Genomic DNA, 144,179 nt, shown 5'->3' with positions numbered 1-144,179 from the left:
GAATTCTTAGCCCTCAAGTGGGCTGTGTGTGAAAAGTTCAATGACTACCTTTACGGTTCTAGCTTCACAGTCGTGACCGACAATAATCCGCTAACTTGTGTTTTGACAACTGCGAAATTAGATGCGGCAGGACACAGGTGGCTGGCTGCCTTGTCTACTTACAATTTCAATATTAAGTACAGGGCAGGTCAAGCAAACAAAGATGCTGATGGGTTGTCACGGCGGCCTCAAGAGCCTCCTCATGAAGATGAGGCATTTGTCAAAGAAAAAGCTCGCATTGATGACATGAAAGAACGTCTCATTAACATGCCAAACAATCTTGACCATGAAACGTTTTCTGCCTTGTGTCAGCGTCACTCAGTGTCATGCCATTCAGAAACCCTCTCAGTTGTCGAGAGTCTTGCTATTGACCCCAGCTCAGTCACTGAGGTTTATGGAGAAGACATCTTACCCTCAATGACAGATGCTGATTGGTGCGCTGCACAAAAGGATGATCCTTCTCTCGCTCGTGTTATAGCCCTGTTGAGAAGAGGCTTGAAACCCAGCCCCAAAGAAACAAATCTTGAATCGTCAGATGTTAAACTCCTTCTGAAACAATGGAACAAACTCGAGCTCAGTAATGGCGTGCTTTACAGGAAATTCAATGACAAGAGATTCCCTTGTGTACCAGTTAGTACTGCCCCAAAAGTACCGTGACAGAGCCCTGAAAGGTGTACATGACGAGGTTGGTCACCTCGGGGTTGAGCGTGCCTTACATCTCGCTCGGGCAAGGTTCTACTGGCCACGAATGGCTCAGTCCATTGAAGAGAAGTGTAAGAAATGCTCACGTTGTCTCATGAGGAAGGCCCTTCCCCAAAAGGCTGCTCCACTACAGATATCCAGGCAACTTACCCTCTTGAGCTAGTGTGCATTGATTACTTGTGTATTGAGCCCGATAGTCGAGACACCAGAAATGTGTTAGTATTGACGGACCATTTCACAAAATTTGCAGTCGCGGTCCCGACAAAAGATCAAAAGGCTAAGACAATAGCCAGGGCTCTTTGGGATCACCTTATCATCCCCTATGGTATCCCTAGCTGTCTGCTTAGTGACCAAGGCAAAGATTTTGAATCTAAGCTTGTTAAAGAGCTCTGCACATTGATTGGGACAAGCAAAATTCGCACAACGCCCTATCATCCACGAGGAAACCCGGTGGAAAGGTACAATAGGACTCTCTTAGACATGTTAGGCACACTGGAGGACAAAGACAAGTACCATTGGAGAGACTTTGTTAGGCCATTAACACATGCCTACAACTGTACACGAAATGACACAACAGGGTACTGTCCATACGAACTTATGTTCGGCAGACAGCCGAGGTTGCCTATTGATCTTGTCCTTGGTACTCACCCGGGCAAAACCAGTCCAAAGTCTTACTCTGACTATGTTAAAGGCCTTCGCCAAAACCTCCAAGAGAGTTACACCCTTGCCAGCGAACATTCACAAAAGATGGGTGAGAAGAATAAAATGAGGTTTGATAAAAAGATCAAAGCTGCAGAACTGTTTCCAGGTGACAGAGTTTTAGTAAGGAACGTGAATGTTAGAGGGAAGCACAAACTTGCTAACCGTTGGGAACAAAATATTCACATTGTTGTCAAATGGGTCAAAGACAGCCCAGTGTATGTTGTCAAACCGGAAAACGGAGACGGCCCCCAGCGTACATTGCACAGGGATTTGCTTCTCCCTTGCGGGTTCTTACCTGTTGAAGATCAGGTTGGATCGGACTCTCAAAATGGGAATCAGAGGAAAAAAAGGACCAGGAGTAAACCAAACTGCACAAAAGGCAACGACAAGGATAATGGAGGAGAGTACAGTGATGAGGATGAGATGAGTGATGAAGAGGAATTATGTATTGGCACATGGAATCCACAAATCATCACAAAAGCTCCTTACATTCAAACTGAGGCAGCTCATCCTAAAGCCCAACAGCAATTGGACAGTCATCCCCCCCTGTATCATCCCCTGACACTGCTGTACCGGAAACATCCTTACCTGATATTGGAAAACCTGCCTTGACACAACCTGAAGTCTCTAACACAAGTCATGTGGACTATGTTCCTTCCGATGCTAGGTCTTCAGACCATGTGATTGACATTCCCGAACCCAACTTGACACCTACCATGACTGATGCAGATCTCACTCCACCTGAGCCTGCAGTCATTAATGATGATGTTGTTAGTACTGATGCTGGCGCTACAGAACCAGTGAGGTTGAGGCACTCTGACAGAGAAAGACGCCCACCTCAGAAGTTCACTTATGATGAGTTAGGAGAGCCGCTGACCTTGGCTATTAGCTCCTTTTTCCAAACCTTAGGTGTTGCATTCTCCAAAACTGTCATGTCACCTTTACCAGGCCCCAGTTGGTCAACGATGCATGAAGGGACTCATGCCGGTTAGAGGGGGAGAGTGTAACCCATGGTTATTTTATTGCCAATTGTATTCTGTTTTTATTCTAATTTGAAGTGTTACTGTTTTGTTAAATGCTGAGTTTTCCCATGTACCGTGAATGCACCATAGCGCGTGCGTGGTGACTTTCTTTCACTGCATCCGCCTGCACGGAGCTAGATGTGCAAAGCTGTGTGGATATTCAGTCCTGTAACGTGTTGCGCTACGGAATTAATGTTTCTTTGAAGAATATCCTGGTGAGTCTCACAGTTGCAGTTTCAGTTGTGATTCATAGTCTAGTTTTTGAACATAAAACCAGTCAGGATACAATGCTTGTCGGAAATGTGATATTTGTCTTAGAACCTGCTAACGATTGCTTAGCTGTGTTAGCCTGTGGAAAGTATGCTAGCGTACCCACATGCGCTCCCTGGGCTAATGCGCTTACATGTGAAGTTTTAGCTAACACACCACGGAGACAATTCTCATGCTTCATGATTTGCAGTGAAATGTATTTTTGTTGTTGATAAATTGTTATTGGCCAATAAGAACTGTATAGATGTGTGAGGAACAAAAGGGATAACACTAGAGAAACACATGTTTTATTTTACAAGTGAGTGATTGCACTGCAAGTTGTGTGCAGTGCAATCACTTTTTTTTTTACGTGGTAGAAATCTGCTGCAAGGACCGAGCGGTGCCATCTAAGGACTGGATGCCACTGGAGGTGCCTAGAAAGGACGTTCTCAATCTGAAGGCCACCTGTTTCCTTGGAGGATGGTAGGATACAACGATTTGCAATTTTTTTTTTAGATAAACGCTTTTTCTGAGATCTCAGGACACTTTATGTTGTTACTTTTTTCTTTTTTTGGGTCAGATCTGATTCCACTTAACACAAAAAACTGATGCATCAAAAAAGCAAACCAGTGACTAAAGACAATTAACACTTACTAAGAACACTGAATACTAAGTGCACTGAACTGAAATGGACAGCCTACCTAATACATTTACGGACGCTTTAAGTGATATATTGTACATTGTTGAGATTTACATGTTTGAAATGGTCTAAATGTTTTGTTCATATCTATGTTTTGGAGCATTTAAATATTGAATACACTCAAATCACTTTTCTCCCTTTAAGTTGTTGTCAGTGTCTCATTCTGAGTGGAGGGATATTCCTTCTTTAAGTTGTGTTACCACTGCCAATCTCCTTATGATCCTAACTGAACCCAACAAGAGTAGATTCTCAAATATTGTTTTTTTTTCCTTGACTTTGTATGACAGATTACTGTGGATTTGACTGATTTTGGACTACTCAGTTAAAAAGGGTGACACCCGCACCAAGTCAATTTTAGAAAAAATCGAGGTGCCGGCAAGGTGGGCGGAAAAATCCTGGATGTGGGGAATGGGGTAACGGTCGTTCTCCGTGATATTATTCAAACGGCGGAAATCCCCACCTGATGAGCCACCATCTGATTTGGGCATCATGTGTAGCGGAGAGGCCCAAGCACTATTCGAGCGCTATACAATGCTGAGGCGCTCCATAGCGGCAAACTCTTCCCGAGCGATGGAGAGTTTCGCAGGGTCGAGGCGGTGTGCGCGAGCAAACACCGGGGGACCGACCGTCGAGATAGAATGTTCAACGGGGGACTGTGTAGAAAGGGTGGCAAGCTTCCGCTTCCTGGGAGTCAATATAGAGGAGAACCTTTCCTGGAGTGTGAACACCTCCGAGCTGCTGAAAAAGGCCCAACAGAGACTGTACTTCCTGAGAATTCTCAGGAGGAATAACATCACACAGAAACTGCTGGTGTCCTTCTACAGAGCCACCATTGAGAGTGTTCTAACTTACTGCATATGTATTTGGTACACTAGCTGCACAGGGGCTCAGAGGAAAGCACTCCAAGGGATCATTAACACCGCCCAAAAGATCACTGGCTGCCCTCTCCCCACACTGGAAGTTCTACACAATGCCCACTGTTTTAAAAAGGCCCAAAACATCATAAAAGACACCTCACATCCTGGCCACTCCCTGTTCGAAATGTTGCCCTCAGGCAGACGGTACAGGGCAATCAGAGCAAGGACTAATAGACTCAAACACAGCTGTTATCCAACTGCAATAACACATCTGAATACTACAAAAAAATGTCCATCACGCCACTCTTGTTTTAATCTATGCACGGCCTGAAGCATGTGTGTGGGAATGTATGTGAATGTTTTACTGTTATATCTTATTAGTATTTTAAGTATTCTATCTATTTTATGTATTGAATTTTATTGTTTTATTTATATTTTGATATTGCTAGGGATGATGCAATGATCGGGGACCATTCTTCATTTCGTTGTTCTCGTGACAATGACAATAAAGTTTCTGATTCTGATTCTGATTCTGAACCCTGTGCTTCATTGCCGTGTTCCAGAAATTAGGAACAGTCAGTGAAGGGAACTCCAAGAGAAAACGCTGAAAAACATTCCCCGAAGTCACTAAATTAGCCAGATTCAGGGGCTCGATGGCCCAAGTTAAACAGGGTATTGAAGAAAAGGACAGGGCATCGATTAAGCATCTGTTAGCGACATCGACCAGCAGTCCGTGGGCATAAAGAAAATTGGTGCCCAAAATAGGCACAGAGCTAGCGGCAACAACAAAGTTCCACTGGAAATCCCGACCACGAAAACAAGCCAACATTTCCCCAAACGTAACGATGGGAGAGCCATTAGCTGCAATAAGCGGTTTGCAGCCCGCTGCTAAACTGTTGGGGGAAGAAGGCTCTTCTGGGAGCGGGAGTCGACCAGGAAACGTCTCCCGGAGTGCGTGTCTTCTATGAAGAACAGTTTTTCTTTGTCACCAGCGGTCGCGGCCGCTTCTGCGCGCTGGCGGGGCTGTGTCCCAGGGCCAGAAAAGCACAAGGCAGCAGGCAGCGCCGTGCTCGGGCGCCAAAACACTTATGGTAGAAACAGAGGTCCTGTGCTGCTGTGCCGCTGTGCTGGGATCTTTGCCATCAGTGAAGGATGGGATACTTCGGGGCAGGTCGGCGGGGAAGTGGAAGGTGCCGCCGGCAAGGCTGGAACTAGGTCGTAATCATGGAAAGTGAGGGTAGCCAACAAGAGAATACGATCGCTTCCTCAACCAGGGAGCGATAATCCTCCGCGTCTAGAAGCGGAGAGTTGGCGAGGCCAGCTCTCACGACCGCCGGCAGCTGTTGGAGGATGATGTGGACGAACAGAATCCCCCGTCGTCCGGTCTGAGGAAGGATAGCAAGTGCTCCATCACTTCGAGAGGCGTACTGCCACCCAGGCCTGAGAGGGAGAGGAGCTTTTCGGCTCGCTCTGCGTCGGAGAGGGCATAGCACCGAAGAAGCAGCTTCTTAAGGGCGACGTATTTCCCTTGGGTGGGTGGGTCCCGGAGAAGAGTCAACACACGACGGGTGGCTAGCGGATCAAGAGAGGCCACCACATGGTGATATTTCGTGTCGTCAGCCGAGATGCCGCGAAGGGCGAACTGAGCCTCCACATGCAAGAACCACGATGGGGGATCGTGAATCGTGAAAAGTCCGGCAGCTCAAGTGCCACAGCAAACACAGCTGCAGCAGGAGGCAGAGGGCTGGCAGCCGCTGATGCATCCAGAGCGGAGCCGGTGCCACCATCGGACTGCACCATGTTCGAGTCAGGGTTCACCAATGTGGAGGTAAACACAGACGACACGAGAGCTCTCGATTAACTATCCTCGTTTATTACTCATCACGACACAACTGAATACTTTTCCCTCCACAACACAGCAATAACGCTTCCTGAGAACTGGGTGTGAGTGGAGCCCTCCAGTGGTCCACCACAACAGACACAAAACATTTATAGAGCTCATCTCGTGACAATACCACAGCGAAGAGTGTAACAGATAAGCTGTCCACCATGTCCACTTCACGCTTTGCTGCTATAAGGCATGAAATGGACCCGTATGCAGAGGTTGCAGTACCGCCTGCAGAAGTTGCAGTACCGCCTGCAGAGGTTGCAGTACCAGCAGATGGAGATAATATATTTATAGCCAAGAAGTTGGTACTAACCAAGGAAGGTATGAAGTACATTCCAGGTTCCTTCTATACCACAAATGATTATTCTAGGTGGCTCTTTAATTGCTTTCTCGTAATTATTTTCATGTTTGGCTTGAAATAAAATATCTCCCTCTGCTGGTACTCCAGATTACTGCAACTTCTGCATGTGTGACCATTTCACGCTTCGGAGAGGCAAAGTATGAAATGGACACGGTGGACTGGTGATACTGGGCAGTAATAGCACTGTCAAGACACCCTTAACAATTTTGACTTTTGTTACGACAGAGACTGCTCTACATAAACCACTCTAGTCTTTCTCTCCTGCTCTGAATAAAACTAAAAACTTATCATTAAATTCCTTGCAGTGCAGCTTAACTGAACATTAATTGTATTAAAGAGCATGAAGAGGTGTGATACTTTATTTCCCATAAGCTATAAGCCTTTTGTTTCAAAGACAAATGATTACAAATGACCATGCAGAGACTCATAATGAGCACATATCATTCATGAGCTCAGTTCACAAAATGACAAATATTGAATTCATGTGCAAACTGACTGCTCTTCTTTTCCTCTTTATGTAATATGTATTGCTGAAATTAAATTTGCAGGTTATTTAATAAGGTGAGATATAACCTCATTCAGGTACTGACACTGAAACAAATTCTTCTTGGCACATCAACGTTTCTAAGCTTAAACATATTCAGTGTGTTTAATCACGGAGCAGTGAATATTATTAACTTTTGGGCACTTATATATTACAGTGGTGTGTGTGTGTGTGTGTGTGTGTGCGTTTGTGTGTGTGTGTACAGCTTGTGTATCCCCCTCTCACTTTTCCTTCTCCTTTGTTTGATTAATAAGGAAAAGCATGTCCCTCTGCAGCCAGCATTTTTTCTTTGTCTTCCTTTAATGCTTTACATTTACATAAAGTCATTAAAGTCATTAAAACAATGACTGTGATTAGAAATTAAAGGAGCAAATGACCTCTGGCATACACTTTTTGGTTGAATTGAGACAGGAAACTGCAAATTGCTCATTCAAATAATTGCTCAACTACAGTTTTATTATTTAGCATTTCCACAGAACAGTAGTCAGACAAACACCTTTTTCCGGTTCAAAGAGCAAGAAGAGGAAGTTAGAAAAACATCCAACTAGCTGATAAAAACGAAGTTGTCTTCCATGTTGGTTCGATTCAGTCACAGCGTTTTGTTATGCCTGCCTCTGATTGTGAGCTATAACAAAATATTACACTGTTAGAGAAGAAAGTAAAATGTGAATTGTTTGTTGAATGAATAATACAGCCATGCGGTGTGAATTTTGATTCCAATTGCAATGTTAGCACAATGAGAACTGGCTGGTCTGCTTTCCATTTGATTTATTCTTATTGTGTATCCAGTTCCATTCAGAGACTGCTGATTGAAAAGTTGCTGCATCCTTTCGAAACCCAAGAAACTTCATGAGTGACTTAAATGAGCTCCCCTGTAGAAATCCAGGTTAACCCAAACCTGTATCGACTCATCGAACATTAGTTCAGAGCAGTCACACAGCCAAGTGTATTTGCCATCTGAGCAGATGAGCAGATCTCAGTGCCTTCCCACATCAGCTGTTGGCTCATCTGATGTTGCAAATCTCACATATGGTAAGCTATTAAAATTGCTTTAATAACTTACAGTTGATGAACATGTGCTGCTTTGCAACTTGCCTCCATTCTTTTTTCATGCTATGACGAACTTAATCAGTCCCATGTCTACTGTTACTGATGCCTGTTTTGTTCTGTGATGGATCTTGCTGTTGCGCTCCCTGCTAATGGATTTGGACATCACCACTCTTGTCTGTAAGCACATGGGTGAGCGGTGAGGTCCCAGAACAAAGCAATCACACCAAATTACCTTTGATGATCTTTAGATAACAGATGATCTGTGCTGTGCTTATAATTTTGTATTTATAATACAAATAAATCTGTTCAATGGAAACATAAATCACAATCCTGACTGAATACTACACACCGGCTGGGCACATGGACTAAAGGCAGATTTCATAATGTGGATACCATTTTATCTAACCGTTTATGCCAATGACCAAGAATAAGGTAACCCTCAATAGGGTGTTCTTTAAAGCATCTGTAGTCTCTGCAAAACATTAGGTTTTTAGCACTGAATGACACTTTAATTTTAACAATATAATGGACGCATGATATAGCAGAGAGAATTTTTAAAACATGTAAAATTGGGGAAAAAAGGATTTCATCCGCATCATTGATGCACCTCCAGCTGTGTTACTGCCTGGCCTGTCTTCTCTTAAAACTGCCCTGAATGAATCACTTCTGTAGTGGATATGTGGAACATTTGGGAAGGCCATGACAAACCACACGTTGAGAAAACATTGAGCAAAATAGTGACACCAGCAGAGACAGTTACTCTCTGGTATTCTGTTATAAATCATTCTGAAATCTTAATTGTTTTCAGCCTTTAATCTTGTTTGAATGCATTTTTGCCTATCAAGTGATTTAGTCAATCTTTTTCCTTAAAGGATGATGATCTGGAAAGCAAAGGCAATGCAGAAGTGCCGAACACCTATATTCTTTTGGATCTACTTACAAAATGACTTAGTCCATAGAAATCTTTCATGATGAATTTATGGTCTTAGTTGTGTCAAATCTTACAGCTCATGACATAAAACTGAACTGGGACCTTATTTGACCAAAAACAGTCAGACAGTAGGACACCTCACCTAATGCTCATCGAGTGGGAGAAGATACGCGAGAGAAGAGAGAGAGGAGCAGAAAAGTGGAAGAAAAAAAAAGAAGCAAACAAACGGGAGAGCATATAACGAGGATAAAGGAGACTATCCATTAGAGAGGGGGCTGATCATTATGGCAAAAGCCATAATCGCAATTATTTTATTGTAATCTCAGTTATTAACATGATTAGTCATTAACTTTACCAGCATCACACATTTATAGAAGACAAAAAAAGACTTTCTTCAGGGGATTTCCTTTAACTTCACACTGGGTAGTCTAGTAGTGAGTTAGACCTAGATTAGAGGATGTTTTTGACCATAAAGCTTGCAAGGGCAACCGCTCCACAGCAGGACACATTAGGAAACAAAGAGAGGCCAAGACTCCTACTCTGTGGTAGCAGCATGAGATTAGTAATGGGGAGTATGCCACCAAAAGGGACCAGGTGAGAGATTCTCAGAGAATGTCTGTTCAGGAAATGTTAATTATCCTTTCACATGTTCAGCTGATTGTTATTTCTACTAAAACAGTTTTGCAAGAAAAGACTTGGGTGTCTTAGCTTAGTCTTAGCTTAAGATGAATTTACATGTGAGTGGGTTTGGGCTTTATTTCTGTTGTGCAGCCCAGAATGGTGTGCTGCTGAAACCACCTGACAGGTTCTCACATGTCTGCTGAGGGCTTTGGGCATCCCTGTGTGTCTATAGTAAAGCTCCTGTTGGTTGCATAATAGTTTTTCTTTTCAGAATTATTGAGGCCAATGTGATCCTGGGATCACTCTGTAGTTATAAAATCATTTACAAAATCAATTCATTTTGCCACAGATGAACTTCCATTAAGAACTTGACATCTATCTTGTATAAGTAACACAGATAAGTTCCAACTTAGTATAGTGGATGGTGTCCAGGGGGATCGCCTCCCAGATCTAAACCACAGCATCACTTAGCACCTGGTCAGTCTTAGGTGAAACCTGGCAGCGTCGGATGGACAAAAGATAATGTCACTGAGGTGTTTTACTAGATTTAGGTCAGATGAGGTATCGATTCCTTCATCCTTCGGGAGCTGCTGCATACTTTCGTCACATGAGACTGGATATTCTTGAGCACATGGAGGAGGCCAGGACCCACTGCATCAGTGGTGAGTCTGACAGTGGCTCCAAGGATTCATCCGAACATCTATTGGTAGTCAGGGTGCCGTTGTCTAGCCTGTAGAGGTCCTCCTTGCACAAAGGAGCAGATATTGGTCCCGCTGCTGGGTTAACGATCTTCTGTGGCTCTGTCCGGCTTTCCTACAGCTCTCTTGTCTCTTGGATTCTCCTTCATGCACTTAAGACTGTAAGACTGTGCTGAGAGACACAGCAAACCTTTTGGAGATAGCATGTATTCATTTGCCATCCTGGAGGAGTAGGACTACCTGTGCAACCTCTGTAGGGTCCAGGTATCATCTCGTGCTATGAATAGCAATAACACTGACCCTAGCCAAATCCAAGCTAATGGGAAAAAAGTGTCAGGAAAAATGAGGAGGGAAAAATTAACAAAATAGTCTGGGTATGGCTCTGAACTGTGGTCCACCTATGGGTGACTGAAGATCTACAGAAAGCATATGATAGATGCCCAAGGTCAAACTTTAGTACTGTATGGGGAAATCAGAAGTGGCAAAGAAGTATGTGAGGCCGGTCCTGTGGTCGACTCCTTTGTCACGTGGTGTGAGCAGAATCATCTGCAGCTCAACGTGGCAAAGACCAAGGAACTGATCGTGGACTTCAGGAAGACCAGGAAACACTTGACCCCTGTTTCAATCCAGGGGGTCAGTGTTGACATTGTGGAGGACTATAAATACCTTGGAGTACACATTGACAATAAACTGGACTGGGCTAAAAACACCACAGCACTTTACAGGAAGGGCCAGAGTCGTCTCTATTTTTTGAGGCGACTGAGGTCCTTCAACATCTGCCAGAAAATGCTGAGGATTTTCTATGAGTCAGTGGTGGCCAGTGCGATCCTCTATGCTGTTGCATGCTGGGGGAGCAGGCTGAGGGTCGCAGATGCCAACAGACTTAATAAACTGATCCGTAAGGCCAGCAATGTTGTGGGGATGGAGCTGGACTCCCTCAAGGTGGTGTCGGAGAGGCGGATGCTGTCCAAGATAAAGACAATGTTGGATAACACCTCCCACCCACTCCATGACATGTTGGTCAGTCACAGGAGCACGTTCAGTGAGAGACTGAGATTACCGAAAAGCACCACTGAACGACACAGGAAATCATTCCTGCCTGTGGCCATCTCCCTGTACAACGCATCCACTTAACACACTGTTTGCTGCTACAACTACACATGTTTCTTTTCCAAATATTTATTTATAAGTGACTTATGTATGTATGTATGTATATATATGTATATATTGTACTATTCTTAGTTAGCGTATTGTCTGTCTTGTCTTAATGTTGGTTTAAAATGGAGCACTGTAACAAAAAATAATTTCCCCCAGGGATCAATAAAGTATTCTGATTCTGATTCTGATTCCAGGACATGTATGAGGACAGCAAAACATGGTGAGGTCTGTGGTAGGAGTTGTAGATGGGTTCAAGAAGGGGGTGGGAATACATCAGGGATTGGTTCAGAGCCAATCTTTTGTGCTATGGTCAATCACAGGCTGACAGATGAGGTGAGCCAGGAGTCTATGTGGACTATCCGGATTATTCGTCAAGAATTGCTGTGCGTTGCTGACCTACAGCAGACAAGAGCTTCTGGACATCTGGACTCATAACTCCAACAGTTTTATCGCCGATCTCCGACTCATCCCAGAGATCTCCAGAACACCGGAGGCTGCCCACTCTCCCCGGCCAGGCGGAAGTGCACGCAGACGGCGCCGAGATCGTAAACAAAGGCGAGGTAGGCGCGGAGGGCTACGGGCTAAGCTAAAGCTAACACCACACCAGCTGCCTTTACCCAGTATTTTCCTCGCCAATGTCCGTTCTCTGGCAAACAAAATGGATGAGATACGGCTCTCCATCACTAACAACAGACGGATTATGGACTCAAATGTCATGTTTTTCACCGAAACATGGTTGAACAACAGCTGCCCGGACAATGCTATCGAGTTAGCAGGACACACACCGAGCCGACAGGCTAGCAGATGACTCCGGCAAGACCAGAGGTGGAGGTTTGTGCATTTATATTAACAATGCTTGGTGTATGAACTCCACTACTACTGAGAGTCACTGCTCACCTAATGTGGAGTTTTTATGGTTAAATGCAGACCTTATTATCTCCCCAGAGAACCCACTTCGATCATACTCACTGCCGTGTATATACCCCCGACGCTAATGCTAGGTTGGCCATGAAAGAACTTTCTGCAGCCATTAACAAACACCAGAATAAACACCCCGAGGCTGCTTTTATTGTTGCTGGCGACTTCAACCACACCAACTTGAAGACAGTCCTCCCCAGATTCCACCAACATGTCTCCTGCCACACCAGAGGAGACAAGACTTTAGACCATGTGTATTCCAACGTGGCTGGAGCCTACAAAGCCACACCCCTCCCCCACATTGGACAATCGGACCATCTCTCCCTGTTCCTCACACCTAGGTATTCACCACTAATCCAACGTGTGAAACCTGCTGTGAGGACAATTAAAGTGTGGCCATAGATGCACACGCCTACAGCACAGCCAGGGCTAATCTAAAGAAGGGCATCAAAAAAGCCAAACACCATTACAAAAAGAAGGTAGAAGAACACTGCTCCAACTCCAACCCCCGACGCATGTGGCAAAGACTCCAGACCATTACAGACTACAGGACCACCAAACCCTCCCCCGCATCCTCTGATGTCTCCTTCCTCAACGAGCTCAACAACTTTTATGCTCATTTTGAGCAAGGGAACCCCACAACCACAACCAAAGCAGACGTGACACCAGACCACCAACCTCTGACTCTCTCCCCCACCGATGTAGGAGCGGTGCTGAGCAGGATCAATGTCCACAAGGCTGCAGGTCCTGATGGCATCCCCGGGCGTGTTCTCAGAGCATGTTCTGGGGAGCTTGCAGGAGTGCTCACAGACATATTCAATCTGTCCTTGGCCCACATTGTGGTACCGGCCTGCTTCAAATCCACCTCTATCGTCCCGATACCCAAAAACTCCAACCCATCTTGCCTCAATGACTACCGCCCAGTAGTACTCACCCCCATCATCACTAAGTGCTTAGAGCAGCTGGTCCTAGCACACTTCAAATCCTGTCTCCCCCCCACCCTGGACCCCCACCAATTCGCATACCGCCAGAACAGGAGCACAGAGGATGCAGTCTCCATCGCACTGCACTCTGTCCTCTCACACCTGGACAACAACAACACCTACGCTAGAATGCTGTTTATAGACTTCAGTTCAGCATTCAATACTATCCTCCCCTCACAACTCATCAGGAAACTGACAGACCTGGGCATCAGTTCCCTCATCTGCAAATGGTTACTGGACTTCCTGACCAACCGCCCCCAACATGTCCGGCTGGATAACCACTGTTCATCTACAATCACGATGAACACCGGTGTACCACAAGGCTGTGTGATGAGCCCTTTCCTCTACTCCCTCTTCACCCACGACTGCAGACCTGCTGATGGTTCCAACACCATCATTAAGTTTGCAGATGACACCACGGTGATTGGCCTCATCAGTGACAACGATGAGGCCGCCTACAGGGAGGAGGTGGATCGTCTGGCTGAGTGGTCCGACAGAAACAACCTGCTGCTTAACACCGAGAAGACCAAGGAGCTCATCGTGGACTACAGGAGGAATGCTGACCCACATCCACCCATCCACATTAAGGGGAGGGCTGTGGAGCGTGTGAGCAGCTTCAAGTTCCTGGGAGTCCACATCTCCGAGGATCTCACCTGGACGACCAACTGCTCCAAGCTGGTCAAGAAGGCTCACCAGCGCCTCTTCTTCTTGAGGACTCTGAGGAAGAACCACCTGTCCTCAGACATCCTGGTGAACTTCTATCGTTGCACCATCGAGAGCATCCTGACCAACTGTATAACAGTCTGGTACGGGAACTGCTCTGCCTCGGACCGGAAGGCGTTGCAGAGGGTCGTGAAAACTGCCCAGCGCATCGCCGGAGCACCACTTCCTGCCATAAAAGACATCTACAGGAAGCGGTGTCTGAAAAGGGCTGGGAAATCATCAAAGACCCCAGTCACCCATCACATGGACTCTTCACCCTCCTGCCCTCTGGGAGGCGCTACAGGAGCCTCCGGACTAAGACCACCAGGTACCGGAACAGCTTCTTCCCCACAGCTGTCAGACTCCTGAACTCTGCCTCCTGACATCTGACCCACGTTAACACATGGACTGAACATACACACACCCACAACGGACAACTGTACCCTCAAACACACAATAATAACATGGACTGAACCACCACTCACAACCACCAGCACTTTATATAGCCTCTGTAGGAATTATATCTCACTTATCTTAACTGCACTACTGTATAGCTCTGTGTAAATAATCATTCTGTACATTTGATAATTTTTAATCCTACAACTGTTTACAACTTGCATAGTTCCCATTTCTGTATAGCTGTATATCTCAGATTCTGTAAAGTTATTTATTTCACATTCTGTATAGTTTTTCATATTTATATCCTGTTCATATCCTGTACATAGCTTGTACTCACTACAGCCTGTACATACTTATAGTTATAGAATATTCACAACATACTTCATACCGTGTACATTATAACATACCATAATAGACCCATTTCTGTAATATACTCACATATCTATATTATTGCTAATATATATTTTAATATATATATATATATATATATATATATATATATATATATATATATATATATATATATATATATATATATATATATCACTAAAGCACTTCTGGATGGATGCAAACTGCATTTCATTGCCCTGTACCTGTGCATGTGCAATGACAATAAAGTTGAATTTTATTCTATTCTATTCTATGATGTTTGCAGACAATATTGTGATCTGCAGTTAGAGTAGTGAGCAAGTGGAAGAGAGCCTGGAGAGTTGGTGTTATGCTCCAGAGAAAACTGAAAGTTAGGAGAACGGCCAGACAGACAAGACTAGCAAGACACAATACATGTTTGTGAATGAGAAGGTGTCAGGTGTAACAATGAAGCTGGAAGAAGCACAGATAGTAAAGGTAGATGAGTTTAAATACCTGGGGTCAACCATCCGAAGCTGAAGAAGAGATTGCAAGCAGAGTGGAGTTGGTGGAGACGAGTGTCAGGGGTAAGTTGTGACAGAAGAATACCAGCAAGACAGAAAGACAAGGTTTACAAGATAGTTATGAGACCTGCTATGATGTATGGTTTGGAGATGGTGGAACTGGCAAAAAGGCAGGAGGGTGGCAAAGTTGAACCTCCTACAACTTTCACTGAAAGTGACCACGAAGTATAAGGTTAGAAATGAATACATTAGAGGGACAGCTCAAGCTGAGCAGTTTGGAGACAAAGTTACAGAGGCAAGGCTGGCATGACTTGGACACGTGCAGAGGAGGATAGTGGAAATATTGGATAAAGGATTTTAAATAGGGAGCTGCAAGGAAGAAAAAAGGAAGACCACAAAGAAGACGTATGGAAATATGTGGAGGGCTGGCATGACAGAGGACAATGCTACGGACAAGGTAAGATGGAGTTACCTATCTATCTGTTTATTTCTAAAAGTGGGGTTCATCGGCTCCTCTATGTAGCCTTTTTAATAAATATCTAGTGAAAAGCTGTCTTTTCACGAGGCCCTGAGACCTATTACATACTCCTGTGACAGTCAATTAGCCTGCCTCTCTCTGCCAGTGTTTCTTCCCACAGACACATCCATGGATGGGCTTCTGAAATGCACACACCTCGGGCAATGTTGACATGATATAATCAAAAGATTTTCAAGATATAAATACACTTCAGCAGACATCACCTTATAGCTATAAGGTAAAAAGCATAAATAAATAAAATAATTCTGTGTCAGTAAATAGCAGGGCTGCATTTGTAATTGACACATGTGATGAGACTAATAAGCTCCCCTGTGAACTCATCAAAGAACAAGAGGAAGATAATGAGACTGTTTCTCTTTTTTTATAGCTCAATCAGTTTGCCTTTTTATGTATTTTTTCCCTTTTGTTCTGTAACCTTCAGGCTCTCCTTTCATTTTCTTTGTAGGCACAGGTGCATCAAACATGTTGACTAAAAAATTACTCATAGTTTCTATATTTGTGTAGTTCATACATGCAAGTCTTTTATGTGACTGCCTTGCTCACCAGTGACCTGCTTAGGATTATGTTCTGATCTATACCTTTATAAGTTTTAATCATTTGGCAAACCCAGAGGGAATTGTTATAACAAAAGGTCAGTAGGGATAAAATGCATGTAAGCTGGTCACTTTAACAGGTAGTGAAGCTATGCTTGTGTTGTGGCTAAAATGGAACAAAACCACAACTCTATTTAAATTTAACACTTCACAGTCCCAGAAATCAGCCAGGAGGTAAATGGTCCACTTTCTGTGCAACAAACCAAGCCGAGTTCAGGTGACCAACTCCCTGAAGAAAAGCAAAAAATATTTTTCATAGACAGTATCTGTGGCTTCAAGTGGCTTGGCTTCAACTATCTGTGCAATGAAAATAAAGAGGCACTTGGGAATCAAACATCACTTTGGAAACCATTTCCGGAGAGTGAATGTTCTAGACCAAAGGAGGCAAGACTGCTGGATTGTTTTAAAGTGTTAATAAGATGGTGGAGTCAAGTTCTGTAGTAGTGAAGTTGACTCGAAGCTAGAAGAAACTTCACAAGATAGTGATGTCTCTTGACTTTTTCAAATTCAATGACAATAGACTGAGGTGATGGTTTTTGGTAGCCCCACAGAGACCCCCAATGTGCATTTAGATACCTTGGCGCAGTATAATAAGCCAAGTTTTGCAAAGCTGGGGTTCAAAGTGGACTCTGAACTGAAGCTTGACAGTCATAAAATCAAGTTTCTTTCAGCTCAGGCAGTTGGCTAATGTAGCTGGTCTGGCTTGAAACTCTGATTGCCGTGTTCTCTGCGTTGTGTTGTGTGAATGATAAGAGGAGTTGACTCTCGCTTTGCCAGCTGGGGGCGTGTTTATTCTCCCAAAATTGTTCAAAAATAAAAATAAATTCAGTACAGCAACTGCATATTACTGGGCTTCTGCATGAACACCTCTCCTCAGCAGGGCCTTTAGGCGACTAAGGTGCAACACAGTAACAAATCTCATCATCAAATCGAGCTACTAAAATACTCTAAAATATCTATAAATATATATAAGAAATTCAAATGCTATTGCAAAAAAACTTCCAGGTGTTAAAAAATACTTTTGTCTTATAACGCCATGGCCCTCCAGTGCTTACCCATTTTCTTTCTCTCTCTTCTTCATGCTGTGTCTAAGGTGAGCAGCTTGGTCTTCAAAAGCTACAAACATTATTAGCTATAGCCTCTGTAGTTTGTATACAGTGGTCCCTCGTTTATCGCGGGGATAAGTTCCAAAAATAACCCGCTATAAGTTGCCAACTATATTTTGTACAGTTATTTTAGATGTTTTAAGGCCGTAAAAACCCTTCCTAGACGCTTTATACACTTTTCTCAGACATGCACGAACATTTTCACACTTTTCTCTCTTGTTTAAACTCTCAAAGTTCAAACCTTCATAGAAAAATAAGTCCAGTATTATAGAATGAAACCAAAGACACCCGCGGTTGCCTTTGACGGTGCAAAACGTTTCGTCGCCATTGTTGTGTTTGTTGGGGAGAAAACAAACATACATGTGGCACGGCTGCAGGAGAAGCTTGTTGTTGTGGGTGATGTGTGCGGCTGGTAGCAGGAGGGCTGCAGCCGAGTGTGTGGTGAAATAATAAAGTATGCTGAAAAGCATTAAAATATTGTCGGGTCTGCCGTGGATGTGTTGCAGTACAGTACAGCACTTCCGAGTCACTGCTAGTGATCAAAGATTTATGTAAATTTGACAAGCCGAAATCATTCTGTACTGTACAGGAGACACGGCACGAGATTAATTGACATTGGTCTGCAGCCAATCAGGACGCAGAACACAATGCACTGTTTAAAAAAAAAAACAAGCATGCAAAATTGCACCCCAAAAAAAATCCGCGAAAGAGCGAGGCCAGAAAAGTGAACCACGATTTAGCAAGGGACCACTGTACAAGAAAACGTGGTGCCAAATGCGAGCCATATGGTGCAATAGGGCATGCTGCTTTGGAGAGAAGACACGTTGTTCTCACTTTAGCAAAAATAAATTAATTTAAAAAAATCATCAGTTTCTTTGAAAACTCAGTAGAGAAATGAAATATTGCTATTGCCCTATTTTGTTTATCCTGGTTGATCAACACTGAGGAAAGCAGCTATAATAGAATTGATTATTATCGGGTATATACACAATCTACAAATGGCTGCAGTCCCACGTTCCTGACGTAACCCTGAAGGAAATGTGTCTATCTGGCTGGAATTGAACCAGCGCTTGCCAAGTGAATGTGTAAACCACTACACTATGATATCACCACAAATTTTTCCCTTTATGATGTTTTTTTCTCCGAGCACACCACAGCATGTCATTTACAAAGCAGATGTGTCTGTAGTTGTCTTAAAATGCAGTTTGATTTCAGCTCTGTAGTTTGATTGGTTTTCAGATCCAGTCACTGTCAAACAGGAACACTTGACTGCTTTCTTTGACAAAGAGCAGACTGCTGTGATGTTTTCCTACCTGTTTGAGTCAAACGGAAACGCTTAGAATGATTCAAACAGAGACTCTGGTACCAACATGGTGGATACTCCATTTCAGAATGTTTGAACAGAAAACTAAGAGAAAATAACAAACTGCTAACTGCAATGCAGTTGCATAAGGCTAGCTGCTAAATAGGGCTTTCTTAAATTTCGTGCAGTCAAATCTTAAATATAGTGTTACCTTGGCTAAACTCTGTGCTGCGGCAACCCACTCTAAAGACACTCATTTTTAGTTGCATTAATTTCTTTTCATTTCATATGGTTGTCATTTGATTTATTTAAATAAATAAAAAAACACAAGAGTGTCTGCTTTGCGAGTACTGTTGCAGTTTCATGCTTTCACAGGCAGCTCTCTGTGCTTGGAGGTGAATCCTGCACATGCAAGGTCAAAAGTCGAAACTGACTTTTGATGCTTAAGAATTCTTTAAAATTGGAGGATTTTATCCTGAAGCCTCTACACTCCTGCCCCAATAATCTGTTGCACAAAATTACAAAACTTTTATTATTTAAAAAAAACAAACAAACAAACAAAAACCCATCAACTAGGAAAGAAAGCGTGCATTAAACTTGCCAATAAAAAGTTGCTCAGTCTGTAGCAAACTCATGTAACACCACAAACCAAGACTGGATGGGAGTGCTTCAAATTCTGTTGTTTTTAAGATTTTTTCAGTATCAAAGTGAAGCCAGTGATAAATCAGTGCATTCACTGGTACACGGTAAAAACAGCTGCAGTTAAACTGGCAAATTTCCCTTTCAATAAATACAAAATACTCAAATTAACTCTTTCATGAAGAACATAATGATTATTCATAAAAAGACAAACCAAGGCAAATATTTTACTTTTTCACTCCATTAAATCTCCTATCCTATATAAGAAAATCAGATTAATAAAATATGTATTAAATATATATTAGAATATAAATAAACAATAAATTGTGATGTGATTTAGCTAAAGTGAATTAGCGCTGTCTGTGGTGTTCACTTTAATGATTGGACAATTATATAGAGTTTGAAGCATATTTTAATGCACAACATTAATACTATTACTCTAATAAAAGTTTCTGTGTGCAGAACGTAAATATACAATATAATGTATTAGTAATTTCATATCAGTATAGGACTTAGGACAGGGAACTTTTTCCATATTTGCAAAAAGTTGAAAGGCAACATTTAATCAGAGCATTTTTTTCACTGTTTATCAAAACAGTCAAATTGGCCTAAAATTTAAAAGCACGCATTTATCACTCTATTTTTCACCTTGGCTATTTCCATTTGTTCAAAATTTTCAACCATAAGTAACAGATTACATATGTAGATAAAAGCAGAGACCCCGATTTACATCAGAATCCGTGTGGTCACATGACACACAGACTTCAAATGGTTGTGGCAGCGCTTAGCAGCAAATTTAAATTAAGAGAGAGACCGTCACTTTTTGCTAAGTAATTAATCTATAAATGCATTGATTTACAATATTTTAGAATTGTGTGGTTAAAACTATTTATTCATTTCATCAGTAATATATATGAGTATTTGTCTGAAAAGTTACTGTTACCGAGCCATTGAATGGAATGTATTTACCAAATTTTAAAATAAAAGAATATTCAAACAAGAGACTGTGACTGTAGTCGTGTCCTGTTAACAGGATTCTAATCTATATATTTTTAAAGCAGCTAAATCTCTATGAGCTATTGGTAGATAACCTACCAATACATTAGGCATGCGTTACAGTTAATTTTATCTGGGTGTACTGATAGCATAGTTTAAGCTTAAATACCTTACTTTAAAAAGTTCTCCCAATCTCAGTCTTCTGTGATGCTATATCTCTATAGCACAGTTAGCGTATGCTCACATGTTCGTATTGCTAACTTTGAGATCTATTGTGAGTTTCCATGATCTGAGCATTATATTATTATAAACGGCATCAGGATCAATGTGAACTTGACTTAGCTATTATTTTCCCCATGTTCACAAACTATTGATTAAACTTAACCAGAAATGTGTGATTCTTTCATATGCTACTGAGGCCCGTGTTAATATACAAATTGTTAAGTCGCAAATATGCCTTGTTTCTTTTGAGCTCAAACATCCAATCCAATAAACAACGTCAAACATTTTCTAACACCCGTCAGTGTTATTTTTTTTCACTCCAATTCTTTTGTATGCTTTATGACACACTCAACTTTGATATATACTGTGTAAAGCTAACTTTTGCAGGGCTTTAAATAAGCACTTTTCTACACATACAGTGGGGCAAAAAAGTATTTAGTCAGCCACCGATTGTGCAAGTTCCCCCACCTAAAATGATGACAGAGGTCAGTAATTTGCACCAGAGGTACACTTCAACTGTGAGAGACAGAATGTGAAAAAAAAAATCCATGAATCCACATGGTAGGATTTGTAAAGAATTTATTCGTAAATCAGGGTGGAAAATAAGTATTTGGTCAATAACAGAAATACAACTCAATACTTTGTAACATAACCTTTGTTGGCAATAACAGAGGTCAAACGTTTACTATAGGTCTTTACCAGGTTTGCACACACAGTAGCTGGTATTTTGGCCCATTCCTCCATGCAGATCTTCTCGAGGGCAGTGATGTTTTGGGGCTGTCGCCGAGCAACGCGGACTTTCAACTCCCGCCACAGATTTTCTATGGGGTTGAGGTCTGGAGACTGGCTAGGCCACTCCAGGACTTTCAAATGCTTCTTACGGAGCCACTCCTTTGTTGCCCGGGTGGTGTGTTTTGGATCATTGTCATGTTGGAAGACCCAGCCTCGTTTCATCTTCAAAGTTCTCACTGATGGAAGGAGGTTTTGGCTCAAAATCTCACGATACATGGCCCCATTCATTCTGTCCTTAACACGGATCAGTCGTCCTGTCCCCTTGGCAGACAAACAGCCCCATAGCATGATGTTTCCACCCCCATGCTTCACAGTAGGTATGGTGTTCTTGGGATGCAACTCAGTATTCTTCTTCCTCCAAACACGACGAGTTGAGTTTATACCAAAAAGTTCTACTTTGGTTTCATCTGACCACATGACATTCTCCCAATCCTCTGCTGTATCATCCATGTGCTCTCTGGCAAACTTCAGACGGGCCTGGACATGCACTGGCTTCAGCAGCGGAACACGTCTGGCACTGCGGGATTTGATTCCCTGCTGTTGTAGTGTGTTACTGATGGTGACCTTTGTTACTTTGGTCCCAGCTCTCTGCAGGTCATTCACCAGGTCCCCCCGTGTGGTTCTGGGATCTTTGCTCACCGTTCTCATGATCATTTTGACCCCACGGGATGAGATCTTGCGTGGAGCCCCAGATCGAGGGAGATTATCAGTGGTCTTGTATGTCTTCCATTTTCTGATGATTGCTCCCACAGTTGATTTTTTCACACCAAGCTGCTTGCCTATTGTAGATTCACTCTTCCCAGTCTGGTGCAGGTCTACAATACTTTTCCTGGTGTCCTTCGAAAGGTCTTTGGCCTTGGCCATGGCGGAGTTTGGAGTCTGACTGTTTGAGGCTGTGGACAGGTGTCTTTTATACAGATGATGAGTTCAAACAGGTGCCATTCATACAGGTAACGAGTGGGGGACAGAAAAGCTTCTTACAGAAGACGTTACAGGTCTGTGAGAGCCAGAGATTTTCCTTGTTTGAGGTGACCAAATACTTATTTTCCACCCTGATTTACGAATAAATTCTTTACAAATCCTACCATGTGAATTCATGGATTTTTTTTTTCACATTCTGTCTCTCACAGTTGAAGTGTACCTCTGGTGCAAATTACTGACCTCTGTCATCATTTTAGGTGGGAGAACTTGCACAATCGGTGGCTGACTAAATACTTTTTTTGCCCCACTGTACAGTATATTAATACTTAGGGCAGGGAAGCCGAAGTCTTCAGTTTACCAAACAGTCTGTTCCACACTGTTAAACCTAAACACAGTTCTAACAGTCTGAAAAGGTTACAGCCTCTTTTACTTGAAGGAGCTATAAAGCTGCTTTGGTGTCTTAAAGTGCAGGTATAATCACTACAGATTCAGAACAGTACATGCAAAGTAGCAAATAGTTTGTCAGTTACCATTTTATGTGGAAAAAAAACCCCTTACATCTTTGTGCTTTTTAACATGTTTTAAATTCATAATGCTTCCAGGTCCAGAGATGTGGTCTGATATTTAGTGTTGGAGTTTGCTTCTACTTTGTTCTTACTTTTAATTCCCTCTTGCTGACACTCTCTCTGTGCCTTATTTTCCCTCTCTCTTGGCTTGGTCTGTGGGGTTTAGGCCTTTCTAGCCTGTTAAAAATTGAATCGTTTCCAAGGAGGCACTTGGCTCTCTGGTGAACCACAACTTTGCAGTGAAAGAAGAAATAGGACTTAAAAATGTGTACTGGGTGCCTCCAAAGACACATCTATAAACATGATGCAGTCTCATGTTGCCCAAATTTTCTTGCTTCAATGTTTTTGGGAGTGATGGTAGAAAAAAAACTGCTGCTTCTGTAAAATCCAATGGAGGCTTCTGTTCTGCAATGCGCTACAAGTCCAGTGTGAAACAATGATGAATATTTAGTAAAGAAGTTTGCATTCAAACTGTCTTTTCTGCAAAAACAACAATTTCATGCCATTTTGAACACTTCTTGATAAAGGTTGCTTATCAGTTACAACACCTTAGCAATTTACTCGTTTCTGTAACTTCATTTGACAAAATAACCTGATTGAACATGAAGCAGAAAAGGACATCTTCAGCCTGTTTAGCATTCCATGGTTATTTTGTTTCAGCACTCCTTCCATCATGCTGATCCTTGCAGACAACTTGTAAGGTTAATATGTTAACCAGTACCTATAAATTTAATACCCTTCTCATAATCATAATAGTCCTATCCATCAATTCTCTTCAGCTTATCCCTACCAGGGTTCGCTGGGGGATTGAGCCTATCTCAACTGCCATAGGGCAAGAGGTGGGGTTACCCTGGACAGGTCACCAGTCTGTCGCAGGGCTCACTAATCCCATTAACTGCATGTCTTTGGACTGTGGGAATCCAGAGTACCAGGACAGAACATGCAAACTCCACACAGAAAGGCCGCGGCCAGGTGATGGAAGTCAGACTCAGGACCTTCTTGCTCTGAGGTGCAACAAGGCCTTGTAATTTTCAGCCATTGTTTTCTTTTGTGAAACATTTTGTCAGTACACATCTGCTGTATACAAACAGGACTGTATTCACATCACTGCCCTAGAGCGTTACCAGTGCTTTGAATAAACGATCTGTTCAAAGATCAAGGTGTGCTTCCAAATGCAAAGGAATAACAGCACAAAGGAGATCCAGACATGAGGCTGCCCAACACTGAAAGGATATTTTGGAAAATTAGGTCACGTTGTGTCGCATAATAACAACAACAACTAGTAGACAAATGGGAACTCTTCAACATTAAAATCCATAAAACCTGTGGAAGAGAGCCTCCCTAAAGAATAAGTGTTTCTCAGTTAACATAAGTCAGATGATAAGGAGGAAGAAACTGGGGCCACTTCATGAGACGTATCAGAGAGACATCAAGGAATTCTGCCGGGTCTACAAAAGGTCATGAAGGTGATCAACATAATAAAGGTCATTGGTATAAAGGTCAGAACACAGTCTCTTATCATATCAGCAGAAGATCAGGTCCTGAACACAATTAAAAAATTATTTTAGGAGTATTAAAAAGAATATTGTTAAAATTTGGTTTAAATGTAAACACCTATCTACCCTGCACTGATTTGTTGTAGCCAACATGATTTTTTTCTCATATTAAGTTGGTGATAAATAGAGCAACAAATCATACTAACAGGACCTTTGTTTCAATCAGACGTCTTTGATGTGATGGTGCTTGCATTCATGCTGCGACCCTCAACCTGGTGAAGCTATAAAGGCTGTTTGCTATGACCGGTTTAGTCAAATCCTATAAAAGGACAAGTAACCAGGTGCCTCACAGTATAAATATAAAAAGCACATAAGCCACTTTGCGGCAAATTAAGGAAGAAACTGTGACTTTTGTTCTACGCAGCTACATACTGCAAACTCAAACAAACTATGAGAAAGTCAAATATTTGAAGAGAGGGTCCCTACTGAGGAGACTTAACTACAAAGCTCCAAGTTAACAGAGTCATTATTAATATTCGGGTATGTTTTATCAGGATTCCCCCTCCTACGCACTGTGTTCACTGATATCATATTATGCTGCAAGTTGTTATGCTTCAACATTCACCAGTTAGATGATCAGACAAAGTGTTGGATAAGGACAAAATGGAAAACATAACAATACTAGCCCAATCAGAACTTATGTTCTATACACTAGCTACAGACACAGTTAAATTTATAAGTATTTGTTTAATGATAACTTTTGTAATTTTGCCTTAAAGTAAAAATACCAAAAGTATTGCATTGACTTCTTTAGGAAGGATGACCAGTTCATACACAGTGGTATGAAAACATGTTTGCCCAATTCCTGATTTCCTCATTTTTTTTGTATGTTTGTCACACATGTGTGGGGATCAAAAGTAATTAGAAAGAAATTTAATTCTAAATATAAAGATTATTTTTAAAATTTGCACTTAAATATTTTTCAGTGAATATGTGCTAAAGTCCAGAACCCATGGCCATTATCATATGCTGTGTCTCTCCCTTGAGATGCTCTACCTTTCACATACACCTTCAGCTGCCTTCAGTGTTGTCTGAACTACATCCAGTTTATTTGCATTGAGAAACTCTTGGGTTGCTTTTGGTTCGTTACCAAGTTCCACTATGAAGGGCTGTCTGATCAGTTTTGCACTTGGTTGTACTTGACTGGAGCTCTTTGCTGCATTAATGCCGTTGTGGTACTGCAGAGGTTTTATGTATTTTTATGTCAGGTGGCTTCCTCTTGACCTGAGGAGACACTTGAGAAACTGGGATGATTGGAAAGGGCTGCAGCTAAAGTCTACTCTGATCAGTAAAAGTTGTCTTGATGCATCTTCAATCATCCAGGTAAGAAAGTCCCTAAAGGTTGATTGAAGAAGTCCCTTGGATGAGTGACGAAATGTTTCTCCCACTGAAAACGCTACGTCCAGATAAACAGAATCAACCTTTTGGAGTATTTACAAGTTCATTCATATCTATTCAATTCAATTCAATTCAATTTTATTTACTGTATATAGCGCCAAATCACAACAAAAGTCGCCTCAAGGTGCTTCATAGGCACAGAGAAAAACCCAACAATCATATGACCCCCTATGAGCAAGCACTTTGGCAACAGTGGGAAGGAAAAACTCCCTTTTAACAGGAAGAAACCTCCGGCAGAACCAGGCTCAGGGAGGGGCGGCCATCTGCTGCGACCGGTTGGGGTGAGAGAAGGAAGACAGGATAAAAGACATGCTGTGGAAGAGAGACAGAGGTTAATAACAGATATGATTCAATGCAGAGAGGTCTATTAATACATAGTGAGTGAGAAAGGTGACTGGAAAGGAAAAACTCAATGCATCATGGGAATCCCCCGGCAGCCTATGTCTATTGCAGCATAACTAAGGGAGGATTCAGGGTCACCTGGTCCAGCCCTAACTATATGCTTTAGCAAAAAGGGAAGTTTTAAGCTTAATCTTAAAAGTAGAGATGGTGTCTGTCTCCCGAATCCAAACTGGAAGCTGGTTCCACAGAAGAGGGGCCTGAAAACTGAAGGCTCTCCCTCCCATTCTACTTTTAAATACTCTAGGAACAACAAGTAGGCCTGCAGAGCGAGAGCGAAGTGCTCTAATAGGGTGATATGGTACTACAAGGTCATTAAGATAAGATGGGGCCTGATTATTTAAGACCTTGTATGTGAGGAACAGGATTTTGAATTCAATTCTGGATTTAACAGGAAGCCAATGAAGGGAAGCCAAAACAGGAGAAATCTGCTCTCTCTTTCTAGTCCCTGTCAGGACTCTTGCTGCAGCATTTTGGATTAGCTGAAGGTTTTTCAGTGAGTTTTTTGGACATGCTGATAATAATGAATTACAGTCGTCCAGCCTGGAAGTAATAAATGCATGAACTAGTTTTTCAGCGTCACTCTGAGACAGGATATTTCTAATTTTAGAGATGTTGCGCAAATGGAAGAACGCAGTCTTACATATTTGTTTAATATGTGCGTTGAAGGACATGTCCTGGTCAAAAATGACTCCAAGGTTCCTCACAGCATTACTGGAGGCCAAGGTAATGCCATCCAGAGTAAGAATCTGGTTAGATACCATATTTCTAAGCTTTTCAGGGCCGAGTACAATAACCTCAGTTTTTTTTTTTTTTTTTTTTTTTTTTTGCCTGTCCCGTTTGGCTCTTTTGCCATCAGAATTGTTGTCTAAAGGCGAAGAAAGATGCCCAACGGATTTACTTTACCAAACTGACCATCCCAGCCTTGCCATAATGGTCCATTTGATTCACCTTTTATTGTTTATTTTATTTTCACTTACTGAATACGGGACAGACTTGACTGGGGGAAAGAAGGGGAGAAAGAAAGAGGGAAAGAGAAACAGCTGAGAAGAGGGACGGGGGAGAAGGGCAAAAGACAAAAACCAACAGAACGGGCAGAGAAAAAAAAATGCATATATCGATCACCTGGATCACCTGCTGAGAAAGAAAAAAGAAAGCAAGCAGAAGAGAACAAGAGTAATAGAATAAACAACATCACAATGATATATGGGAATATGACAGTAAATACTAAATGTTAAACATTATTGTGCAGCACATAAGATCAACAGAACACAGTGTGCTTTGAGGTAGGAGCCAAAAAGGGTGTAGTTTGTGGGTGTGATCACCCGTGTGTACACCTGTGAGCATGGACGCGCTTGTTTTTTGTTTTTTAAAAGGTTCCTTCATGTAATAATCTGCTAGAGGGTGTGGGGGGGCCACAGCCCCGTCCTCCAGGGCGTGAAGCAGGTGTGGAGGAGATCAAAACTCCAGACATCCAGAAGCCCCCAGAACACAAGAGACCAAGGAAGACCAACAGAGGGGCAGCTGCGCCACTGTCCCGGAAAGAGCTGAGGAGAGTCCCAGATGAGGGCTCACTCAGCAGCCGCGGAGCAGAAGCCAGGGGGAGTTGCAGTGACGCGCCCGTGAGCTCCGCCGGCAGCCAGCTGCGCCTGAGTGACCGAGCCCCAGGCCGAGAGGCCGGGGGCACCCCACCTCCGAAGTGGCCCGAGCGAGCCCCAGGCTCCAGGCCCCGATAAGCGGCCACCAAGGAGTGAGCCGGTGTGTACCTGGACGCCCATCCCCGGACACAAAGAACCACCAACGCACCGATGTCTGAGGGGGTCCGCCACTGGCAGGGGAAGTGGTGGTAGGGGGAGATAGGCCTCCAAACCTTGGAGGGCCTGAGATGTCCCCAGAGAGGTGCCGCCTGACACCCAACCTGACATATAGACACAGACATACAGGCACACACAGATACAAACATCCATTCCCACCCTCATGCTCTCATATGCACTTACTCCACACTCAACCAACGTGGAGACAGACATAAAGAGACGTTGTACACACGATCACACTCCCCAAGCGTACTCTACAAACCGGGTCTAGGTGCCCCCGCCCCTGGAGGGGGGAACTGCACCCAGACCCAGGTGGTGTTTCCCTTTTCCCTGCGGTGGGGGGAGGCAGACCGCCCCGACTCCGCAGCAGCAGGAAGGCTCCACACTCCAGACCGCAGTCGGACGGCCAACTCCTCCTCCTAGTCCTAGCCCCCCTGCTCCAGCAGGTCGCAGAGAATGGGGGTGAGAGAAGACTCCAAACCTCCCTCCACCCGCTCATTGTAATGTTGATGCATGTGTGTTCTAAGGTGCATTTAAAACACAGGAGGGCTTGGAGCTACCTGCCAGAGAGCAGCAGGTAAGCGCATGGTCCCTCCTGCTAGCCCTCAATGTCTACGTGTATTTAAAATTGAGAGGTGGGCAACGGTACCAGGGGTGGGGTGTACACCCTGATGGTACTTTGGACTCCGTGTATCGTGCCCATCCCCCAAGATCCTCAGTTTTATCTGAATTAAGAAGCAGAAAGTTAGCGGCCATCCAGGTCTTTATGTCTTTAAGACATTCCTGCAGTTTAACTAATTGGTGTGTGTTATCTGGCTTCATGGACAGATAGAGCTGACTGTCATCAGCATAGCAGTGTAAATGTATGCTATGTCTTCTAATGATGCTGCCTAAGTGAAGCATGTATAATGTAAACAGAATTGGTCCTAGCACTGAACCCTGTGGAACTCCATAATTAACCTCAGTGTGTGAAGAGGACTCCCCATTTACATGCACAAATTGGAGTCTATTAGATAGATATGATACAAACCACTGCAGTGCAGTACCTGTAATACCTACAGCATGTTCTAATCGCTCTAATAGGATATTATGGTCGACAGTATCGAATGCTGCACTAAGGTCTAGCAGGACAAGCACAGAGATGAGTCCACTGTCAGAGGCCATAAGAAGATCATTTGTAACCTTCACTAAAGCTGTTTCTGTGCTGTGATGAGCTCTGAAACCTGACTGAAACTCTTCAAATAAACCATTCCTCTGCAGATGATCTGTTAGCTGTTTGACAACTACTCTTTCAAGGATTTTTGATATGAAAGGAAGGTTGGAGATTGGCCTATAATTAGCTAAGACTGCTGGGTCTAGAGATGCTTTTTGAGTAAAGGTTTAACTACAGCCAGCTTGAAGGCCTGTGGTACATAGCTGATTATTAGAGATAGGTTGATCATATTTAAGATCAAAGAATGAATTAATGGCAGGACTTCTTTGAGCAGTTTTGTAGGAATGGGGTCTAAAAGACACGTTGATGGCTTGGAGGAAGTAATTATTGAAGTTAACTCAGAAAGATCAATTAGAGAAAAAGAGTCTAACTTAACATCAATGGTACTAAGAGTAGCTGTAGATAATATTACATCTGTGGGATGATTGTTGGTAATTTTTTCTCTAATGATAAAAATTTTATTTGTGAAGAAGTTCATGAAGTCATTACTAGTTAACGTTAAAGGGATTGTTGGCTCAAAAGAGCTCTGACTTTTTGTCAGCCTGGCTACAGTGCTGAAGAGAAACCTGGGGTTGTTCTTATTTTCTTCAATCAGTGATGAATAGTAAGATGTTCTGGCTTTGCGGAGGGCTTTCTTATAAAGCAGCAAACTATTTCTCCAGGCTAAATGATGATCCTCTAAATTTGTGACACGCCATTTCCTCTCCAGATTACGAGTCATCTGCTTTAGGGTACGTGTTTCAGAATTATACCACGGAGTCAGGTACTTCTGATTAGAGACCTTAGTTTTCACAGGAGCTACAGTATCCAGAGTCGTACGTAGTGAGGAGGTGAAATTATTAACAAGATAATCGACCTCTGTCAGATAGCTGCTCTGCTCTATGTTGGTACAGGGCATTGAAGATGATAACAGTGGGTGGATTATATTCTTAAACTTAGTTACAGCGCTTTCAGAAAGACATCTACTTTGATAAAGTCTACTCTCCACTGCTGTGTAATCAATTATTGTAAATGTAAATGTTATCAGGAAATGATCAGACAGGAGAGGGCTTTCAGGAAACACTGTTAAATGTTCAGTTTCTATGCCATATGTTAAAACAAGATCTAGAGTGTGATTAAAGTGGTGGGTGGGTTCTTTTACATTTTGAGAGAAACCAATTGAGTCTAATAACAGATTAAATGCCAGGTTGAGGCTGTCATTTTTAGCATGTACATGGATGTTAAAATCACCCACAATAATTATTTTATCTGAGCTCAGAACTAAATTAGATATAAAGTCTGAGAAATCAGACAGAAACTCTGTGTAAGGCCCAGGTGGACAATAGATGATAACAAGTAAGACTGGTTTCTGAGTTTCACAGCTGGGGTGGACAATGTTAAGCATCAGGCTTTCAAATGAATTAAAAGTCTGTCTTGGTCTTTCATTAATTAATAGGCTGGTGTGAAAAATTGCTGCCACACCGCCCCCTCGGCCTGTGCTTCGAGGTTTCTGGTAGTTAGAATGACTCGGGGGTGTTGATTCATTTAAACTAACATAATCATCCTGCTGCAACCAGGTTTCTGTAAGACAGAGTAAATCAATTTGTTGATCAGTTATTAAGTCATGTACTAACAGAAACTTGGAGGAGAGAGACCTAATATTTAATAATCCACATTTCACTGTTTTACTCTTTGGTTCAGATGTGGATACTTTATTGTTCTTTCTTTGTAATTGTTTATGTTTAAGTTGTTTGTTGCTGGTTTTTAGTTTGTTATTTGTCTTTTTTGAAGCTGACACAGTCTCTATCACTACTTTGCCAAATTGTCACTCTTACATGAAAGGATATTGGTTAGGATATTCAAGAACAGCCCAAGAACTACTAATTTGCCAACACAGAATACAGATAAACCAAATACCTTCTGGATGCTTCAACAGAACACTGATCCCAAACACATATTAAAACTGGTTTTGATAAAGCAAGCTAACATTAAGCTTCTGAAATGGCATTCCCAAAGCCCTGACCAAAATCCTTTATGTTTAAACCTGGGTCTGTGCCAGAAACCAGCTAATTTCAATGAACTCTACTAGGTCTGCCAAAGAACAGTAGTCCAACATCCAGCCACAATTATGCCATAAAAGTTTTGATATTGGTGGTTACCAATAATCTTCTGGCGTCATCAAGATGCAATCTCATAACTTGCAATTTACTTTAATAGCTCAAAGAAATCAATAAAAGTCCAAATGACCATATCACTCATGTCCATGTAAATGTCTGACTACAAATGTATAGCTTCTTCTTCCTTTGTTGGTTTATAGGGATATTTCCTGCATCACTCGCTGCCACAACGTTTGGATAATGACTTTTTGATGATGTGGTAGGTACGGTTTCCCCTCATTCCATGAATACACAGCTTATGTGTTGCATAGCTGATCCTTTTTGTACTCCTTAAAAGTCATTGGAATTTTGTCATGGTCTGGTTGAGTGCCTGTATTTTTCCATAGAGTCGGTGGTTCCACCTCTGGGAGGAGCCACCGCATTCCTGCGTGCTGTCCACACCAAGCAGTTGGCGTATAAGTGCAGCGCTCTCAATGACTCTTCCCCAGATCTTCAGCTAACCTGTTTAGTGTAGGCCGTCATAGCTCTTGCTAGATTAATCATAGTGTATTATTGCTACTCACCTGGTGCTCTCTTTGTTCTCAGTTACCCACCTGAGCATCATGCTCCAACAGTAATCACCTTCATTAGGATGCTGGACCCCTCGACAGCTACTCAGCCACAGCTCTTGTTCACTCTACTCACCTGCCTGCCTCCCTGCCTCAATATTTGGATACCTTGGATCACCACTGCTTGGATTCACCTCCGCTCACCCTGACCACCTACCCCTCCACCCCATTATTCCACCTGCAGCAATGACCCTGAATCTACCCGTCCTGTCTGTCTACCCCTTTGCCTCCACGTCACAAAGTTTTTTAGTTTCACTGCTTCATAGTATTTAGTTATGCTTCACGTTACTTCATAGTTCTTGGTTATATTCTAGTTCACGATCATGGGGCGATCGTGGCTCAAGAGTTGGGAGTTCGCCTTGTAATCGGAAGGTTGCCGGTTCGAGCCCCGGCTTGGACAGTCTCGTTCATTGTATCCTTGGGCAAGACACTTCACCCGTTGCCTACTGGTGGTGGTCAGAGGGCCCGGTGGCGCCAGTGTCCGGCAGCCTCGCCTCTGTCAGTCCGCCCCAGGGTGGCTGTGGCTACAATGTAGCTTGCCATCACCAGTGTGTGAATGTGCGTGAATGGGTGGATGACTGGATATGTAAAGCGCTTTGGGGTCCTTAGGGACTAGTAAAGCGCTATATAAATACAGGCCATTTACCATTCACAGTACATCATTGACTTTTCAAGTGTTTCCCCACAGTTTGTAAATAAGCATTGTTGTCACGTTTATCAGTGCCTCCGTCTTTTTCTGCGTTTGAGTCCGTTTGCCTAATTTGGCCTTCCGGCCATGACGTTTTCTTTCTGTTCCAGAGCTTGTCTTGACTTCCACATGCCACAATTATGGTGTCACCACATACTCCTGCTAGAACACTCAGATCTGCCACTTATCTACTTCTGACCCAACCCAGATCTCGACTGAAGTCCCGGGGTGACCGTGCGTTTGCTCTGGCTGCCGCGGTACTGTGGAATACCCTTCCTCTCGACCTCCGCGCATCTGATTCCATTGCACTGTTCAAATCACGATTACAAACCCACTTATTCAATCTTGCCTTTCCCTCTAGTTAATATTTCTTTTATGATTTTATATCACGCACTTTTATGCTCATTTAAATTCTTGTTTGCTCTGTACCTGTTGCTTTCCTATGTATCAGTGACAGTTATCTGCTTGCATACTTAGTACTTGCTTTGGTCCTATTTCTATTATCCTTCTCCTATTCTCTATCTTACTTGTTAAGCACCTTGGCATACCCTTGGTTTTTAAGTGTGCTTTATAAATAAAGTTTATTATTATTATTATTATTATTATTATTATTATTATTATTATTATCATTTAAGGTCACGAATATAAGAAAAACATATACAGTATGAAAATGATTAAAGGCTATCAAATCTATGCTCAGCTTGAAGTGAAAATAAATAGTTGCTTGATACATCATGCATGCAGGTGCACACCTCTTTTAGATACAAGATTAATGTGTTCCTGACTTCTGCAGTGTTAACATGTGTTGCAAATCCCTCTCGACTCGGTATTTGGCTGCACTAGGCTAAAATCAATTCTTTTATATTGTCAGTTGTGTTGTGAAGAAACTATGTGTTTAGCTGTGTTTGTTTTGTCTTCAGAGGCTGAGTTTGAGTAAAGCATAAACATTGTGCCAGTGTCTTGCCTTTAAAGGTCATCCTGCAGAGATGGCGTGCAGCAACTCTTACATCTACAACAATCTGCAGTGATATTGTAGAGAAAATCTATTTTTCTCTTTTTTCTATTATTAAATTAGTGTTCTAAGGGAAAAAATCACAGAAATAGTTTTAGAAGCTCACAGCGGACAATTAATTGTTTACAATGTTTTCTGGTCAAGTAGACCATTCCCTAGAATGTCATAGGACGATATTACAAGACTTGCTTTGCTTATGTGACTGTTTCTCTCCCAGAAAAGGTTTAGACCATTTGGCTAACCACAGCACAAAAGCATCAGACTATCCATATAACAAATTATTAACTAGATGGCAAAAGATGAAAAATTGTTTGTAAGGACTCCTCTCTGCAACTGAACCGAGGGAGCAAAAATAAATGGGGCAATAACAATAGTGGAAAGGCCAAAGGCATCATGGTTTACACCGGAGACTTTAATCAGCTACTGGCAATGTGTACTTTATTAACAACTTGACAGTATCTTGTTGGACCCCCTTAAGGGGTCATTTTGCCTTCAAAACTGATTTAATTTTTCATGGCTGTTACATCCTGTGAGGCTGTGGGAGTGTGTGGGCGTGGTGTTGTCTTCTCCCTCTCCTCCTCCTTCTTTCTTGCCCCTCCCCTTGTCTCTCTCTGCCCCTGCCTTCTCCTTTAGGACACACCTGCTGCTCATCTGCCCTCGTTTACCACCAATTACCCTCAGAGGTGATATAAGCTGGAGAAGAGCAGTGTGGAGGTAGGAGAGGCTTCTGGTGGATGTCCTCTGTGCTGGTCAGTGTGTGATACTGGTTTAGGTATGGAAACGGCCTGCTGCGTGTGACCAGCCCCACTGTGTGTGGCTCTTTGTGAGTAGTAGCAGCGGTGGTTTCCCATAAGTGACGGCGGCCTCCATTAGTTTGCTAATGAGGTAGCACGTTGCCAGCGATCCCTACACGTCTTCACAAAATCTGCCACGTTAGTTTTTGGAACACCCCCACTAAGGAACCTCTCTTTCAACATCTTTAGCGGGCCCCGCACCTCGCGGCCAAACACAAGGGTAGCTGGGCTGAACCCTAAGGACTCCTGCTTAACATTGCGTGTCGCAAATAGTACAAAGGGGACACCCTCATCCCAACTTCTGCCTGTGTCATGGCAGTACTTTTTCAGCATGGCCTTAAGTGTTTGGTGCCAACGCTCAAGTGCACCCTGCGACTCTGGGTGATAAGCACTGGACACAGAATGAGAAATGCCAAGGGAAGTTAAAGTCTGTTTAAATGCTCGGGATAAGAAATTAGTTCCCTGGTCTGTTTGCACTGTTTTTGGGAGACTAAAGGTGGTAAAAAATTTGATTAGCGCCTTAGTAATGTTTGCAGTGGTGATCCTCCGCAGAGGAATTGCTTCGGGGAACCGCGTGGACAAGCACATTATGGTCAATAAAAACTGATTACCTGCTCGTATTCTTGGCAACGGACCAACACAATCGACCAAAACATGCTCAAATGGCTCACCAACAGCAGGTATTGGACATAGTGGGGCGGGGGGCACAGTTTGGTTTGGTTTGCCCACCAGTTGACACGTATGACAAGTATTACAATTCTTCACAACATCTGCCTTCATTGCCAGCCAGAAGAAGTGCTGCAGAATACGGTCATATGTTTTAGTTATCCCCAAATGTCCTGACCATGAATGGTCATGGGCTAATTGTAGAGGCCAATGCTGACGACGATCTGCATACAGTATGCTTTCTGAGGGACAACAGTGTGGTTGGCGGTTGGCGAATTCAGCTTACTTAGCTGAGGTAACGGCCCACTTGTCTCATCTGTCCCCTTCACAATGCGAAGATGTGCTTAGCCTACTGCACTCTTACCCTTCCCTCTTTGGTGATGTGCCCTCGCGTACTAGTGTTTGTGAACATGATATCAATGTTGGTGACGCAACCCCAATCAAACAGCATGCGTACCGCTGCCCCATGGGAAAGCGCGAGGTGATGAGGAAGGAAGTCAGTTATTTAGTAGAGAATGGTTTGGCCACAGCCCTTGGAGCTCCCCATGTTTGCTTACGCCCAAGTCTGATGGCACCCCACGTTTCTGCACCGACTACCGAAAGGTTTATGCAGTGACTGTCTCCGATTCTTTTCCACTTCCTCGTATGGAGGATTGCGTTGATAATATAGGTCCTGCCACATTTATTTCCAAACTGGACCTTCTTAAAGGGTATTGGCAGGTGCCTTTGACCCCCAGAGCCTCTGACATTTCTGCATTTGTCACACCCGACCATTTCATGCAGTACACCGTGATGGCGTTTGGCATGAAAAACGCTCCGCCCACATTTCAGCGTTTGATGCAGCTGGTGTTGGGAGATGTGCCTCGGTGTAATGTGTACTTTGTTAAGATTTGTTAGAGATTTTGTTGTGTGGGAAAATCCAAATAGATTAGCACTTTCTGCAAAACTTTGACCAGCCCATCTAGAACAAAGGAATCAGGCCAAGTCACATCTAAATGCATTGAGTTTCTGTCATGATTACCTAATAAAGTGGCTGGTGATAAGCATTTGCAACAGTTTTGGTTTTTCAGTTTTGCCCAGTTCAGTTCGATAGTATAAAGGTGCTTTGTACTGCAAGGTAAGGACCCTACAATGTAAGAGAGAAAACACCAACAATAAGGAAATAATATGGAAAAGGAGCCTTTTAACAGGAAGAGAACTCCAGCAGAAGCAGGCTCAGAGATGGGTAGCCATGACATGGCAGTGGGGAGTGGAAAGATGCAAGTGGAGTGGAAATACTCAGCAGCCTGAGCAGCATCATTAAGAGATAGGCACGGATTAGCCCTTTATTGTCATTGTACATGTACAACAAAATTATGACACCAAAGATGTGACAGAACAGGGCATTACACAGTCATGTCTTCTAGACTGAAACATTCATCTTAATATAAGGTTATAATCTCCACCCTGCATCAGTGTTGTTTGACCTATGCATGTGAAGGCACGTGTTGAATTTTGCATGTAGATGCTGCACATCAGATGCAGCGTTCATATATGCTCAGTGTCCTACACCAAAAATCATGCTACTAAAATGCTGTTTTGGAAAGAAGGATTTTTTTTTATTCATTCATTCTTTGTGTGGCTCGTACATTTGTCACTGTCCACGCTCTCCCTCGCAGTCATTTTTAAGCGAGGTTGTATGTTATGATTAGACTGTAATCACACTGGCAGGGAATTCATTACGGCCTCTCAAGTAAACAATTGTTACTTCAGAATCCAATTAACTAAAGCAAACACACTGCACCAGTTACCATCAGCATGCTGTCTCTGCTCAGTCCACACTCTGAGAAATAATGCGCGCTCCACATGGAGGAGGCTAAAAAGAGCAGTGTGTGACAAGCACTTCAGCACCAATCACATGGGCTGACTCTGCTTTGATGTTTATGCTGCATGCGTGCAAAAGCCTCCATGCAGAGAGAGATACAAGGGAGGGAGTTAAGGATGAGTTTATTTGGCAATCATCCCATTTACTCATAAACAGTAACAATTTTTTCGACTTTGGTTCCTCCGAGACGAGTCTCATGTTGCTCTCAGGGAGTTCATTTGAAATAAGATTTGATTTTAGAATTGACTGTGCAGTCAGAATAAACAAAACATTCACAAAGGTCATCCTGCTTTAACATTTCCTGGTGTGACTGTACACCGGGTAACCCGTGGGGTGCCGTAAATTATAACAATAATAACTTTATAAGATCAAGGTGTGTAAATGTCTCTTACTTTTCTCACAGAATGTATATTTGATAATATGTTTTTCATTTTCCTGTTTTAGTATAACATTTGTTTTTAAATAGTATTTTCTTGCTTATTTTCACCTTGGAATTGCAGAGGGGGGCGGGTTTGTGCACAGTGGAGTAGTGGAGGCTTTAACTGGCTGTGGACTCAAACAGTTTTCTTACCGTGTCTGGCAAAACCAGGGACATTCAGGCTGATTCTGTGAATTCAGCATTGTGGAAATAAATGATGTTTTTAACTACAAGCGGACAAGTGGATTTTTTCAACTGCACAAGGATGCGTGTACGGCCAGACTACCAGCTAGTACTTCCACTGTAACAATAATTATAATATTAATAATAAAATGTGCATTTGAGTTCTCTTCTTGTGGCAATCAGAAGTAATGTTTACCGATTTAAATGACCATAAATAACCATATTTATGGTTCTAATGCTTGATTTTAAAACTTTTTAGCTCAGTTAGCACATTTATCCCATCATGACCTAGTTTATAAATTGGTGTGGTGAATATATTTACTGGTGACAAAAAGGGAAAACATTTCAGCATATCTGCCTTGCATTTTTCCACCTATTCAACATGTCAACTGCTTTTCCTTTTAGCCAGGCCTGTTGAAGTGCTTAAGGATGGAGGAACTGTCACTTTACAGCCCTGGATGACCAGCTCGTCTCTGTAGTTGTGGACAATGGCTTCGGGGTTCGTTACCTTATGCTTACGCCTTATGCCTACCTTATGCTTCATTACATACTGCCTAGCAGGTGTCACTTCACTGACATTTGCCAATTGGAGAAACAGTCTAACAGTACTGCACTCACACACCTCTCGAAAAAAAAAAAAAAAAACTAGAAGTGTCACAAATTATATGGAATTAAAGTTATGCTGTCTGAGACCAGCTGACTTATTTCTTCCCCATCTGGGGTTCAGCAGCGCAGGCTGTAAACACAACACTGGCACACTGCCCTTAAATAAAGTTGGGGTGGCTAAACAGTAAGCAATATGTTGCTAATTTTTAAATTTGACTCACAATTTTGGACTCCAGTCATTATGGAAATAAGATAAAATTGATAAAAACTACTTTATTTTCTACAGTATTTAGTTGGGCTGAGCTTCTTTGGTTAACACGATCTGCTTAGAGAGATTAAAAGGCTTCAGCAGGTAAAATTTTGGAGGGATCATCAGCTATTGCAGGTGCTTTCAATGGGTTCTCACCCAGTTTTCCCCTTGTGGGACAATTAAAGGATTATTCTATTCTATTCTATTCTTGTTTACAGTGACCAAGTTTTCAGTCAGATGTTGTCACACCGTTGCTTTCTGTGTGGCTACTGTGTGGGGTACAGTAGTGCTGTTCTGGACCTCTCATCAACCCTGTCTGCCACTGCAGATATCCTGCAGGGGAAGCTGCAGAGTGGTAAAAACTACTAGTTAGGCTAGCGAGACCAGCAAGGATATCTAGGGTTACACCCCTACCAGATGAATCTGTGCTCTCTGTGTATCCCTTTTCCACTCTATTTTATTTTATTTTTTTAAATTTATACTTTATTAACGTTGAAGAAAACAAAAAAGTTGTATAAAGTTCAATTAATGCATGTTTGTTATTAATCATTAACTATTACAATATTCAAGATTATATTTATTGAGCAAAGGTATTTTGATAATACTTTTTTCCCCATAACATGGTCCAATTTTGAATCCTTGAATCTTAACACTGTAAAGCAATAGCCATATCATGTTCTGGAGCTATTCTACAGCGTGGGCCATTTATATGGATACACCATAATAACATGGGAATGGTTGGTGATATTAAAGTCCTGTTTGTGGCACATTAGTATATGTGAGGGGGCAAACTCCTCAAGATAGGTGGTGACCATGGTGGCCATTCAGAAGTGGGCCATCCTGGATACAACTTTTGTTTTTTCAATAGGAAGAGGGCTATGTGACACATTACCATCACCTTATTTTTTTTGTTTTACTGGAGTCCTCTTCAGTATGAGGGGATCTTGGGTGTTTTTTGTTGTTGTTTTTTTGGTTTTCCAGTAGCTACATACAGCAATCAACCCTCAGAACTGCAAACACAACTATATATGGACTGTTTTGGAAATATTTTTTGCATTAGATTTTCTTGCTGTTCTTTCATTTCTTGATGGAAAAGCAAACACAGTCCTCTCCAGAGCTGCAGATTTGAGACAGATAAGTCCTATAAGTTGCATGCGCTTGCACCTTCTTACACTCCATCACTTACCAGATGATGTCAGTTAAATCTGTGAAGGCTTAAGCTACGTCCACACTAGCCTGTATAAATTTGAAAACGGCACTTTCATCTGAAAACACTTCACGTCCACACTATCTTTTTCAGTATTGAAATGGCCAAAAATGCTTACGTTCCAGTACTGCACATGCGTGAAACACAAGACGATTCAACCTGCCTCATTTCTGTCTGCCACTTATTTACTTTCCGGCTCTTTGAAACATTGCGGCAAAATGTCGAGGAAAAGCACCAAGTTTTTTAAATGGACTAACAATGACGTGGAGTTGTTGCTGCGAGTAACACAAAAGTACAAAGTTGCAAAAGCGAGTGAGAATTAAAGAATTTGAAGAAAAGCTATCTGGAGCATGTACAGACTGATATTAATCTTTAATAGGGCTGTCAAAATTGAGCGCAAACAAAACAACTGCTGTGTAATGCTCTCCGCTATCTTAGTTTAATTGGTCACATGAGTGCATCACATGACTAAAATGTGTCATTGTTTTTGAAAAGTCTCCAGGTTCACTGTCCACACTGCACGCGAAAACGGCATTTTCAAATGTATCCGAAAACGCCGTCTCGAAGGCCAAAACGGAGAGAAAGCGATGTGTTTTCAAAAGAAAACGTATTAGTATGGACGTAGCCTTAGTCATTCAGGGTTGACAGTTGGACTGGGTCTGTAACACATCTTTGTTTAGGCATTAAAATAGTAAGACATCACTGCTCAGCAGGGCTATATTGAGGCCTACAATGCCCACTACTTCTTGTATCTAGCATACAAACCCTTACATCTATACAAGGAAGATTAAGATTTGATTGGTATTGAGCACATCCTTCCTGCCAAAAGAAAAAAATAGTTTTCATTCCAAAACTTAGTATTGCATTCTCAAAGGGTTACGGTAGGAGCTTACAGCTTACGATAGGAGCAATGCAATGCCTTTTTAGTAGCGAGGTTGAAACTTTCTGTCTGCTGTTGTAGCCCTTAGTGTGGAAGAGTGCTCTAAGTATGTCAAGTTGATACATCTTCCACTCTATGAAGCAATGTGAAGCTTAAGCTACTCTTCATATATATATAATGGCATTTCATTTATGGCAGGTCCTTTATTGGTGTAGATTATTTGCTTTTTGCCATTTCATCCCATGAACAATAACCATTACATTAACCCTACATTGTGATGTGTCATTTAATGTGTTATAAATACACAATTCTGTGATTTTCAGAAACTGTTGGAATTTTGCGATTGCGGCAATGGTTCAAGAGTTCGAGTAGTTTGAGCTAAAAGTTTGGCCTAAAACACGAGTGCAGACGAACAATAGTCTCAGCTGTTTGCCGACTGACATATCTACACATAACAAGAACAGCTATTACGGGAGCCAATTCCCTCAATTTCTTATGAGTGGGGTTGTTTGTCTAATCACATGTTCAAGTTAACCACATTATTATTAACACCATCTGTAATATGCTTGCTTCTAGATGGATTTTGTTTTTAGGACTTCATCTACAATTAGGTGGTTTGGTTTTGTCAATACAATTATCAGGGTTGAAACCATGGTCACAAGTTCAAATCAAAGGTCAATTAATAAATACGCTTTGGTCTCTTTGGTCTCTTGTGTTCTGGGGGCCTCTGGATGTCTGGAGTTTTGATCTCCTCCATACCTGCTTCATGCCCTGGAGGACGGGGCTGTGGCCCCCCCACACCCTCTAGCAGATCATTACATGAAGGAACCTTTTAAAAAAAACAAGCGCGTCCATGCTCACAGGTGTACACACGGGTGATCACACCCACAAACTACACCTTTTTGGCTCCTACCTCAAAGCACACTGTGTTCTGTTGATCTTATGTGCTGCACAATAATGTTTAATATTTAGTATTTACTGTCATATTCCCATATAGCATTGTGATATTGTTTATTCTATTACTCTTGTTCTCTTCTGCTTGTTTTCTTTTTTCTTTCACAGCAGGTGATCCAGGTGATCGATATATGCATTTTTTTTTCTTTTTCTAAAAAATAAAAAATAAATATAAAAAAATAAAATAAATGCGCAATGTTAGCAACCAGCGTTTGAATGATGTGTGATGTTAAAAATACCTTTGGAGTATTTGTAGGGCAGCCTTAAATGGAAATATTCACATACATCTATTCTCTTTCAGTTGTCCTTGTCAGGGTCGAGGACAGAGGCGATATATAATTATAATAATTATTATAGACTGGAGTGTATGTATTGGAATTTAATTTGAAAAATCCAAGTGAAATAGAAAAGTATTTTACTAAATAATAGCCTTTTTAGGCATGTGCACTCTCACAATTCATGCCATTCTGCAATGTGTTTGCCGCCTTGGAAGCAAAGCAGGTTTTGACCCTCTTAATCTGGCTGTTTCATGAGGGTTTGTCTCCTCTGAATAAATTATTCTGACTGAAAACATTAAGAAAAAAAATAATGACAAAGGGTTTTATTGCGTTTGTTCGAGATGTTATATATCTCTCTTGTGTATCCATTGTGTTGCTCTTCATTTCCTCCTGAAAAAACAACAGCGCACGCATCTGAGTTCACTTTAATTAGATTTAACATGTGTTCGGACAAAGAACAATAGATCTTACAACATTTGCATGACAATGCCCTCTAATTGTTCTTTTGCTTAATTTCTTTTTAATAGCTAAAGCAGCAGTTCCTGATTATATTCAATATGGATCACTGTCACCAAGCACACTCCTCTCTCCTTCCTGTCTCTTTTCTTTCCCAGTCTCCCTGAAAATTCAACCCCAAATGGCCCACATAGAGAGTTATTCACAAGTATCATTAACCCTCCTGACTCTTCATTGTGTTGTTTTCCCTTGGGGAAATCGAATCCGTACTTGTTTTGATGAAGAACTGCAGCGGTTCCTTTGTTTGGGCCCCAGATGGAGAGAAGCCGATACTTGATTGTGTGAATTTGGTTGTGCCCTGAACTCTGAAGTAAATAGCACTGGATAATGGTCACTTCTCTTCAGCTCTCTAAAGCCTTCTTCTCTCTCCTTTTGCCACTAAACCTAAATAAGGAGCACCAATTTATTGTGGAGTGAGGAACTTGACACAAACTTGATGCTTGTGGCTGAAGGACTGAACCTAAACCCTTCAGCCCGCTGATAGCTGTAGACTAACAGCCACTTCTGCTGTGGACGTGTACTTAGTTTTATGCCCCCAAAAGCTGTTGTAACTTCTAACATGTTCATTTTGTGCAGTTAATGGTGAGGTGTGCAATGGTGTGAGAGTACACACAGCTACTCCCAAGAGCTTGGGTTATGACTGTTATGAAGTTTGCAATGTTTTAAGAACAAAGAAGGAAGGAAGGTAGTGAGTGAGAACTTGCCAGTCTGTTCTACTTCATTATAAATGCCTGTAGAGTTCATGTCAGCTGACAGGAGTGCTCATGTAATGGATGCTGTGAGAACAGTTGATCTCTGGTATTATTTTGGTGTTTTTTTGGAGTCAGATGGCACCATATCGCAGCGATGCTACAGTCACACTTAAAATAGTCAGAGGCCGGTAATTATTGCAGCTTGTTGGCAGTGCAATGAATTAGATGGAAATTATTTGCAAATGTTTGCCATTCTGTCTGAGACTGATAGCAGTCAGCTTGTAGACAGGTTGCCTCCGACCACGTGACCTGTGCAATCCTGTTGTGATCAAAAGTGGTCACTGCACCTGCCGTTCACCACAAAATAAAGAAATCAGTGCAATCACTGGGAAACCACCAATTTTCCTTAGTCACATAGAAGTTTGTATCTCATTTTTCTCTACTGTGAATGAGCCACGAGAGAGCAAAGCATCCAGCTATCAGCTAATACAAGCCAGTTTGGTTAGCAGGCCCTACGTATAACTTTACAAGTATTCAATTCAATTCAATTCAATTTTATTTATATAGCGCCAAATCACAACATAAGTCACCTCAAGACGCTTCATAGATACAGAGAAAAACCCAACAATCATATGACCCCCTATGAGCAAGCACTTTGGCGACAGTGGGAAGGAAAAACTCCCTTTTAACAGGAAGAAACCTCCGGCAGAACCAGGCTCAGGGAGGGGCGGGGCCATCTGCTGCAACCGGTTGGGGTGAGAGAAGGAAGACAGGATAAAAGACATGCTGTGGAAGAGAGACAGAGGTTAATAACAGATATGATTCAATGCAGAGAGGTCTGTTAACACATAGTGAGTGAGAAAGGTGACTGGAAAGGAAAAACTCAATGCATCAGGGGAATCCCCGGCAGCCTATGTCTATTGCAGCATAACTAAGGGAGGATTCAGGGTCACCTGGTCCAGCCCTAACTATATGCTTTAGCAAAAAGGAAAGTTTGAAGCCTAATCTTGAAAGTAGAGATAGTGTCTGTCTCCTGAATCCAAACTGGAAGCTGGTTCCACAGAAGAGGGGCCTGAAAACTGAAGGCTCTGCCTCCCATTCTACTTTTAAATACTCTAGGAACAACAAGTAGGCCTGCAGAGCGAGAGCGAAGTGCTCTAATAAGGTGATATGGTACTACAAGGTCATTAAGATAAGATGGGGCCTGATTATTTAAGAACTTGTATGTGAGGAGCAGGATTTTGAATTCAATTCTGGATTTAACAGGAAGACAATGAAGGGAAGCCAAAACAGGAGAAATCTGCTCTCTCTTTCTAGTCCCTGTCAGGACTCTTGCTGCAGCATTTTGGATTAGCTGAAGGCTTTTCAGTGAGTTTTTTGGACATCCTGATAATAATGAATTACAGTCGTCCAGCCTGGAAGTAATAAATGCATGAACTAGTTTTTCAGCGTCACTCTGAGACAGGATATTTCTAATTTTAGAGATGTTGCGCAAATGGAAGAACGCAGTCTTACATATTTGTTTAATATGTGCATCGAAGGACATATCCTGGTGAAAAATGACTCCAATTTTCCTCACAGCGTTACTGGAGGCCAAGGTAATGCCGAGTACAATAACCTCAGTTTGATCTGAATTAAGAAGTAGAAAGTTAGCGGCCATTCAGTTCTTTACAGTGGGGCAAAAAAGTATTTAGTCAGCCACCGATTGTGCAAGTTCCCCCACCTAAAATGATGACAGAGGTCAGTAATTTGCACCAGAGGTACACTTCAGCTGTGAGAGACAGAATGTGAAATAAAAATCCATGAATCCACATGGTAGGATTTGTAAAGAATTTATTCGTAAATCAGGGTGGAAAATAAGTATTTGGTCAATAACAAAAATACAACTCAATACTTTGTAACATAACCTTTGTTGGCAATAACAGAGGTCAAACGTTTAGACGTTTTTGCTTCAGTGCTGGTAAAATCAATTCTATTATTGCATTAGTTGGTTTTTTTTAACACTTTCTGTCAGTACAACACACTGACAGAAATACCTGTTAATTAATGAAAGACCAAGACAGACTCCTGACTCTTGGTGGTGCTGTCACTTGGTGTTCGCTCGCTCTCCGGTAGAGTATCACTTCCTGTTCCTGCTCAAACACAGTGGTGTTTCTGAGTAGCTTATTTGCTTAGCGATTTAATTAACAACTTTTAAATACATTCTTTTTTATAGTATAATCTTCACGTGCTTCATCCGAAGCACACTTTCTGTGTACTCACTACCTAAGTTATAGCCAAAGTATTCACTCACTGTCTCTGTACTGTTTCGCTAGCTTAGCTTAGCTCGTAGCCGACTCGTTAGCACCATGGCTACTTCACCTGTCCCTCCTGCACTTTCTTACTCATTGTGTCAGATGTTTAGTTACTCCTCGGCCTCCTTTAGCAATAATGATATCTGTAACAAATGTAGCATATTTGCAGCGCTGGAGGCCAGGATTACTGAATTGGAGACTCGGCTTCGCACCCTTCATTCACCCATAGCTAGCCAGGCCCCTGTAGCTGGTGCAGCCGAAGATAGCGTAGGCCCCGCTAGCTGTTCCCCGGCAGACCCCAAGCAGCTGGGGAAAGAGGGCGGCTGGGTCACGGTGAGGAGGAAGCATAGTCCTAAACAGAAGCCCCAGGTACACCACCAACCCGTTCATGTGTCTAACCGTTTTTCCCCACTCGGCGACACACCCGCCGGGGGTCAAACTCTGGCAATTGGTGATTCTGTTCTCAGACATGTGAAGCTAGAGACACCGGCAACCATATTCAATTGTCTTCCAGGGGCCAGAGCAGGCGACATTGAAGGAAATTTAAAACTGCTGGCTAAGGGTAAACGTAAATTCAGTAAGATCATAATTCACGTCGGCAGTAATGACACCCGGTTACGCCAATCGGAGGTCACTAAAATCAATATTGAATCGGTGTGCAACTTTGCCAAAACAATGTCGGACTCTGTAGTTTTCTCTGGTCCCCTTCCCAATCAGACCAGGAGTGACATGTTTAGCCGCATGTTCTCCTTAAATTGCTGGCTGTCTGAGTGGTGTCCCAGAAACGATGTGGGCTTCATAGATAATTGGCAAACCTTCTGGAGGAAACCTGGTCTTGTTAGGAGAGATGGCATCCATCCCACTTTGGATGGAGCAGCTCTCATTTCTAGAAATATTGACAAATTTATTAAACCCCCCAAAATATGACTATCCAGAGTTGGGACCAGGAAGCAGAGTTGCAGAGTTACCTCGCCTCTCTGCAGCTTCTCTCCTCCTGCTACCCCCCCAAAAACCCATCTCCACAGAGACTGTGTCAGCTCCCAAACAGACAAAAAACAAACTAAAAACCAGCAACAAACAACTTAAACATAAACAATTACAAAGAAAGAACAATAAAGTATCCACATCTGAACCAAAGAGTAAAACAGTGAAATGTGGATTATTAAATATTAGGTCTCTCTCCTCCAAGTCTCTGTTAGTACATGACTTAATAATTGATCAACAAATTGATCTACTATGCCTTTCAGAAACCTGGTTGCAGCAGGATGATTATGTTAGTTTAAATGAATCAACACCCCCGAGTCATTCTAACTACCAGAAATCTCGAAGCACAGGCCGAGGGGGCGGTGTGGCAGCAATTTTTCACACCAGCCTATTAATTAATGAAAGACCAAGACAGACTTTTAATTCATTTGAAAGCCTGATGCTTAGCCTCGTCCACCCCAGCTGTGAAACTCAGAATCCAGTCTTACTTGTTATCATCTATCGTCCACCTGGGCCTTACACAGAGTTTCTGTCTGATTTCTCAGACTTTATATCTAATTTAGTTCTGAGCTCAGATAAAATAATTGTTGTGGGTGATTTTAACATCCATGTAGATGCTAAAAATGACAGCCACAACATGGCATTTAATCTGTTATTAGACTCAATAGGTTTCTCTCAAAATGTAAAAGAACCCACCCACCACTTTAATCACACTCTAGATCTTGTTTTAACATATGGCATAGAAACTGAACATTTAACAGTGTTTCCTGAAAGCCCTCTCCTGTCTGATCATTTCCTGATAACATTTACATTTACAATAATTGATTACACAGCAGTGGAGAGTAGACTTTATCAAAGTAGATGTCTTTCTGAAAGCGCTGTAACTAAGTTTAAGAATATAATCCACCCACTGAACGCTACCCCAACAGAGGTCGATTATCTTGTTAATAATTTCACCTCCTCACTACGTAATACTCTGGATACTGTAGCTCCTGTGAAAACTAAGGTCTCTAATCAGAAGTACCTGACTCCGTGGTATAATTCTCAAACACGTACCCTAAAGCAGATGACTCGTAATCTGGAGAGGAAATGGCGTGTCACAAATTTAGAGGATCATCATTTAGCCTGGAGAAATAGTTTGCTGCTTTATAAGAAAGCCCTCCGCAAAGCCAGAACATCTTACTATTCATCACTGATTGAAGAAAATAAGAACAACCCCAGGTTTCTCTTCAGCACTGTAGCCAGGCTGACAAAAAGTCAGAGCTCTTTTGAGCCAACAATCCCTTTAACGTTAACTAGTAATGACTTCATGAACTTCTTCACAAATAAAATTTTTATCATTAGAGAAAAAATTACCAACAATCATCCCACAGATGTAATATTATCTACAGCTACTCTTAGTACCATTGATGTTAAGTTAGACTCTTTTTCTCTAATTGATCTTTCTGAGTTAACTTCAATAATTACTTCCTCCAAGCCATCAACGTGTCTTTTAGACCCCATTCCTACAAAACTGCTCAAAGAAGTCCAGACGTGTTCCGCTGCTGAAGCCAGTGCATGTCCAGGCCCGTCTGAAGTTTGCCAGAGAGCACATGGATGATACAGCAGAGGATTGGGAGAATGTCATGTGGTCAGATGAAACCAAAGTAGAACTTTTTGGTATAAACTCAACTCGTCGTGTTTGGAGGAAGAAGAATACTGAGTTGCATCCCAAGAACACCATACCTACTGTGAAGCATGGGGGTGGAAACATCATGCTATGGGGCTGTTTTTCTGCCAAGGGGACAGGACGACTGATCCGTGTTAAGGACAGAATGAATGGGGCCATGTATCGTGAGATTTTGAGCCAAAAACTCCTTCCATCAGTGAGAACTTTGAAGATGAAACGAGGCTGGGTCTTCCAACATGACAATGATCCAAAACACACCGCCCGGGCAACAAAGGAGTGGCTCCGTAAGAAGCATTTGAAAGTCCTGGAGTGGCCTAGCCAGTCTCCAGACCTCAACCCCATAGAAAATCTGTGGCGGGAGTTGAAAGTCCGTGTTGCTCGGCGACAGCCCCAAAACATCACTGCTCTCGAGAAGATCTGCATGGAGGAATGGGCCAAAATACCAGCTACTGTGTGTGCAAACCTGGTAAAGACCTATAGTAAACGTTTGACCTCTGTTATTGCCAACAAAGGTTATGTTACAAAGTATTGAGTTGTATTTTTGTTATTGACCAAATACTTATTTTCCACCCTGATTTACGAATAAATTCTTTACAAATCCTACCATGTGAATTCATGGATTTTTTTTCACATTCTGTCTCTCACAGTTGAAGTGTACCTCTGGTGCAAAATCCTGACCTCTGTCATCATTTTAAGTGGGGGAACTTGCACAATCGGTGGCTGACTAAATACTTTTTTGCCCCACAGTATGTCTTGAAGACATTGTGTGTGTTATCTCGCTTCATGTACAGATAGAGCTGGGTGTCATCTGCATAGCAGTGTAAATGTATGCTATGTCTTCTAATGATGCTGCCTAAGGGAAGCATGTATAATGTAAACAGAATTGGTCCTAGCACTGAACCCTGTGGAACTCCATAATTAACCTCAGTGTGTGAAGAGGACTCTCCATTTACATGCACAAATTGGAGTCTATTAGATAGATATGATACAAACCACTGCAGCACAGTACCTGTAATACCTACAGCATGTTCTAATCGCTCTAATAGGATATTATGGTCGACAGTATCGAACGCTGCACTGAGGTCTAGCAGGATAAGCACAGAGATGAGTCCACTGTCAGAGGCCATAAGAAGATCATTTGTAACCTTCACTAAAGCTGTTTCTGTGCTGTGATGAGCTCTGAAACCTGACTGAAACTCTTCAAATAAACCATTCCTCTGCAGATGATCTGTTAGCTGTTTGACAACTACTCTTTCAAGGATTTTGATATGAAAGGAAGGTTGGAGATTGGCCTATAATTAGCTAAGACTGCTGGGTCTAGAGATGCTTTTTGAGTAAAGGTTTAACTACAGCTAGCTTGAAGGCCTGTGGTACATAGCCGATCATTAGAGATAGGTTGATCATATTTATGATCAAAGAATGAATTAATGGCAGGACTTCTTTGAGCAGTTTTGTAGGAATGGGGTCTAAAAGACACGTTGATGGCTTGGAGGAAGTAATTATTGAAGTTAACTCAGAAAGATCAATTAGAGAAAAAGAGTCTAACTTAACATCAATGGTACTAAGAGTAGCTGTAGATAATATTACATCTGTGGGATGATTGTTGGTAATTTTTTCTCTAATGATAAAAATTTTATTTGTGAAGAAGTTCATGAAGTCATTACTAGTTAACGTTAAAGGGATTGTTGGCTCAAAAGAGCTCTGACTTTTTGTCAGCCTGGCTACAGTGCTGAAGAGAAACCTGGGGTTGTTCTTATTTTCTTCAATCAGTGATGAATAGTAAGATGTTCTGGCTTTGCGGAGGGCTTTCTTATAAAGCAGCAAACTATTTCTCCAGGCTAAATGATGATCCTCTAAATTTGTGACACGCCATTTCCTCTCCAGATTACGAGTCATCTGCTTTAGGGTACGTGTTTGAGAATTATACCACGGAGTCAGGTACTTCTGATTAGAGACCTTAGTTTTCACAGGAGCTACAGTATCCAGAGTATTACGTAGTGAGGAGGTGAAATTATTAACAAGATAATCGACCTCTGTTGGGGTAGCGTTCAGTGGGTGGATTATATTCTTAAACTTAGTTACAGCGCTTTCAGAAAGACATCTACTTTGATAAAGTCTACTCTCCACTGCTGTGTAATCAATTATTGTAAATGTAAATGTTATCAGGAAATGATCAGACAGGAGAGGGCTTTCAGGAAACACTGTTAAATGTTCAGTTTCTATGCCATATGTTAAAACAAGATCTAGAGTGTGATTAAAGTGGTGGGTGGGTTCTTTTACATTTTGAGAGAAACCTATTGAGTCTAATAACAGATTAAATGCCATGTTGTGGCTGTCATTTTTAGCATCTACATGGATGTTAAAATCACCCACAACAATTATTTTATCTGAGCTCAGAACTAAATTAGATATAAAGTCTGAGAAATCAGACAGAAACTCTGTGTAAGGCCCAGGTGGACGATAGATGATAACAAGTAAGACTGGATTCTGAGTTTCACAGCTGGGGTGGACGAGGCTAAGCATCAGGCTTTCAAATGAATTAAAAGTCTGTCTTGGTCTTTCATTAATTAATAGGCTGGTGTGAAAAATTGCTGCCACACCGCCCCCTCGGCCTGTGCTTCGAGATTTCTGGTAGTTAGAATGACTCGGGGGTGTTGATTCATTTAAACTAACATAATCATCCTGCTGCAACCAGGTTTCTGAAAGGCATAGTAGATCAATTTGTTGATCAATTATTAAGTCATGTACTAACAGAGACTTGGAGGAGAGAGACCTAATATTTAATAATCCACATTTCACTGTTTTACTCTTTGGTTCAGATGTGGATACTTTATTGTTCTTTCTTTGTAATTGTTTATGTTTAAGTTGTTTGTTGCTGGTTTTTAGTTTGTTTTTTGTCTGTTTGGGAGCTGACACAGTCTCTGTGGAGATGGGTTTTTGGGGGGGTAGCAGGAGGAGAGAAGCTGCAGAGAGGCGAGGTAACTCTGCAACTCTGCTTCCTGGTCCCAACTCTGGATAGTCATATTTTGGGGGGTTTAATAAATTTGTCAATATTTCTAGAAATGAGAGCTGCTCCATCCAAAGTGGGATGGATGCCATCTCTCCTAACAAGACCAGGTTTCCTCCAGAAGGTTTGCCAATTATCTATGAAGCCCACATCGTTTCTGGGACACCACTCAGACAGCCAGCAATTTAAGGAGAACATGCGGCTAAACATGTCACTCCTGGTCTGATTGGGAAGGGGACCAGAGAAAACTACAGAGTCCGACATTGTTTTGGCAAAGTTGCACACCGATTCAATATTGATTTTAGTGACCTCCGATTGGCGTAACCGGGTGTCATTACTGCCGACGTGAATTATGATCTTACTGAATTTACGTTTACCCTTAGCCAGCAGTTTTAAATTTCCTTCAATGTCGCCTGCTCTGGCCCCTGGAAGACAATTGAATATGGTTGCCGGTGTCTCTAGCTTCACATGTCTGAGAACAGAATCACCAATTGCCAGAGTTTGACCCCCGGCGGGTGTGTCGCCGAGTGGGGAAAAACGGTTAGACACATGAACGGGTTGGTGGTGTACCTGGGGCTTCTGTTTAGGACTATGCTTCCTCCTCACCGTGACCCAGCCGCCCTCTTTCCCCAGCTGCTTGGGGTCTGCCGGGGAACAGCTAGCGGGGCCTACGCTATCTTCGGCTGCACCAGCTACAGGGGCCTGGCTAGCTATGGGTGAATGAAGGGTGCGAAGCCGAGTCTCCAATTCAGTAATCCTGGCCTCCAGCGCTGCAAATATGCTACATTTGTTACAGATATCATTATTGCTAAAGGAGGCCGAGGAGTAACTAAACATCTGACACAATGAGTAAGAAAGTGCAGGAGGGACAGGTGAAGTAGCCATGGTGCTAACGAGTCGGCTACGAGCTAAGCTAAGCTAGCGAAACAGTACAGAGACAGTGAGTGAATACTTTGGCTATAACTTAGGTAGTGAGTACACAGAAAGTGTGCTTCCAAATAGATGAGTTTTGTACCAGGCTGTAAACATGCTTTCTAATATTGATAAGATGACATGAGTCAGCAGAGACTGACTTATTTTAGGACCCAGATGCAAGAGACTGTTTGAGGAACTGCAGCTTGTCTGTGATGGCTTCATTCACCTTGAAAAAGTAGTTAACATTAAAGATTTAAAGTTTAGAATCCTTATTCACCATTTAACATTTTGTTAATCTTTAACAACTTCTCATATGGCTCTTCAGAGCCTCTCTCTATCGACTGGGTCTGCTTATATTCATTTATTTTCTGTTGCATCTACACAAAAGTACAGGAGCCAGTGCAGATGATGGCAGGTTAAGTTGCACAGGCACTATCATTGCAAACGAAAGAAATAACACAATATGAAAGGCCTTGTACAGAGACTGATAGTGCTGACAGATTTAATCTCCGTATCCAAGGCTTCTTAACACTATAGTCAAGAATTAACCAAGAAAATTACATTTTGAGTTTTTAAATGTCATTAATTATGTTTCTTTCCAGGAAGGGCAACGCTTCAGGCAGTAACTAGGTGTTTGAAAGTTTAGTGAACTTTCCAAATTTCCAGCAAATTATGTAAAGTGATGTGGTAACCGTACTTTTTTACAACCCTTTTCTGAGACTGACAGCAGCATAAGAGGATCCTACAGGAGTGCAATTGTCCTTTTTTGCTCTTGTTCAGTAAATGGTCATTATCAGCTGTTATCACACCCGTGGATATCACCATTAAATATCTCTTACACCAAGTAGTAGTAGGCTCTGTAGGCACTTATCAACTCATTTAAAAGTAGTTGCTGAGGCATACAGTATGGTTTGAGTGTTTTCAGACTGAAAGGGCAACAAAAGTCTGCATGAAGAGGGTGGGGGGACATAAATCAGATTCACCCACCAAAATAGATTTGAGTCAGAATAAGGGATGCTCCTGGCAACTCATTTCCTATCTAATTAAACTGTAGGGAAAAAATAACTCTGTAAAAGTCAAAGAACACTCAGGAAATTATGAAAACTGAGCACAATCTAATGCATGACATTGTCCATACAAATGTTTCATGTGTGTTTAAGACTTGCCCTTTGAAACTGTTAATCACGTTATTCGCTAATCAAACCCTATTTTGCACACTTTGCACCATGGATAACATTACCCACACAATGTCAGATAAGTGCTCTGACTGTGGGTAACCAGCAGTTTAATGAAGCTTTGGCCACCAGCTTTTTTGTCAAGGATAACTTGTGTTAAGAATTTGGTTGCACACTGCTGTGGTCTAGCCATTGTGCATCAGTTTATTATGTCAGAGCTTAGATACAGCTGGTGTCTAGATCAAAATCCTGCTGGATTGGGATGGTTTGCGAGGCTATCATTTCTCTTATGTTCCACATTGCTTGTTTACAACTTCCAATCACAGAGACAGAGGGAGGTCCTGCTGTCTGCTAGGACGGCACATTGAATAGCGGTGGGTGGGTTGCTGTGTAATAATATTTCTGTTCCTGACAAGTTTGTTTTTCTCTATCTGTTTGATTAGGTTTAGCGTTATATCCCAGGTCATAATTTTATCCCAGGTCTTTGTTTTCAACTGATTCTCACTATCGTGCTCCTCTGGTTCTTTCACGTTCAGGCTTTTTTTACTATTTGAAGCTGTGTTGCATTAGACAGAGCTGTGCTGTTCACACATCCAGTTCCTACCCTCTTAGGGAAAAGAAGATTTCACTGGAAAGGTCACTATTGCAACAAGGCTATATACTAGTTATTTTGCATTAAGGCTGGACTTTGGGGCATGCACTTTAATTTTAGGTGTCATGAAAACGGGCATGCAGTTGGCAGAGACTGGACCCTGAATGAAAGATTCGGGTGAAAGACAAGCTTGTTTCACACCTGCAGTGTTTAGCCCATTTACCCTTGGCATGGCTTGTTCGTGCTGATGTGAACACAGTAATCGCACTTGGGTGAGGACCAAAACAACTGCACAGAGACCCTTTGGAGGACGAATAATTATAATTCTGTTAGCAGGTCAAACGTTTAGTTTGTAGGAGCTAGAAATTCATTGAATATTACCAACCCCAGGGAAACCACCGTGTCCAAGCATGTCCGAAGTGCCTCAGCAGTTTTATATCTTTCCAGGAATAATTTTATGCTGAATATTTCCATCATTTAGTGGTAAAATAACACATATCTAATGTATTTCAATGTACAAGGGAGGGATAAACTGATCAAAATGTTTTTGAAGGTGCCTGGGTGCAGCTATTCACCCTCTGTTCTAACAAGTCAAATGTTCTTTATTTTATTTTTGTGACATCCTAAAAGGTTTTTATTCATCGTGTGTGGGATGATATTAGTCAGTAGTTAAAGCAAAGTCTGTGTTATAGAAAAAAAGTCATTAAAGGAAGAATTTACTCTTCCATGTCTGAAGAATTACTGATAATTACTGAAGCACAGGCAGAAGTTTTAGTAGTTAAAACATGAGTAAAAATATTTCGTGGTTTATTTTTTTAATATTGTAATTTCAGTGAGGTTCTGTTTGTCCATTAACAATAGTACCTCAAAGATGGAGTAAGGCTTGAGACTGCTGCTGCACGCTAGTACCACATTTGTCCTTTTATTGATGCATCTTCAAATGTTTAGACTTTCGCAATCGTGGGCGATCGTGGCTCAAGAGTTGGGAGTTCGCATTGTAATCGGAAGGTTGCCGGTTTGAGCCCCGGCTTGGACAGTCTTGGTCGTTGTGTCCTTGGGAAAGACACTTCACCCGTTGCCTACTGGTGGTGGTCAGAGGGCCCGGTGGCGCCAGTGTCCGGCAGCCTCGCCTCTGTCAGTGCGCCCCAGGGTGGCTGTGGCTACAATATGTGTGAATGTGTGTGTGAATGGGTGGATGACTGGATATGTAAAGCGCTTTGGGGTCCTTAGGGACTAGTAAAGCGCTATATAAATACAGGCCATTTACCAATATTTGTACAGTATTAAAGTACAGCAGTGGTTGGACTTGTGATGCCATCACCTGTGCCATTTATTTATTGTGTGTGTGTGTGTGTGTGTGTGTGTGTGTGTGTGTGTGTGTGTGTGTGTGTGTGTGTGTGTGTGTGTGTGTGTGTGTTTTAATGTTTGTTCACTTGGTTGATCTTGGTTTCCATAGCAACAGACACAACACAAATGTTGAAACATCTTGAGAGTAGCAGTGATAATGTTTCTGTCTACTGATAAGAGTGGATTCGGGATAGCAATTTGTAATGTCACTGATCTTTTAAAAAATGCCACATGACAGGAAATCAAGTAAAACTCAAACTGTATCTCATCCCATTCTTTTGAGCTTAATTTTTTTTCAACCGTTTCCATTATTAAAATGTAGATTCTTAAAGTTGCATGGATCGAATTTATGTTGCTGACAGAGAAACTAACTCAAGTTATTATTCATAATCTATTATACATTAGAGGTTTATTTTAGCACACTAATTTAGGCTAAACAGGTCAGTCGTGGCCTGTTAGAGTTTTTTGTTTAAATTAGTTTTAATCCCATTTCAATTTTTAGTGTTACGGTTCAAATAAAGTCTTGTAGAATCCAGCAGCTCTTTTTTCAGTTATCTTTGTGGATGTCAGAAGGACTTGGATAACAAGAGTGAAACTTCAGGCGATGAGTTATTAGGGTATTAACAATTAAATTATATTTATGTTCAAATAAATAGAACCAAGAACATGTTTAAAGAACTTTTACAGCAGCTGTTTAACATGGGGATTCAGTCAAGAGTAAATCTGATTTAAATGAAGAACTCTGTGTCATTGAGTTGATGTGACCATAGAGCAGACCTGGTACCAACTAAAAGGTTACGGCTTAGGAGCTCGTGGGTATCCCTGTAGTTGAACTGTCGACAATGGCTGAGGACAGTAACTGTCACGGGCTGCAGAGAATGAAAACCAAGCACTATAAGATATATAAGATAATTTCACAAGTTTATTATCCAGGTAAGCTGGCAGCTGAGCAAAAACAAAAAACAGGATCAAACAGCAGGAGTTGCAGTGACTGGGCAAGCAGATCTTCAGAGGTGATGGAGAGGTTCGTCCACAGATGAGTCCACAGTGGGATACTCTCTACAAGGAAGGACACAAGCTTTAGACAGGTCGTCACTGGACACTGTGCAATGAAATGGTGTTGACTAGCGGATGCTGACAGCCTTAAGAATGCTTGGAGAAAGGTACGGTAACTGATTAATCACAAGCAGTGTTGGTCAAGTTACTTGAAAAAAGTAATCAGTAACTAATTACTGATTACTTCCCCAAAAAAGTAATCCCGTTACTTTACTGATTACTTATTTTCAAAAGTAATTAATTACTTAATTACTTAGTTACTTTTTAAAAACACGATTTACAACCTGAAGAGGTGATAAAGCGATATATCTTTCAGCCCAATTCTACTTTTTCTGCATAATCCATCATACAAAATGTAATCAAATGGAAAAGTATCTTTTTTTAACTTGTTTTATCAGTTTTAATCTTTTAACTTTATGCATCAAGCAAAAATTTAATTATATGCAACATTCTCTGAGTTGAATAAATGAGTTTAACATTTAAATCTATTTTCTGCACATTCCAGCACATAAAATAAAATATTTTTTTGTTTACACTCAGTCTTTCAAATAGATGCAAGTAAAACACAGCAGAAAATAAATAAAGTCAAAGACTCAGCGGTGCTGTTGCTCTATTTTCACCTGTAAAGCAGGACTGCGGTAGGCGGAGGTTTACCCTGGTGCAGGTGTGCAGCGGTCAGTGGAAGGATACGGCAGTGTCTCTGTGAGTTTCCCATCACGTCGTAGCTACTCGGTGCTTGCTTGGAAGTTTAGGGGTTTTTTTCGCTGTAAAAAGAAGTTTTCTTCCCACGCACGATGGACGCTAATGTTTTTGTCACTTTTTATGGAATCAAACTCAAAGTAAGGTCAGTACTTCCACGCTTTAAATGCTGCACGCTCATACTCTCTCCCACAGTCGATATGTTATCCATTGTTGATATGCACACAGCTGTTGTCACTAACGGCGCACTCGCTTACCACCTGGAGTCCCAGGCTTCTACCGTTCTACCTTTAAAAGCCGGAGAGCAGTCAAATGCTGGAAGTGGAAGATACGTATATTAGGTTGTTACCTCGGAATTCTGGAGGGAGGGGAGTGGGGGTGTGTGATTGAGGGGGTGGGGGAGCTGCTAAAAGCTGTGAACTTCCCTTTTGTGTTTCATCTTGATGCATTCTCAATCATCCAGGGAAATAAATCTCCAAAAGTCACCAACTTGGAGTGTTTCAGTTTGCCATCTTAGGGAGAAATCAACACACATGGGTGTATTTCCTTTGTTGCTGAGATTTTTTGATAAAAACAGTACAAAAAACCAACCATTTGTACACATATTTACAAATAATAATAAAAAGCGAGTGAGTACATTACAACATTTTCAGCAATCACTCACAATCCTGGCATCCATCACATCCACGCCACACTTTGTTTTGTTGTAAAGGGTGACAGTGTTTGGCTTCCTTTTGGTAGTGTTATCAGTCTGAACCACGCTGTGCATGCTGCTTGACCTTCCCATTGCTCACAATTTGAATTTGTTCACACTGCAGATGAGGAGACTGCTTCTCCACCGAAAAAGAGAGCTTGTTTGGGGACTGAGACAGCGAAAGATGGCACAGTGTGACGTGACTGTCACTGTCGTAAGACATTCTCGCAAAAAATCACGGTTTTAGTAACGCAGTAACGCAGCGTTCCTACGGGAAAGTAACGGTAATCTAATTACCGCTTTTGCAATAGTAATCCCTTACTTTACTCGTTACTCGAAAAAAGTAATCAGATTATGTAATCTCTGATCACAAATCAGTCAATCAGAGATCGGCTACCAGGTATGTCCGATAAAGGTGAAGACAGCAGATTATGAGGAACTGCCTCCTGAGATGGCTAAACAAAGACAAACACAATAAAAGCCAAAGCTCGGCAGGGCCGTTCAGGAGGACAGAGGGACTTTGACAGTAACATCTGCTCAGACTGCTACCCTGGCAAATCAAACGAGGTTAGTCACAGAAATTGGATAGATGCATAATATTGATTATGAGGCATAAATCAAAGTTCCCAGGAGCACAGTAGCCTCAGTAATGGCAAGATAAACAAATGAAAAGCAAGACTGTAAACTCATTGTTGACTCTAGCAAAGTTTCAGAAGACATCTGCTAGGCTGGGAGACCCTGTCAAAAGCCACAACATTGCAGAAGCAGCATATTAATTAGTGCTTCATATCAGAGCAGCTAAAAGTTTCCCAAACCGCATTTAAAAGATTCTGGCCTCATGAGAGAAAACTTGAACTCTCTTGGCAGAACTCACAATATCTGATGAGATCCATTTAATATTTCTCAGTCCTTGCATGGCTCAACTAAAGCCCAGACTTAATTATCATACAACATCTGTATGCAATCTGAAGACAGCAGCTCACAGATGTTGCCCATGTGATCTTGAAAGTGTCTGTCAGAGAAAAATGGGATACACTTCCAAAATCCAGTGCCTGTGCAAAAATCATACTTTGCAACTGGGATGTGAATGAGAGTTCCATATTTTTCCAGGTTTTAGAAATTTGCAGAAAGATGTTAATACCTGCTGTCACTTTGACTCATTTTCACTACTGCTTGGTGTGGACTGATGTGAAAAATATGTAAACACAAACTAAAGAAAGAGAAATCCATGACAAAAAAGCTCTTAGATTATATTTTTCCCCTCCCTTTTTTAATTTCTAATTTCAGTTTCATGGTATTTATTTTTACTAAACCATAGCAAACAGTTTCAGTGAAGTCTCGTCACAGCATGAATGGCTATCAAGGTTTTCTGTTGTGGTTTTAAACTGCAGCAACTGCTGATAACTTATCATCATTCATATTAAGCAGGTTAGAAACTTGGGATTATCCAAATCATCACTAAGATCACTGTAACAAATTTTGAATGCAGCAGCCAGAATCCTTACACATAAACAAACTGTATTACTCCAATACTGAAGACACTTCTTTGACTTCCACGTCAATACAGAAATTACTTTTAATATCAACCAGTTTGTTCATCAAGCTCTCAATTATTTGGCCCCTAATACATTTCTCACTGATTCACGGTCTATAACCTAGTCAGACTTCTTAGGTCATCAGATGCGTATCTTTGAACTATTCACCAGATTTAGATCTAAGTGTAGTGAGGCTGTTTTCAGTTACTGTGGTCTTTGGAAAAGGCTGCCTGTTGACCTGAGATCAGTTGCATCTGTGCATACATATAGAAACACACAAAAAATGTGTGTGTGTTCTACTACACTCTACACCTATACAGGTTTTAATGTTTTAAATGTTTTTCCATATTGATTTATAGTATAATTAAATATGCTGTATAAATAAAATTGATATTCAGCGCTGCAATGAAGCTCTTTGTGATGCCTAAATGAACAGACCCAAACCTTAGTCTGAGTCTCAGAGAAGTGGGGATTGGGTTGATATGGGCAGGTACAATGCTGCTTAATGTGCTGATCTGAATGACTGGTTTCCCTGTGAATCCACCACATGGCTCCAGGAATAATGCTTTATTTCCTGATCTCCAATCACTGTTCTCAGCCATAAAAACATATGAGCAGCAATCAAGGACCAAATAGCATGAGTGGAATAATGATAACACCCATACTAACACAGCAATTAAACTTGGGCTTTTAAAGGCCCTTAAATCTTTGTGCTCTCTGGAGCAAAACTGTGTACAGCCCAAACCAACAACAATACATTGTCTGATTCATCTTCTTTATCAGCTGTTTCCCTGACAGGAAAGATGATGTAACTCTTTAGTTTGAAATATTTATGGCAGTTGCCAGCAATTATATTATTATTTAAAATGAATGGGGGTATTTAGGGGATTGTGTCAACATGCGCTCTATATATAACTACATATCAAATTTATTTGTGAGAATAGTAAAAAAAAGTTTATTGTAATTTGTAAACTACATTGGTACACATGTAGTATGTTGTATCACAATGATGGTACAGGGATTGCATAAATAATAAGGCATTTGTTCATCTTATGGTTAATCTGATTAGGAAGAGCTCTGCTGTACAAATAACCAAAGCACTGTCACTAATTCAGAAGGTGTTACATATAGTGCGTAAGCTACTTAATTAGCTGAATACACTTTACCTTTAACAAACTGAATAATTACTCAGATTGTAATTTCTTACTGGTATTATGTGGAAAGGCTGGGGATTTTTCCATGTTTTTCCCACTTCCCTGTGGTTCTCAACCCAGGAAGTGCAAAACATATTTTCTGCCCTTGGGTGGAGTCTTCTTCTCCCAGGTTTTCCCCCTCCACCCGTTTCTCTCCATCTAATGGGTTCATGATGTTAAAGGTCCTTACAGCTATTATGTTGCTACCAGCCAAATTATAACGACTATTGATCTTCTACCTGGAACCATTACCAATACAAACCAGCCACCTGTATAACCGCTCTCAACCAGATAGGGAGGCCATAGAGAAATAAATAAAAGACTCACTCAAGATTTCCTGAACACTTTGTGTATGTTTATCTAGATGAAATCCTGATCTTCTCCAAGAGCTTAGAACAAGATTGTATATGTCAGCGTTATGTGAAAACTGAGAAATATTAATTCCATGCCTCATCAGTGTCCTTATTGAGCTACATTCTTGAGAATGAATGAAGCCCAATGGGCTTTGCAAACTTGTATCAGAGAATCATTTAAATTACTGTCAAGTTGCAGCATTTTTTACAAACTTGCATCCAGAGCTTTTGCGCCATCTCCAGAAGCAGATCATATCTTCTAGAAAAAAAACCGTTGGTTTGGTTCAGCCAGGTTAGGTGGTCAGTATTCTTCAGCTAGTTTAACTTCACTATATCTAACAATTGATGGTCACAAAATGTAAGACCTTCATCAGTTTCATCAAACTGAGCCACTTGGAGCTCCCATCTGCCCTGAATCGAGTATGCACATGATAGCAACTGGTTCTCTAACCTTTTAATATTTCTCTTTGGTTGCCAACAAAAAACAGCTACAATCTGGGTTTGGAGTTTTGTTGCTGTTCCTTTTTTTCTTTGTCTCTTTTTTTCTTAGGCCTGCTTTTCCAGGCCTAAGAATCTCTGCACCATCAGTCTAACACTATCTATGCCACTGCCACCATGTGTGGAAGCAGGCTAAGGTAGGTAGTCAGAACTGTCAGAATCGACATTTGGTTAAACTTTCATTCCACTTTTGCAATAAACCGTTTAACAGTTGTGTCATTGGCTCCAGTTTGCAGTTAGCTATGACACTTACCAGCTCATCTGTATCTGTAGAGAATGTTCCTGTGTGGCCGCTGCATACACAATCATTGTGATCACATACCTTTATGTTATCAGAACAACAATGATGGATCAAGTAGAACTATTTATACAGATAAATTAAATATTCTGCCTATGTTAGCTTCATTTTCTTCCAACAGTGTAACCTATACAAGCTATAACAACAATTAACATCACTTTTTGCATACTACTTCAGAAAAGAATGGTATCATAATTTGATTTAATTTAATCATAGTGGATTTAGATCTATAGTACTTGATAGGGGAACAGAATGTGAAGTACTTTGTAATTACAATCTGCCTACAACTTCATATGGCGACAACAGAAAAGAGTAAGTTGGGATCAGATCTAATAAGAAGCAAAGCCTCTGAGTATTGCACACTGGCTATCACAACCATATGGCGTGTGTGTGAATTATCACAGGTCAACCGGGAGTCGAGAGCCTCATGAAGTCAGTAATAAGTGAATCCACCAGATGCTCTCAAAAACCTAGCTGAGCATGTCCGCTTCAGTCAACAGATATATCCCATAGCTTGGGCTTTGGCTGGTGCATGTGAAAGTGGTCGATGCACACTTTCCTGTTCTTGAAATACTTGTACCCCGTTTGTTGTTCAGACACATTGCCCTCATAAACTCAGAGTAAAATTCAGTGGCTAGTGCAAGACTTTCGTTGACAGAAGACGCATGTAGCGAAAATCCCTTGGTTATATCAGAATTATATTTTTGGTAATATTTTTAAAGGAAGGTGGTATTTGAAGCCCTGTGAGTATTGGCAAAGCCCAGCATTTTTCCTTTATTACATTACATCTCCTCGTATTGATCCTGTAAAACAACTTGAGCTCCTTGACCTTATTTCGCAAACATACGCTGTGACATTGTGCTGGCAAATTAAAATTCAAATCAATCTCCTCGGTGTAAAAAAGAAAAGAGCCGAGAGAGAATGGGAGACCTTAAATAAAAGGTGTCATCTTACCCTGTGAATTTTAATGAAGTGAATTCATCGTCTCTTTCCACAGGGAAAGAAACAAATAGCAGCTGCAATTTATCAGCAAACCTGAATCAAATGTCCCCGGCGAGAGGACGAGGCCTCTCATCAGCACCTTTAAAAACAGCAGCAGCAGGCCGCATGGTGGTGGTGCAGCAGTTGGCACTGTTGCTTCACAAAGGTACTGGGTTTGACTCCATCTGTGCTCTTTCTGTGTGGCGTTAGCATGCTTGGTTTCCCTCTGGATTATTTTCAGTGTTCTGAGGTTAGGCTCAAGCCCCCCGTGATGTTCATTTGGAAGCAAAAGCCTGGATGGATGGGTATATGAAAGAAGGGTTTTATTTACTTATTTTCTTATTTATTAGGAAAGCTGTAGCCCAGGCCTTGAGTGACTATGGCAAATGAGTAAAAAGCTAAAAGCTAATTAAATATTTAATGTTTTAAAGTTCATTATGTGTTAAAACTAGTCATGCGTGAATCATGAACGAATCGTTCAATACTCAAGAATCCCTTTACTGACTCGTGAATCATGATTCACAAGCCCAACTGACTCACTAACTCATCCCCGTTGCTGTTAGCAAACTAATTTCATTAGTAGAAATATATCTAGCTTATAATTAAAATTGTGTGGAAAAAAAACAACAGCCAGTTTCTCAACAAAAACATTTCTGCTCTGAACTAGAAGAAAAAACCCCGAGTAGAAGCTCACATCAAGACAATAGCTCCTCGCTTCACAGTAGCATCGCTCTGCTAACATGCTAACAGCACATTAGGTCACTAACCCCTCCCTCCTGTGCTGAATCATAGAGCGAACGAATCACTCACTTGTCGTGTCCAAATTCATGGGCTGCATCCTCCTGAGGCCGCATTTGTAGACCGATTACGTCACAGCGACGTGCCGAAGGCTGTCCAAATTCGTAGACTCCTCCGAATGCAGCCGACAAATGCATCCTCCTTTTCCCCGAATTTGAAGGATGGGTCGGGTGTGTCCTTCGTGGCCCACCATATCCCAGAATTCATAGCGCGGCCCAGCCAAACTCCAGTTTCCGGCAATGGTGGCCACTACTAAGTTTTAAAATTACTCTTACTAATCTTTCTGGGTCACAAAATAAACTTTTAACATATTTTCAGGTGAGAATGTAGCTGTGTAAACTTCAAATATCTGCTCGGTTTATCAAGGTATCGCATATTTGCAAAAGTGCTTCGACATTTTCGGAGATGTCTGTTACCCACCAGCTCGATAGCTATCCGAGAGCTCGAGGGTCACTGAAGCCGCCGAGAACGGCACAACTCCCGGCACATCATTTTCAGATCACCGCGGACTTTCGCTACTCAGGTTAAACATAATATATAAGCCACTTAGACAACCTAAAAATGTTATTGTTGGGCTTTTTTCAGTGTTTTGTTTGTTCGTGAGTAAATCGGTTTGGCTGAGATTAAAGTTGTTAGATTAGATTAGATAAAATAAAACTTTGTTAATCCTCCGGGTGGGTTCCTTCTTGGTTTTCACACAGCTGAATAAACGTCAAACAGAAAACCGATTAAACAGAAGTGTGAGATGGTCGAGAATTTACGCCACTGTCCTGTTATATTTTAGATAGCAAGGAGCAGATGGCCGAGTTTATTAAACTCCAACGAGACAGCGGTGACGCTAATCAGAAGGCTAGAGCGTCCAATTTCACAGCCGTTTACTTCCGGCCTACACGAACTTCTGAGGACCCGGCCCACGTAGACCGCGAAGGCCGGGTCCTCAGGAGGATGCTCCCCATGAATTTGGACACGACCACTCACTCACCCCCTCCCTCCTGGCTCACAGCTTCTTCTTCTTCTTGGTTGGCAGCCAGTGTTAAGAAGCATTACTGCCCCCTGGCTCACAGCTCAGTGGACATTTAGATGAGAAAATATATATTTGACACATTTGAGGAAAATACTAATAAAATAAAAATAAATAAAATAAATGTTCCCTTTAGAAATCTTTTTTTTGCTCTTTTTTGCTCTATAAAATAGTTGTTGTTGTTTTTTCTCAATCACTCATCTTAGCAGCAGGATTTGCATGAAAAGAGAAACAAATTAAGTTTGAGTGAAAATGTACATTTTTTGCACTCTCTGGTCAACTGACTAAGTGACTCAAATGACTCAAAAAACCCGATTCACTTTGGTGAGTGACTCATTCAAACTCGATTCAGTAAAAAGAATCGAATTTACCATCACTAGTTAAAACAGTAGTTGACAAGATGATTTGTTACACGTTAATAAAATGGAATAAAATGTACTTGAGAATGACGCGCACAGCAAAGTCTACTACCCACCCTGCTGAGCATCAGACTGTCAGCCTTGATTTTTTTGTTTGGCATTGGTTGTCAGTGAATTTTGGACCAATCAAGGAATTATGAGGGTGGTGTTTGAGGTTGACCTCCTAGAGAGGTAGATATGGAGAGAGAGCAAACGCGCAGGGTGCCAACTGATAACAATGCCAAAGAATAAGTTCTTATTACCTTGGTGAATGCAGAGTTTGCTGTTAGGTTAAGAACTTTGAAGATATCTAGAGGTAAATAATCTGAAATTTGTTTTGAACTGTTTTATCTGTTTGTTCTGCTAATAGCAGATAGCATATTAGCAGCTCACAGTGTGTAATTTGTGTGAGTTACTATGTTAATGTGTATACAGGGTGGGCCATTTATATGGATACACCATAATAACATGGGAATGGTTGGTGATATTAAAGTCCTGTTTGTGGCACATTAGTATATGTGAGGGGGCAAACTCCTCAGGATGGGTGGTGACCATGGTGGCCATTTAGAAGTCGGCCATCTAGGATACAACTTTTGTTTTTTCAATAGGAAGAGGGCCATGTGACACATCAAACATATTGGTAATGTCACAAGAAAAACAATGGTGTGCTTGGTTTCAACGTAACTTTATTCTTTCATGAGTTATTTACAAGTTTCTGACCACTTATAAAATGTGTTCAATGTGCTGCCCATTGTGTTGGATTGTCAATGCAACCCTCTTCTCCCACTCTTCACACACTGATAGCAACACCGCAGAAGAAATGCCAGCACAGGCATCCAATATCCGTAGTTTTAGGTGCTGCACATCTCGTATCTTCACACCATAGACAGTTGCCTTCAGATGACCCCAAAGATAAAAGTCTAAGGGGGTCAGATCGGGAGACCTTGGGGGCCATTCAACTGGCCCATGACGACCAATCCACTTTCCAGGAAATTGTTTATCTAGGAATGCTTGGACCTGGCACCCATAATGTGGTGGTGCACCATCTTGCTGGAAAAACTCAGGGAACGTGCCAGCTTCAGTGCATAAAGAGGGAAACACATCATCATGTAGCAATTTCAAATATCCAGTGGCCTTGAGGTTTCCATTGATGAAGAATGGACCCACTATCGTTGTACCCCATATACCACACCAAACCATCACTTTTGTTGGTCCAACAGTCTTGGAGGGATCCATCCAATGTGGGTTAGTGTCAGACCAATAGCGGTGGTTTTGTTTGTTAACGTCACCATTCACATAAAAGTTTGCCTCATCACTGAACAAAATCTTCTGCGTGAACTGAGGGTCCTGTTCCAATTTTTGTTTTGCCCATTCTGCAAATTCTGTGCGCCGATCTGGGTCATCCTCGTTGAGATGCTGCAGTAGCTGGAGTTTGTAAGGGTGCCATTTGTGAGTAGCTAATATCCACTGAAGGCATGTTCGACTAATGCCACTCTCCAGTGACATGTGGCGAGTGCTACGCTGTGGGCTCTTGCTGAATGAAGCTAGGACAGCCACTGATGTTTCTTCATTAGTGACAGTTTTCTTGTGTCCACATTTTGGCAAATCCAACACTGAACCAGTTTCACGAAACTTAGCAAGCAGTTTGCTAACTGTAGCATGGGAGATGGGTGGTCTCGTAGGGTGTCTTGCATTGAAATCTGCTGCAATGACCCGGTTACTGCGTTCACCAGATATCAACACAATTTCGATCCTCATGAAAGAATAAAGTTACGTTGAAACCAACTCTTTTACCATGTTCAGTTCGGGCAAATGGAACAGAAAGCAACAAGTAGCCATGCGGACGAAGAGAATACCGACCAGCATGTTTCATTACAAGCAGGGAACATATATAAGAAGGCAGCAACCCAAGTATTGCCTTGTATATAAAACTGTATAAATGAGAGTTCCTCCGAATTACCAAAGCAGGCCATCCTACCTGAGAGTATAACTCACAGTGGTGAGTCTGAAATTTACAGTTAGTGATGAACCTCAGAGAAATCAAATCACAGAAGAAAGCCGTTGCTTGGGGGAGCTCGCGACGAGGCTGCCATACTCGGCGCCATCTTGATCACAACATGATACACAGAATTAACTATTCGAAGACATTGAGCAGAAGCATTCATATATAGAATATCACCATAATCCAGCACAGGCAAGAATGTTGCAGCAACAAGCCGCTTCTTTGTATTAAAAGAGAAACACAACTTATTTTGAAAATAAAATCTCAATTTTAACTTCAGATTTTTCACAAGATTCTCTACATGTGGTTTGAAGGTAAGCGAGTCATCAATTAAGATTCCCAGATATTTATAGGTGTGAACCAACTCTATTTTATTACCTTCAAGAGTGGTTACTGATGGGATTGTTTGGGCTCGTCTCCTTGATTTAGAAAACAACACGAGCTTTGTTTTGTCTGCGTTGAGAACAAGTTTAAGCTGATGTAATGAGTGCTGGACAGCAGAAAAGGCTTTCTGCAAGGAGTCAATGGCTTGGACAAGAGTTGAACCACAGCTGTAAATAACTATCATCAGCATAGAAGTGCAAGTTTGCATCTGGCACATGTAGACTAAGATTGTTTACGTAAATGCTGCTGTCCTACTATGGAAGCATAGCATGAGTAGGGATCTCTTTTTTTCCTCTTGTACTTTCCCAATTGTAGTGTACATTTCAGTGTTTTGTTTTTTTTCTCTAATGATACCAATCTCCGACCTGTATCCCCATGTAATGTCTGTGCTATATGTGTAAGGTCGGGGGGGGGTGTCCCATTTCTCTGCAGGGCAACCTGCATGTGACGAATAAAGCTTTGATTGATTGATTGATTGATTGATTGATAAATGATAAATAGAAGGGGACCTAATACAGAACCCTGTGGCACTCCGTTGTGCACTGTAAGAAAGTCAGAAGCACACCATTGTTTTTCTTGTGACATTACATGCATGCTCAATCACCCAGGTAAGTAAGTCCCAAAAGGCTGATTCTGTTTCATAATTCACCCAAGTGACTTCTTCAGTCTCAGCTGACTGCAGGTTCCCCCACCTTATAAACAATACATTTGCACAATAACTGAACTGATGAGTGACAAAATGTTTCTCCCACTGAAAACGCTACATCCAGATGAACAGCCTTTCGGGAGGTACCCTTTCATCATTATGTTCAATGGTTTCCATCATCAATTCACTATCAGGCTGTGACAACAGACTGCTCTGAAGGTTGTGAGTAAAACTACTGCATGTGCTGACTCTCATTTTGTTTTCCTGCTTGCTTTGCAAGTGAAATTAGTTGGGTGCTACAAAGCTATTAAAGCACCCAAAATCTGGTTTGGCTTTTTTTTCATGTGGTAGAAAATTTATGAAAGGATAAGACAAACATAGCCACTCTATTCATTAATTAATTCTAATCCATTAATTTCTGACTTTGCATTTTGGACAATTTATAATAATACAATTTATACATCAAAAATGACCAAAGGCACAAATGGCTCAAACATAACAGTCATTAGCAGTGCAGTGCCTCAAGTTAGCAGAGGTGAGGCCTAGCAGACAGATGCGCCAGTGAAGGAGGAAACTATCCACAGTGACCATAAATTCTTTTTTTCTTTTTTAAATTTTTAAATGCTCACAAGATGGACATTTTTGAACAGGAAAAACACATTTTTATAGCTGTGGAGGAATCTTTGGTTCTTCCATGTTGGCGTTAATTTTGAGTCAAAGAGAGAGAGAGAGATACAGTAAGCAGTTTTCAAAAACTGTCAAACTCAGAGTGAATATGGAGACGTGACAAAAAGCCCTTCAGAAATTACTGATTCTTCCTGTTTATTTAATGTGTGCTTGCAATATTGGAAAAAATAAAATGACTTAAAAAAAATCCCACCTCATCATTCAGTTCAAGTATCCAACTTGGTTCTCATTAATGACAAGACAACTTGACTAATTAATAAGGAATTAGGGTATCCTGTGAGTGTTATCACTGTATGTGTGTGTGTGTGTGTGTGTGTGTGTGTGTGTGTGTGTGTGTGTGTGTGTGTGTGTGTGTGTGTGTGTGTGTGTGTGTGTGTGTGTGTGTGTGTCCCTAGCCAGTTCCTCTAGCACTCCTGCACACGTTTGGACTTTATACAAGCTTGTCTGACAAAATACGGCCCATTTATTAGGTGCTAAGGCTCAACTCTGCCAGCCTAAAATATTTGCACACAATACGAAGTATATTATTACCCACCTGTGCCAAAAGTGAGTGTGTTAGGACTGAAAGTGGCCCAGACATATATCTGGGAGAAGTATAAGCAGCATAGTTCAAAAAACAGAAAGATAAAGAAATGGTAACAAACTGACACACAGGGTCAAATGTAAATGGGTTGAAAAGATTAATAGAGTGAGAGGGGTTAGGCATTTGGTCACTGCAGTGAATACTGAAACTGAAGCAAAAGTGATTTCCAGTCAGCGCTCAGGAGGTCTCCTACCACATGCTGACTCCATCACACCCCCCAACAACACATTGATCATTTCGTACTGAAAATGTGTATAGACTTGGTGTTGAATGAGAATAATCCAGTTTTCTTTTTAATGATCCATATAATGTACACTGAACCAAACATTTCCTACTTGTTTGTATTATAGACAAATTTTGTCCAATAAACAGCAGGTACAGCAGATAGAGCAGTATCTCAAATACACCCCAGAAGCAGTAGACAGATGGCAGCATGTTTGTTTTTTACAACTGGTTGTAATTGAGGAGGAAAACTTTCACAAACTCTTTTGGTTTGTTGCCTTGTGAGGCTTGAAAATACTTGGAGAGTGAAAACCTTAAGGCCTGACAACCCAATTAATGATACAAAGTGATGGAAAAGTTACCATTAAAGTCTAAATCATCATCACCTGATATAATGTTCACTGTATCAAATTAGGGAGTTATAGACCAGTAATTATGAGGAGGGAACCTGTGACCACCAGGACTGTTAGGAGGTGGTCAGAGGAGGCAATAGCGGAACTACAGGGCTGTTTCGAGGTGACAACTGGGAAACACTCTGTGAGCCTCACGCCGAGGACATCAATGAGCTTACTGAGTGTATCACAGGCTACATAACTTTCTGCACCGACTCCATTGTTCCAGCTCAGACTGTTCATTGTTTCCCAAATAACAAGCCGTGGGTGACTAAGGACATCAAAGCCCTCCTCAACAACAAGAAGAGGGCTTTCAGAGGGGGAAATAAAGAGGAGGTGAGGAAGGTCCAGGTGTTACTAAAGGACAAGATCAGAGAGGCTAAGGACAATTACAGGAGGAAGCTGGAGTGGAAACTCCAGCAGAACAGCATGAGAGAGGTGTGGAGGGGCATGAAGACCATCACTGGATTCAGGCCAACCAACAGCAGGGGAGCTGAGGGAGGTGAGAATAGAGCCGACGAGTTGAATCTGTTTTTCAATAGATTCGACACTACAGTGTCTGCTCCCACCCCCACAACCTCACCTGTAGTCAGCCTGGAATCCAGAGCCACACCACTGTGCCAGCCTCTCTCTTCTCTTGGCGCTGTTGCTTCCTGTGAGATTCCTGACCCCCACCCATCACCTTCACTCAATAGAGATTAAAAATGTGACGTCACTCAGGGGTAAAACCGCAAAGAATTCTGGGAACTCGTGGCAAGAGGTACTAGCGCACGCAGGCTTTCAATTGAAATCAGTTATACAGCGATAAAAAGAAACCCAAAAAATGGCAAGAAGCTGTTGTATTATTAACTGCAATAGCCGGTCGCATGACAGCCACGGAAAGCCGACGGGTAAAGACGTAATCCGATAACAACCGGATTACGTCGTTGAAGAGAAATTGTTCGAGCCATGTTTCCGAAGTAACAAAGAGGCGACGGGTGGCCTGGATTGCAGCCATTCAAAGACAAAATATAACGTCCCAGAACACTCCAGCTCACAGGTTAGTCTGCTCCAAGCATTTACACGAAGATCAGTCTGCTGTTGTAGTTAATGCGTCATTTTTCTTAACATAATTGGTGAAATAGGTTACAAGCAAGTCTGGCGCTGAACAGAAATGGTCGCGCTATGCTCCTTTGTTTATTGTGCATAAATAGTGAATTGTCCTGACACAATATTGCGTTTCGCTTCTGTTATTACCATGGTACACTGACAAAAACATATACTTTTATTCACAGGATAAAACAGTTGTTTTCTATCACTAATTGCCCAGTACGATTACAGCATACAATATTATTGTCACTGCTACATTTCTGTGATGCGTACCAGAAATTATTTCCACTACTAATTAATTACCGTTGAGCTCAAAGGTCCTATTAATAAACGGTTAACGAATGTGTATTTATGAAGACGATTTGTGAGACTGGTAAACTTATGATACGTACGATGGTCTTTACTTTCTACACGGTGCATTTCAAGGTCCTGTACCCATCCGTCGGTAAACTGTACCTGGGCTTGTTGCAGTGACCTGAAGTTACTAAACTTCACGAGTGTATGCACTCACTCCAAGAACCGTATGGTTATAAATATGAGCGTGGTGAAGTTGGGCAGCACGCTAACGTATTTTGTCCCTCTGTGTGCTCGTAAGGATCTAACACTTTCACTGGTTTGATGCAGGTACTTGGATTGTTTTGCCACGAGTTACCGGCATGCAATGCGCGAAAGTTACGTGGTCTGTCAATCTCTATACCAGGTTGAGATGCAAATGAGGAGACTTCACTCAGGCAAGTCTGCTGGACCAGACGGAGTGAGTCCCCTCGTCCTCAGCTGTGTGGAGTCTTTCATAAACTGTTTATGCTGAGTCCGAGTCTGCAGAGGGTCCCAGTGATGTGGAAGACATCATGCCTCGTCCCTGTACCAAAGACGCCATGTCCCAGTGGCCCCCAGGATTACAGGCCCGTGGCACTGACCTCCCACATCATGAAGACCCTGGAAAGGCTCATCCTGAACCAGCTGCGACCCATAGTAAGACCACATCTGGATCCCCTTCAGTTCGCTTATCAGCCTCGTCTTGGAACTGAGGACGCCATCATCTACCTGCTCAATCGTGTCTACACCCATCTGGACCAGCCGGCGAGCACTGTGAGGGACATGTTTTTTGACTTTTCCAGTGCTTTCAACACCATCAGGCCGACCCTCCTGGGCGATAAGTTAGCAGCGATGCAGGTGGATGCTTCTCTGGTGTCCTGGATTGTTGATTACCTGACAGGAAGACCACAATATGTACGTCTCCCACAGTGTGTGTCTGACAAGGTGATCAGCAACACAGGGGCACCACACGGGACTGTCCTCTCCCCCTTCCTCTTCACCCTCTACACCACAGACTTCAGCCACTGCACAGAGACCTCCATCTTCAGAAGTTCTCTGATGACTCTGCGGTGGTTGGATGCATCAGCAGGGATGATGAGACAGAGTACCGGGCTGTGGTCGACTCCTTTGTCACGTGTGTGAGCAGAATCATCTGCAGCTCAACGTGGCAAAGACCAAGGAACTGATCGTGGACTTCAGGAAGACCAGGAAACACTTGACCCCTGTTTCAATCCAGGGGGTCAGTGTGGACATTGTGGAGGACTATAAATACACATTGACAATAAACTGGACTGAGCTAAAAACACCACAGCACTTTACAGGAAGGGCCAGAGTTGTCTCTATTTTTTGAGGCGACTGAGGTCCTTCAACATCTGCCAGAAAATGCTGAGGATTTTCTATGAGTCTGTTGTGGCCAGTGCGATCCTCTATGCTGTTGCATGCTGGGGGAGCAGGCTGAGGGTCGCAGATGCCAACAGACTTAATAAACTAATCCGTAAGGCCAGTAATGTTGTGGGGATGGAGCTGGACTCCCTCAAGGTGGTGTCGGAGAGGCGGATGCTGTCCAAGATAAAGATAATGTTGGATAACACCTCCCACCCACTCCATGACATGCTGGTCAGTCACAGGAGCTCGTTCAGTGAGAGACTGAGATTACCGAAAAGCACCACTGAACGACACAGGAAATCTTTCCTGCCTGTGGCTCCCTGTACAACGCATCCACTTAACACACTGGTTACTGCTACAACTACACGTTTCTTTTCCAGCTATTTATTAATGAGTGACTTATGTATGTATATATATGTATATATTGTACTATTCGTAGTTAGCGTATTGTCTGTCTTGTCTTAATGTTGGTTTATGTTGGTTTATAATGGAGCACTATAACAAAAAATAATTTCCCCCAGGGATCAATAAAGTATTCTGATTCTGATTCTGATTAATAGCTTTCCATCTTTTAATGAAGCTTATGAAAAAGTTCAGTCAGGAAGATCTGCCATCAGTCATCTGTCTGCTTCCCCAGGTGTTTGGTTGCTAGTCTATTAATTGCATCTGTGGCACACCCAAAATGCATGGCCACTTTTGTGTTAATCATTTAATTTAATTTATTTAATTTGTTTATCAGTTATTTTCTGTGGCTATTAATATTCAAAATGACTTTGGTAACATGACCAATTTAACCAGTATATTATTTTGTCGCATGAACTGTACAGAAGGTACAAAAAATGGTGCAACACCTCAGGTGGAACTATTATTTCAAGGCAGGTGCAACCCAGTTGCTTTAGGGGGATGGACTTCCGCCCACTATTCAGATGCAATCTGAGAGGCAAACTGTCTTCATTGCTCCTGAACTTTACCTGTATTTGCAGGTTAGTACCTGGTAAAAAATACTACCACTGTTTGTTACATAGCAATGTTTCATCTCCATGCTAAGTTGTAAAGAAGTAAGACAGTACCTGTAACACTTATGGGCACAGCCGCACGTTTGACCCGCATCAGTCTGAGACAGCGGGGTCAGGCTGCGCAGGCCGCTAGCAGAAACGTCGCGGTAATGTTTTGTATTGTGGGTCGTAGCACCCAGAGCATTGTCTTGTAGGAAGGTCATTGTTACATCCTGGGAGGCTGTGGGAGTGTGTGGACGTGGTGTTGTCTTCTCTCTCTCCTCCTCCTTCATTCTGGCCCCTCCCCTTGTCTCTCTCTGCCCCTGCCCTCTCCTTTAGGTCACACCTGCTGCTCATCTGCTCTCGTTACAACCAATTACCCTCAGGGGTGATATAAGCTGGAGAAGAGCAGTGTGGAAGAGGAAGGGAGAGGTTTCTGGTGGTTTTCCTCTGTGCTGGTCAGAGTGTGCTACTGACTTAGGTGTGGAACAGCCTGCTGCGTGTGACCAGCCTTCTGGTGTGTGGCTCTGGTGTGTGGCTCTGGTGTGTGGCTCTGGTGTGTGGCTCTGGTGTGTGGCTCTGGTGTGTGGCTCTGGTGTGTGGCTCTGGTGTGTGGCTCTGGTGTGTGGCTCTGGTGTGTGAGTAGTGCTTAACTGAGCAGTGATTGCCCATGAGTGACGGCGGCCTTCATTAGTTTGTGTGGCCTGCCTGGATATTGTTTGTTAGCAGCGTTGCTGTCTCTTTCTGTTGAAGCCTTATTGTTGCTTTCTTTGTTGAGTGGTCATTACCTTACATCATATAGATTTATTTTCTTTTCATTATGAAGGTTGGTACTCCCGCACACTACTATTTTATATAAAGTTTATGATACAAAGATGTTTTATTGTTAAAGTGTCATTGAGGGTTTGGAAAGTATAAAGCTGTTTAATATGTGAGTGTTAATGACATGTGAAATAGAAAGAAGTTGCCCATGTTATGCAAAAGTGAGTTTCATCTTCAGTGTGCTGTAAATGATGTGTGTTTATTTTTGCTCAATTTCAGTATTCAGAACCGGTACAGTTGTCCACTTTAATTTCAACCAGATAAGAGTGTGGTTTGCTTTAAATACAGTTGTATATTGCTGTAAATTCATTGTAGATTACAGTGGCTTTCAATTGCTTAAGCAAGAGCAGGTGTGTACTTTTGTTTTGCTTTGACTGAGCGATCACATGAAGCACATGTAAAATAGTGGAAAGTGTAGAGTGTGAATCCATTCATTTTTCTACTTGTGACTTTGGAAAAATGGACAGATATGGACACTGTGACTGGAAGAGTCATGCACACATGGATATTGTTAATGCTGTTCATGTTTTTTGAAACTTGAATAAGAGATGCAATCTGAGAGGCAAACCGAGTGCACTGTCTTCATTGCTCCTGAACTTTACCTGTATTTGCAGGGATTTCTTCTTTGTTATTGTGGCACCATTCCTGGGGCCCATAACACATCACTTCCACTTTCCAACACTAAACAACTCAATGCCTACATAAATGCTAAGTCCAGTCATTTCTGCCCACCTTCTTGAACCCAATCAGCCTCAACTCTGCATACTTTAAATCGCAAAGCTCATTTTTCATTCCCCTTGCAGCATTCTTTCATGTAACCCATCTCCTCTGCATCTTCTTCATCTGAGCTGCCATTTTTTCTTCACCTCCACCAGCAGCAAGACTCCAGGGGATCCTGCCCTAATTCCTTTTTTTTTTTTTTTTTTTTTTTTTTTTTTTTTTTTTTGCCTGTCCCGTTTGGCTCTTTTGCCATCAGAATTGTTGTCTAAAGGCAAAGAAAGATGCCCAACGGATTTACTTTACCAAATTGACCATCCCAGCCTTGCCATAATGGTCCATTTGATTCACCTTTTATTGTTTATTTTATTTTCACTTACTGAATACGGGACAGACTTGACTGGGGGAAAGAAGGGGAGAAAGAAAGAGGGAAAGAGAAACAGCTGAGAAGAGGGACGGGGGAGAAGGGCAAAAGACAAAAACCAACAGAACAGGCAGAGAAAAAAAAAATGCATATATCAATCACCTGGATCACCTGCTGAGAAAGAAAAAAGAAAGCAAGCAGAAGAGAACAAGAGTAATAGAATAAACAACATCACAATGATATATGGGAATATGACAGTAAATACTAAATATTAAACATTATTGTGCAGCACATAAGATCAACAGAACACAGTGTGCTTTGAGGTAGGAGCCAAAAAGGGTGTAGTTTGTGGGTGTGATCACCCGTGTGTACACCTGTGAGCATGGACGCGCTTGTTTTTTGTTTTTTAAAAGGTTCCTTCATGTAATGATCTGCTAGAGGGTGTGGGGGGGCCACAGCCCCCGTCCTCCAGGGCATGAAGCAGGTATGGAGGAGATCAAAACTCCAGACATCCAGATGCCCCCAGAACACAAGAGACCAAGGAAAACCAACAGAGGAGCAGCCGCACCACTGTCCCAGAAAGAGCTGAGGAGAGTCCCAGATGAGGGCTCACTCAGCAGCCGCAGAGCAGAAGCCAGGGGGAGTTGTAGTGACGCGCCCGTGAGCTCCGCCGGCAGCCAGCCGTGCCTGAGTGACCGAGCCCCAGGCCGAGAGGCCGAGGGCACCCCATCCCCGAAGTGGCCTGAGCGAGCCCCAGGCTCCAGGCCCCGATAAGCGGCCACCAAGGAGTGAGCCGGTGTGTACCTGGATGCCCATCCCCAGACACAAAGAACCACCAACGCACCGATGTCTGAGGGAGTCCGCCACTGGCAGGGGAAGTGGTGGTGGGGGGAGATAGACCTCCAAACCTTGGAGGGCCTGAGATGTCCCCAGAGAGGTGGCGCCTGACACCCAACCTGACATATAGACACAGACATACAGGCACACACAGATACAAACATCCATTCCCACCCTCATGCTCTCATATGCACTTACTCCACACTCAACCAACGTGGAGACAGACATAAAGAGATAATACTTGGCTACTTGGTTGAACCTGACATAAGAAGTGATCAGGGGAGTTTGGATGTATTAAACACCTTTGGCCACACAGTACCCACATGTAGTAAGATAAAGCTGTCCTTGAACTGACAAAGTTCAACTAGAGAAAATCTGTATCCTCTCTAAAACAAAAGCTTTTCAAGCAATGCCCAATTTTGCCACATTCAATACATATGTCCCAAATAATAACTACAGCGTGGAATGGTGTTGAAGAGACTTAACAAGACTGTATTTAAGGCTTCCTGTTGTACAGCTTCTCTACGATGTTGTTAGCATTGTTCAAGTACACTGGCCATATTAGTTTTGTTGGTTAAACCTAAACAAGCTGGAACCGAAAGATGGTTTGAAAGAGGTTTGAAAGAAGCCATCTATGTCCACTGTGAACAACCATCTTTGAACAGTTCTGAGATCCTTCACAGACGCCTTAACGCCCACTCACATCTTGGGCCATCTGACCTCAGGAAATCACTGATAGAGTGGGGCTAGGTTTCACAGCAGGTTCACCCAAAACCTTAGGTGATCGTGACCTACACCCGTTTTCACACGTTGGCTCGTATGATTAGGTTGAGGATCAATAGGAGGTTCACATCCCTCTTGGGGGGACACTACAAAGAAGCACGAGAGGCAGTCTGTGTGATGTTTCATGTCTGTGCATGCGTTTGGACTTGTGTTTTAATTTATCCTCAAATGTTGCCAGGTCTGACCCAGTAAAACTGCAGTCACGACTTACAATGTTGCTAGGGTGCTTTATGAATGACTTTAAAATATCTAACTTTAATACAACTTTAGAATATATACGCCTGCAGTAAAGCCTTTCAGATGTTTTCCTTTTCCTATACACAATTTCTTTTTGTTTACGCACATGTCATCTCTGTAAATTCTAACTTTGCATCAGAACGGATGAAAAGCAACCAGGTCATTTAAATTCTCCTCTCATTATAGTCTGGGAGACACAGATAGAGAGGTCCAATTTACATTTAGATTGTTTCAGCAGAAGTAAATTAATCAACACGGCAACCCAGCCAATTCACTTGTACAGAATACCTATAAGAATGGCACGCATGCATATGTGTATATATACATTTTCATCTTTTTGTATCATGTACTCTATTTTCACATGTACATGATACAAAATGAGGTGAATCATATACTTTGACTCATCTCTGTTGATCAGGATAAACCAATGACAAAATCGACTGAATCAGCTGTGAACACCACGCTGTGAATTCTTCGCACAGCAGCGTGGTCAGTTATTTGTAACATTAAAAAAAAAAGGCTTTTATCTGTCATTACCATGGCATGGTCAGGGCTTCAGCGTGAGTGCTTCAGAGTTTCAATTTGCTGTGCTTTATAAAAGACTTGTACACCTCTATGACTGATCATTCAACACGGACATCCTGAAAAAGCACACCAAGGCCAGTGTGGTTTTTTTTGGGGTACTGATCTTGTGCAGAGGACCAGTGCAGTCCTCCTTTTTAACAATTCCCCATGGTGTTAATCTGAATGCTGCCAAAGTGCTAGCTGTCTTTCAGTCTCATGTTGGCCTCCTTCACTTGCATGGTAAATGGTAAATGGCCTGTATTTATATAGCGCTTTACTTAGTCCCTAAGGACCCCAAAGCGCTTTACACTACATTCAGTCATCCACCCATTCACGCACACATTCACACACTGGTGATGGCAGCTACATTGTAGCTACATTGTAGCCACAGCTGCTCTGGGGCGCACTGACAGAGGCGAGGGGACTATGTGAAAAAATGTCCCTAATTTCTCCAAATTTAATCAAATGCATTTGTTTGTCCACTGTGATGGTTTACAGAGAGAAAAATTAAAAAAATAAAAGGTGTTACTATCCACTGCAATAGATGTGACTTACAACACCGAACTGCAGAGCTCATTTTGCAATCTTTGGTGCTTACATGTGTGACTATTTTGTCTTGTGTAAAGAATTGGATGGAAATTAATGGTGACACCATGTCTTAACGATATGAAGACAAACATGTTTTGATGGACGAGCATCATTCCAAGATCTACGTACTAGGGGAGCAACGATACACAAAATTCACGGTTCGGTTCGATACTTTGGTGTCACGGTTCGATAGTTTTTCGATACAAAAAATGTTCATGGTTTTTTAATTTGTCATTTATTAAAATTATAAATATATGTTTTAACTCAAAAGTACAGTTTTTAAATTTAATGTTGCTGAAACAACAAAGTAATAAAAAAATAAATCTATCTGATGGAGGAATCACTCATCTTTGGAAAAGAGAGTTTATTACAGAGAAATGGCTCTTTCCAAAATAAAAGCTCTACTAGACGCTTCTTCTGGGCTATATTCTCAGCAGCATATTAAACATATCAGGTCCCCATAAGGAGAATCCTGTGCTAACGGCTGTCTAAATGACTCGGGTAAAGTTTGTAGCATGCGTGCTTGTTGTTTTTGTCTGCTTCCACTTGTCTTTGCACTAGGATGCTGTCGGAGTAAATGTGCAGTCATATTTGTTGTGTTCCCACTAGTGCTTTCAGGTTAATCTGAAATGACGTTAACGCCACAACACGGCAAAACTCCGTTAACGAGCTACCGCGGATCGCCCGTGCGTGGGGCTGGACGGCGTCAACACGTTAACGAGCTAACTGTGCTAACACACTAGCTCCCACCCATGTAATTGAGCATTGCGTGGCACATCCAACATACTGTTTTACTTTAGTCCATGACGCGCTTACCTTCAGAGTCATACTTCACATGAAAACCAAAATAGTTCCAAAGGCCAGATCTGAATGAGGGTGGGGGGGGTTCAATTTGCCATCTTTTTTTCCTTTTTCTTTTTTTTTTTTTGGCCTGTCCCATTTGGTTCTTTAGCCATCAGAATTGTTGTCTGAAGACCAACAAGGATACCCAATGGATTTACTTTGCCAAATGGATCATCGTGGCATTGCCGTATTGGTCCACGAGCGATCGTGGCTCAAGAGTTGGGCGTTCGCCTTGTAATCGGAAGGTTGCCGGTTCAAGCCCCAGCTCGGGCAGTCTCGGTCGTTGTGTCCTTGGGCAAGACACTTCACCCATTGCCTACTGGTGGTGGTCAGAGGGCCTGGTGGAGCCAGTGTCGGGCAGCCTCGCCTCTGTCAGTGTGCCCCAGGGTGGCTGTGGCTACAATGTAGCTTGCCATCACCAGTGTGTGAATGTGCGTGAATGGGTGGATGACTGGATATGTAAAGCGCTTTGGAGTCCTTAGAGACTAGTAAAGCGCTATATAAATACAGGCCATTTACCATTACCATTTGATCGATCTTTGTTTTTATTATTTATTATATTTTATTTTCAGATGTTACAGACGGGACAGACATGAGTGAGGGATAGGAAAGGGAGAAAGAAAGAGGAAGGAAAAGAAAAACAGAAGGGGAGAGGGACAGTGAGAAAGGGGGGAGAAAAAAAAACCTCCTGGATCACCTGTTGAGAGAAGAAGAATAGAAAACAAGCAAAAAAAAAAAAAACCAAAGCAACATACTAAACACAACACCATCGCATTAATCTAGCTAAGTGTAAACAGGAGTAAATACTAAATATTCAATGTTGTTGTGCGGCACGCAGGACAGACAGCGCACAATGTGCTTTGAAGTAGCAGCCAAGAAAGGTGTAATTTAAGTCTATGAGCAGTGAACACCCGTGTGCACACCTGTGTGGATCAGCGCGCTTGTATTCAAATGGTTTCCCCATGTAATGGTCTGCAAGAGGATGTAGCGAGCCATAACCCCGTCCCCCAGGGCATGAAGCAGGCATGGAGGAGATCCAGGCCCCAGACATCCAGAGGCCCCAGAGTGCGAGAGCCCAAAGAGGACCACCGGAGGGGCATTGTGCCACCCTCATGGGAAGGGCTGAGGATCCCTAGACGAGGCGTCACCCAGTAGCCACCGAGCAGAAGCTAGAGGGGGCTGCACCGGCATGCCCACCGGCTCTGCCGGCAGCCAGCTGTGGCAGAGTGAACCGAGCCGCAGGGCCCCCTGCACCCCGGAGGAGGCCTGACCGAGCAACAGGCGCCAGGCCCCACCAGGTAGCCACCGGGAGTGAGCCGGTACATACCTGAGTGCCCAGCCCCGGACACCAAGAACCACCAATGCACCGACCCCTAAGGGCATCAGTCACCGGCAGGGAGTGTGGTGAGGGGAGATAGGCCTTGGAGGGCCTGGGAGTTCCCAGAGAGGTGGAGTCTAAGACCCGACCTGACATATAGACACAGACAAACAGGCACACACAGACACAAACATGCATTCCCACCCTCATGCACACATATACAAACACTCAGCACTCACCCAACGTAAGGATTGACATAAATGGACATGTACACACAATCACACTCCCCAAACATACTCTAAACCCCGGGTCCAGGTACCCTCGCCCCCAGAGGGGGAAACAGAACCCAGACCCAAGAGATGTTACCCTTCCCCCCGGGGTGGAGGCAAGCAGACCGTCCCAGGCTCCGCAGCAGCAGGGAGGCCAATCGGACAGCCAACATCTCCTCACAGCCCCCCCGCCCTGATGGCTAGCAGAGAACGGGGGTGTGTGAACACCCCATACCTCCCTCCTCCTGCTCATGTGGGAGGAGGGAGGTATGGGGTCTTCACACACCCATGTTGCAATTTGCCATGTTTGCCATGTTGCAATGAGCTTAGCTTCTGTCTTGCTAGCTTGCGCTGCGCTCAGTGGATCTGCGCTCGACAGTGCAGCCTAGGCGGAGTAGTCGAACACAGATCCGCTGAGCTCTCAACACAGACAGCATCGTCAGAAGGAAAGTTGATAAAATAAATTTAAAAATTTGTATTGTTCGATACATATGCATACCAAACCGAAAGCACTGTATCGAACGGTACAATATCGATACGAGTATCGTTGCACCCCTACTACATACACGTGACAATGTAATGGGATACATTTTACTAATACTTTAATATTATCACAGGATGACTTTTGGTGGGACTGAATACAGAAGTGTGGGCTTTGTTTCGAGGACATATAAGCAGCCTCTAGAGAATAAGGAACCTAAGCTGAGCCAAGCCACTAATAACACTCACAGTAGTGCTGCTTCACTGGGGGCACATAATGCACACAAAGACCCAGGGAATCTAGAAGATTATTTCTGTCCTGTGCAGTTATTCATTCATAAGTCAACTCCAGCTCTGACGCCACTATATTTCAAAGCCAACAGAATCCTGCTGCTGTGAAGTGCATTAATTGATTAATCCAAATTGTCACTAGGTGTGAATGTGAGTGTGAATGGTTGTCTGTCCCTGTGTGTTAGCCCTGCGACAGACTGGCGACCTGTCCAGGGTGTACCCCGCCTTTCGCCCTATGACAGCTGGGATAGGCTCCAGCGCCCCCCGCGACCCTGAAAAGGATAAGCGGAAGCGAATGGATGGATGGATGTTATTTTAATGTTAGTCCTGCAGACTTACACCCAGGAGCACTGCAGCACATATGCCACTGATCCTGGGGTCATTTTGGCATGCCCTAAATGGCCAACTGATAATTTAGGAATCAGGAATGTGTTGATGAACCTCATGTGCCAATCTTAATCCATTTCTCTTTGACTATCACCAGCAAAAAGGTACATTCAGCCACATTTCCATATATAGTATTGTTTGATTAATATTGCTTAGGTAATGTACAGGATGGGCACAAACATACAATATGTGATTATTTTATGCTGTTTAAGCTGAAAAGAGATCACTTTTATTTTGGTCTAATTTTAATCAGGGTTGAATTTTTGTCTCATTTCCAATGACTAAGCTTTACTGGGTCAACAACATGGGTCAGACCAATATGACCAATGTACCTGTAGTGTCAGATTTATAATCAATTTCTCTGATTTTGCAACAACGTGCACAATGATTTGTAAAGCATTTCCGAAGTGTGACTTTCATTGCTTTTTTCTTAGCATGTATATACTCCATGATACTAAAAATCCAGCGGCATATCACCTACCTACCTAAATTGCCAGTGCATCTGCCAAAGGTTGTGATTAATGTGACCTAAATGTCTTCTGAACTTTGATCTTTTGGGCTGATTAGCAGAGGCTCCTCCAACTCCTCCACAGAAATCTGAAGTACATCAGGACTTTAAAAGATCCATCTGCATACTCCAAACTTAAATTATGCATCAACACCAATGAATTTTTTAGTCACAGGCTCATCATGTTTCACTCTGTCTTTCATGATGTGAGGAGCCTTTTGGTATACAGACAGCAGGCAGAGGGCCTCTGTCGGTTGCACAAATTAAAGTGCAAATGTATCTTTTGTATATTCAGACTGTCACAGGGTGCCACAGCAGGGTTTTAGATTTGTATGCACAATTCAGTATGTATGGTACAGCTTCTTTAAGTTTTCTTTAAAACTGCTAAAGCAAAGGAACGTTCCAACTGGATTTATGCAAATGCTCACAAACTGCTCTAGATGTATGGAAAATAAACAGTGCTTTTTTTTTTCATCAAAGTGCAGCACGTCCATTTATGGTTTGCATTTTGAAGGGCAACTGTTTAAAACCCTAGTGAAAGCTGGAATACTGAATTCTGTGCCGATGGACCCCCGAGTGCCAAAAACAAAAGTGAAGAACATGACTTGCTGACAGCAATGCAAAGTATCGAGGTATGCTTAGCTAGCTGTGCTCAGGAATCCCAAGTTTATGATAGGGCTGTGCGATATGACCAAAATTCTTATATCCCGATATAAGACGTTTATCGTCCCGACAATGATATAACAATATATATAAAAAAAATCTTATATTTTCTGTAAATTCTGCAAATCTCGGGAAACTCAACTTGCGTGAAGTGTTCTTAGCTGGGCGTCGTGTACCTGGAATAGAGTTTTTTGACCGATGCATGAAACTATACATTTTCAGACATAAGTTGTAACAGCCGCCATTTTCTTTGTGAGTATTTATTACATGGCGTTCTAATGTTTGAGTCTAAGGTTGATTTTGAGCCCTTGCTGACTCTTTTTTTGCTTCTCCTCCCTAAACTCTCTTTGATTACTCTTTCACGTGATCCTTGCGTAGGTGGTAGAAGAGGTTTGTCGTGTTTGAGTCTGGGGTGGGGACCGGTTTCCTGCATAATTTCCACAGTTTTCTGGTCCGTGTCAGACTTTTCATAACCAAACCATGTCCATGCCCGTCATTTAGAAATAAGGTCCTCGATTTGTTTTGACTGGTCCTTCTGTTTGTCATCATTTCAGTTTATTTTGAAAAATTTCAACAGGATCTTCAGCTTTATTGTGAACGGTTTATGTGGGAAATAAACAAGCGGACGGTGGCTGGTTTACCACCGTTGTCACTAACGACAACGAGTAAAAACCGAACTTTAAGAAAGTAATATAGCCACTACAGTGACCATCAAAACACTGAAAAAATATTGCCGTAAACATTGTTATTTGCAACACCACGAAACAAACGACAGTGTAATAATAGACATTTTCATATTGAATCGTTATATTGAACAGCCCTACTTTATGCTGTTATTACCAGTGTTGGTCAAGTTACTTGAAAAAAGTAATCAGTAACTAATTACTGATTACTCCCCCCAAAAAGTAATCCCGTTACTTTACTGATTACTTATTTTCAAAAGTAATTAATTACTTAGTTACTTAGTTACTTTTTAAAAACACGATTTACAACCTGAAGAGGTGATAAAGTGATAGATCTTTCAGCCCAATTCTACTTTTTCTACATAATCCATCATACAAAATGTAATCAAATGGAAAAGTCTCTTTTTTTAACTTGTTTTATCAGTTTTAATCTTTTAACTTTATGCATCAAGCAAAACATTTAATTATATGCAACATTCTCTGACTTGAATAAATTAGTTTAACATTTAAACCTATTTTCTACACATTCCAGCACATAAAATAAAATATTTTTTGTGTTTTCACTCACTCTTTCAAACAGATGCAAGTAAAACACAGCAGAAAATAAATAAAGTCAAAGACTCAGCGGTCCTTTTGCTCTATTTTCACCTGTAAAGCAGGAGCAGGGTAGGCGGAGGGTTACCCTGGTGTAGGTGTGCTGCGGTCAGTTGAAGAATCCGCGCGAGTGTCTCTGTGAGTTTCCCATCACGTCGTAGCTACTCGGTGCTTGCTCGGAAGTTTAGGGGTTTTTTTCGCTGTAAAAAGAAGTTTTCTTCCCACGCACGATGGACGCTAATGTTTTTGTCACTTTTTATGGAATCAAACTCAAAGTAAGGTCAGTACTTCCACACTTTAAACGCTGCACGCTCATACTCTCTCCCGCACTCGATATATTATCCATTGTTGATCTGCACACAGCTGCTGTCACCAACGTCGCACTTGCTTACGTCACTGTCATGAGACATTCTCGCAAAATAAATCACGGTTTTAGTAACGCAGTAACGCAGCGTTCCTACGGGAAAGTAACGGTAATCTAATTACCGATTTTGCAATAGTAATCCCTTACTTTACTCGTTACTTGAAAAAAGTAATCAGATTACAGTAACGCGTTACAAGTAACGCGTTACTGCCCATCTCTGGTTATTACAAATAAAGGATTGATATCCAAATCCACCATTTGGATAAATGAGAAAAAAACGGTTTTCATTTATTCTAAATGTTGTTGTTTGATTTTCTAAGGATACAGTTCGTTTATAATGCATCCTGTTGATTAAGGAAATAAAATAGAATAGAAATAGAAAACCCAAATTTAAAAAAAAAAAAAAAATGAAATGTTCAGATCATCATGTTTTATCAATTGTTCGTTTTTGATGATATAATCTATAGTATGACTTTTACTTTAACTTCATATAAACTAAAATTATATACTGAAGAAGGCTTATAATACTGCTGTAACACAGGATTTCAAGATTTTGATTTACAATGTTTATATTTTGAAATAAAAAATAAATAAAATTAGTTTTACATTGACAACTCTTAAACACTTTGGAGACATTTGCTTCCTCTTCTCAACATTTAATTCTGTTAACAAACAGACCATGACAGAAAACAATTGCCCCTGTTGTACTTGCGTTACATTGTAAAATAATTAAACTCGCTGAATATCATTATTTAATTTCAACAATTTGTCTTCTAAACGTAGAAGTAAACTCTGCCGCTTTAACATCGCTGTAGTGCAGCTGCGCATCATTTCGCATGAGTTTTCAGCACAGTCGTATTCTACAGCGGAAGATGTCGGACTCGGCTGAAGCGAGTGGCTGTTTTATGAAGTGGAAATATTCCCGTCTCTTCACTTTTCTGAAACAAGCAGACAAGAACATTACAGTAATATGTAAGCTATGTCCTGGGGAGAAAAAACTATCGGCCGCTGTTAATAGCACGAGTAATCTACTGAAGCGCCTGACACGAGAACATAGACAAACACTTCTGAGCGATCCTTGTTCATCATCCATGGATAACACCGCGGCAACTCCTGCTAAGCAGGCAAAACCTGATTTTACTTCAGCAGCACAGAAAGTGTCTGAAGGTGAGCTTAAAGAATGATTGCAGGCTACAATGTGGAAGAGATGCTACCTCTGCATACTGTAGAGTCTCCGTCTTTTAAAAAAATGATTTATTATCTAAAGAGTTTAATTTCTATTGTTTGCCCACTCTAGGTTTATAGGGATTTTAAAAAGTATTTAGTTAAATTACTTATTGAGTAATTAAGTTACTTTTCTGACACAGTAATTAGATAAGTATTTTAAATACAATATTGACTAAGTAATTAGTAATTAGTTATGAATTACTTTTTTGAAGTAACTTACCCAAAACCGATCGACTGGCACTTTCCAGAGAACAGCAGAACTGGCAGGCCCACCGCTGGCGCCCCGTTCTCTGCACAGATGAGGGCGGGTTCACAATTTCTTTTTGTCAGCTGCTGGCTGGTAACATTCTTGTCTTTCTTTTCATCTTTTGCTGGGATTTATCTTGAAAAGTATCTGGTGAATTAAAAACAACAACACAGTAATTTATAATCAAATAAAAGTTTTTATAACTTAAAAATAAAACAAAAAAAAACACTGGGAAATTGAAAAGAACAAGATGGTGGTCTGAACGTTCTTTCTGTACCACAATAGCGTGTTTAGCCCAGCAGGGTTGGGTTTGGGTTTTCTTTTCCTTTATTTCTCTCTCCTCTCCAACTCTTGTCAAGTGGAGTTATTGGGTTGGATCTGCCGCTCGCAGGCAGTCTTCTTGCTCAGGCCAACCTTTCTGCACCTGTACTGAATGAAGTGATCAAGTCTGGTGTATTTTAAAGGTATAGTCAGTTGTTTGGTTCTCGTGTTTTCTAAGATTTGCTTCCAACATTCTCCAGTATCCCACTGTAATTTAATTTACACCATAAAACCTAAAACGATATATTACAAGAAAGATGTGTATAGTTGAATCGGATCATTTTCAAAAAGCGGTAAACTGAAGAGAGTTCTTGAACTAATCATGACGTACAGACTGATACACTGCTTCTTATCCCACTGCACTGCTTTGATTGGTAAATCTGCACAAACTGAATCCTGACTCGATGTCCTGGAATGTTAGTTATACATACTTTTGGACATTTTTAACACTGTGCTTTAGTAAAATGTTGCTAATTTTTGTGCTATATTTGGTAGCAAACACAACAAGTAATTACAGATTAGTTCATTTTTATCCACTGTGTGAAAGTAGCTGTTTTAGCTGTTCTCCCTTTAAGCTACCCTTCTGTTGATATACATGCATCCATCCATAAGGCTGCTGGTCCATTGCAGTGCTAACAGAGGGAGACGGGCCAGCATTCACTCGCTCACAGCAGTTTATGTGTAAAGTAACATTTCACATAAAAAGCTGTGCATAACCACAACTATGTTTGTCACAAGGGGAATTTGGTTTTTGCTTAATCTCAATATTATGACCTTCTACTGCAAATGGAGATATTCACCTTTAACTTTTATTGGATGGTTTGAATTGTTGGTTTCACTATAGAGTGTTTTTCCCCAATGATATCATAATATTAGTAAAGACACTAAAGGCAACATGCTATTATAAAACAAACAAAAACCCATCCCATGCAGGTTCTCAATGTTTCTCACACCAAATAGGTTTGGAATATTCTATCCATGTGAAAGTAATGATCCACCTTGATATTGCAATTCTATTACGATTCACACAAAAGCCCCATTATCGGCCACAACAAGATGTGATGGAACAGTGTGTGTTCAGCTTGCAAAATGATGTCTGGAACAAACTGGGACTGTGTTCGACCAGCTAGGAACAGAGTGATAATGCTCCCCCGTTGTGCGGGGTGAACACAGATAGGTGGTACATCTGAGACACCATTCATCACACCTAACTCCACACACGCAGGGAGAATTTATAAGCAGCCTCCAAAGTTTCTTTTTCAGCCTAACTGGTAGAAAGGGTATTTAATGCCAAGCCTCTGTGAGTGGAGCCAAGCAAGTTGTGCTCTCAGAAGTGTGAAAACCAAAATCAATCAACTATTCCAAAATGGTGTACAACAGCACAAGAAAACAATTACTGTCGTATCTATCTCTCCATCAAGAAAAAGAAAGAAGTTTGTGAGGGATACTGTCTCCAACAGTATTAAATACTGAAGACAGTGTGTGTGTGGACATGATATATATATATATACAGTCATTTCTAATTGATCACATATTGATAAAAGTGTGATTAGCAATCTAATTACTTGACCAGCTGCAAACTGGTAGTCTTCTAGTTTTATACCTATATAAATGCAAAGTTGAGTGCCTTTATCATTTTGAGGTAAACTGCCATCCTGTAGCAACTACATCACTATTTGTGGAGGAATTTGAAAAATTCTGTTTCACATCTAAGAGGTTTTGGGTGGACTCTGAATGTAAATAATGTTTCTCTTTAATGTAAACTTGAATACTTGAATTTTGGTTTAATATCTGTGCAATTAAACAACAACTGGTTTGCAGATTATCACAATTAATTGGCACATTATCCCAGACATAATACATGTAACTGCAAACTTGAACTAACAGCAGACTCGATCGTATTAGTGTCTAACAGTCCTGATGTTGCTTTCAAGACAGCAACTGATTTCAAGTGGTTGCAGATCAAAGACAACCAAACTGCAAATTCATTGAACACACTCTCAGTGATGTTGGTTGGGTAATTGTCTCCAACCACCATGTGGCAGGGCGTGGTCTGTGATGCTGCTGCAGGTGAGATGGACGCACCTGCGCGGCACCTGCAATCACGCCTCGCCAGCATAAAAAGCTGTTCTTGCCTGTGGTTGTTGTTAGCGTGTATGTTGTTCACGTATAGCAGCAACCGAACAAGTAGTGTGTGGGAGAAAGATGCCGAAAAGCAGTAAAATGTCATCAGGTCTGTCGTGGTCGTTCACACACCGTTTTGGATAATGTGACTGTAGCATCAGCAACGATGCTAAACGTTTAAGATCTTGTTTGCAAGCAGTAGTTGTTAACATTACTGGCAATATCACTGATGGGATTACGGACAATAAACACGTTCGTTTGTGTTTGAAAAGGTTAAAGAAGATATAGTTGAGTGAATTTTGCCTATCAGTGGATGATTACTTTCACACAGATTATCTGCTATTCACCTGGACACATTTTTAACAGATGTTTACCTGGCAGTGTTTTGAAACGTGTCTAAAATTATAGCTTTACCTAAAAAGGCAAAAAAACCCCTGATTTTTTTAAATAGTAAATTGTACACCTCAGACCTTATGGTTTCACAGACGTAACTTTTCATCGAGACAGGAGCTATCTTTATCTTTATGGCAGATTATAATGTTTTTAATGGTAGCTTTTCTGAGAATATAAAAATAACTTTTTGTGCTTCACTATGGAGTTGTGGTTTCAGTAATTATGTATTCTGATCATTTGACTTGCATTGTCAAGGTGACCTGTTAACAGGGAGGACTCATACGCAGGGCTCCAAGTGAATACGGTGCATTTATTTACAGTGAACTACAGTGAAACATAATTCTGATGGTCAGAGCAGTTTGAGGGTCCAGTCTCCTCGAGTCTGGATCCAAACAGTGACACTATTCTCCCAGAACACACTGCCCTGTCTGCTCACCACTCGGCGTCCTGCACAAAGGAACAAAAAGGTGAATAAACTTTGCAGAACATCCAAAGAGTTGGAGAGGAGCTTCACTAACTGCTACTAGTACAATAATCCTGCGAAGCAGCTAGAGTCGATCACCCGTTGCATTGGGTGTGTTTGCTTCGCAAGGCAGGGAACTCCTCCGAATCAATCAGCATATGTCCACACACATACACACACAAAAGGGGAAGGACAGAGAATGAAGACACAACTGGGGAGACTGGAAATAGAAAGGAAACACAAACATTGCCTAACCTAATAAGGAACACAGTGTAGAAACAAAGGAAAGCTAACATAATAGAGCAAGAAACCATGAACCAGAAATGGAGATTGTCATATTATTACTGATTACACTGTCTTTAAGATGGCAAAGGGCAACGGCTGTTTTAAGGAAATGCTCCGCATATGTTCCTACTTCAGTTTTGACTGATGCTTTCTCGCTTGTTCTGTCACATCTGGAGTCCTGCACGATCATTTGATATGTGCTGCATAAAATGATCTTAAAAAACAACACTTGGAAAAAATACAAATAAAAAATGTCAAGTTATGCAGAAGAAGAAGCCCGATTAGTTCTTAATTCAGTGGATGATAAACTAAAACAAGTGTTCTGCTATTCATGCAAGCATACTAATAGAGTGAAAGTTATGTCACAGTTCCAGGGTTTTTTGTGATAAATTCTTAAATATATGGGTGAATGTGAACCCCAAGGAGACTAGGTGTGCTCTGTATTGTACAGCGAACTGAAATATCAATTAAATTAACTAAGTTAGATGCTGACCATATGTTTGCTAAAGAGTCGCTTATAAATACAACAAAACTGAATTGTCCTCTAGGTTTCAGAGCAGTGATACAGTGAACTGTATCACAAGAGTCCAGAGAGCAGGTGTAGAAGAGAGACGAGTGCAAGAAGGAATGAAAAACTCCAAGGAAACGATAGCAGCAGCAGCAGCACTCGGGGCTTTGCCTGTTTTCTATGCAGACAGCTGCACTCTGAACATATGCTCCAACAGATGGAGGTCCCAAGGTGACTTTGCCTCTGAGATATAGCCACCCGCCTCTGGTATTCTTAGCATTTCTGATTACCTGTTGAACAGAAGAGACTTTTGCATGTGCCGAGTGATAAAGTGCGTTCCAAATCAAGCGGTGCCTCTCACCTTCCGCAGAGACAGACTGCTTGCCCTCAGCATTTTTTGCAAAATGCCAGATATTCTAGAGCGGTAAATTAAACAGGAGCCATTTAAAATTCATAACATTGTGGAGGGGAAAAATGAACAAATGCAGCCATTAAGACATTTGTCGCAGCCTTTGCTGGTCCACAGGGGGCAAAGAAGGAGGGGAGGAGAAAAAAAATAAGAGCTGGATGCCAAATGCTCAATATGAGAGTGGGATAACCATTTAAGAATGACAGATAAGTGATTTCTGCAGAATGCTTCTGCTCAGTTGAAAGAGAAATTTATCTGTTGGGAAAGTGTTTCTGCAAGGGGAGAGAAAAACATTAACTGAAGAGCCCTGCTGTTAAACGACAAGTACGCAGAGCTTTTGTTTTAACTTTCATGATTGACGAGACACAGCAAAGCTGAAAGTGGAATGTCATTAAGAGATCCCAGAGAAGCTGGAGTGGATGGAGAGGGAAGCGTGAGGTGAGAAAAAGGTGCAGAGAAATGCATGCTTGCACACACACACACATACACACACACACACTTTCTTCTCTCTGACAGGAAATCTTTTGCTTCGCTCACCGTGTGGTTTTTGAGTGCCAGCGTAGGGAACAGGCTGTGTTAAAGCTTGGAGACAGCCACTGCAAGTCTCTGCCTGGGTGGGAGGGAAGTTCATGTGTTCTGTCAATGCCAAATGTTTTTCTTCGGCCTGTCGCTTAGATTAAAGTGGGCCAGCACCTTCAGTCAGTTTCAGACGACCTTACTCATACTGCATCACTGCCAGCTGAGAGCAGGCTTTAGCCATTTTAACATACACACACACACACACACACACACACACACACACACACACACACACACACACACACACACACACACACGGCAGCCGTGAACTTTTCTCAACATACCCAACCATTAGAGGTGAATGTAAGAACACAAATATATGGCACAGTCAAATTGAACGTTTTAGTGGTTTTACTTTGTCAGTACCTTGTCTAATTGTGCCAGCAAATGTGTGCTTGGCGTGGCCCCTACACACCTTACTCGGGCAGCTGCCTGACTCTATCAGTTTTTTTCTTGAGTTCTTTGTGGGTGCATAAACTGTTTCCCTGAGAATGATTAAAAGCATACGTTAAAGTACTTTATTTTTCAGACCATAAGGTGCACCGGATTATAAGGCGCATTTTGTGAAACAAAACAGTCAGATAAGTCAAACTTTACTCAACTCATTCTGCTTTCTTTATGAATTCTCCCCCTGCTGCTCTATTTCCACATTGTTGCAGTACATTAATGACTAACCTCGTATTGTGGATGGATTATCTCAGTTGTTCTCCTGACTGGAGTTTGGTCCGTTTACAGCATCCTGCCATGCGATTGCATTTGTCCCTAACCATCGGGAACCCTCACATTAGTGAGTGAAAAAATTTAGCATTCATCCTCCTGCTTCACTGTGTTTATGTTATGCTAACATATGTGTCGCTAGCGATCACATAGCACATCATTATATAGCAGCTAGCCCAACTTCAGTAACCCTACAAACGTCACTGCTGTTTAGTTTTCTGTCTTCATTTATGTTGGAAGTGGTAGCAGAGCTGTACGTTTGAATTGTTCAGAAATCTCTCAGTCAGAACATGCTACATCATGCTTAGGTGGAAACTAGCGAGCTAACTTCCTGCTAACTTCTAACTCTGTTAAATTTAATAAATTCTGTTTTCATGGATGCCTGGATGTTAAACTTAATTGTTACACCTGGTAAAGCAGCAACACTGTTCATTTTATTAGAGATGAAAGAATTTAGACAGTTTGACTTTGGGACCTGAAGCGGACGGAGTTAAGGACCCAGATTATTCCGTGAGGCTCCTGACTATGGCAGTCGTAATCCTCAGACAATCCATCAAGCGGTGTGGCTTCCTAGCTTACCAAAGTCGTACTAAAACATAAAATCGGTTTGAGGTCAGTAAGCACAACCAGAATTCATCATAAGGCACACTGTCGATTTTTGAGAAAATTAAAGGATTTTAAGTGCACCTTATAGTGGCCTGGAAGTCTTACTGTCAAAGTAGGATATGTCTCAATGTCTCAAATATGACACAGTGGGAATTAAGGCGTTAAGATTTAAGATTCACATTTGTCAGAGGGTTTGAGAAGCACACTCATACAGAGACCTACCCGTTTCTAGCTCGGACTCTGTTTCCACTCACAGGTTCACTTCTCTCTCTCCGTCTTCCTTCACCTCTACCAGAATGTGATTTGAGCACGAGCCAGTGGAACCATACCTTCCAGGCTGTCTCTCCTTATCTTACATACACAGTATGAATTGTGTTATCAACTTGTGTTTGTGCTTGTGTAGTGTCCACACATATATTGTAGCCTGCAATTATTCTAACTAATTGAGGTGGAGTGACAGCAACCAGAATTCCATTCTTTTCTATGTAACTCAGTCATTTAGCACTTAGCCTGAACGGCGTTCTGCAACTCCAGCCAAAGGCAGCATAGCACAGATTCCTATCTTTGTCAGCAAAAAGCACTGATTGTCTCACAGAGAGAAAGAAGTAGAGAGAGTGAACATGACAGAGTGAGCATGCTTGCAGTTTCTGGTTGATTTTAGATTTGCTGGAGTGAAGATAATCAGCTTTCATTCCCCCCCATCTCCTCTTCCACACAGAGAATTAGAGGATGGGAAATTGGGAGAAAACAGGTAGACGTTGTAATTATTTGCCTCACTGTCAAAGACATTAACCATGGCTGAGAAAACAATGCAGCTTCAGTATTGGAGCAGAATAGGAAGCAGCGATTTAGTCGCACACTCATTTTCAGTTGCAGAAAGCTGCGCTCTGCATCACGTCACGCTGTTCAGCAACTTCACAGAGCTGATTAGTGTCACGACGAGGCAGCAAGGCTGATGCAACTATCATTACCTCTCTGGTTGATCTCTAAAGCTTTATTCAGCTTTTCAGCTTAAACACAAAGGCTGGTTTGGGGTCAGTATGTTCTACATTTGCTGTGACAAGAAAAATGCATTATGTACTAAACAACATTAAAAATAGGATTACAAGTGGCACAGTGACAGTGGTTAGCACTGTGGTTAGCACTTAACTAACAGCAATGTTCCTGGTTTGAACAGTGTCGTCGGTCTCCTCGGGCCTCTCTGAGTGGAATGAACAAATACCTGTGTGAGTGTCTCCTGTAGTGTGATGTCATACATGTTGTAGGGATGGTTGTAAATGTGTGTGACTGTGTGTTCGTGTGTGGATTAATCAGGTAATGACTTGCAGGGTGTATAGTGGGCAAAATGATGCATAACAGCAACCTTAAATGAATGAGTAATTAAGTCCTAGACATAGTTTAATATAATAATATAATAATACAGTATATGGGTCCTCCGGACAACTTGGTAAGCTATACCAAAGTCCTCTGTTCAGCTTTGTTTATGTAGCACTTTACATTGTAAGGTAAATGCACTACCATAGTGAGAAAACCATAACAATTATACAGTCCTCTATGAGCAAGCACTTGGCAATCTTTGTAAGGAAAAGACTTGAACATGTAGAAACATCTAGCAGAGCCAGGTTCAGGGATTGACAGCCTGTCATGACCAGATGGGGTGAAGGGAAAGGGTGAAAATGGAAACAACACAAAAGACACACCATGGGAGAGAGAGAGATGGAGTTTATTGGTATATAAACACCTGGGGAGTAAAAAGAGCTGAGTGGAAAAACTGGAGACGTACTAAGTGCATCATGGGAAGCCCCCGAGCAGCCTAAGCCTATTGCAGCATAACTAAGGGCTCTAACTATGACCTTTACCAACAAGAAAAGTTTTAAGGCTGTTTTTAAGAGTACAGAGGATGCCTTTGTTCCAAATTCAAAATTATGCAATATCTTTAAAAACAAATTAATTTCTAATAGTTTTGTGTTATTCGCATAAGTAAACTTAACGATATTCTTGCAGATTTCACATTAATGAACTATGTTTTGCTGATGCAGAGCAGGCTGTGGCGTCCATGCTTACTGTTAGGTTAGGTCAGTGGTCGAAATCATGAATTTAAATATGACCGCTTGCCATTATACCACCTTTATATAGTTAGGAGTTAGAAAGCACCCATAATAGCTCCAGTGACGCCTGGACTAAATGGTAAATTAACTCTTATATAGCACTTTTCTACTCTACCTCAGCACTCAAAGTGCTTTATACAACATGCCCCATTCACCCATTCATGCAAGCACTTTTTTCCATGCTTATGTACTTTATGTCTAACATCCAGACACATTCACATGATATTTGGCATGCAGACTGGACCAGCAAGCAATCGAACCACCAATCTTCCAATTAATAAATGACCTACTCTATCTCCTGAGCATGGCCGCTGATAAACTCTGTATTGATCATGTGTATAAACTCTGTTCTTGACACTCAAAACATAATTATTTGCTTACAACCCAGAAAACAGATGTGTGATTAATGATGTGATAGGATATGCTTCAGTCCAGACCGTGACCACCTCTTGTAGTAAATTTGATGAGGTCATTAGAAGCAAATAGTTACAGGGGACTACATCTTGTATCACCTAAGTAATATTCATACATAAAAATTCAAATCCACGCACTGCATTGTACATTAAAACAGGTAGTTTTGATTGTCTTTTTCAGAAGAAATTAAAGAATATTTTGTCTCATTTAGTTTAAAACATGAAAATCCTGCAGCTGTGTCAGTTAGCTTGGTTTGATGGAGGATTGATTTGATAAATACTGACAGAAGTAAAAGTTTACTCTCGGCATAAATTATGATACGGTTTTCTACGTTCCCTATTTCTTCACTAGAAATTCACTAATGAGATCATATGCTATTATACAGCTATACAGCTAGCACAAAGAGCAGTGGTGAAAGTGGGCACCCCTGGCATGTGTCGCTCAAAAGCATCAATGCTAGTGACATCAGATTATTAGTGGAAACCTGGCTTATGGGGTTGTGTAAATTATCTGTAGCCCTCAAATGGCTTTTCAACATCTGAAACTTCAGTGTCTTCAAACACTCAATAACCATCTAACATGATGAGGCACATTTTTACAAAACCGTCCTGATCTAGATTCATCATTGCCAGAAGGACAGGATACAGTCTTCTCGCAAGGAAGCAATAATCTTAGTAACTATTACGTAGTGAAACAACCTTTATGATTGTGAGTGATAACCATGTCAGAAAGCTTCTTCACATAGCAAACAATTTTGTTAGGATAAGTTAATCAATATATCACAAAAAAAAAGAACTTATGATAATTCACAAAAAAAAAACAAATCAAAAACAATTCACAAATTACTTATTACTTAAAAAAAAACATCTGTGTCTTCATTATTTTGTTTCTTTTTGCTCCACGACCATGTGTACATAATTTCGTTCCACCTCATGTTAACATGTGATGTGAATGACAATAAAGCTCCTTGAATCCTTGAATAGGTTTAAATGCTTTACATATTGTAACAGTTTCTTCCTGCTCTGAGTGTGAGAAAGGTCCATTTTAGATGATCAGTCTAATTTAGGATCTGTGCTCTAATTGAATTCCCCAACCTTGAGGATTTTCTTGGGTGAAGAAAGAATTAATGAAAAACACTTTAGAAAAAAAAATCAGGACTGTCATGGTTATAAATTGTGTTTAGAAACTCTGCTGTTTGGAGGGCTCTGAATTAGTGGCTAGCGTGTTTTCTCCTGCCTCTATTCCTTCCATTCATTCTGTGTCTTATGGGCCTTTTTCTAGTTACCAGTTTGTGTCCAATGGCAATGTTTGCCAGAAAGTTGGGGATTTCTGCACACTATTCACTCCACTCTGTGATTTTATGCAGCCTACTTTTTCATGGCTAAGATGCTGTGGTTGTGGCCAATGTTTGGATGGGCGGATGAATACCTTTGGAAATATATTGTAGGAAGCTGAAATGTTCCATGTTTTGATAGCATGCTCTTCTAAGTGCTGTGTAGATTGGGCTAATGCCTTTGGGCACTGACAGCAACATTTAGTTGTGGTAACTGCTGCTTGCTTGTTAATCTTTGCTTAATAGGTATAAGATGTGCAAATCAAGACATGACAAGGTGAAAATGAAACGAGATAGTATGGATGATTAGAAAATTAAATTAAAACCGTTTTCATTAAGGTGAAAGCTGAAGGAAAGCTGCACTCTACAAACACTTATAGAAGCTCTATGCTCATTTTCTCTCACTTCTGTTCCATTTCCTCCTGTCACCACACTACTTTGTATGTACTTAAGGTGGTGTTTTGATGGAAATCTTGATTACTTAGAAGGAAACTTTTCATCTTCAGTTTCAAGCTAAGAAACATCTCTCTAGGTTTGGATTGCAATCAGTAAGCGATTGTCTGACAAGGCTGTAAAGTGAATACTAAACAACTTTCTGTCATTGTTAACCATATTAGAGATGGACCTGGACAGGGATACGACAAAAAATATCTCAGGGGCTGCTGATGTTCCCAAACAATAGCCAAGAGCCTTGTTTGTTGTTCGACTCAAGACTTTAACAAGAGATTTGTTTAAAATGATTCGTTAAATTCTGCTAGCGGCCTCTACAGGTTTCACAAATAAGTACACGCACAACATCAGACAAAATGAGAGTATATGTGTGTAAAACAATGTCATTAAAATCAATTGGTAATGTCAGAAACTGTGATGTAATTCATAGTTAATCGTTTTCAATTCATTTTTGACAGGTGTGGGTTCTCCCTAATCCATCCCAAAACACTTGTCTAAATAGATGTTGAATGTACAGGATGTATCCATATTTGCCCGTTTGAAATTTTAAACTACACAATTTAAATTTAAGTTTCACATACAAAACTTACAATGCTGACAAATGCTCAATGTGTCCCCCCTCCCGACCCACATCCGTGCACGGGTCGTAACAGCTCTTTCTTTTTTCTTTTCTTTTTTTGTTTTTTGCCTGTCCAATTTGGTTCTTTAGCCGTCAGAATTGTTGTCTGAAGACCAACAAGGATACACAATGGATTACACAATGGATTTACTTTGCCAAATGGATCATCACGGCCTTGCCGTATTGGTCCATTTGATCAACCTTTGTTGTTATTATTTATTTTATTTTATTTTCAGTTGTTACAGACGGGACAGACATGACTGAGGGATAGGAAAGGGAGAAAGAAAGAGGAAGGGAAAAACAGAAGGGAAGAGGGACAGTGAGAAAGGAAACTTAAAAAGAGAAAGAAGAGAAAAAAATATCCTGGATCGCCTGTTGAGAGAAAAAGAAAAGAAAACAAGCAAAAAAAAAACAAAACCCAGAGCAACATACTAAACACAACACCATCACGTTAATCTAGCTAAGTGTAAACAGCAGTAATTACTAAATATTGAATGTTTTTGTGTAGCAAGCAGGACCGACAGCGCACAATGTGCTTGGAAATAGCAGCCAATAAAGGTGTAGTTTACGTCTATGAACAGTGAACACCCATGTGCACATCTGTGTGGATCAGCGCGCTTGTATTCAAAAGGTTTCCCCATGTAATGGTCTGCAAGAGGATGTAGAGAGCCATAGCCCCGTCCCCCAGGGCATGAAGCAGGCATGGAGGAGATCCAGGCTCCAGACATCCAGAGGCCCCAGAGTGCGAGAGCCCAAGGAGGACCACCGGAGGGGCATCTGTGCCACCCTCCTGGGAAGAGCTGAGGAGAGCCACAGATGAGGGGTCACCCAGTAGCCACGGAGCAGAAGCCAGAGGGGGCTGCAGTGGTGTGCCCGCTGGCTCTGCCGGCAGCCAGCTGTGCCAGAGTGAACCAAGCTGCAGGCCCAGAGGCTGGAGGCCTGAGGGCCCCCTTTGCCCCGGAAGAGGCCTGACCGGGCAACAGGTACCAGGCCCCGCCAAGTAGTCACCGGGAGTGAGCTGGTACATACCTGAGTGCCCAGCCCCGGACACCAAGAACCACCAACGCAACAACCCCTGAGGGCATCAGTTACCGGCAGGGAGTGTGGTGAGGGGAGACAGGCTTTGGAGGGCCTGGGAGTTCACAGAGAGGTGGAGTCTAAGACCCGACCTGACATATAAACACAGACAAACAGGCACACACAGACACAAACATGCATTCTCACCCTCATGCACACATATACAAACGTAGGGATGGACATATATGGATGATGGACACAAAATCACACTCCCCAAACAAATTCTATACCCCAGGTCCAGGTACCCTCGCCCCTGGAGGGGGAAACAGCACCTAGACCCAGGAGATGTTACCCTTTCCCCCGGGGTGGAGGCAAGCAGACTGCCCCAGGCTCCACAGCAGCAGGGAGGCCCCGGATCCCGGACCCCAATTGGACGGCCGAACTCTCCTCCCAGCCCCCCCGCCCCGATGGCCAGCAGACCTCCCTCCTCTCGCTCATGTGTAGTGTTGCTGCGTGTTATTCTAAGGTGCATTTAAAACACGGGAGAGCATGGTGCTGCTGCCAGAGAGCAGCAGGTGTTAGCACAGCCCCTCCCAAGAACCCTCAATGTCTACATGGATTTAAAATTCAGAGGTGGGCACCGGCGCCAGAGGTGGAGTTGAATACACAGACCGTCCACTGGACACCGTTAACGTGCCCACCCTCAAGGCCCTATATGTATGTGTTATGAGAGTGTGAGTAATGTGGAAGTTGTGGAATAAAATTGAGGCACAGGTGGCCAGAGGGAGGGGGGGAATGCCTCCCCTGCACCCTGGTGACACACCCGCACCCAAAGGCCCTACTTGTGTGGGTGGGTGTGTTGGAGCGGGAAGAGGGAGGCAGCTGGGGATGGGGAGGAAAAGAAGGGAGGGGCTAGATGCCCCTCCCTGGGGCCAGCTCCCCCGCTGACCCCAGTAGGCACCCCCGTCCTTCGGCACCCACCAAGGCAAGGGAGCCCAGGCCCATTCAGACCAGGGCCTACAGCAGCAGGACCGCCCAGCCCCACAGGACCCGGGGTAGCCCACCCGACCCCACCGCAGAGGAAACTGTACCCACCCTAACATTCAATCATCTCCCAGACTGCACAAGATGGTAGACACCCAGGTTAAGTTTATTCTCCACCCCTCCTATGACTCTCCCCCACTTGCAGAGTGGACTCCTGCAAGGATGGAACAAACTCCCTGTCAGTTGAAGAGCCCCCTAGTTAGGCCGATGCGCCAGAGGCCCCCTGCACCAGGGCTGAGCCCCCGTGCACCCACCCGCCCCCAACCTCGGCGACACACCAACAAGGACCCCAAGGCCCAGCCAGAGCCCTAGCACGGAGGCGAAGCACCCCCGAACCCCAAGCCCCCACACCTGCCCCAGATCCACTCAGGGGCAGCCAGGCTACCAGGCCAGTAACCTATATCCGCCAGCACAGACTTTCCCTCAGCCCTGCTGCATGCAGCCACAAGGAGAACACCCTCTAAGAGCAACCAGAGCCACTAACCAGGTTATGACCACAAACCCTGGATTAAGCCCTCCAGGGATAACGTCCCTAGGGATTCTCCAGACGCCCTAAGCCTGTCCCTACCTCCACATCAACCACAATGGCGAAGGCGGGACCAAACCACAACCCCCCACCCCCGCTAGGTGATGGAGCCGATCAAAGGAGCCCAGAGGGATTGATCTAATGTGGTGGCAGCGGCTGTCTCGAGAATAACGAGATCTATTAGATGGTTTCTATATTGGCTAAAATTAAGATTATTTTTATTTAGAGAGTGGGAATGAATAAGAAAAGAGTGTAGCGGGTTCTTGTCTGGAGTGCAGTCAATATAACCACGGTGTGGTGCCGGGGTCATGGTAAAGCTGTCCGTCCATGTAGAGCCGGTCCACGGCGACGACAGCGCGGGAGACTCTCTGGATGATGCTACGTCGAACTGGGAACAGGACCTTGTGTCGTTCCAGGATCTCTTTGGGGAACTGGTCGTTCACGCTGAAGTCCGTTCCTTTCAGCTCCCTGCTGCGACTCTTCACCTGTTCCTTCTGTTTGAATTGGCCAAATTTGGCCACAATTGGACGTGACCTCACGGCCCCCAAGCGATGCACTCTTTCGAAGGCGATGTGCTTTACGGTGTCCTCCGGCAGCTCCAGGTGGGTTTTAATGAAGCTTTTCACCGTTGCCTCTGCGTCCTCTCCGGCAGATTCTGGAATACCAGAAAACACAAGGTTGTCTCGCATGCTACGGGCTTGTAGATCGATAACGGATTCTTTTATTTTTTTTATTTTCTATGTTTAACTGGGTCACGTTATCGGTGAGAGATTTGACCGACTCCCGTAAGCATGGCATTTTCAGCAGCGAGCGTTTCCACCTGCTGCTGGCTGAACTCTAGGGATTCTCGCAAGGATTTAAATTCCCAGGGACAGCCTCGCATCGATACTGGACAATCACTTGTCGATTGACTCCAGGATGTCTGCAATATCTTTGCCGGCAGGCGATGTTGTGCCGGGGGAGTCTGCCGGGCGACATCTCTTCGATGACGGTGTCTCAATTTTGGCCGGGGAAGATGCACTCTGAACCTTCTTCATTACTAAATCTTGAAAACAGCGGTCGATGTAATCTTGGAGAGGGTCTAAACTCTCCCCGTTGTCTTCCAGGGTGTTAGAGATGATAGGACAGATGTTGTTAGTTATATGACAATTGGTTAGTATATTTGGTAATACTGAAGCTTAAAGAAACTTTGTTAAATTCTACGCTACCATTGGCTTTTTTTTCTGCCAAATCTCCGGCGTCTGACGTCACCTACAACATGGGTCACTTACCTTTTCCCGTCACTTCTGTCACTTCTGTTTCTCACAGCTCTTTCTAACAATATGTGTTTGGATCATTAAAAGCTAACAGCTGCACAATTAATTGGATGATTCTTTCGAAAACTCTGGTGCTGTGTGAAAAATGTAAGCACTCAGTATCGATAAGTTAATGCTGTGATGTTTTTGGCTGTGACACTTATCGGATAGTGCATAAATGTTATGGGACGATGGTCATAGTTGACATGAACAATGAAAAACATTTCAGCCATAGACTCCATAGTGTAGTGGTTAACACACTGCCTAAACATGAAGTAGGTCATGAGGATGCACTAAAGGATGCAAAAAAGTTCCAGCAAACTAAAAACAACATACAACCCTTCCCTCACACTACAGGTTATCCTTAATAAACACAGATTAGGAGAAATTTTATAACCACGTGTTATTTTATAAGTACCCCCTGAAAGCAGCTCTGAGCCACTGGGGCAGGACTAGGGATGGGTATTGATAAGATTTTCACAATTCCGATTCCATTATCGATTCTGTTTAACGATTCGATTCTTTATCGATTCTCTTATCGATTCTTATTTTTAAAAAGAGGAGAGCACACAGGTCGATTAGCTTTGAACTTTGTTTTATATCTTATCTTTGAACAAGACAGAAATGTAGAAGTAGCATGACCTTACAAATCCAAGAGTGAGATCTTAAGCGATCCACAGCCTACTGCTCCTCGATGGGGGGCCACAAGGACCCCAGAAAAAAAGAAGTTGCAAATAATAATGAAATAAATATTCTGTTATAGCAATAACAAAGTATAACATAAATTATTCAGTGGCAATTACACAAGAAACTCCAGTAACATTCACACTCTCCTTTTTAAAAGTATATATGAGCTGGGCACTCAAAAATAAAACTATATCAGTCAGCAAAAAATACAATCAACTCAAGTCCAATGGAACTGTGCACTGTGCAATTCTGCATCCATCAACTATGGAGAATTAAAAATTATTTTGCAGAAATATAAGCATATCTGCTTTTTCAGGAAGGATACGTGATCTTTCTGGACTTATGGTCTCTCCAGCTGTGGAGAACACCCTCTCAGATGGGGTGGAGGATGCCTGAACACACAGAAACCTTCCAGCCAGTGCTGACAGCAGGGGCAGTCTCTCTCTTGCTCCACCACCATAGGGCGGTGTTATCCTTGCAGGGGATGGGGGTTAGGTTTCTATACAGCTGGATCTCCTGATCCACTCTCTGGGCCAGGGAAAGAATGGGCTGCCGTTGTTGGAATGACTGCAGCTCGTTGTCCTCTTCTTCAAAGAGTTCCTCCAAGGCCGTTTTTTTTTTTTTTTTTTTTTTTTTTTTGCTTTACTGGTGGCGCCTGAAATTAAATGGACATGATAAAAAATTAAGCAAAAAATGAGCAATCCGTTTGGCTCTTGGCGAAGGCGGTCGCACTTTTCTCCTCCTCCTTCCCCTTATCTTCCCTGCTTAGCCTCTTGTGTCCTTGTCTTGTCTCGTGTGTATTACTTTCCCTCGAACAGTCTCTCACTGTCGTTCTCTAAAACCTAAAAGAGAATTATGGATTTGATCAACTGGTCTCTGCATGCTATTGACACCCTTTTCTCAACGAGAAGTCTGGGTTCGGGAGAGCCCGAGTGCCCTGGAGGGACTTTCCCTGCTGGATACACGATGGATGGGTGGCAGAACTGGAGGATCATGTGCCTGGCGGGATTGTCGATTGAGGACGCTGAAGATATCTATCTATTCGGAACCATGATAACAGGGTTCTTGCTGATCGGAGCTGGCTTGGCCCTGGCTTATCGGAGAATTAAGAGAGCGGAACCGGCTGTTCAAACCCCCCCAAGGCTGCCCGCTGGAATTGAAGCGATGGGACGAGGCGCGACCTCTCACAACGAACGCAGCATGGTTAACACCTTGGAGACGCTTACAGCTGCCGTGAAGACTCAAAATAACACCATTGAGCATATGATGGGATCAGAGAGAGGCCTGCTCAAAATGAGACCCTTGAGCGAAAGTTGGATCACATCACCGAACGGCTCACTGCAGTTGTGGGGTCTCAGAATCAGAAGAATGACAACACCACGGACCAGAAGTTTGATGCCATCATGGGGAGGCTCGCGGCTCTACAACGGGAAATTGAGAGACCAGTGTCAGAGTGTTACGGTGTGTTCACACCGAACGCGATGGGCGCGTGAAAAAAGCCCCAAACGCCCCTAACTTGACGCGTGCACATTCGCACCTCTACGCGTGTCCAAGAAAAATCCATCGCGCCCCAAAATATCATATTTTAACGCGCGTGAACCGGAAATGTGGGAGGGATGTGGGAGGAAGTTTTGCAAGACCGGTATCTTTGCAAGATGGCAGCTGTCGAGCTAGCGCTTGAAGAGAGAGTCTCCCTTCTCTATTTACTGTGGAGAGCAGAGTAGCGGCGTAAAGGACATCCTTGCCGTACCTGGGTCCATCAGGTCCTCCAGAGGCGTGAGCAGTTTAGTGAGTTTCACCACTTGCTCCAGGAGCTGCGCCTGGATGACGGCCGATTCCAGCGCTATCACCGTCATTCACTCGGCCAGTTTGAGGACCTGCTGTCCCGCGTCGGTCCCAGCATCGCCCGCCTAGACACCAATTACAGGCGCTCAATCCCACCTGCAGAGCGCCTGTCCGTCTGCCTGAGGTTAGTAAAACTATTTAATACGGTAGTCCTTTATTGATACCTGTGCTAATATATGCTAAACCATCCATTTATACACTGCTAACATGGATGTGCTATGCTAACAGTGAATGCTCTCGGTGTTTACTGAAAGCAAACTGTGGTACAAAGACGACTGTTTGTAATATTTCTAGTGATACTCAGAAGCTCTCATCAAGCCCCGATTTAATTCGATTTATGCTGTTATCAGTGTTTGCAATGATAGCATGGCTGTGGTGTCCTATCAATGTATGCGCTCGGTGTTTGCTGATATCAAACTGTAGCATTAGCACCACTGAGTTAACCTTGTAGTGATACTCACTCCTTTTTATTTAGACCTGGTTTAATTCTGGGATAGTTGAATATTTGTATATAATCCCTGCAGCTGTCAGACTCTATACAGGGGTCACCAGCCTTTATTAAAACAGAGTTAGATAAAACTGTGAACAGTTTGGTTCATCTTTAGTTACATGGTTCTATCTTGATAAGCTATGTCTTATCACAGATTAATTTTTAAAAAATATTAATGATTTAAGCAAGGAAAGGGCTACATGTCAACATCCAACTCTTTATTTCTATTAATGTCTTACTTCATTCCTGCCTGATTGATATGTTTAGGAATTATGAGTGATTGGCTCACTGTAGTGGCAAAAGTTGCTACCAATCAAATTATGATATGTTAAAGTTAAAATAAAACACAACTGTTTTAGATATTATCTAATATACATTTTGTAATTATCCTTATAATTACAAAATGTTTTATGTAAGATTTAAGTTTTGTGATTTAAATCTGACATCACAAAAGTATTTTGGAATTTGAATAATGTATTTTGTAACTGCAGTACACATAATACTGATTTTGAACAATTTTGTCCAGGTTCCTTGTCACCACGGACTCCTTCAGCACCAAGCGTTCAGTTACAGAGTCGGTGTGCCAGATCACCCCCAAGGCAGCGACGGCCATCTGGGACTGTCTAGTGGACGACTTCATGGCTGTGCCTTCACCTGGAGACTGGCGGTCCATCACAGAGGGATTCCAGGAGCACTGGAACTTCCCTCTGTGCTGTGCAGCTCTGGATGGGAAGCACATCCAGACAAAGGCACCCCATATATCATATAGGAGACACACACATTGATATACACTAAATATTTATTTCATTTCTTTTTTTGTGGTGCCCAAATTTATGCACCTGCTTGATTTTGTTTAAACAATTATTGCACACTTTCTGTAAATCCAGTAAACTTCTTTTCACTTCTCAAATATCACTGTGTGTGTCTCCTGTATGATATTTAACTGGTATTTTTTTATTGTAACAACCAACGATTTATACAGGAAAATGATGTCTATTAACAAGGTTGCCCAAACTTTTGCATCCCACTGTATCAGTATATTTTGTCATTAGTATAATATGAAATAAATTCTACATGTGTCAAGTCGTGTGCCAACATTTGCTGTGTAGTAGAACTGAGACATTAGTCATTATAAAAATTTATTTGAAATATAAAAGGAATAAAAAGGACCAGCTGCTCTCCAGAGTAGGAACCAGGCTGAGGAGGAAATGCTCCATTGGAGACTGGTGTGGCTCCAGCTCCACCACCGATGGACCGTCCTGGGACCCGTCCCTCATCTGCCTCGGAGCCGTCCTCCCCTGTGGGCCTGTAAAACAGCACAAAACACAAAGAAATGAGAAGGCTGCTACTAGATTTTAATTTCAACATTGAAAAAAACAAACCAAAAACAGGATATAATCAGATTGGTTGTAGATCTTTAGTAAAGGTGATCACAGGCAATCCCACCGACTAAAAAGGTATCAGTGCTTGCTGTACATACCTGTGGGTGCAGCAGCAGGAGCTCAGGGACTGGGGATGCTCTGCTGCAGAATCAGTTGGTTCTATCAATACAGTATTAAATGTTAACAGGTTGAATATAATAATCGTAGAGTAGACAGTGGTCCCTCATTTATTGCAGCAGGGGTTCTCAGAATAACTAGCCCCTGGCCACGCACTTTATACACTGTTTTCCACACACACACATGAACATTGGTCACAGTTCTCACAATTGATTCTCAAAGTGCAAACCTTTGTAGATTGCAAAACGTAAAAGTATTATTATGCCGCGGTTTGTCTTCATCTGCCCGCCACTTTCGTGCGCCTTTTTCCCTCGCGGTGCAGGTGTCTATTTCCGAATGAGGCTCATAGTTATGGGTGTTTTTGTGCTGTTTTTTCTATTGGACGTGATGGTTATCAAAACCAAACATGATAAATTTGGCAAGCGCAGGAGATTTGTCAATCAGGCTGCAGAATGCAATGCTGTACGGTGCAAAAAAAAGAAAAAGAAAATCAAAAAAAAAGAGGCAGTGACAGATGAACAGCGGGACCACTGTGTGCTGTTTATTAATAAACAATAAAATATATTCTTAAATGACAACATGCCTAAAAGCAGAACGGTATTTGTACGTCAGTGGGAAAATAGCGGTGGCTTGCTAGCTTTTGTGCGGCTTCCCCGGGTCAGTGAAAACTTTAGAGAAAACTTAAGAAAAATGAATGAACTTACCAGGTTGCCCGATCTCTTTACATATCTTCCTCCAAGCTCGGTCCTTTATATTCCTGTCTCAGTCCAGAAAGCAGCTGGTGTCGTACGGCTCCGGGTTGTTTGCTACGGCATTGATTAGCCTTCCTTCTATTGAAGAATAAAGGGTTTTGGCTGGATCTGCCCCTTTGAACTAGGTAACAGCCACGTCACCAGGCTCCTGATTGGTTGTCGCGGCGCGATTTGACGCTGGAGTTCAGATTTTTCCAACTCGAGCGGGGGACGCGAAACGCGTGTATGCACAAAATGCAACACATAAACTCACGCGCGTGGTTTTTTTCGCGAGTCAAACACCTGAAACGTGCTACACTCACGCGCGTTTCAGGCGTTTTGGCGTTTTCGCGACGCAAATCTGCTTCCGAGTTTTCGCGGGAGCCGCAATCGCGGGTCAGCGCGCCTTTCCATTGACTTTACATGTAAGCCTGACGCTCCGCCTGCTTCTATCGCGTTCGGTGTGAACACACCGTTAAAGATCAGCTTTGAAATTCTCCTGAGCTGCTCGCATAAAAGAAAAATCAACAACATCAACATGCGAACACCACGGCGCCAGCTGCACGGCCCAAGGCTGGAGCCGAACAAAAACTCCCTGATAACGACTGTGTGATGACTATTCTTCCCATTCCATGCAACGCCACCTGGGTTGGCTAGCAGACTGTTTACTTAGCCTGATAGGGCGAAGGACACTGTCTCAGCTGAACTATGGACACGCACACACATACACTTACACTGATAAGCACTCACACATCCCCCCTCCCCTTCCAATGCCTTCGATGCTTGTTGCCTCCTGGGAACACGGCGGGTCTGAGCCCGCGCTGGTGAGTCGGCGCAGTGGCAGGATGGCTGCTGTGTTGCCTGGGATTACTCCTTTTCCCTACCCAACCCTGTTGCTGGTCACGTGCTCTATAATGTTGTGCTGTGGCCATTTATGTGCTTTTTTTGTGCAGAGGAGTTTTTTTGTTTCCTGTTCTCATGCTGTCCTCCTGTAGCCCAGCATGAGTAGAGGTCTCTGTTTTTTCCTCTTGTACTTTCCCATTGTAGTGTACATTTCAGTGGTTTTTCTGTAATGCAACCGCTCTCTGACTTGTATCCGCATGTGATGTCTGTGTTGTGTGTGTAAGGTCGGGGGCGGGTTCATTTCACTGCATGTGGCGAATAAAAGTTGATGATGATGATGACATTTAAATTATCATCACAATGAACTAAACTTACACAGTCTTCTTCATCCTCGTCTTTGAACAGCTCTCCCTGTGTGTCTCCTTGCTCCAGGTGCTTGAGTAGAAAGTGGCAAATAAACAAACAAATCAAACTAAGTACCACAGATCCATAGATGAAAGGTCTCACTCTCACAATGGAAATGTGCTACAGTGAAAGACACCATCATATTGAAATACCTCATCTGCTCCTGCCTCTGTCTTTGCTGCAATTGCTGCTTCCCTGATCCTGTGCCAGACTTCATCCTTATCCACTTTGGATTTAAATCGGGGGTCCAAGATGGTGGCCTCCTCCAGGAAGTTCTTGATATCAGCGTCCTTAAATTTTTAAGAGGGAGGAAAATGTGACATCATGACAATCCTTCAGTATTTATAACTGTTATTTTATTTATGATAAATAAATAAATCATCAATTGTACCTGGTATCGTTTGGAAAGATCTTTCCAAATGTTCTCCTTTATGCTCCTTGTGAAGGCAGAGTCATCTTCTTGTACGGTGTAGTGTTGCTGTAGCTTTTGCAGGATGGGCAAAATCTCACCACAGGTCGGACTTTTGTCACTGGACACTGCTAGTGTGGAGGTGTAGTGCTTCCGCATGAGTACCACAAACTCCTCTGCTTTTCTTAAGTCATCATTGCTCATTTTAGCCAGTCTGCAATATCAACAAAGCAAAAATACAACAGATATGTTGCATAAAACAAACAAAAATAAAACCTGAGTCCAAATTAAGCCATATTATCATTATTTTTCAATACCACTCACCTTTCCTTTTCTATGGACTTTCTTATCCGTGGATCGATGGCTGCAGCCTGGATGGCAGGAAACTGCTCGCAGAATCTCTCCATCATCAAATACAAAGAGTTCCATCTGGTCTTTACATCTAGGAGCAGCATATGCTTGGGCAGCTCTGAGGGGTAACGCGTTCACAACTTAAATGCTAATGTAAGGTCCCATATGGTCCCACATATCTTAGTGTATAAATTTAATTAGATCATGATCTAATGATTATAATATACGCAATCTTAAAAAAAATATTTACTATGCTTACTGAGCAACTCTTGCTTCTCCTTCAGGACCACTTTTGCCATGTGGGACCTCTTCATCCATACAATCACAGAGCGAATTCTTGCCGCCCAGTTGGAAATGGCAGGACAGTTGTAGAGCTTCTGAGCTCCAAGGTTCAGGGTGTGTGCAAAGCATGGAAACTTGAGAATTTGTAGCTTTTTGACAGCTACATCCATGTTGTCCGCATTATCAACAGTGGCTGCCACAACCTTGTCTTTGATACCATACTCCTCCAAGATCTCATCAATCTCCTCTGCTACAGCTGTCCCTGTCTGTGCCCGGTGGTTTGGTTTTGAGGACTTTTTCATGAGTCTGGCCATTCCTGACATAATGCAGCGTTACTGTGAGGTAATGATCTTGACAAAAACTTGTCCATCCATCTGCAGTGATGGCTGCCTTCAACGTGTTTCAGCAGAGAAATCAGATTTGCCTTTTTGACTGCATACCAAGCAGGGATCAAGTGGTTGGTTAAACTGTCTCTGTTTGGGGTTTTGTACTTAGGGTTCAGAGTCTTTATCATTTCTCTAAAAGATATAGAAATGGAAACGGATGAAACATCTGGTAAGAGGATAAAATGCAACTTTGACATTCCCTGACTTAGCCTACAATTAAACACATTCACTTACCGAAACTCGGGGGCATCTACTGTGGCAAAAGGGTGCAAGCCTTTTACAACAAACTTAGTCAGTGCTCGGTGACATTCGTCTATCCTGGCCTGTGTCATTTTACTTTTCCCTGCCTCTGTGAAAGGAGAAGCCACCCGTAGACTGCAGCGAGAACTGCCAGCATCTGAGCCAGACAGACTCGTCATGGTTATCTAAATGCAACGCAAAGTAACCCATATGAAAAAGAAATAGTAAAAACATATATGATTTACTCATGAAAGTGGCCACTTTCATGAGTAAATCATATATAAATCATATAAGGCTTACATGATTTACTCATGAAAGTGGCCACTTTCATGAGTAAATCATATATAAATCATATAAGGCTTACATGATTTACTCATGAAAGTGGCCACTTTCATGAGTAAATCATATATAAATCATATAAGGCTTACATGATTTACTCATGAAAGTGGCCACTTTCTCATTACATTCATATATTTTTTAGTAAGTATACTCTTAGGTTTTGTATTGTTGATTGTCATTTATGCTTAGAAATATTTAACCATATATGCTTAGAGGTGTATAATCAATTGTGTAGTGATAGTCTGCAAACTTTGTGTGTATTAGAGAGCACTCTGGGAGCACGAGAGAGGTCGTACCTTGTCTTATTGTTTTATGGTAGGATTAACGTAGCTACGTCTGTTCTAGTCTAAGTGCTTTAACTGCTGGACTTCCTCACCGTGTTATCTAGGGTGAACCATCTAGGGTGAGGGGGAGGCTACCCTCTTCCTGACCAAGGATGTTTGCGTTTGTGCTTTTATGTTATATGACCCTTTGATCAGCAGCACACACACACACACACACACACACACACACACGGTACTCTTTGTGTGTATGTAGACGTCATATGTTAATGAACCTATGCATATTCATGTAACCTCAATAAAAGAGCGGTGTTACGGGAGAACGGTCGAGAGCAACTGGGGTCAAGCGAAGGAACGGCGTCTGTCCGGTTCTCTCCCGTGCACGAGAAACATGAAGAACTTTGCCTACTTCGTGTCTTGCTTGCGGTGTAATTATATTGTCTTCAACGTTCCAGCAAATAGGTTCAAGCTACAAACCTATCATTAATTGGTCCTTCGATGCCGGAGCCCTGGAATCTGCATTCACCAAGGGGAGGAGGGACACGTTGAAAGACTGACGTCAGCCAGGAAGTTCCTGTGGATTAACTGTCTGTCTTTTCTCCTTGATGAGTGACGATCGGCGGGATCCGAGGCTGATATTACACGCTAAGCAACACCAAGTAAGTTGAGAGAGCGAATCTATAACCGCAGAACTGGGTTAGTGTCCCGAAAAAGAGTTTTTGGTAAAATCGCCCAAAGGCCTAAGCGTCCGGTGTGTGTCCGGTTTTGAAATCACCCTGGGTGTGTGTCCCGAGCGTCCCTTCATTGGGTTTTGTCGCGCGACTGGGTGAGGGTCCCAAAATTGGGTGAGGGTCTCAGAACTGGGTGAGGGTCCCAGAATTGGGTGAGGGTCCCGAAAGATTGGGTTAGTGTCCCGAGCGGTCCGGTGCGAGTCCGGATTAGGCCTATTTTGTGTTGTTGTCGTTGTCGTTGTTGTCGTCGTTGTTGTTGTTGTTGTGTGAGTGTGTGCGGAGCAGAACACGTGGTCTGTGACGTCAGCAGCTGTTGTTGTTGTCTGTTGTTATCATGGGTTCCTAAGCAACCAAGAGTGAGTCAGAGGGTGACAGACGTATGCTGGACTTTGCTCCTGGCAGCACAAAGTATTTAAATAAAAAAAAAAAAGAGCGACGGCTCCTTAGCTGCGCACGTTCACGCGAGCACGGTCGCGCGGGTTTCACGCGGACCTGAGCCGTGCGGTTAATCGCAGGCTTATAAATGGAAGAGATTCAAATGTTAGAAGTTTTCAGAAAACACACCAGCCTTGAAGAGCGTGCGGAGAAGGCCAGCCCACATCAGCAGCACTTGAGATGTGCTTTGGTGAATGGCTTTCCCCCCACCCCTTGCTGACACAATGTTTATTCTTTAGCTTGCCCTGATCGACAACAGCCTGTGTGCCAGACCATAGATTTAATTGAGGTGGATAATTGCTAAAAGTAATCTGCATTAAGCTTAGGGGTTGCTCAAATTCAGTATAATGACATATGAGGTGAAGCGATATAGGCAAATATTTAAACTAATAATGTGCATAGAGGCACTTGACCTGTGTGAAAGCCTGTCGTCTTATTATGAGCCATTGTTGAGATATAGAGCACACCTGTGAAAACAACTAATATGCTGAACCCTGTATGAAACATCTAAAAGTACATGATGGAGAAGCTGAATTGAATATGAAAGTGCAAGACTTTGCCACTGTGTGGCAAAGCATGCGACCACTGTGAGGTTGCGTTGCGTTTTTTTTTTTCTGAGCTGATGAGCAAGCTACACATTATCAGATCGAGAGCTGTCTGAGAACTCCTCGAAGAGAGAGAAATAGAACTATGATAACTATGATAAGTAAACATACAAGTTTCATTATATAATTTTTCAAGGGATATTATATGTGTTTTCACTCTTGTATGCTTTTCATACAAGTTTCATACAAGACAGATAAAAACTTTATAAGATTTATATATATCTTTTCCATATGGGAATAGCAGGTTTTGTAATAAGGTAAATCGCGCTAACATAATATGCAATGCTAGTTGATTAGTTACCTGCAGTATTAACGGGAGAGGACGTGGAAACGCTACCGCTGCTGTTGCATTGAGCTTCGCTAGTCCGGAGCGGATCAAAAACACAACATTCGTTAAAAGCAATCGCATGTTTTTTGAGCAAATGCTTTTGCATATTCGTAGTGTTTCCTCCCTTTGATGAAATCTGTACTTTACAAGTATTGCCCTGTTGTCATCCTGTCTCATAAAGTATAACCAAACTTTTGAGCCTTTGAGCTGCTTAGGCGCCATGTTTCCTACTGGGTAAAAGACGCTACTCAACGTGATGATGTCATTCGGGGCAACTGGAATCGATAAGGGAATCGTTTTTAAATATGGCAAACGATTCCAAGGAATTGAAACAGTGGGAACGGGTTCTCAACAAGAACCGGTTTTCGATACCCATCCCTAGGCAGGACTGAGATTTTGGTAGCTGTTCTGTAGTTTCTGGCACGTCTTCGTCTTCGGGTAGTGTGTCTCAAAGTAACATGAATAATGGTTGAGCTTTCATTGTAACTAACGGGCTTATCACGTACTGTAACTGGATTATCAGTATATACACTTCTCAAAGTTGTTCCCATTCATTTTTTTCCCCTTTCATTCCGTTCTAATGCTGCAGCACACTTTACATGTATTCAAATACCAATGTATGTATCCAGGTCTTCAAAATGTTCTTTTTCTTTCTGGATTGTTATGAAGAGTTAACAGTGCTTCAGCTGAATGTCACTCAGCTCCATTTTGAGTACTCAGTAAGAAGGACTAGATGTTACAGTCCCCGATAATGCATTGTGCATTGCTTTAGATGGAGAGACTCTTGAGGGATGGCTGTTATGAGGAATGGCAGCCCAGAAACTTTGTCGGCAGCATGCATCGTTGTGTGCCTCAACTTTCGGTCTTTTATCCAAGGTATATGCCATTTTCCTTCCTTGGTTAGGTTTAGGGATTAGAGATCTGATCTAGCTTATCATTTTAAAATTTGGGACACATCGTCAATAGTGGACCTTGGATTCAGTGAACATCATTAGGACTGGTATTGGTATTCCTGCTTTGTGATGTACTTTCACCAGGTATAAAATAACTGTGAAAGTAATTTTATAAACAAGATTATATATCCCACATCAGTACTGGCACTTGATCAGCTCACAGTCAGACTTTAAAGGAATGTTTTTATTCACATCACTGTTAGTATGTGTTGCTGCATAAGAGTCTAATTTAGCTAGATGGATTCATTTATTCCCATTGCGCATTTTTGTACAACTGAGCTCTTTTCGACTGCAGTCTTTTTCACAGCAGCATGTAGAACAAATAAAATAAAAAAGGATTAAAAAGGACATAGAAGGTGTTAAATTGGGAATTGCGAATTTGTTTCATTTGGATAGTGCAGTTATGAATAAATAAATAATAATAAATAACACTCAAATTACAGACAAATTATGACAGGGAGTAGCTCTTGACATAAAAGAAATATTCAGAACAAGCACAGCTGTTAGTTATTGACCTTGGCTGTGACTTCAGGATTGCCTCAGCGTTTCAAAAATAGATCTAATCAATCACAGTTAAACCAGGTCTGGCAATTAGGCTGTTTTTTCAGTGTCTTTTTGATCTAACAATGATATGTCATACTAAAACTCCAGGTTCTGTTAAGTTCACTGCATGTTCTTTGAGTTGAAATTTAATATAAAATAAAAATGCTTCAGGGTAATATAATGAGGTTTGCTAAGAGCTCTGCTATTTACAACCTCCAAAATCACAGAAATAAACGCATGGCAAAGCTATGCCCATGTTGTATTGACTTTCTATCAAGGAATAAGTGGTATATGAAGCTTATATGTCAAGAGCTTGACATGTCCCAGAAGATTGAAAGAAGCCAGAAAGGCCGTTAGCATGGATGATCCCATGAGTGAACCCCTAAGCAACTGGGGACATTAACAACATACTAAGCATGGAGTAGATACTGAGACAGAAGCCTAGGAAGTGAACGACTCCAAAGGATCATACAAAAAGCAACGACCTTTGGCCAGGAGATACAGTTGTTCCATGAGAACTTATTGTCTCACTTTATACAGCTAATCTCATTCATCCAGTAACCTTTATATAGAGCTTTTATTTAACATTTGCACATTCACACACATCCCAATGGAGTCGAGGAACAATACACTGACCTTCGCTTTGTAGACAAGCTAGTGTCCCACATAAGTCAAATCCCTCCCATGGTCATAGATTTGATGATGATCTAATCATAAAATTCCATCTAATTCAATTACATTGTATGCATATAGCGCCAAATAAAAAATAGTTCTCTCAATGCACTTTATATTGTAAGGTAAAGACCATAATACAAAAAAAAACCAATAATCATATGACCCCTAATGACCAGACAACAGTGCTTTGGCGACAGTGGGAAAGAAAAGCTCCCTTTTAACTGGAAGAAACCTCTGGCAAAACCAGGCTTAGGGCGGGGCAGCCATCTGTCACAGTTGGAGGGGGGTGAGGGTAAGAAGACAGGACAAAGACAGAGAGCCAGAGATTAATAATAATGGATGCTTAAATGCAGAGTGGTGTATAAACACATATTGAGTGAAAAAGAAACACTCGGATCTATTGCAGCTTAACAAAGAGAGGGTTCAGGATCTGATCCGCCTAATCCAGCCTTAACAATGTGCTTTGTCATATAAGAATATTTTAAGCATAATCTAATAGAGAGGGTGTCTGTGTTCTGAATTTATCTTGGGAGCCCGTTCCAGTCCCTGGAAGCTGAAGGTTCTTCCTCCCAATCTATTTTTAAATACCCCAAAAACCACAAATAAGCTTGAAGTCTGAGAGTAAAGCGCTCTATTTAAGAAAAGATAGGATCTGATTATATAAGACCTTGTATGTGAGGACAAGGATTTTAAATTCAATTCTGGATTCAACAGAAATATGCGCTCTCGTTCTAGTCCTTGTAAGTATTCTTGCTGCAGCATTTCAGATCAACCGAAGGTTTTTCAGGGACTTCTTAGAACATCCTGATAGTAACGAAACAGAATGTTTCTAATGTTAGACATACTGACTTCAGGATTCCCCACAGTATACAATAACATCAGTTTTATCTGACTTTAAAAGAAAATCAGAGATCATCCAGGTCTTTATGTTTTAAGAAATCCCTGCAGTTTAACTAATTGGTCTGCACTTCATGGATAGATAAATTTGGGTATCATCTGCATAGCATCATCAAATGTATGCTATGCCTTCAAATGATACTGCCTAAGGGAAGGCTGTATAATGTAAAGAGAATTGGTCCTGGTGTGTTCCAGCTATAGGAGGGTCACACTCCTCAGCCTCCCTGGGAAAAGCTATGCAGGGCGCTGGAAAGGAAAGTCCGTCCGTTAGTCAAACCTCAGATACAGGAGGAACAATGTAGTTTTCGTCCTGGGTGCAGAACACTGGACCAGCTCTTTACCCTTTTGAGGATACTTGAGGGTGCATGGGAGTTTGCCCAACCAGCCTACATGTGTTTTGTGGCCTTGGAGAAGGCGTTCGACCGTGTCCCTCGGACTGCGCTGTGGGAGGTACTTCGGGAGTATGGGGTGGCTAGCCCATAGCCCATTGCTACAGACCATTCAATCCTTATACAATTGTTGCAAGAGCTTGTTCCACATAGCTGGCAATAAGTCTGACTTGTTTCCAGTGGGTGATGGACTCTGCCAGAGCTGTCCTTTGTCACCGATTCTGTTCTTAATATTTAAGGACAGAATTTCTAGGCGTAGCCAAGTTGCGGAAGGCTTAGGTGGTCTCAGAATCTCATCCCTAAGTGGAGGAGTTTAAGTGTCTCAGGGTCTTGTTCACGTGTGAGTGGATAAGGGATTGGGAGCTGTCAAGGGGAAATTGTTTTTATATACTGTAATGTGATCAGCTTCATGAAATGTGCTTTTTATTGATCACTAAGCAATCTACATGTCTATGTGACTTTTCACCTAATAACTTTTTGTGATGAACTTATTCAGCTACTAAACCACTTCCTGTTTTCAGAGAACAGTTAGATGTAGAGAAGAGAAACCTCAGCTCTTTCCAAGCATATGCAGATGTAGAAAGGGAAAAAACTCGTTGCTCTGAGTGACGTTGTTATTTTTACACACACACACACACACACACACACACACACACACACAGAGAGACATAAGACAAGTATAAATAAAGAGCGCAGGCAGTGATGAGACGCAGATCGCAGAGTGTGCATCACTGCCCACGCGTGTAAAGACAACTGCAGTGTTTGTGTTTTCTAACTCAGGTGTCTTAGCTGAAGAACTACAGGGTGATTTAAAGAAATCCCCTGTCAGGAGCTCAACAGATGGATTGGTGCTGCGGCTGCAGTGATGCCCACGCTGTACTGGTCCGTCGTTATTGTTACGGCCTCCGGCCTCAGGTGGCCCCGCCTTCCTCTAGCTAAATCAATGTGTTCCAGGACTCGTGTGTGATTGGTTACTGGGAGACCCGTGCCAACCCTCACTTATGCAGAATGAAGTGTGCCAGACCACACGGACGATTGGCTGCCCCGGGATCCCATGATGCTCCAAGAGGCAATCAGTGGCTGATCGTACCCACCTGTGGCTACAAAAGGCTGGAGGTCCTTCACTCAGTGGCGGCTGCTTAGGACTGAACATGCAGTTTGCCCTTCATGCCTCCCTCGTCGATCTTTGTTGAACTTATTCATATTGCTGACCTTTGTCGAACCTTGGTGCATGCTTTAAACCTAGCCTGATTAGAGTTTTGAGCTGCTAGCGGGCTGTGAGTAGGATTGCGTGAAGCTGGCTTGCCTTAGTTAAAACCCTAGCTTTTATTTTGTGTGCGGCCAGCCTGCCTTAGTTACCCTTTAACTTTTACTCGTGACTGTTCTTTCTTTATGTAATAATTGTCTGCCCAGTGGTCTGTTGCACAGCCCTGTCGGTTTTCTGTTTAAAGTTTGGAATTAAAACCTTTTGCTTTACTCAGTTTTGTGTTGGGGGGCTCGTGTATGTTACTCCCTCCCTGACGCCTAGCAGAGGGGGTCGTAACATAAGTGGGGGCTCGTCCGGGATACCTCATAGGGGGTCTTTGTTCCTGGGAGTGGGGGTTAAACAAAAAAAATAAAAATAAAAAAAAAAGGAGAAGAAGAAAAGGGGTTTAAATAGGTTAAGCACTATGTCGGCTGCATTTTGTTTACAGCACTTTATAGCTGCCCCATCTCTTGAGATTATTAATAGCTGTCGCAAAAATGATTTGCTGCAAATTGTGGATCACTTTCAGCTGCAGGTTTCAAAAACCCTCCGTAAGTGTGATATAAAAGCCTTAGTGGTGGACAAGTTGGTGGGAGCTGGTGTGCTTCAAGTGCCTGTTTCACCTGTGGTCTCTGGTGTGCCAAGCCAAGCTGCCGTAGTTGAAGAGGGCCAAAATGGTTCTAGTGGGGATGGTGAGGGGGATGAGCGGGGAAAAACGCCGCGCACGCTTCCTCGCTATGACCCACTCTCTTCTGGGAGTTCAGAAGGCAGAGAAGGAGCTCGGCTGAAGGTGTGGCTGGCACGTCTCCAATTGGAGGCTGAGGAGAAGGCTCAGAACAGGCGGGTTCAGCTCGAAATAAGAAGGCTGGAAATAGAGGCAGACAAAGCCGTTAGGCTCCGAAAGCTTGAGCTGGAGTCTCAGTCTCAAGCCTCATCTGTCTCTGCTGACAATTCCGGTCCCACCTCCTCGTCCGCTTCTGCTTTTAAAATTAATAAGTGCATTTCTTTAGTGCCCACTTTTAGAGAAACTGAGGTTGATACATACTTTGCAGCATTTGAACATATCGCTGGTGCGCTGCAGTGGCCTAGTGAGATTTGGCCTCTTTTGCTACAGTGCAAACTGTCCGGCAAAGCCCAAGAGGTGGTGGCTGCACTTTCTTTAAAGGACAGTTTAGATTACGCGTGCGTTAAAACAGCTGTCTTGCAGGCATATGAGCTAGTTCCCGAGGCCTATAGGCAGAGGTTTCGCCAGCAAAAGAAATTGCCAACTCAAACTTATGTGGAGTTTGCAAGAGAAAAGGGGGTTCTCTTTGATAAGTGGTGTGTTGCTTCAAAGGCAAGTGACTATGACGCTCTGCGCGAATTAGTTTTGTTAGAGGATTTTAAGAAGTGCATTCCTGAGCGTATTGTGCTGTATTTGAATGAACAGAAAGTGACGTCACTCGCATCTGCTGCTGTTCTTGCTGATGAGTTTGTACTCCCTCATAAAGCCTCGTTTACTGACAGTGAGAAGCCACGGGTTAGCCCTGTGCAACAGCGCCACACAGCTAAAGTGTCTGGGTCTAGGGAAAACCGTGAATGTTTTTACTGTCATAAAACTGGACATGTGATTGCTGACTGTTTAGCCTTAAAACGCAAAACATCAAATGCTCAGCAACCCAAAGGGGTGGGTTTTGTAAAAGCTGAGGCCCGTCATGAGGTCCATGGTTGTGATGGTAGGGTGCCAGACCCCTGTTTCGAACCATTCATTTTTGATGGCTCAGTATCGCTAACAGACAATCCATCTGAGTTAAAACCTGTGCGTATTTTAAGGGACACTGGAGGTTCTCAAACTGTCATCCTCTCAAGTGTATTACCATTTTCTGCTGAAAGTGAATGTGGTTTTAATTCTGTTCTACGGGGGATAGAGATGGGTTACGCTCCCAGACCAGTTCACAGAATTTTTATTAAATCAAACCTTGCTACAGGATTTTTCCCTGTTGCTGTTTGCCCGGCCTTGCCAATAGAGGGTGTGGCCATGCGTTGGGCAATGATATCGCAGGAGGGGTAGTGCTCCCTCGTCTGGAGGTTTTAGACAACCCCCTGAATCAGAAAGCCTCTGATGTTTCTATGCACCCTGGGCTGTATCCAGCCTGTGCAATTACTCGAGCACAAGCTCGTAAAGATACTGATATTGCCCTCTCTGATTCTGTGTTGATGTCCTCATTTTCCGGGGAGAATGATGTGCCCACTAACAGAAAAAATGTTCTGTCACCCCCAGACTCTGTGAAACCTGAGGAGCCTGATCCATTTCCTAAGGTCTCTTTGCTGCCCTTGACTAGAGACCAGCTATCAGCAGCTCAATTAGCTGATGAAACACTACAGAGCTGTTTCAAACGTACGGTAAGTGCTGAGCAAGTCGAGAAAGAGCAACAAGCCTATTTTGTAGAACATGATGTTCTAATGCGTCAGTGGTCTCCACCCGGTGCAGAAGGTGCAGATTGGAGTAAGGTCAAGCAGATTGTAGTTCCCTCTGTGTACCGGCAAAAGATCCTGGCCCTTGCCCATGAAAGCCAGTGGTCGGGACACTTGGGCATCATGAAAACATACCAGCTACTATTAAAACATTTCTTTTGGCCTGGTATGAAGCGTGATGTTTCTAAATTTTGCAACAGTTGCCATGTATGTCAGGTTGCAGGTAAACCTAATCAGGTCATACCCCTGGCTCCGTTGTGTCCCATTCCTGTAGTGGATCAGCCATTTGACCATGTCATAGTAGACTGTGTGGGTCCACTACCTAGAACAAAATCAGGAAAGCAATACCTTCTCACAATCATGTGTGCAGCTACCCGTTTCCCCGAGGCTGTCCCGTTACATAAGGTTACAGCAAAAGCAGTCGTTAAGGCATTGACAACATTCTTTTCAGTGTTTGGCTTGCCAAAGGTCATACAGACCGACCAGGGCTCAAACATTCAGTCTAAGTTGTTCAACCAAGTGGCTAGCACTCTAGGTGTCAAGCATGTCGTGTCCTCTGCGTATCATCCTGAATCGCAGGGTGCATTAGAGCGGTGGCACCAGACCTTAAAGACGATGCTACGCAAATACTGCCTGGAGAGTGAAAAGAGCTGGGATGAGGGTGTTCCATTTGTGTTATTTGCTGCCCGTGACGCCGTTCAGGAGTCACTTGGTTTTAGTCCTTCTGAGCTGGTATTTGGCCATAGGCCATGGGGACCCCTCAAAGCTCTGAAAGAGGCGTTTTTAAGCCCACATGGGGTCTTCAAAGTGAATGTCAGCAGTTATGTAAAGCACTTCCGTGAGCGTTTGAATCAAGCCAACGCTCTGGCTAAACAGCACCTTGCCGCTTCACAGGGAAAGATGAAACGCCATTATGATAAGGCTTCTGTTAAAAGAACCTTTCAGGTGGGGGACCAGGTTCTTGTGCTCTTGCCTGTTCCAGGCTCAGCCTTGTCTGCTAGGTATAGTGGCCCCTTTAAAGTTTGTGAAAAGAGAGGGGAGACAGATTATGTAATTTGCACTCCCGACCGCAGACACAAAACACGCGTCTGTCACATAAACATGTTGAAACTGTACCATCCTCGGTCAACGCCAGAGCCTGCGGGGTTCTGTGCTCCTATTGTAGCCTCAAGCCACCTAGAGGAAGGAGGGGTGGACGAGGTTGATGGGTTAAAACTACGTTATCCCACCTGTTCTAGACCCCGCCTGCCTAACTCTGAAATGCTAAAGGCATTGCCGAGTTTGCTTGAGCATCTGTTTTCAGAGCAGCAAGAAGACATAATTGCCTTGATTAGGGAACACCCCTGTTTATTCGGGGATGTGCCAACTTCCACTACGGTGCTGGAGCATGACATCGATGTCCAGGGAGCTAAACCTATTAAGCAGCATCCTTATCGAGCCAGCCCCCATAAGCGCTTGCTCATGAAACAGGAGGCTGACTATCTGCTGCAACATGGCTTAGCGAAGCCCAGTCAAAGCCCCTGGAGCTCGCCTTGTATAGTGGAATCTAAGCCAGATGGCTCGCCCCGTTTTATTACAGACTTCCGGAAGGTGAACTCTGTGACTGTGGCTGACTCACATCCTCTCCCAAGAGTTGAGGATTGTGTGGACAGTATTGGGACTGCTCAGTATGTCTCAAAGTTAGATCTTCTTAAAGGTTACTGGCAGGTCCCTTTAACTGAACGTGCCTCTAACATCTCTGCCTTTGTTACACCTGATGATTTTCTACAATACACAGTCATGGCGTTCGGCATGTGTAACGCTCCTGCCACCTTCCAGAGGCTAGTAAATAAAGTCCTCCGTGGCCTGTCCAACTGCAGTGCCTACCTAGATGATCTAGTAGTTTACACTGAAACATGGTAAGATCATTTGGAAACGTTACAGCAGGTATTTCACCGTTTGGCTCAAGCTACTCTAACTCTCAACTTAGCTAAGTGTGAGTTTGCCAAAGCTACAGTGACGTACTTAGGCCGGGAGGTGGGACGTGGACAGGTCCGGCCCATAGATGCCAAAGTGGCAGTGATTAAAGAGTTTCCCACACCTACCACCAGGCGTGAGTTGCGTAGGTTTCTAGGGATGGTGGGCTACTACAGAAACTTCTGTAAGAATTTCTCCTCTGTAGTCAAGCCATTGACTGACCTACTCAGCCCGAAGGTTGAGTTTGGCTGGTCAAGTGAGTGTCAGGATGCTTTTGAGAGTGCAAAAGCCCTCCTCTGCCATACTCCTGTGTTAGCTGCACCTGATTTGACGCGACCATTCAAACTTGAGGTTGATGCCAGTGCTGTCGGGGCTGGGGCAGTGCTGTTGCAAGAAGACTTGCAGGGTTTGAACCACCCCGTTTGTTACTTTTCCCGCAAGTTCAATAAAAATCAGCTAAACTACTCCACCATTGAAAAGGAGACCCTGGCTTTGTTGTTGGCTCTTCAGCACTTTCACGTGTACCTGGGGTCCAGCATGTTGCCTCTTCTTGTGTACACCGACCACAACCCACTTGTGTTCCTTGCTCGTATGTTTAATCATAACCAGCGCCTTATGCGCTGGGCTTTGTTGTTGCAGGAATACAACTTAAGTATTCGCCATAAAAGGGGGTCTGAAAATGTTTTAGCTGATGGTCTGTCCCGCTTGTAAACATGTTTTACTGTGTTTGTTCTTTGTTGTTGTTCACATTCTGCAACGTCCGCTTCTGCCCGACTTAGTTGGTGTTTTAAGGGGAGGGGTGTTACGGCCTCCGGCCTCAGGTGGCCCCGCCTTCCTCTAGCTAAATCAATGTGTTCCAGGACTCGTGTGTGATTGGTTACTGGGAGACCCGTGCCAACCCTCACTTATGCAGAATGAAGTGTGCCAGACCACACGGACGATTGGCTGCCCCGGGATCCCATGATGCTCCAAGAGGCAATCAGTGGCTGATCGTACCCACCTGTGGCTACAAAAGGCTGGAGGTCCTTCACTCAGTGGCGGCTGCTTAGGACTGAACATGCAGTTTGCCCTTCATGCCTCCCTCGTCGATCTTTGTTGAACTTATTCATATTGCTGACCTTTGTCGAACCTTGGTGCATGCTTTAAACCTAGCCTGATTAGAGTTTTGAGCTGCTAGCGGGCTGTGAGTAGGATTGCGTGAAGCTGGCTTGCCTTAGTTAAAACCCTAGCTTTTATTTTGTGTGCGGCCAGCCTGCCTTAGTTACCCTTTAACTTTTACTCGTGACTGTTCTTTCTTTATGTAATAATTGTCTGCCCAGTGGTCTGTTGCACAGCCCTGTCGGTTTTCTGTTTAAAGTTTGGAATTAAAACCTTTTGCTTTACTCAGTTTTGTGTTGGGGGGCTCGTGTATGTTACTCCCTCCCTGACGCCTAGCAGAGGGGGTCGTAACAGTTATGAAGAGGGAGCTGAGTGTAAAAGCGAAGCTCTCAGTTTATGGTCCATCTACATCCCACCACTCAGGCCATCCGGGAGGGGCTCGGAGTAGAGCTGCTGCTCCTCTACATTGAAAGGAGGCAGTTGAGGTGGTTCTGGGAATGTCCCACTGGGAGGAGTGGCAGACCCAGGACATGCTGGAGAGATTATATCTCTTGGGTAACCTGGGAATCCCTTGGTGTCCAGATAAACTGGAGGAGGTGGCCGGGGAGAGAGAGGTCTGGGTTTCTCTGCTTAGGTTGCTGCCTGCATGACCCGACCCTGGATAAGCAGAAGAAGATGGATGGATGGGAAGATACTGAACCCAAAGTTGCACCATGAAATAATTATAGTGTTAATGTTAGATAGAAAGCATAGGTAAGTAGGTAGAAAAATTAAATGCGATATGCTTTGAGTGCTCAAGTAGGGAAAGCACTATAGAATTACAAGTTCATTGACAATTTTCTTCCTCTGTGTAACTTTATGCACCATTTCACCAGCAACACAAAACGGCAAAATCTCAGCTATCTGTTATTCCCCCACTCCTCCTAGTCTGACCACCATGTGCTCTGCAGATAGAGACACTGAAGTTCCAACTGCAGTGTCGCGAGATTAAAAGTTAGCAACCACATCTAAAGCCCTCCAGCAAAACTTCATTAAAACCCACCTGAAGCTGCCGGAGGACACCGTAAAGAACATCGACTTCGATAGAGTACATCGCTTGGGGGGCGCGCGGTCGCGGACCGGGAGACCACGGCCTATTGTGGCCAAATTCAGTCAATTCAAACAGAAGGAACAGGTGAAGAGTCGCGGCAGAGAGCTGAAAGGAACGGACTTCAGCGTGAACGACCAGTTCCCCAAAGAGATCCTGGAACGACGCAAGGTCCTGTTCCCAGTTCGACGTAGCTTCATCCAGAAAGGCTCCCATGCTGTCATCGCCGTGGACCGGCTCTACGTGGACGGACAGCTTTACCGCGACCTCGGCACCACACCGTGGTTATATTAACTGCACTCCAGATAAGAACCCGCTACACTCTTTTCTTATTCATTCACACTCTCTCCTTTAACATGAGTTTAAGCTAGTAATATCAATATGATGTCATAGCAGATATAACACCGTCACCCTCCGTCATTGCTTTAATTGGAATGTTTCCGTTTCGTTTCTTTTTTTTTGTTGTCGCTCACAGTTCATGTGGTTTCTTTCTTTCTCTTGTCTTTCACTGCTGTGGTCACCTACTTCCCCACTCACCTACAAACAACACCCTCTATTTCTCCATATTTTCACAACACGATCACGCAAACACATCAGCTCAACGGCAGCACATTCACAACAACCTCACAGCACGCACAGATTTGCAGGACACATAAGCAAGCCACGCTTGTTCATATTAGTGAATATTCACACACATAGTCAGACTTATGGAGTCTCTCACCACACTTCTTTTTCTCTTTCTATTTACAAACAAGGGATGTTTCCATATTCTCTCCACCTGTCTAAACGAAACACCCAGCGTACATCATTAGAAATACACACACAATTATGGGCATGCTGAGGTTTGTCACATGGAATGTAAATGGAGCTGGCACCAGAGGAAAGAGGTTAAAAATATTTAACCAGCTTAAAAAACTACAGGCAGATGTTGTTTTATTACAAGAAACTCACAAACCTGTCACAGGTTTAAATGAACTTAAAACACCTGAGTTTCCTAACGTGTTTGCAGCCGGTTATAATTCTAGACAACGGGGAGTAGCAATTTTAATACATAAAAATGTTAATTTTACAGTACTCGATACAGTTATAGATCCAGAGGGTAGATTTCTAATTATTAAACTATCAATATTGAACAAAAAACTATGTATTGTTAGTATATATGGTCCAAATGTTGATGAACCCTCATTCTTCCACGGTTTTTTTAGTGCACTCTCTGAACACCTTGATTGCACACTCATTCTTGGCGGTGACCTCAACCTTGGACTAAAGGAATGGACTTCATATTTAGACTTTAATGACACTCCCGGAATATCTGCTTCTGTTCTATGGGAAGCAGGGAAAGCTGTGATGAGAGGTAAAATAATTTCTTTCTCATCACACAAAAAGAAAGAAGAAAACAAAAATATTCAGGAATTAGAAAAAAACATCAAATCACTAGAAGAAGCCTACGCGTCCCACCAAGATCAGGAAACATTGAACAAAATATGCAAAACAAAACTAGAATTAAATGAAACTATTAATAAAAAAACACAATTCCTTATACAAAGACTTCGCTTGCAGAATTTTGAACACAGTAACAAATCAGGTCGATTTCTAGCTAACCAGCTAAAAATAAATAAAGAAAAAATAACTATATGTGCTGCTAAAGATTTATCGGGGAACACAATATATGATCCTGGAAGAATAAACAACATTTTTAGGGACTTCTATGAAACTTTATACTCACCACAAATAAACCCATCTAAAAATGAAATTGATCTGTTTCTTGACAACGTAACTCTTCCAAAATTACTAGACAGTCAAGCAATGGAACTGGATTCGCCACTGACGCCAAGTGAACTCCAGGAAGCCCTGATAAGTATGCCCAATAATAAGGCTCCAGGTCCAGACGGCTTCCCTGCAGAATTCTACAAAGAATTCTGGACAATTTTGGCACCAGTATTCCACAGCATGTTGCAGGAAATCGAGGAAAAGGGCAGACTACCACCAAATATGAATTCTGCCAACATTAGTCTCCTGCTAAAACCAGGCAAAGACCCTTTATTTCCCTCAAGCTATCGTCCAATTTCTCTTTTAAATGTAGACCTTAAAATAATCTGCAAAGCTCTCTCAAAGAGATTAGAGAAAATGACCCCCCTCTTAATTCATCCTGACCAAACTGGTTTCATAAAAGGTCGGCACTCCTCAACAAACACTCGTAGATTACTTAATTTAATAGACTACTCATACGATAAAAACATCGAAACCATAATATTATCTCTAGATGCAGAAAAAGCATTTGACAGAGTTAATTGGAAATTTTTATTCGCAACTTTACACAAATTTGGTTTTGGAAACTCTTTCATAAACTGGATAAGAATATTATACAATTCCCCAACGGCTTGTATCAGAACAAATGACCAGACATCCTCCAGCTTCTGTCTCCTGAGGGGCACCAGACAGGGATGCCCACTCTCCCCTTCACTTTTTGCAATTTTTATCGAACCTCTAGCAGCAGCATTTAGACAGGCTACAACAATTAAGGGCATAAAATGTAAGAACATAGAACATAAAATCAGTCTCTATGCGGATGATGTGTTGCTTTTTCTGCAAAACACACAAACCAACCTCTCTGAGGTAATTACTTTAATAAACTGGTTTTCAAGAGTTTCAGATTATTCAATTAACTGGCCAAAATCTACAGTTCTCCCCATTAACTGCTCCTTCCATAATTCTTCCTCTGCCCCACTGCAATCCGGAAATATTAAATATTTAGGTATTAATGTCTCTCCTAAGCTTTCAGACTTAACTAAACTAAACCACATCCCACTTCTAAAGAAAGTAGAAGGCGATCTGACTAGATGGAAATCTTTACCCATATCACTCATGGGAAGGGTCGCCACTATAAAAATGATGATCTTGCCAAAAATAAATTACTTATTTTTGATGATCCCTAACAAACCATCACAAGATTGGTTCAGATCTCTGGATTCATATATTTCCAAATTCCTTTGGAAAGATAAACCCCCGCGTATTAGCTTAAAAACGCTACAAAGAACCAAGGATAGAGGAGGATTAGATCTGCCTAATTTTCACCAATACTTCTTAGCCAACAGGCTTCAGTTCATCTCAGAATGGTTAAAACATACCTTCTTAGTTGAGCCCTGGCTAGATGTTGAACAGGCACTATGCAAGGATCTAGAGATTTCAGACCTACCATTTATTAGCTCAAACATCAAAAGACATGAATGCTTTAAAAGTATCAACATCAGCTTTTCTCTAACAGCATGGTGGGAGTTTCTAAAAATAACGGAGTCTTCATTAATCCCATGCAAACGTACACCTATCTGGAATAACCCTGACATATTACAAAACAATAATATGATTAATTTCCCAGAATGGAGTTGTAAAGGAATTAAATACTTAGAACATATATTAGAGGGAACAGAATTTATTCCATTTGACAGACTAGTTGAACAATATGGGATCAACAAGACAAGGTTTTTAGAATATCAACAAATTAAATCCATAGTAAAAAAGAAATTTAACCTCAGTCAAGTTGAATTACAAACACCACTAAGTGCGGCACATTTTCTTACTCTTAAATCCCCCAAATTATTATCTAAAATATACAGAACACTTTCTAAATTAGATGAATCAATATCCCTTCCTACTGCAAAGTGGGAAGCAGATTTATCAGTCAACCTAGACCAAAACTTCTGGTCTCAGATTTGCTTAAAAACTTTTAAATTAATTAAAAATCCCAGTCTGCAATTAATACAATACAAAATACTTCATAGAGTGCACTATACAGGTCATCGGATGTTCAAGATGGGCTTTACATCTTCCAACAACTGCTCACACTGTCAAGGCAATACACCAGACAATTACATCCACGCTCTTTGGTTCTGTCCACCAGTGCAAAAGTTTTGGCGCGAGATATGTGAAGACTTATCAAAGTGTCTGAAATGTAACATTCCAACTTCCCCCTTAGTGTGTCTACTGGGCAGCTTAGATAATGTCACTTCAGAAAAGAATATAGCCCATATGATCTTCACTGCCCTATGCATAGCCAAGAAAACAGTCCTCATGAACTGGAAAAATAAAAATAATCTTAATTCTAACCAATATAGAAATTATCTATTAGATTACATTAGTCTTGACACAGCCTCTGCCACCACATTAGATCAATTGCTCTGGGCCCCTTTTATCAGCTCCATCACCTAGTGGGGGTGGGGGGTCATAGTTTAGTCCCGCCTTCACTGTTGTGATTGGTGAGGGGGTAGGGACAGGCTTAGGGCGTCGGGGGGTTCCCCGGAGGCATCTTCCTTGGGGGGCTCAACCCGGGGTAGCGGTCACGTCCGGTTGGGGGCTCTGTTGGCTCTCAGGTGACTGTTTCCTCGCGGCTGCGTGCAGCGGGGCTAGGGGAGGGTCTGTGCTGACGGACGTGGGTTACTGACCTGGCAACCTGGCTGCCCCTGGGTGGGTCCGGGATGGGCGTGAGGTTCTGGGGGCGCTCCGTCTCTGGGCTGGGGCCCGGGCCGGGCCTCGGGGGCTTGGGTCCTAGTTGGTGTGTTGCCGGGGTTGTGGGCGTGTGGGTGCATGGGGGCCCGGCCCTGGAGCAGGGTGCCGCCGGTGCGTCGAGCCGCCTCGGGGGCTCTTCAACTGGTGGGGGGGATGGTCACATCTTCCAGGAGCTTTCTTCTCTTCAGGAACTCTCTGCAGGAGGGGGAGATACAGGAGAGGTGGAGGAAGATCTCAGCCTGGGCGTTTACCGTCTTATGTAGTCTGGAAGATGTGTGGATGGTGGGGTGGGTGCAGTTTTCTCTGTGGTGGGGTTGGGTGGACTGTCCAGGGCTCTGTGGAGCCGGAGGGCGCTACTGCACTGGGCCCCGGTCTGATGGGCCTGGGCCCCCCTTCCCTGGCGGGTCGCGAAGGGTGGGAGTGCCTACTGGGGTCAGCGGGGGAGCTGGCCCCAGGGAGGGGTTACCTGCCCCTCCCTTCCTTCCCTCCCCATCTCCAGCTGCCTCCCTCTTCCCGCTCCTCCACAACCACTCACACATGCAGGGCCTTGGAGTGGGGGTATGTCACCAGGGTGCAGAGGAGGCTACCCCCCCCCCCCCCCGTCCCCTTCTGGCTGCCTCTGCCTCAATTTTATCCCACAACTTAGACATTCACATTATTCACACTCTCATTACACATACATATAGGATCTTGGGGGTGGGCACAATCACGGAGTCCAAATCACCATCAGGGTGTATACCTCACCCCTGACGTCGTTGCCCACCTCTCAATTTTAAATACACTTAGTCATTGAGGGCTAGCAGGAGGGACTATGCGCTTACCTGCTGCTCCTTGGCAGGTAGCTCCATGCCCTCCTGGGTTTTAATTGCACCTTAGAACACATATGCATCAACACTACAATGAGCGGGTGGAGGGAGGTTTGGAGTCTTCTCCCACCCCCATTCTCTGCGGCCTGCTGGAGCGGGAGGGCTAGTAGGAGGAGTTGGCCGTCCGACTGTGGTCTGGGGTGTGGGGCCTCCCTGCTGCTGCGGAGTCGGGGTGGTCTGCCTCTCCCCACCGCAGGGAAAAGGGTAACACCACCTGGGTCTGGGTGCAATTCCCCCCTCCAGGGGCAAGGGTACCTAGACCCGGTTTGTAGAGTACGCTTGGGGAGTGTGATTGTGTGTACAGCGTCTCTTTATGTCTGTCTCCACGTTGGTTGAGTGTGGAGTGAGTGCATATGAGAGCATGAGGGTGGGAATGGATGTTTGTGTCTGTGTGTGCCTGTATGTCTGTGTCTATATGTCAGGTTGGGTATCAGACGCCACCTCTCTGGGGACACCTCAGGCCCTCCAAGGTTTGGAGGCCTATCTCCCCCTACCACCACTTCCCCTGCCAGTGGCGGACTCCCTCAGACATCGGTGCGTTGGTGGTTCTTTGTGTCTGGGGATGGGCATCCAGGTACACTCCGGCTCACTCCTTGGCGGCCGCTTATCGGGGCCTGGAGCCTGGGGCTCGCTCGGGCCACTTCGGGGATGGGGTGCCCTCGGCCTCTCGGCCTGGGGCTCGGTCACTCAGGCACAGCTGGGGGCCGGCGGAGCTCACGGGCGCGTCACTGCAACTCCCCCTGACTTCTGCTCCGCGGCTGCTGGGCGAGCCCTCATCTGGGACTCTCCTCAGCTCTTACTGGAACAGTGGCGCGGCTGCCCCTCTGTTGGTCTTCCATGGTCTCTTGTATTCTGGGGGCCTCTGGATGTCTGGAGTTTTGATCTCCTCCATACCCACTTCACACCCTGGAGGACGGGGCTGTGGCCCCCCCACACTCCCTAGCAGATCATTACATGGAGAAACCTTTGGAATGCAAGCATGCTGATCCACACAGGTATGCACACATGGGTATTCACAGACGCGGACTAAAGCTTTCTTGGCTGCTGCCTCAAAGCACACTGTGCGCTGTCTATCTTGCGTGCTGCACAATATCGTTTATTATTTAGTAAATATTGATATCTATGACTAGCTAGTTTATTGTGATGGTGCTTTGTTTTCTCTATTATTATGTTGCTCTTTGTTGTTTGCTGTCTCCTCTGTTTGTTTTTTTTGTTTGTTTTTTTTTTTCTCCATACAGGTGACCCAGGAGTTCTTTTTTTTTTTCTCTCTCTTCCCCCCCCTTCTCACCGTCTCTTCTCCCCTTTGGTTTTCTTTCTTTCTCTCCCCCTCTTTCTCTCATTCATTCCCCCTGTCCTATTTATTAAAAAAAAAAAAAAAAAAAAATGACAAAGGATGAACTGAAGCTCTGCCATCACGTAATGTCGCATACTGCTGTTTCTGATGTCATTTAAAAAATAATAATAATAATAATAAATAAAGCCCTCCAGCAGATCCTGTATTCAATATCCTCTGTACTTTCTTTAGCTACAGTACATTTCAAATTGAAATGAACTGACATGAACCTGAGAGAGTTTAACTGCAAAGATATCTATTATATTATAAAAACCTTCTTAATCATCTTAATAACATTAAATATCTTTTACAACCAGAGTTGCAGTTTATTGTTTGAACACATTTCGTTTAGATGAAGTGTAGTTTACTGGTTTATGACTGTAATTGTTATACTTGTCACAAATGCTACCACTGACTTATAAATAATGCACTATCACTTTTCTTTTATAATGAGCTGTAATCAAGTCATGTCCATGGGAATCAGTTTTGAAATGAATACTATCATTGTATGCATTTCATGCATCAGCCATGCTTTGCTTCTTTAAATGCACATATGCATATCTTTTTGCACTGGTAAGTATTCACCATAGTCTTGAATCCAGTGTGCCTCTTCCATTGGCTATGTTGCTTTGTCAGCTGGCCATTCACGTTGAACTTTAGATGAATTGTAAAAATCAAAGGAAGCTTATGACTTTCATCTATGTTACATGCTACAATAGCGGTGTCGGGAGTTAGAATTTGATTTTCAGTAATTCTTGTCAAACAGTAATGACTGTTTGACATTTCCATTCTTGACCTGTCTTACTGGAAATTTGAAGACAGACTATTTCATCCCTGTGTTCACTGGGCACACTAATTCATAATGTGGTATAGGTCCCATGTTGAGGTTAAACTCCTTAATCAAGAAGAGAACTAACACCCTGTACCATACACCAAACCATGCAGTGCATGCACTTGATCAGCCCTAGTCCTAACCTGACTGAGGATAAAACTGGTAAATGCCACGCCTGCCACTGCACTATGCAAAAGTATCAATGGCATCAGTTGCTACAATCTTCTGGGAAAAACGTTGGCAAAGACGAGAAAATTAATAAGAGTAAAACTTTGTTGACCTGACTAGAAACTAATTAAAAAAACTAAAAGGCTGCCTTAATTCAGAAGTTAACAGCAATAAACAGCCTGGTTGATATGAAGAACAATCGCGCTGCTAAACTGTCTGCAAAATGTTAGGACAGTGCAATGCATCCTGAAGGGCTCTAACATATAACATGGGCTTGTGACTGAACTTATCCGATTATTACTTAAACCGACAGGAGATTTAGAGATTTGCATGAAGGGAACCCATCGCAATAAATGCCAAACTGAAAGATAACAGAGCCCCTCGGAGAGATTGTTGTTCACTTTTTTTGACTGTTGTATATAAAAAAAAAACAGCCTGGAAGCAAGAAAGAATTGTATGCCAAGGATTGAACATTTACTTCAAAAGAGACTGCACAAACGAGCTACACAAGAAATGGAAAGTCTTGTGGGATGTGATAAAAAAGCTCAAAGAAAAAAATATGAAGGTATAGTCTGCATATCCTGTTCTGTTACAATAGTTCCTGGATGCTGTACCTGTGTTCAAGTAGATGGGGATTTATGCTGGATGAAAGAGGGAGCCCTGACTCACAGAAGTTAGCCCACTATAATGAAGGACATTGAGAAGAGTGGCTTCGTGAAAATGAAATAAAATAGCTATTTATTAATATTACAATTACATTTTTTTACAAATGTGTCTCCAATTAAATGCAGTGTTATAAATAAATCACCATGTATTCTTCAAGTTGTAGTTAAACGTGAAAAGGTGTTGCGCTTTCAATAACTGTGCAACGGTGCAAACTTAATACACAGTGATGTCAAAGCTGTGGAGTTAATGCAGTTTGAGTCCTTCTGTCAATAGATGAAAACAGGGAAAAACATGTATTAATAGAATTACCATTTATTTTTTCAAGAGTCTCCAGTTAAATCTACAAGTTTTCCTCCAAGTTGTAACTCCAAAGATGAACATTTGCTGTACACAAACATCAAATAAATTTATTAGCACACAAATGATCAACCTGGTAGCTAGAACAGCATCAATCTCTATAGTTGAAAAGTTAAACCATTTTAGAATTACAAAAAAACATAACTTTCATGGTCAAACTCTAATGGCCAGTTAAGCATCACCCCAAAAGTCAACCTATCCACATAGACTTTCATGTTAAATGCCCTGTTTTATGTTGTTACAAAGCAAAGCATTGCTGTTTGTTACAAAAGAGTGATTTTAGCTTTTAATGACCTCTAGACAGTGTTGTTCTCTATGACCCTAGCAACTTTAGTGGCTTTGGAGAATTTTTCCATGCCCTGTTTAATTGGATGCTAGAAATACAGTGTCAGACGCAGACACAGGGACCTGTAGCTCTTGCTATCTACTTGGCCTCATTTGTACTAAGTAAACTCACTTCATGAACTGGACCTCTCCACCAGCACGTCTAGAAGTAGTTCGGTATTGGTGAGTTAATTTGTGGTAGTTTACTAGTCTGTTATTCAGCAATAGTCAGAAGATATGTGTTTGTGTATTGCGCATCAAGTTTATGCTTACAGCTTGTTAAGGTCACAGTCATACAGACCTAGAGACTGCCTGACCCTCTGGCAGCCTCTGGTCATTTGGTTAAAAAAGTCAGTTGCCAAACAGTTGGTCAGCGCTTACTAGATGTTGCTGGCTTTCGCTGGGTGAAACTAATCACAAACAGAAAGCTGCACCAAAAGCCTGCTAGTAATTGCTTTTGTAGCTAATGGATTGCCATCCTCGCCCACCTGGTTGATCCAGTTGGTCTCAACTTACTGTATCTGCAATCACTCATTAATCACTCTGCACGGTGTAGTAAAACTTGAAAAAGGGCCACACAAATCAGAAGTTAGCAGTCACTACTGTTTGGCAAGTAGTTTCCAAGTGCTTGTACACATGTTGCACAAAATACCGGTAACCGTGACAATCTGCTAGCGAGCTAAGCAATTACAATGAGATTTTCATTATAGCGCTGTATACCCCTTTGTGACCAATTTCAAGCTAGGCAATGAACCTCCAGCAACCACTAGCTAACTCGTTATGATATAGACACTTTTCCCTAGCAACCGGCAGTTGCTAACTACTCTCTACGTCTATATAAACGGAGCTTTAGTGATCAAACTCATATTTTCTGTCAGCAATAGCAATAGCTAACAACCAGGCAGGAAACAAACCACCACTGGTTGTTTCTAAATGTCCAATAATTAGTCTCTAGGAACACGTGACCAGGGCCTAAACAAGCTAACCAAAATTAGTTCATCACTCCACACTGTTAGCTTTTATAAACCATCTCATCCAACATCTTGTTCATCTTACTGTACAAAGCCGTTTGCTGTTTGCTTCAAAGTAAAAGCATACAACCAACATACCCAGTGAAATAAAACTCTTGCATATATTACTTGAAGAGTAATTTGAGCACATTTGAGCTGTTTGGGGCACAAGTGTACGTTGATATCCTGGTTAAAACAAAAAGCAAAGAAACATTTGGACAATCGTTCTCACTGCACAGCAATTAAATCACATCACAAGGTGTATAATATTTTTTGCTTACATGTGGTAGTTGTGCCTCCCTGGCTCTCAGTTGCTTTTGTGTGTCCCCTTTATCCCTGTCCCCTGTTATATTTGTTTTGTCACATAGACACACATTACGTATTCACATTTCTGCGGCAGATGAATCCTTTGAATATTAGCAAGGCAGGGAGCAGTCTGATTTGATCAAATATTGCCCTGCAGACGTTTCTTTAAACAAGCCGGGTTTTTTTCTCTTTTCTTTTTCTTGATTCATTCTATGCTCTCTCAAAAACAGAAGCAGAAAGAGAATAAGCACTACGTGTGTGTGTGTGTGTGTGTGTGTGTGTGTGTGTGTGTGTGTGTGTGTGTGTGTGTGTGTGTGTGTGTGAGTGATATGGGCATGTGTGAGTATGTGTTTGCATTCATGCATGCTTGCACAAGCAGGGTGCAAATAGTGGCCCCGAGAATCTATCATTGGACTCATGTATAATTAATGTCCAGTGTGTTTGTGATAATTATGGTACTGTAAAATATATATTTATCCCAGAGTCCTGATCCTACTTACTCAAGCATTTGTGTTTTTCAAACACTGAGGAAGGATACTGTTTTAAAAAGTCCGTTACGGCATTACCAATCAGCTATTCCGGTTTAACTGTTGCAATTCCCTGTTTATCACTGTAGCACATCAGCAGAATAACATGAGATTTTAAACCCAGAACTCTTCCAGACTTCCAGAACATTATGATAAGGCATTAAGGGACATTAACTTACCCTCCCTGTAATTTTGGGTTGGTCAGAATAAATGTGTAGAGTTTCAGATTATTCCAACATTTTTTGCACCATTGCATCATAAATATGCAACACGTGTTGTTGTCTGTGTCATGTTATTGTCACACAGTCAGTATTTTTCTGTTGTCTACTCTGTTATGTACACAAAGAAATAGCCAGAGCCCAATTCCTTATACAAGAGGCAAGGCTGAGATATTTTGGACATGTGGAGAGGATGGTGAGGGATATTGGATTTATTGAAGAGGGTGGCTGAATATGAAGCTTCCAGGCAGGAGGAAAAGTGAGAGAAGAGGATCTTTGATGGAGATGGAGGCATATATCCTCTAAATGTAGCAGCCTTTTAGATGAAGGACATTATAGCTCTTGTATGTTTTTCAGGTATGGACATCTTTGGTTAAGTGCTTGATTTGCAGGCATCGGCAGATACTTGTATTTTCCTTTGTGAAACTCTTCTAGGCTCAGAAATTTTGAAGACTCTCAGCTCAAAGTCTGTCGTTCAGCAAGCAGAATGCACATCAGTCAGCTGAGATCAAGTGATCCTGACAAGCTCTTTGATTGCTTTGGCTATGAGTTTACAATCAATGTCCTATGTGCTGACAAATAAACTGTGATGAAAACAAAAGTGAGCCCACAGAACACCATTATATATCTCCTAATTTATCATCCATACATGTCCAACTCCTAATAGAAGCAAAACCATGTTTGATAAATGAGTTGTTGCTATGGGTGGTTCCTTGTTCTCCACCTTTTCACTGTTTATTATTATGATAAAGTTCATTTTTGTTTCTGGTTTCAGTCACAGCTGTCGTCCAATGCTGTCTTATGGATGTTGCAGTTCACTGGTTGTTTGAAAGTTATGACTCCTCTGAGTTTTTCATCATCAAGTATTTTTGAAGCTGTTGCTTCTTGCAAATCATTTCTGTAATTCCTTCTATTTCTGCCGCATTATTATCTCACATTGTCACAAGTTTACCTCTCATGCTTACAGATAGCACTACTGCAAATGAAATGGCAACTTTTAGTCAGTCAGCTAGAAATTAAAAGCTCATGCAATGTCTGCCCTTTTTATTTTAAGATCTATTCACACATATATTCATGTTCATAAGTGTAAGTGGACACTTTGGAAGTTTTGTAATTTTCCTCTTTACACCCCACAGTAACTTATAAATGGAGCAATAAAGACATGGTTCAATGCCAAGATTGATTTTTAACTCAGGAGTTTATTTTAAAAAAACATTCACCAATTAGGAAGCAGCCATGTTTATTCAATGACTTTATTGTTACATTCTCAGATCTAATTGGAAAAACAAACCCAGCAATAAATGTTATTTTTTAAATGTGTAAATGCAATCCAGGTGACAGATTTAGTTATTACAGATAATGTCATTTCCTTTATGGCAGTGGTTCCCAAACTTTTTTCACTAGGCCCCCCGTTTTACAAGAAAATCTTCGCACCCCCCACACAAACACATCCTCCAACCACACACATCAGTATTTTCTTTTCATACTCCACTGCAGTGTCCTGCAGTGATGTGACATTTCACATCTCAAACCTTCTGTAAACAATTAAACAAATAAAAGCAAACTACAATAAATTACAGTTTGCAATAAAATAAGCTACTATCTCTTTTAAATAACAGAAAAACAAACGGTCTTTATCGTGTCATTATTTTACGTATTGTTTTTGTTTGTTTTTTTACTTTTTTTTACTCTGTAAGAATATTCAAAATTGCTACCAATACATTTTTCAAAACATTTCTCTCTGTGCAAAATGGCTTTAAAAACATAAACAGCTGTGGGATACTGTCTGTCTGTGATTTGGACAGGGGGAACAAACTGTGGCAGGACCAGCCTGATATTATTTGTATCCCACTGTAATGTTACTGTTTAAAGAGCTAACATCTCCAACATGTCAGGAGTAGTTAGTCATTACAAGAAGTGTTTGTGAACTAAAAATCAAGAATGTGGGATCCTGTTTGTCCGTGATTTGAAGAGCCCAGCGCTGCTCCCGACGCAGGGGAAACAAACTCTGTCGGGGAGACCTACTTTGGCAGCAGTGTCCAAGCAGTCCTTTTTTTAAATTCATACCCCCCCCCCCACACACACACACACACACCCCTGCAATAGCTCTGACCCTCCCCCCCCCGGGAGGGCAACCACCGCCTTATGGACATGTTGGGTTGATTTAGTCCTGTTTTTTCTGTCTTTAGCTGAAAAAAATTATAATATAAAAAAGAAAATGATCACAGACAGAGTTGATGCAGTTGCTGAGCTGAAAACAAGTTAATGTAAAAAAAATCAACAGCTTATAGTTTCAACGGAGCAATAAATAGACAAATTAGGACTCCCAGCTCCAAATTTGAGCAACCCAACAGATTTCCAGGGAATATTAATAACATCCTGTATCTCTCCTCCCAGTGATGACAGCAGCTCTGTTGTCTCATGTATCACATTTAGACAACACATCCTGAGTACAGTAGTCAGATTACATCAGAGCATTGTTGACACATGAGTACCAATGCACGTACACTTCCCTTAAGCCCTGTGCAAATAAATGATTTCTGTTTCCACAGGTTTTGAACTGCCAGCGGTGAGGAATTCGTGAATTCCACCAGTTGTTCTCATGTGTCATTGCTTGAAGCCTCCGTGGTATTTAAGTCACCTCTAAAGAATTAATATGGAGGTAAGTGCGATTGGAGGGCTTATACAAGCTTCCATGTGGTGTCCAAGGACACCAGCTTTCTTCTGGAGTTATTCCTGCAGTTATTCAGCATAACACAGAAGGCACATGGAAACACAGTCGAATCCAATGACAACATGCTTTTAATAGGAGCATGTAGAATATTTGTTTTGTGTTTTCAATCAACTGATCCGCTGTGACTAATAGAAAGGAAAGTACTCATCATTAATCTGTTAGGTCAAAAAATGGAGGATGAGCAACATTATTGGTGTCTTTGAAATTAGACCACAGCATCTTATTGAAGAATAAGTAAAGAAATGTCACCAAACATCAATACCAACTTTCAAATGTACAATGCCACGTAGGTTTGTTGGCCTCTTGACTTTATATACTTCAAACAAGCAATCCAAGGTCAAAATCCACAGCAAGTGGTGGGGTTGGGTGGACTGTCCTGGGCTCTGTGGGGCCGGGAGGCGCTGCTGCACCGGGCCCCGGTCTGGATGGGCCTGGGCCCCCTTTCCCTGGCGGGTCGCAGAGTATGGGGGTGCCTACTGGGGTCAGCGGGGGAGCTGGCCCCAGGGAGGGGTCACTTGCCCCTCCCTTCCTTCCCTCCCCATCTCCAGCTGCCTCCCTCTTCCCGCTCCACCACAACCACCCACACATGCAGGACCTTGGAGTAGGGGTATGTCACCAGGGTGCAGAGGAGGCTACCCCCCCCCCCTCTGTCCCCTTCTGGCTGCCTCTGCCTCAATTTTATCCCACAACTTAGACATTCACATTACTCACACTCTCATTACACATACATATAGGATCTTGGGGGTGGGCACGATACACGGAGTCCAAAGTACCATCAGGGTGTATACCTCACCCCTCGCGTCGTTGCCCACCTCTCAATTTTAAATACACGTAGACATTGAGGGCTAGCAGGAGGGACCATGCGCTTACCTGCTGCTCTCTGGCAGGTAGCTCCATTTCTCCTGGGTTTTAAATGCACCTTAGAACACACATGCATCAACACTACAATGAGCGGGTGGAGGGAGGTTCGGAGTCTTCTCTCACCCCCGTTCTCTGCGGCCTGCTGGAGCGGGGGGGCTAGGAGGAGGAGTTGGCCGTCCGACTGCGGTCTGGAGTGTGGAGCCTCCCTGCTGCTGCGGAGTCGGGGCGGTCTGCCTCTCCCCACCGCAGGGAAAAGGGTAACACCACCTGGGTCTGGGTGCAGTTCCCCCCTCCAGGGGCAAGGGTACCTAGACCCGGTTCGTAGAGTACGCTTGGGGAGTGTGATCGTGTGTACAGTGTCTCTTTATGTCTGTCTCCACGTTGGTTGAGTGTGGAGTAAGTGCATATGAGAGCATGAGGGTGGGAATGGATGTTTGTGTCTGTGTGTGCCTGTATGTCTGTGTCTATATGTCAGGTTGGGTATCAGACGCCACCTCTCTGGGGACACCTCAGGCCCTCCAAGGTTTGGAGGCCTATCTCCACCCACCACCACTTCCCCTGCCAGTGGCGGACTCCCTCAGACATCGGTGCGTTGGTGGTTCTTTGTGTCTGGGGATGGGCGTCCAGGTACACACCGGCTCACTCCTTGGCGGCCGCTTATCGGGGCCTGGAGCCTGGGGCTCGCTCGGGCCACTTCGGGGATGGGGTGCCCTCGGCCTCTCGGCCTGGGGCTCGGTCACTCAGGCACGGCTGGCTGCCGGCGGAGCTCACGGGCGCGTCACTACAACTCCCCCTGGCTTCTGCTCCGCGGCTGCTGAGTGAGCCCTCATCTGGGACTCTCCTCAGCTCTTTCTGGGACAGTGGCGCGGCTGCCCCTCTGTTGGTCTTCCTTGGTCTCTTGTGTTCTGGGGGCCTCTGGATGTCTGGAGTTTTGATCTCCTCCATACCTGCTTCATGCCCTGGAGGACGGGGCTGTGGCCCCCCCACACCCTCTAGCAGATCATTACATGAAGGAACCTTTAAAAAAACAAAAAACAAGCGCGTCCATGCTCACAGGTGTACACACGGGTGATCACACCCACAAACTACACCCTTTTTGGCTCCTACCTCAAAGCACACTGTGTTCTGTTGATCTTATGTGCTGCACAATAATGTTTAATATTTAGTATTTACTGTTATATTCCCATATATCATTGTGATGTTGTTTATTCTATTACTCTTGTTCTCTTCTGCTTGTTTTCTTTTTTCTTTCTCAGCAGGTGACCCAGGTGATTGATATATGCATTATTTTTCTTTTTTTTTCTGCCCATTCTGTTGGTTTTTGTCTTTTGCCCTTCTCCCCCGTCCCTCTTCTCAGCTGTTTCTCTTTCCCTCTTTCTTTCTCCCCTTCTTTCCTCCAGTCAAGTCTGTCCCGTATTCAGTAAGTGAAAATAAAATAAGAAATAAAAGGTGAATCAAATGGTCCATTACGGCAAGGCTGGGATGGTCAATTTGGTAAAGTAAATCCGTTGGGCATCTTTCTTTGCCTTTAGACAATAATTCTGATGGCAAAAGAGCCAAACGGGACAGGCAAAAAAAAAAAAAAAATCCACAGCAAGGTGCCTTTTTTCTGGCTAATTTACGGAGACAACTACTAGCTATGTAACATAGCAAAACCCTTCTAGCATTTTCAATGGTCTGCCTAGCTGTAAATACGTCAAATTACAAAAGCTAACATCACTTAGAATCATGCAGTATGGCTAAGATATGGCTAACGAAAGGCAAATATCAAGGGAACTCCCATACCATGCTTCTTCTTTTTTAAATAGCAATGAAAAGGCAGAGCATATCTAAAGGTTATGTATTGAGTGAAAGTAACAACTAGGAGCAGCCAGCAATTATTTTAATTCATCGTCACCTATGTGATCAGAACTGTGAATTAATTGAGTCCACATGAAGAAATGAAAAAGATGAACACAAAACTCCGGCACTGTCATGTGTGCACAGAGCTAATTCTATTGCTTCTTGGAGCAGGGCTGAAATACTGCTGCCTGGAGCCCCCATTGGTGAGGTTAGCACTGTGACCAGCCCAGGGGTGATGCAATTTGAGGGGAAGGGGCAGACGCAGTGCCACAGTTCACTGCGTTCACCATGCACTGATGTGACAGACGATGGTTACCTGGAGAGCTGCTACTACCATCTGCAAGATGTCAAAGCTGCAAGCCTGCATATCCTGAAAACCTTGTTGCTCTGGTCTCCCATGACCACTCATGCCCTTTAGTGCTGTTAGACTGCTCTCTTTTGCTTGCCAAATAATTCATTTCTTTGACCTTCCTAAGTCTGGGTTCAAAGGAGGCCAACAATTTTTTTTTAAATATTTTGTACTGGCTTTGCCCTTTACCCATTGTTACCTCTGTATGACTGCTTTGTGCAAGCCCACTCAGCTTGAATATCATCAGCAAATGATCCAAACTCATGAGGACTCCTGATTAACAACCAGTGATGAAGGTAATTAGTGCTTTTGTGTATTTATTAGTGATGCACTGGTTGTAAAAACCTAGCTTGAGAATTATGTTTAAATGTAACAATTTGACCACAGAGGTGATATTTTTCTTAATTAGTCTGATTTGTACCAGGGAAACAAAAAAGAAAAAGTTTTAAACAAAGTTTTTAAACAATATTGGCCACTTACCATATTTCACAATCTTAGAAATATGGTATCTAACCAGATTCTTACTCTGGATGGCATTACCTTGGCCTCTAGTAACATGAAATCACATAACTGTCTGAACTTCCTTCACCAAACACCAGCAAAAAGTAACTCTTTTTCATGTCCGAATTCAACATCTGTTTCCATCTGTGTTCTTGCAAAATGTTTGGTGACGCGCCCCAGGTACTAACTTGTATGCCCTAAGGACTGCACCCTTCACCTTTGTTAGTAATCAAGTCTAAATTCAAATGAAAGGAAGCACAAGTCTCCTGTGCCTTGCCCGTGAGCTTTGATTGCAATAACAAATGCAGCACATCCCTTGGCCGTTTCAGTGTCTTAGCCACCTGTTCAAACAGGACATTATTTATGCCCATCCTTGTCACCAAATCGGGGTACGAGACACATGCATTTGGATATGTCAGACTAAGCCCCAGCTCTTTTAAATGAAGTGTTTGACTTGATTTTCTCCTTATATCCTGAGGAGCTGAAATTCTTCCTGCTTTTCTTTAAGCAGAGCTTTGTGAGCAAGTTTTCTCTGAGCTCCAGCTGCTGGAGGTCGGCAGAAGGTTTTTCTTCAGAAAAAGAAACTGGGTCAAGGCTAACAAGTGGCAAAATACATCTTTTAGCAAGAGCAGAACACAGTTCAGACTTGATCACCTTCTTTTTAGATTGTTTGGTCACAGGCACAGAAAAATAAGCAGCAATAGTCAACAAATACTCCTTAGTATACACTTATCAATGCTTGGCGGAGCAAGTAAGTTCTCCGAATCAAAAAAAGAGAACCACTTATTGTGGACAAAATATTTCCTCGACCAACAATCAGCAGCAGCAGCATCAATTAGCCTAAAACACAATCAGCCAAGCAGAGAAAAATATTGCTTCAAATATACTGAACTTGTCACCTTTCCAGGATGTAACTGAGCTGATGGTACAAGTGACAAAGACATCATAAGAGAATCAAGCTGAAAGTATTACAATTAGAAACAAAGAAACACACGATGCTCAGACACAACTGGTTATGATGAAGCGTGTTTAATTGTCATCTTCACACCAAACCATAAATCCATGAAACTATTTTTACAGAGATTAAACTAACTTGAGTATCATTATGTAAAACCAAAGCTCTCCAGTGCACCCAGTCTGCCTAGACATAATTGGAGTGACATAGTCAATTTAGGTCTGCCAATAACATTCAGATGAAATCATTTAGTTTGAAGCAAGGACAGGATATTGTTGAGCCTCATTGTTACATTTATGAAAGCACTTATATTTGTAATTTTATGTGATTCGAGGAACTGATAGCTTTAATCTTCTTGATAAAAGTCCAAATTGACATTTCCTTGCTTCCGGTGAATGTCTCACTTTTCTTTGATCAGCTCTTTCCGCTGGAGAAAATTACTATGGATGGAAAGGTTAAAGAATATGATTTCCATGCCTTCATATCCGCTTCAGGATGGTGGAACCTTAATAGATCCAGTCACAGCAGACGTACCATTCTTTTTTGTAATTGTCAATGTACTGTTTGAGCACTTCTACTTTTTTTTACCATTTTGATCTTCTCTGTTCTTTTCATTTGCTCACACCTCCCATCTATCACTGTAGACCTCTAATACAGCCATTTTAAAGCAAGTAAAATATTTTTCTCCCAATTGGGGGGGGGTGTCGAGCCTCAGATGGGTGGCTGTGATGTGCAGTCTTGTTAGTGTCTCACCCTCAGGGAGTCTCGCACAGGTGGGAAGCCATCAACATGAATCTACGGTGACAAGCAAGCATATAGCTGCACGCCAGCTTTCAATTTACATCTGCTCCCGATCCCTCTCCAAGCTTGAGAACATAATAAGCACAAACAACTCACAGGAAACAGAGATAATTGAGGGCTATAATTGTGTTTAGAATTGCAATTACTGTTATCACAGCCTTTTGTTGCAGGCATTTAGTGTATCCAGATGTGCAAATTGGAAAAACTGCCATTGTTTGAGTGGACTGGATCAACCCTACTCCTAGCTTCCAGCTCTATCAACTTGTAATTACTGATTTTTATTGACCAACCACAGCTGGTGTGAGAAATAACAGTCAGACTCAGTCATTGGTAGCAGTGACTAATGCAGCCTTGAGGTGAAGTTCTGTCACTGCAGGATAATAGCACTTTTTTTTCATCCTGATACCCACTGCATGCTGTAAGACTTGTTAAGGAACCTTTATGGACTAGTCTAGCCTGGAGATGAGATGAGCCCTTAACCTGACTTTTGTTGAAAATGATGATGCAACAGTAGAAAAGGTGTGCGCGTGTGTTTTCTGTGTGTGTATATGAATGTGTGTATTTTATTCAATCATTTTTTCATTCAAAATAGGTCTATTTGAAGCCAATAAACATCTTTAGTGTTTAAAGTGAGATATTTTACTATTTTATAAAAATATTCGCTCATCTTGAATTTGATGGCAGAATCGTGCCTCAAAAAATGTCAGAGTTTTTCAGAAGATGGGCAGAGGAAAGTCTCTATATGCAAGGGACAAGGCTGAAAACCATTACTGGATGCTCGTGATCTTCAGGCCATCATGAGCCTTTCTGTCATGGTAATCACGGCATGGTCTCAGAAACACAACAGCTATGTCCCAATTCATAGGCCGCAGACTGGAAGTGCGAGGTTGTGAAATGGGACGGTCTAGCCTTCAGATTTGCATTACCAGCTGTCTCTGTAGAGTTTAACAAACTCAGACGTCTGCTTCTTGCGCCCTCAAATATAACAGGACACTGGAGTAAATTCTCAACCATCTCACACTTCTATTTAATCAGTTTTCTGTTTGACGTTTATTCAGCTGTGTGAAAACTAGAACTTTAATCTCAGCCAAACTGATTTACTCAGGAACAAATAAAATACTGAAAAAAGCCAAACAATAACAATTGAAAGCTATCTAAGTGACTTATATATCCTGTTTAACGTGAGTAGCGAAAGACCGCGGGGGGTTGAAAACGATGTGCCGGGAGTTCGCTGTTTTCGCCAGCTCTAGCGACTCTTGACCTCCCCGCTAGCTATCGAGCTGGTGGGTAACAGACATCTCCAAAAGTGTAAGAGCATGTGGAGATTAGAATATTATTTTACTGTTACTATTCATAACCATTATCATTACTGTTGCATTACGTATCATTTATCATTATCATTTCATTAGAGCATTTATTGAAGCTGTTGATGTTACATTAAAGTCTGTATTTCAGGTGTGAGCATAATTACA

Source organism: Astatotilapia calliptera, chromosome 9 (genome assembly GCF_900246225.1).
Source record: "Astatotilapia calliptera chromosome 9, fAstCal1.2, whole genome shotgun sequence".
In the NCBI taxonomy this organism is placed as follows: Eukaryota; Metazoa; Chordata; class Actinopteri; order Cichliformes; family Cichlidae; genus Astatotilapia; species Astatotilapia calliptera.
The sequence above is the reverse complement of the archived record's forward strand: the minus strand, read 5'-3'. Positions refer to the sequence as shown.